This window comes from Eulemur rufifrons, chromosome 8 (genome assembly GCF_041146395.1).
Source record: "Eulemur rufifrons isolate Redbay chromosome 8, OSU_ERuf_1, whole genome shotgun sequence".
NCBI classification, from domain to species: Eukaryota; Metazoa; Chordata; class Mammalia; order Primates; family Lemuridae; genus Eulemur; species Eulemur rufifrons.
The window spans coordinates 5,228,083-5,349,978 of NC_090990.1; the positions used below are offsets into that span (position 1 = coordinate 5,228,083).

The 121,896-nt window shown below is 50.2% G+C and overlaps 2 protein-coding genes across 3 annotated transcripts; both read left to right on the forward strand.

Moving 5' to 3' along the window:
- Window positions 1-59,372: 59,372 nt before the first annotated feature.
- Window positions 59,373-92,790, forward strand: SLC25A33 (solute carrier family 25 member 33). The gene is made up of 7 exons (XM_069479320.1): window positions 59,373-59,625; window positions 73,748-73,927; window positions 83,406-83,483; window positions 85,362-85,462; window positions 87,975-88,041; window positions 90,637-90,917; window positions 92,069-92,790. Exons 1-7 carry the CDS (start codon window positions 59,570-59,572, stop codon window positions 92,269-92,271), a joined length of 966 nt encoding a protein of 321 aa, XP_069335421.1. The 5' UTR covers window positions 59,373-59,569; the 3' UTR covers window positions 92,272-92,790.
- A 2,748-nt stretch (window positions 92,791-95,538) lies between these two features.
- Window positions 95,539-121,116, forward strand: TMEM201 (transmembrane protein 201). 2 transcript variants are annotated; one of them, XM_069479311.1, is made up of 11 exons: window positions 95,539-95,717; window positions 102,562-102,682; window positions 103,488-103,682; window positions 104,894-105,070; window positions 106,514-106,866; window positions 107,440-107,643; window positions 113,195-113,427; window positions 117,074-117,145; window positions 117,727-118,026; window positions 118,754-118,891; window positions 119,767-121,116. In XM_069479311.1, exons 1-11 carry the CDS (start codon window positions 95,605-95,607, stop codon window positions 119,862-119,864), a joined length of 2,004 nt encoding a protein of 667 aa, XP_069335412.1. In that variant the 5' UTR covers window positions 95,539-95,604; the 3' UTR covers window positions 119,865-121,116. The 2 variants fall into 2 exon arrangements, with proteins under 2 accessions (XP_069335412.1, XP_069335413.1); XM_069479312.1 differs by lacking the exons at window positions 113,195-113,427; window positions 117,074-117,145; window positions 117,727-118,026; window positions 118,754-118,891; window positions 119,767-121,116 and having other exon boundaries at window positions 107,440-110,692.
- The last annotated feature ends 780 nt before the right edge of the window (window positions 121,117-121,896 follow it).

A 121,896-nucleotide genomic window follows, 5' to 3' on the forward strand; every position in this document is an offset into this window, starting at 1 on the left:
ATTTCTCCCCCAAATTGTGAAACTGCATAGCAAACAGTGGTCTCGGCCACCGTGGAGCAACAGACTAACTCCTTCGTCTCCTGAATGAACCGAGTGGAAAGGAAGGCGTGAGGTGAGCAGGGAAGTTGAGGGCGTGAAGAGCCTGTATCCTGGGTGCACAGCCTCTACGTACTGCCAAGCGGGCTGTGTCAACCTGCAGCGCCTGTGACCGCAAGGACCTACACGTAAATACCAAGACCAGGATTCTCGCCCGGCTTGTGTCATGAGACGGGACCTTGCTGCACGGCCCCCGCCTCCCGAGAACAGGATTACGAGGCTGAGTGCGGTTACTGCTGGCACAGAGTGCTCCCGACGTGGCCAGGACTTCGCGCCAACCGACGGATTCCCAATATTGTCTTCCAGTTGCTAGACTACGCTGCTTTCCAGTACATTATTTGGAATATAAAAGCTCAAATGTAAGTAAAGCATTTTAATACAAATAATTTCAACCGCAACAAGGCAACTGGCTTCTGATTAAGTTGGCAAGAGGAGGTAATGAACTCATTCCGATTGACATATTTAGAGATTCTCTTGCCAAATCCAATTGGCAGCTTCATAATTATGGAAACGTCCATGTTATTTCCACTCAACCAGGGTTAGGCCTGCTGGTGTCTGATTCAATGTTTACTTCATGAATGAGGTCAGTTCCCAGCACAGCTGGGCTTTCAGCAGAGGCATCGGAGCTGCCGGTCAGCAGACAGCGTTCCCACTAGCATCTGATCCAGTTCGTCACGGAGGCCGGGGGGGCCTTCTCCGCTCCCCCCGGTCCACTGCCCTCCCTGGCGTTGTGTGGACCCCAGCTCTTCTCACTGCTCCCTGTAGAAGCGGACCCAGCCCTGGCCGCAGCCTCGCCATGGCAAGGCCACAGCAAGTTTCCCATGACACCGCAGTCCCTCCTTCGACCTGCCCCCTTGGTGTTGCAACACCTTGCTCCTGGACCACCCCCTGGTGAGCTTCGAACTGCCAGGAAACAGGGTAGGGTTTTGTTAAAAAAAAAAAAAAGTATTTATTCCAGGATGGCTCCACTTATGTGGTATGGTATGAGAGTGACTCAGACTGTCATGGAAGCCACCTCTAAAGGTAAGGATGTCCCACAGGCCACAGCGTCCTCTTGGCCAACCCCCCACACTGGCGAAAACAAAAACAAAAGCTCACAAGAGCTCAAAATACTTATCTGAAGAACACACATTTATGGAGTGACGTTCTCTGGGTTCACAGAGGTTCCTGGGAAAACAGGGCAGCGGGGAAAGGTGGCCCTCCACCGCAGTGACAGGGGCTCTGCTCCAAATGACCAGACGCAGCAAAGGGCTGAAATGTCTTCAACCTGTTTGTCCAAGTCCTGAGCTGTTCAGCGGGACAGTGGCAGCGAGAAAGCGTGTGGCCAAAGTCTGACGTGGCGGAACTCTTTATCTCAGCCCTGCAGTAGTTTATCTTAGCGTGAGCAGGTGTAGGAGGCTAAGTGACAGCGATTTGGTCTGGATCCCAGAATAGTCGTGGGCATCACGTGCTGGGATGGCTTCACCTAAGAAAGCCTGAACGGTGCCATGGGGGGAAATCTGGACTAGGAGACGGTTGAGGCACCGAAGGCAAAGCTGGAGTTGGTCAGAAAGCTTTCCTTTTTCAGCGGTGACGAGTCAGAGTTCGGCGCCTGGGTGTCCTGACAGGAGGACAATGAGACCAATGGTCATTGACGTGAAGGAGATGTGGCCCACGTGTAAAGAGTGAGCTCTGTCTTCCTTTCACCTCAACAGAAGGAGATGCTTGTCATTTTAGCACAAAGACTCCACTCCAGGGCCGCTGCAGTCGCCGCAGGTTTCAGAACACCTCTCCTCACGTGAGGGTCGGCAGACCGTGGGGTCCGCAGGGCCCACTGCATGATTTCCATCACAGATCACTTCTCTGCGTGCCGTCCTCAGGAGCCCAAACAACCTGCCTCACACCCGAGAAGCTGCAGCTGCCTGATCCTGTTACCCCAACACGAGTTACCTTGCAGCCTGTTTTATCTAACGTTGTCACTGTCATATCATCTTATAATAATGATCTTTTCCCTTGAATATGCTTCTGGAAGTTTTTGAAGGTGTGACTCTGCTTTAGCCTGTTTTGTGCTGCTCTAACAGAATGCCTGAGACTGGGTAATTTATAATGAACAAAAATTTTCTCACAGTTCTGGAGGCTGGGAAGTTCAAGATCAAGGCACTGGCGTCTGGGGAGGGGCTTCGTACTGCATCATCGCATGGTGAAAGGCAGAAGGGCAGGAATGGGGGGAGAAAGAGAGACAAAAAGAGGCCGAACCCCTCCTTTTATAGGGAACCACTCAGGAGATACTGGCATTAATCCACTCACGAGTAAACCCCTCTGAAAGGTCTCACCTCCCAACACCTCTGCATTGCGGATCAAGTTTCCAGCACATGAACTTTGGGGGACATGTTCAAACCTTAGCAGGCTCTAAGCACAGTTCTTTCCTTCACCCTCTCTGGCCTCACAGCCGTGCCCTCTGCCCACTTGGTGCACTGATGCTTGCACACACCAGACACTTCCAACTCAGGGCCGTGGCACATGCCACTCCCTCCAGCTGGAACTCTCTCCCGGGTCCTCCACATGGCTCCCTCCCTCCCTTCCTTTCAGTGTTTCCTCACCTGCCCTTTAGCAGTGAGGCTGTCCCAACCACCCTCTTCCCCAGATCCTTCCACCCGTGATTTCCTCCTAGCTTTTATCCCCATCTAAGGAAGCACACATTGGTCAGGCACGGTGGCTCACACCTGTAATCCCACCACTTTAGGAGGCTGAGGCAGGACGATCACTTGAGGCCAGGAATTCGAGGCTATAGTGAGCTATGATCTTGCCACTGCACTCCAGCCTGGGTGACAGAGTGAGACCCTGTATCTAAAGTAAGTAAATAAAATAGCACATGTTACTTGTCTTGTTCCTCATCTGCCTCCCCCACTAGAGTGCCAGCTGTGCAGCCAGTGTCCAGAACAACGCCTGGCACATCCACTCCGCAGTGTCTGCTGAGCGCCTACTGCATGCCTGGCATTTGTCTAGGTGCTGGGTGCTTCTGCAAACATTTCCCCGATGACTGAGGAATTCACTCTACTTTAAGGAACTAAGTAGATTCCTTGAGCTCAGGGAACCACTGTGTCTTCTGATTCTTGGGAGAGATTTGAGGAGCTGGGCAAATGCTGTGTCACATTCCTCTCTCCTCCTCCTTGCTGCCCCTCTGATTTCATGCACAGACGTGGGGCAGTGGGGTCATCCCTGAGGAAAGGCAGAGCTCCTGTGACTAAGGGATGCAGATGTTTGCTCCACTGGGGCCAGTTTGTCCTGTCTTTTTATGAGTTCCGAAGGGGGAAATGCATTTGAAATGCTGTCACCCTCCCCTGGTTGTTAACAGAGCTGTTTAACTGGCGGAGCTGTCAGCGAGGCAGCCCCACGCAGCAGGCGGCCGTCACACCGGCTTTCCAGAGAGAGCCGATGCCCAAGCCACTGGAAAAGGGACGGCCGCCTGAGTCAGCAGCCGGACTGGAAAGTCTGTGTAAGGGACACCTGGAGGAAGCGGGGCCCTCCGTCACCTCCTCCACCCGGCTGTAACCCCATGGTGAGCACCCAGCCTCCTGCCCCGGAGACTAACAGGGCCAGAGGCTCCCCGCAGCGCTGATTTGAAAGCTCACGGGTGTGCAACCAAAAAATGAGAACCCCTTCTCTGCCATCTCATTTGAAAAAGTCTTTTGTGGACTTGCAAGTGACCCTAAAGTTCCCTCTCTATTCCTGTTGGAAGGGAAAATATTTCCAGATCAGAGAGAGCCGTCTGCAGTGCCAGGACAGGCCTGTGTGAATACCTGATTGTGCCTCCTCAGCACGAGCCGGACCCAGAAATGAACCGTAAGCAAAGTAACAGCCAGTCAAGGGGTTTAAAATGCCTACACCCATCAAGTATTTTGAAATCAAAATTTCCACATTTTTAAGGGTTTGAGGTCATAAAATTCCCATGTATGACTGCATTTTGAAAAGCAGCCATTGTGTGTGTGTTGGGACATGAGAGGTTTAGCGTATAACTGAGAAGACAAACTCCAAAACTGGAGGCTTGAGATACACAGACAGAATGGGCCACCGAGCTATAGATTTGCTACAATGAAGTCATATGATGTTAGACTGTCCCGGAATTGTCTGGAAGTTAAATGTTAGTCTTCTGAAAAGAACTGGGACCTCAAAGTGCCAGCTGTTGTTATTCTAAGTGCAGTGTAAGCAGGTTTCTATTTAAAACCTTCACACCTGGTACTTGGGCAGTTCTTGTTTTCCAAAGGGTGCCCTCTTTCCCGAAGATTCCTTTCCACCTTCTCCTTTTCCATGGTCTGGTTTACCCCAGCCCGCTGGCATGAAGAGAAAGACATTTATGAAAGTCATTTATAAAAGGAGCAGGGAGGTTGTGGTGTTTGCCTTTGCTGTTGAAACGGCTCAGGCGACAAGACAGCAGAGCAGCAGCGCTGGAGTCTGGAGTGCGGGCGGGGAGAGGGAGGAGCGTGTCCCTGTCTTTGCCTCAAAGAGGAGGCGAAGGCAGGTACTCAGGACACCCCGGGCCCCAGCTCGCCTAAATCTAAAACTCCACATCTGTCACCATCAGTTGCTTCTGGGCGAGGGGGACTGGAGAGAAGGAGAATGTAGAGGGGGGTGCGGAGAGGCTGGAAATGGGGAAATGGAGGAAAATGCAGCAAAAGCAATCCAAGGAAGAGACTGAGACAAGAAAACAGAAAACAAGCCTATAGTTTCTGTTACTGCTAGGTCCAAACTCATCTGCATCACCTGAATTACGGAGTGAGAAGCGGCCAGGCTAAGACAGGCAAGGACTGGGGCTTTAAGGCTGTGAAGCGGCTCACTTCTGACCTAGGGGATCTTCCTCCCCCCTCCCTTCTCCTCCCTCCTCCTCCTCCTCACTCTCCCCCCATCTTCTTCCCCTCTCTAGCCTCCTCCTCCTTTCCTCCTGTCCCTCCACTGTGGGCACAGCCACTCTCAGAGGGGGAGGAGCTGTTCTGAATGACACTGGCGGGGACAGAAGTGTGCTGGGGTCGGGCCTGAGGCTGCAGTTGTGTACAGGAGCTTTTCAAGGAGGTTTTGCAGATACAGGGGCCTCGGACAGAAAGGAACAGAGAAATTCCAGAGATGTTTCACGTGCAAGCGGATATTTCCTTTGAGAATTTGTAGACTAAATGCTCCTCCTTGTGTCTAAGGGGACGGGGCGCACCACCGACCTGGCAGTGTCCTCGGCAGCAGGAGCACAGCAGGAGCACGGGGAGCCCCGAGGCCACCCCCGGGGGAGCTGTGAGCCAGGAAGGTGAGGCCCTGAGTACACTCCTGTCCTGACGGAAGAATGTCGGTGCCGCTATCCCTCTGCCTGACATGAGACAAACATTTCAGATGCGGAGGGAGAATTTGTTGGCAGCCCTTAGAAATAAAATGGGCTGGACTTCTAAGAATAAATACACCCAGGCCTCTCTATTAACCCACTTTTGTTCATACATACATATTTATTTAAACTGACTTTATTTTTTAGAGCAGTTTTAGTTCACAGCAAAATCGAGCCTGAAGTAGAGTTCCTGCGTACGCCCTGCCCCCACTGACCATCGTCGCTGCCTCTACCAGCATCCTGCGCCGGAGCCATCCATCTCTTACCACCCATGAGACTATACACGTCATTGCCACCCAAAGTCCATAGTGTACACCAGGCTTCACTCTTGGTGTCACACAGCCCATGGGTTTTAACCAGTGGGTAATGACATGCATCCACCATTGTAGTCTCATACAGAGCAGCTTCGCTGCCCTGAAAATCCTCCGTGCTCTGGTCATCCCTCCCTCTGCCCCAACCCCTGGCCACTCATCTTTTTATTGTTAGAGTTGCCTTTTCCAGAGTTTCACATAGTTGCAATCACATGGAATGTAGCCGTTTCAGATTGGCTTCTTCCACTTGATAATACGCATTGACGTTTCCTCCATGTCTTCGTGGCTTGACAGCTCATTTTCACTGAACACTATTCCATTGTCTGGATATAGCCATTTTCATATATTTTTAAGAAGCCAGATTCTTTAACGGGGTGACATAATTTACTAATAACTTGTATTATAAAGCTTATAATAAAATAAAATAAATATTTGGCTTAAATAGGACAACCTCTATATCAACTCTTTTAATATGAAGACTATTATTATCCTTCTGGTTGCAATAAGTAAACTGAGGCACAGAGTGAACCTGACTTACCCATGGGAGATAAGTCAGTGATGTGAGATCTCTAGAAAGAATAGAAGAGTCTAGAATCCCAGATGTTTGCTCTATTGCAGATCAGAGCATAATGTACTACTTTATGTATTTTTTTATTTTTTATTTTTATTTATTTTATTTTTTTTTTGAGACAGAGTCTCACTCTGTTGCCCGGGCTAGAGTGAGTGCCGTGGCGTCAGCCGAGCTCACAGCAACCTCAAACTCCTGGGCTTAAGCGATCCTACTGCCTCAGCCTCCCGAGTAGCTGGGACTACAGGCATGCGCCACCATGCCCGGCTAATTTTTTTTGTATATATATATATATATTTTAGTTGTCCATGTAATTTCTTTCTATTTTTAGTAGAGACGGGGTCTCACTCTTGCTCAGGCTGGTCCTGAACTCCTGACCTCGAGCGATCCACCCGCCTCGGCCTCCCAGAGTGCTAGGATTACAGGCGTGAGCCACCGCGCCCGGCCTATTTTATTTTTTTGAAACAGAGTCTCACTCTGTCACCCTGGGTAGAGTGCCGTGGCGTCAGCCTAGCTCACAGCAACCTCAAACTCCTGGGCTCAAGTGATCCTCCTGCCTCAGCCTCCCAGAGTGAGGTTTCTCTTTTTTAATGTTTTGAGCCTCAGTATGTGGGGAGGGGCGGACATTTACTCCCTACGCCAAAGGTTGCCCTGTGAAAGGCCTGTCTCCCTCCCGCCTACCAGTTCCTTCTTTCTCCTCTCACCCTTGCTTTCCCCGGGGAGGAGGAGCCACTCACACAAGGACCTGGGGCTGCTCAGAGCACCCCTCACTCTCCTCCCTGGGGTCCGCCTGGCTGCAGGTCTGCTCTGCACCTGGCTGGCCTGCGGTCGCAGTACGTCCAGTTCAGGAGTGTGACGCTAGCGAACCCACTCTCCCGCAGATGGAAGCCACGTCCTACAAACAGCTTGAGAAAAATAATAAAGCTGATGTCCCAACCAGTCTGACTCCGCCTCTGGCTGGTTATCCTAAGTGGGGTGGACCCCTCCCAAACCCAAGAACACCATGGCAAGCAGCTGGTAAAGAGGCTCCAGCCAGAACTTTTCCAGCGCTGAGGTATCTCTACTGTCCCTGAGTGTAACTTAGAAGCTCCTGGGGCCGGAAGGACAAGGCGTAGTGGACTGAAGCAGGAACTTTCATTCCAAGCGCTGAACTAGCCTGAAGTGTGGCCAGCCTGCTTTCAGGGAACCATTTGGTCCTTAGAGAAATCTGACTCAAAAATTAATCTGAGAGCAGAAATTCAACTACCTACAGTCCATACAACAATTCTCTCTAGAAAGATCTACACAGAACCAATTGCAAACTAAGTTAAATGTCCATAAAAGAAAAACAGACATGAAGGCGACAGCCAGTGTTTGGGCAGGTGTTGCAAAGACCCTCCCTCTTCTGTCCTAATGGTTTGATGCATATTTTCACGCCTTGATGTTGGTCCCTTTACATGCAGCTCACATCGTAATATCTGAATTTTCTTGAGCCAAGGTCGAAATTCCACCTCAAAAACATCGAGCACGGTAGTGAAAAGTGTAGTGTTTATGTTTCTGAGTGCGCAGGGACTACGCGAGAACCGAGGTGAGCCCCTTGAGAACAGAGCCTGATTGCCTGTTCCGTGAATTATCCACACAGTACGGTCCACGTGAGCCCCACGGAGGATACTGGTGACGAGGAGGCGGGTGGTAATGATGATGGGAAAGCTCTGCCGGGGAACAGTCCCCGTCTTGGTTCCCGTGAGCTGCCCGCCGTGCAGGCGCTGTTGCTGGACTAACACCTCGCTGTTCCCGCCGTCCTCCCTTGCCCACGTCCACTCAAGGGCCGGGAGAGCCAACACGCCCAGCCTGGCTCTGCCAAAGGACCCCTGCCTGGACGTCTTCTGGAAGAGGTTTTGCTGCTCTTTTGTGAGACAGCTGGGACTGGCAATGCCCCCTTCGACAGTGGGCGTGATTTCTGGTGTGGCAGTAGTCACTCACAACTCTGACGCCACTAGTAGCCTAGTGCACAAAGGCCACTCCATCTGCCAGCCTTCTGTCCCCAGGTGTAATGGTAATTAGGACACTGGAAATACCAAGGACACCAATAAGCCAAGCTAGACAAGCTGTGCCACCAAAACTCTCTGCCGGCCTGCCACCCTCGGTTAATACACACAGAACGAGGTGTTAGAAAACGATTCTGCTTCAAGTCTGGTGATGTTCCTGACGCAAAGAACAAACTGGTAGGTGCCGACCACTCCCACGTTCCAAAGTGAGGTGCTGGACCAGCTCAGCGGGGCCTGTGAAGAGGTGGCTGAGAACCCACGACCCCCCACAGGGTAGAGGGTGGCAAGGCCCTGAGGGCGAGGCTGGAAATGAGAGTCGTGGTTTGCTCAGAGCTGCTGGACGCTGGGGCACTTCCTCCCCACCCACCCCGCGGACGGGAGAAGGGGGCCTAGTGGGAAGGGCTTGGGAAGTTCACTCAGTCCTTTCCGAGAGCTGACAGACACACCCAGGAGCTTGGGGACCAGACAACTAGTCTCTGTCACGTGCCCGAGAGTCTTAAAGGCAAGAAGCCCTGAAGTCGGAACAAGAAAAGGTGGCTTCGTTGGGTACAGAGCCCCACCCCTGGGTGTTCTGGGGACAAAGGAAGCATGCGTGTTTCCCTCGGACCTGCGGTGGGCCCTGAGAAGGAGCTGCCCAGGAGGGCCACCCGGAGAGAGGGCTAAGCAAGGAAGCCAAGGCACCCGCTGACGAAGGCATCCTCGCCCCCTCAGGTGAGCAACTCCCGCTACGGGAAGTCTCCAAGGAACCCCAGAGCCCCTCGCAGGAGAAAAAATCAGCTTTAATTGTTTGCCACGGCCAAAGAGAGCAGCGGGGGCTGCTGACGTGGGCGCCACCGCCTCGTCCCGCCTCACCTTCGAGGAGCTGAGGCAGCCCAGGAGCGGGAGGGAGGCAGGTGGTCGGGGAAGGTGCAGACACAGAGGGGCTTCGAGAAAGGCCCCTCCCCCCCAGCCCCCCACCTCACCCCAGGCTCCTGGCAGCTCCCATTTCCCAAACATGACGTGTGATGCCTGCAGGGGATTTGGAGTTCTATGTGGGACCAGAGAGTTTCCCACGTGTCTCCTCCCAGACACTACCCTCCTTGGAAGGTCCTGGAGCAAAATACCACGTGGAATTTAGGCCTTCGGTCTGTTAAACGTAAGTAGCTTCAGGGAGCGCAGAACTACTTGCTTCCTTCACACGCACGACGGCAGCTCCTTCCTGCTGGAGATGGCCGTGGGGGCCCACGCTCAGTTCCACGCTGTGTCTCCGCACCAGACAGTGTGTTGAAAACCACCAGACCAAGGGCTGCTGTTGTTTATCTGTCTCTGCCGAGTGCCCAGGAACGCTGCGGAGGTTTCCGAGCCCACGCTTCCCGGGAAGCGTCGTCAGCCTGAGCCTGGAGGCGCGAGAGGAGGGAGATTGGGCAACTTCTGCTCCTTCACTCCGCCCTCACCTCGCCTGGGGCTCACCCTGTCCAAGTTCACTTGGCCCCTGTGCCAAGGCAGGGAAGCCCGGCCAGGATATTTATAGTGTTGGTACATGACTGGGCAGCGAGTGGGAGCAGATGTTTTCTGATATGGGCAAAGGGAGCTATTTATACTGGGAGCTGCACGGAAGTTAGCCTGAAAGGAGGCTGCAGCCGTAGCTGATGCTCCTGACGCTCCGTAGTACACCGGGTGACAACACTCCTCATCCTCACTGCCTGGACAGTTCGGTTCAGCAGACGCTGGGTGCCAGGCTCTGGGTGGGCACTGAGATGATAAGACAAGGAGGGACAACATCATGAAGACAATTAAGGACAGGATGACCCACCCCTGCAGGCTGAGCACTCCAGGGGAGCTCGGAACCGCCAGCACCATGGAGGCTGCTGGTCCTGGGGGCCAGTGGGGTGCCAGAGGGAAGGAGTGGCCAGGGCGAGCCCACAGACCAGTGGCCACTCACCTGGCCCTGAAGGACGGGCAGGAGAGATCCAGGCGAGAAGGGCAGAGGGAACGAGGACAGGAGTGAGTGGAGGCTTTGCAGCCTGCCTGATGCATCCTGGGAACATCAAGGAACCAGACGTGGCCGGAGAGCAGGGGGGTCCTGAGGGGGTCAGAGGAGGATGAAGCTGAACAGGTGAGCGGTGGCCAGGCTGCAAAGTGTCACCTTCCACACTCAGGAATGTGGACTTTAGTGTAGACTTTGCCTTTAGGTGGGAGGAGCCAGCCGAGGTTTCTAAGTGGGGAGGGGTCCTGATTCCAGGAGGCGGTGGAGACCATGAGTCCTAAAGTGGAATGGAAACAAGGAGGAAACTCAGTTTGCGGTCTGCTGTTGCTCTTAACAAATGCAAAAATTGATTATTTTATGGAAGGAGAGACATTGTCAGGTCAGCTGTTTTTCCCTCACAAAATCATTCAGCTACCTGATGGGGAAGCAGTGCCTACAGGTCATGTGCACAGTGGTGTGTTTGTGAGAATCTTTGCTGGAGGTGACGGCCCCTTTCCTGAGCCTCTGATGTTTGGAAGGGAGGCCAGGCTGGCGATAAAGGAGGAATGTGGCGCCCTCTGGCGAGGGTGGGCCGAGTCTCTCCCATGCGCCCAGCGTGGGCATCCCTCCACCGTGGACTCTGGGTGCCTGACATCTTCCCACCTCTGTGCACAACCCAAGGTTCAGAGCTTTGCACGATCCTTGAAGGCGGCCCCTCAGAGTCCGCACCTTCAGGCAACATGGAGCTGGTGTGCTTGGATGTTGGGAGACCTAATTTAGATCCTGGCCACGTTAGGAGGAAGGTGTTTATTCCAGTGGGAGATGCACGGACCCGAGAGGGGCTGAGCTCAATGGAAAGCCAGACAGCCACCACGGCTTAGGCCTCCTCCTCCCAGAAGAGGCCCACAGGCCCCGGGGAACGAAGCCACAACACCCATCCCACCCAGCCTTCGCTGCCTCTGGGTCTTCCTCTGGGCGAAGACTGAGCAGACATCAGGAAGCCTCCGAGTTGAACCAAGCATCTCTCTACATCTGGAATAAAAGCGCTTGTCAAACATGATTATAGGAAGTCCCAGAGAAGATTAAAAACAAATTCTAAATGCTTGGGAAAGGGCGTGGCCTCGGGACAACCCGACACCAGAACTTTTCTTCTGGGTCCAGTGGAAACGTCTGTGAAAGACCAGAGAAGATGGACTCTGTCCTTTGCAGGCCCCACTCCCTAGAGGGAGTTATCAGGAGTTCTGGACGTGGCCCCATGCATCTAGAAGCTCTCCGGGCTTGGGTTCATGGCCTGATGTTTCCAGGCCCCAGACTGAGATCCTTTAGCGCTGGGGCTGGATGCTTTGGTTCCCGTAAATAACATCTGTCACTGCAGAGCATCCATAAGGGCATCTGGACAAGAGTGTGGGGCCATGGAGGGGGGTGGTCCAGCAGGAATGCCTCTCCCTGCCACACGAGTGACTCGGGTACTGGGTCCTTCCAAGTATTCTGAAATTCCTTAGAGGGATCAGCTACAGCCTGTGTGGGAATTAGGCAAGAAGGACCTCACGTGCCCGGACACTCACACCCGGAGGAGGCTGACACTCCCATCCCCTGCAGAGGGTTTGTGGGTCCCTAAGGCAGGTCCTTGGAGGGCCCAGTGGGGACCCTGGGAAGGAAATTCAGAGGACTCCATCATGACTCATCGATCCCACTAGAGAAGGTCTGCAGGTTGCATTTACTTTCTGGCCTCAACACACCAAATTTCAGAGAGATTTTTTTTTTTTCCTTGAAATACAACAACAGCAATGATCAAACTTGAAAACATCCTGTACTTTTGGTGGAGTCAGAAAATAAGAGTTTTCTTAGACTCGGAGTATTGGTAGGAGTGTGGGGAGGCACAGGGCTCTCTCCAAGTAGGGACATGGGGGGACAACATGGAAGTTCTGCCCCCAGCTCCTTTCCTGCACCGACGGCCCTGTTCTTCATCTTCCAAATGCCCGCGGCTCTCACCCCTGTTCAATTCTTTGTAGTCTTGCTTTTGTGGCATATAATTTTTTATTGAGTAATAATTCACATACCATACAATTCTGTAAAGCATACAGTACTTTAGTATATTCACAGAGCTGTGCCGCCATTGTGACAGTGCCTTTTAGAATATGTTCACCACCACCCCCAAAAAACACCCAGCGACCTTCAGCCATCATCCCCCAATCCCACCCCCACCCCCGGCTCCCCAGCCCTCAGCAACCACTAACGTACTTTCTATCTCTATGAACTGGCCTATTCTGGACACTTTACACGAATGGAGTCATATAAAACACTGTCTTTTGTGTCTGGCTTCTTTCAGGTGACAGTGTCCTCCAGGTCCATCCACATTGTGTCGTGTGTTAGCACTTCTTTCCTTTCCATGGCGGAGTAATTTTCCATTGTATGAATATACTACATTTTATTTATACACTCACCAACTGATGGATATTTGGGTTGTTTTCACTTTTTGGCTATTATGAATAATGCTGCCATGAACATTTGTGTACATGGGGTTTTTTTTAATTTATTTCTTTTCCCATCATTTTTATGACAACAGAAATGATTTTGTGTAAACATATGTTTCTGATTCTCTTGGGTCTATACCTAGGAGTGGAATTGCTGGATTACGTGGTAACTCTATATTTAACCTTTTGAGGAAACATCAGACTATTTTCCACTTCTGTTCACTTTTCAGGAGTCCTAAGAATTGATCGGTCACATTTGACAAACAATAACAGTATTAATTGGATCTTTCCAGAAAGAGTCTGAACAAGTGCAAGAGTTAAATTTCAATTGTATCTGGGAGAATTGGTTAACCAACTGCTTTGATTAGATGACAGTGACATTAGGTCATTAGGTCATTAAATATGAAATGTCCAATTTCTAATCAAAAGTTTAGTTTATTATATCTCAAACAAGAAGCAGTACAATTAATCAAAGTATGCGCCTAAACTATTGACACAGTTTTGCCATCTTAACAATAGCTTGCTTATGCCGAAAGCAAAGAAGCCTGGAGAGCAAGTGGTGATAAAATCTCCAGAGGCATTTTCTACAATTTGTTGATAATTGAGTATTTTTCCTTGCAAGAAGTGGTCCAAAGCCTGGAAGCAGTGATAGTCAGTTGGTGCAAGGTCTGGTGAATACAGTGGATGGCACAGAATTTCCAAGTCCAGCTCTGAGTTTGAGCAGCGTTGTTTTGTGGGACATGTGATCTTGCAAGAAGATTGAACTGTCTCTGTTGACCAATCTCGGCTGCTTAATCACAAGCATCCTCATCATTTCGTCCACCTGGTTGCAGTAGCCATCAACTGTAATCGATTGACCAGGTTTCATGAAGCTGTAATAGATAATACTGGCACTGGACCACCAAACAGACACCAGTAGCTTTCTTTGATGAATATTTGGTTTTGGACTGTGTTTCAGCACTTCATCTTTACCCAGTCATTGTGCTGGACGCTTGTGATTGTCAAAAAAAATATTTTTTACCACACGAAGCAATATGGTATAGAAATGGTTCATCTTTATGTCATGACAGCAAAGAAAGGCAAGCTTCGAGACGATTTTTCTTTTGACGTTTGTTTAATTTGTGTAGTACCCATCTATCCAGCTTCTTTACCTTGTCAATTGTTTTACATGGTCTAACATTGTTGGAATAGAATAAAAACGTCACACCTTGTTTTTAATTTATGCGTAGGTTGAGATGAACTCAATTCCACTACAGTTTTATCATTATCCACCTTGGTCTCAGGTCATCCACATGGCTCATTTTTAAGATTAAAATTACCAGAATGGAACTTTTTAAACCATCGACGTGCTATGTGTTCACTAGCCACAACCTTTCCACACACTTTGTTGATATTTGAGTTGTCTGTGTTGTATTGGTTTTACGACAGAACTCACATTTCAAAATAATACAAATTTTTGACTTACCTATGGTTGTACAAAAATTTTTCTAAAAAATTTGAAAGATAATCACAAGTCAAAAGGTGTGTTTGAAAGAATGAGGATGGGCCGGGTGCGGTGGCTCATGCCTGTAATCCTAGCACTCTGGGAGGCCGAGGTGGGTGGATCGTTCGAGCTCAGGAGTTCGAGACCAGCAAGACTCCGTCTCTACTATAAATAGAAAGAAATTAGCCAAAACAACTAAAAATAGAAAAAATTAGCCGAGTACGGTGGTGCATGCCTGTAGTCCCAGCTACCCGGGGGAGACTGAGGCAGGAGGATTGCTTGAGCCCAGAAGTTTGAGGTTGCTGCGTAGGCTGACACCATGGCACTCTAGCCAGGGTGACAGAGTGAGACTCTGTCACAAAAAAAAAAAAGAAAAGAAAGAAAGAATGAGGATGTACCTTTACAATAAAAATAAAACAAGATGTGTCAAAGTGAAATGTCACAGATATTCACTGTCAAACTTAGTACTTAAGGAAATCGGACATTTCATACTTAATAACCTAAATTAAAAAATTTTTAAATCCCATTTTGTTTAACTTTAGTTGAGCAGTCTTCCAATTCAGATTAGCACATTATAGTTGCCTCCCTTAGGAAGAAGGAGCAGTGAAACTGTTTGACTTTCCGTGGCAGTTAGACACACCGTCCCCCGGGGTCACTCACCCATCCGCAAGCGTTTACCCGGGGCCAGCTGCCTGTCAGGCCTGGGGCTAGGGACGTGGGGTCCACAGGTGAACAGACAGGCACAGTCCCTGCCTTCATGGGGCTGACGTTCTAGAATGGAGACGGTCAAAGGAAACAGACGTATGGCTTTGGAGGGAACGAGGAGGACTGAGAGAGAACAGCCAGGGTGGGGCGCTGCCCCAGGTGGGACGATCAGGGAGCCCCCTCTGCCGAGGGGCATCCGTTTTCTCTCGCTGTCGTAACAAATCACTCCAAACTCAGCAGTTTCAACAAACACCACTTAGGCGCTCACGTTCCTTAGGTCAGAAGTCTGGGTGGGCTCAACTGGGTTCCGTGCTCAGGGTCTCACGCGGCCAAAATCAGGGTGTTGGCCAGGCCGGGCGCTTATCTGGAGACTGAGAAAGAATTCACCCCCAAGCTCGTTCCAGGTGTTCACGGAATCCAGCTTCTTGCAGTTGGAGGACTGAGGTCCCTGCCTTCTGCCGGCTGTCACCTGGGGTTGCCCTCACTCCGGACCACTCTGTTCCTCTGTCTTCCAAGCAGCAATGGCACCTTGAGTCCCTCTCCCGCTTTGAATCGCTCCAGCTTTTTCTTCTGCCACCAGCCAGAGACAGCTCTCTGCGGTTAGCTCAGGCCCACCGGATAATCACCATCTTCCTGGCTTAAGGTCAACCATGTCACATAGCCTAACTCACCCCAGGAGTGCTCCTTCATCAGAGTCACAGGTTCCAGGAATTAGGCCATAAAATGGGGGGCAAGAGGGATTTTTAGAGTCCTGCCAAGCACAAGAGGGGACCCCGAAACATAAAGCATGAGGAGGCGTTGATGTGGCCTGCGGGAGGAGGACCCCTTAGACAGAGTGGGCAGCATCCTCCCTGGGCGAGGAAGACACGGGGTCTGCTTGTGGGACGGAAAGGCCCCAGGACTGCAGGAGAGCAAGTGACGGGCAATGTGGCCCGATGGGGGAGCAGGTGGATGAGACCCCCTCACCCCTTCACCCATCAGGGTCCTCAGAGAGCTGTGCACAGGCCAGAGCTGAAGGGTACCAGGCCCAGGACACTTGGAGGAGACTGTTTCCTAGAATTAGCCCCTGAAATCCTGCCTTTTTTTTTTCCTCAATAGCATGATTCAGATATACTATGTGGTTGACATGCAATAAACAGCACGCACTTACCGTGTACAGTTGACAACTTTGAAATATGTGAGCACCTGTGAAAACATTTCCACAATCAAGATAACAGACATATCCAGCACTGCCAAGTCTCCTGGCGCCCCTTTGTCACCCCTTCCTCCCACTCTTCTGCTCCCCTCCCCGGCAGCCAGGATCTGCTGCCTGTCACTGTGGAGTAGTTTGCATGTTCCAGAGTTTATATAAGTGCATTCACACAGTATTGTCATGGGCTGAACTGTTTCCCCCTGAAATTCATATGTTGAAGCCCTAACCACAGAACTCTCAGCATGCAGCTGTGTTTAGAGATATGGTCTGTAAAGAGGTGGTTAAGTTACAATGAGGGCCGGGCGCGGTGGCTCACGCCTGTAATCCTAGCACTCTGGGAGGCCGAGGTGGGCGGATCGTTTGAGCTCAGGAGTTCGAGACCAGCCTGAGCAAGAGCGAGACCCCATCTCTACTAAAAATAGAAAGAAATTATATGGACAGCTAAAAAGATATATAGAAAAAATTAGCTGGGCATGGTGGTGCATGCCTGTAGTCCCAGCTACTCGGGAGGCTGAGACAGGAGGATCCTTTGAGCTCAGGAGTTTGAGGTTGCTGTGAGCTAGGCTGACGCCACGGCACTCACTCTAGCCTGGGCAACAGAGTGAGACTCTGTCTCAAAAAAAAAAAAAAAAGGTTTTTAATTTTAATTTTGATTAAGTCCAATTTGTCGATTTGTTCCCTTATAGATTATGCTTTTGGTGCTGTATCTATGAAATCTTTGCCTAACCCAAGGTTACAAGGTTTTTTCCTATGTTTTCTTCTAGAAATTTTGTACTTTTAAGTCTTCCATTTAGGCTTAGTTGGGGTTAATATTTTTATATGGTACCAAGTATGGATCAAGGCTCGTTTTTTTGCATGTGGATGTCTGTTGTTCCCGCACATTTGTTGCATAAACTCTCCCTTCCCACTGAATTGCCTGGCACCCTAGGCTGGAGATCCGTTGTCCATATTTGAGTGGCGTCCATTTCTGGGCTCTCTGTTCTGTCCCACCCGCCACTTGTCTGTCTTCACGTCGGCTCCACACTGCCGTGATCACCGCAGCTTCACAGTGAGTCTTGAATTCAGGGGGTGTGAGTTCTCCCCTCCCACTTAGCTCTTCTTCCTCAAAGTAGTTTTGGCTGTTCTATGTCCTTTGTGTTTCCATTTGAATTTTAGAATCAGTTTCTCAATTTATATCAAAAAAAAAAAAAAGCTTTCTGGAATTTTGATTAGCATTTAAAAACTTGAGATATAATTTGCATAGCATAAAATTCACCACCTTAAAGTGTTCAATGTGGTGGTTTTCGATATATTCACAAGGTTGCATAACCATCACCACTATCAAATTCCAGAACATTTTCATCACCCCACAGAGAAACCCCGTACCCGTTAGCAGTCACCGTCCCACCCCTCCTTCCTCCAGCCCCTGGCAACCACTAACCTGCTTTCTGTCTCCGTGGATTTGCCTATTCTGGACATTTCACGTAAGTGGAATCATCCGCATGTGGCCATTTGTGTCTGGCTTCTTTCACTCGACATCGTGTTTTCAAGCCTCCTCCAGGCTGCAACAAACATCTCAACAGTACGGAGTCCACGGCGCCCAAATAAATCGAGAGATACACCAGCCCGGGACACTTTGCGGAAACGGCTTTTTATTTGAATTAAGCCCCGAAAATCAGCTTTTAAACATATACATTTGCTTGTTCTACCTCAAAGTAAACCACGTGGTTAACTTCCAGTTAACTGGGAGAATGGCTGGCTGGAGGCTGCATAATCATTGACCTTTAGAACGGGCAGGAAACTTAGAGACGGCGCAGTCAAGAGGCCGCACGCTGGTTGCCCAGAGCCCCAGAGCCCAGCTTGGCAATCAGATGTGTTTGTGTGGCCCACGCAGGATGTCCGTAATACGTGAGCCAACATTTCCGAATTGGGGAGATTTCACAAAAAATTGGCAATGGTGGGCTGGGTGAAGTGGAAGAGCCTCTTCTCCAGGTCCCCTTGGTGCCGGCCACCCACCTGAGGTCCCTGGGCCCTATTACCTGCCCTCTTCGCTGCCCTGTCCCCCAGTCCACCCCTTTTATAGATAAACTCTGGGGAGGTTCCCCGGGGACAAACCATGAATCCCAACGTGGGTCCTGTGCTTTTCCCACTCTGTGGACACCCCCACCCACTAGGGTGACCAGCTCATTCTGGTTTGCTTGGGACTTCTTGGGTTTTAGCACAGAAAGTCCCATAGCCCTGGAACCCTCTCTGTCCCAGGCAAACCCGGATGGCTGCTCACACTACCTCTCTTCCCACCCTTCTGCCCCACCACACAGAAAACATAAAACAAAACAAAATAAGATAAAACTAAATTAAGCAGCAGGGTTCTGTTGAACTAGGCTTTCGTCTTTCCTCTGGCCCACTGGCTGGGCCAGACACTGGAGCTGCCAGCGCCACCACCTCCGATTTCCTCCTGGGGGAAGAGGGAGACCAGGCAGTCCTACCCCACAGTGGCTTCCCAGCAACCAGTGCCTGACTCTCACCTGGTGACGGAGGACACCTCACGCATGCTGGGGCCCAAATCCCATGTGGGGCCAGGTGGCAGAGTGCGCCTGTGTTTGTGATTAGGTGGCAGACTGCGCTGGGAACTGAGCAAGCCGATGATGAAAGCTGTTAAAGGAATATTGTTATATGACTTTTCATAGTTTCCCAAGTAAATATTATTACACTCACTGCTGCTTGAATTACTAATGCCTTGGAAGTAAAGGCCGAAATCTGTTCCCAAACACACTCCTCTTTTTTTCCCTGTCACCTAGGCACTCGGCATTGTTGTCGAATTGTTTTCCTGGGCTCGCCCGAACTCACAGCTCTGTACATTCCCGCTGAGCGATCTCCTGGCACCGCCGGAGCCAGGCTCTGCGCAGCCACCTCGCTCCCAGCCTCCCTGCGGGCTCCTCACCCAGCGGGCGTCTTGCCACAGGCAGGTGACCCACGGCTCCTCCGACATAACTGCAGAAGCGGAAGCCGTGGAAAGGCAGCCACGGCTCTACCGAGCCCTCCAGGGAGACGCAGCTTTGAACAGGCACCTTCAGGTGGAGGCAAAGGACCATCCTGGACGTGTCACCTCCAAGCCCTGCACAATTCACCTCTGGCTGGGGCTGCCCGGAGAGACAGCCAGAGAAAATGCTGGGACCCAAATGGCTCTTGGGTCTTCACTGTCTTTATGACAGCTTATAAAACCTGGTAAACACATGGTTTGGTTTAGAGAAAATATGCGGCCAGGGTTATTAAAAAGAAAAAAAAAGCAAGCAAGCAGAAGCACGAGGAGAGGAAAGTGGGAAGCAAGAAGGCTTGTGTAACAGCAGGGATGGTGACAGCTCATAAATCCAAAGGCGCTGGTTCTGTGTGTGTCTCTGGTTGAGACGATGTCGTCCTCCCCAGGCCGTCTGTCCCAAAGGAAGCCCAGATAAATCCAAGCCCAGGTAGAAAACAGCCCCACCCTCCTCAGCAGCCCCCTTCCTAGACTCTGCCCCACATGTGCTGGTAGCATTCTGTTAAGGTGAGTCTGGTGGCACTGGGGACCAGAGGAAGCCTATGAGGGCTGGCTGTGCAGCGGATGGCCACTGAGGAGGAGGGGAAAGGAGGGTGAGCAAGCCGGGAGGTCTCTCTGGAGGAAGAGGCACTACAACCATGAACTTCCTGTGCAAATAGAAAGGGCAGTGTGGGGCAGGAGACTCAGTTGTGTACCTGGTAGTGACCTTGGCCAGAATAAGCTGCCAACTCACACAGGTCCTGAGAGGTGCCCCTTGAGGAAAAGCCAGGAGACAAGTGGGCTTATGGTGTGGGTACCCTTGGAGCCCTGCCAAGAGACAGGAGAGCTTCTGGCGGTGGGGTTCTGGGGGTACCCGAACTGCTGGTGCTTGTTGCTAACTCTGCACTGCCCTCCTTCCTCCATCGCCAACACCAGGTGGATACAAACCCAAGCTACATGGTGCAAGGAAAAATGATGCTGCTACTTTTTTTTTTTTTTTTTTGGAGACAGGGTCTTGCTCTGTCACCCAAGTTGAAGTGTAGTGGCGTGATCATAGCTCGCTGTAAGTCCAAACTCCTGGGCTCAAGCCATCCTCCTACCTCAGCCTCCCGAGTAGCTGGAACTATAGTGCACACCACAGTGCCTGGCTATATGTCAGCTGAAATCATGCATTCCAGTCCCTCTTGTTGACACCCACGTGACCTGTGGGCGCAGGGAAAGTGCCTTCTATTTCCTTCTAGCACCTCCCAGAGCTGGAGGTGAGAAGGGCAACTCAAGCCTAAAAATTCCATTGGCTTCAACCCCAAAGAGAGCAGAGTGTATGATTCCATTTGTATAAAGTATAGAAACAAGCAAACTGCCTACGCTGTGAGAAGTTAGGATGACGCTTACCTTGGGGGTATGTCAGGGGGGTGGGGACTCCTGGGGGGACTGGTCGTGTGCTGATCCTTGATTGGGTGTTTGCATGTGGAGTTTGCAAAAATTGTAGTTTGTGAACGTTGTACCCTTATGATTTGTACACTTTCTTCATAGATGTTAAACTTCAATACAAAATCTGAAAAAACCTGTGGGCTCTGACCACAGCAGCAAAAATGAAGTCTATATTAGCACAGAGGTCTTGCAAGACTCTGTTCTGCTTGTGTTAAAAGTGCTCCGTCGTAGGACCACAAAACAGAGCAATGACTGAAAGAGAAGCCAGGATGTCTTTTTTGGGTCACTGTTTTCCCAGGTGTTGTGGGGGGCAGGGGGACAATTGACTCATTTTCCTTGCTCCTCTCCTGCCCTCATCCCCACCGTGTGGGGCTGGAAGGGGGCCAAGGGCCAGGAGATTTGGGCTGTTGCCTTGGTAACGCTTAAATATTGGCTATTAAATATGGTAAAACAAAGAAGCGAGAGCTGCGGGGAGCTCCAGCCAGCCCTGCCCGTGTTCCCAGGTCCCCAGGCACAGCCAGGGACCAAGGTAGCTCAAGTATGGTGCAGCCCTTCACTCTCTCCTGGGGGACAGAGGACAGTTAGGGGCGGGATGTGCCCTGGACACTTGGGGACTCATGCTCGACGCTAGATGTCTAGTCACATTAGACTCTCCTAAACTTCTTGCTCACAGTCATCTGACAATCCAGTGTCCACGTTGACGATCCGAAGCTTTCTCTCTCTCTGAAGGCTGGATGGGCACAGAGGGAGCTCGGAGAGCTCAAATGTTGCTGTCAGCAGAATCGCTCACTTTCGGAAGGTGACGGCAGAGGAAATAAAGTTGTTTCTGCAGGACAGGAGCCATGATGCCTTGACTCGGGTCCACGCAGGCACCAGGAGCAGGGGAGCTGAGATGCCCGACAGCCTGAGAAGGGGTCCCTGGTACAGGAAGCAGAACAGAGCTCTGCCCAAGATCACTTCCAAGTTCTAGTCCTACTCTCTCGCCAAGATGTTCTTTGGCTTGGAGATACATAGCAAGGCCTTGCCTCCTCTGGGCCTCAGTTTCCCCATCTGCAAACCATTATTTTTATAGAGGAAGGCAAGAGACAATGGCCTCCGGCCCTGGGAATGAACCCTCTGAAGCTAAGCCGGCCATGCAGCTGTGGCAGATGTGCAGCACATAGTCCAGGGTTTACGGTTCGGCTGCCCTCAGGGAAGTGGAAACTGTTGGCCTCGCCCACTCCAAAGGCATCCAAATAATAAACCACCACTCAAGTCTTGGCTGGGAAGGTCCAATTGTCCTGCTGTGTGCAGGGGCGGGGAGAGCTCACAAAGTTGGGCAGGGGTGGGGTGGGGACAGCTCCCTCTGGGCAACGCTGAAGCTTTGGGTGGTGCAGGGAGGGGCCCTGAGTGTTTGACAACCAGCATGAGGTCACCGCTGTCCTCCCCCTGGGGTGCGATGTGTCAGCAGGCAGCAATTGGCCTGCATGCCGTGATTCAGGGCCGCAAGCATTCCTCCCGGAGGCCTGGGCCCTCGGCCCTGCAGCTGCCCTTCCCAGCTGACTCCTGTTTTCTCTCCCTCTGGTTCCGTCCTCCCAGGGCTCAGCCGCAGCCAGCCAGCAGGGCACGGTGAGACACGTCTCAGCCAGGGCCAGGTGCCCCTGGAGACCCTGGGATGCTCCTTTTGACACATGGGTCCCCTCCAGGTCCACAGGCTGCCATCCTTAAAGGTTCCTGAGCTATCCTGATGATCCCTGTTCCTGTGTCCCACGCTTCCCCCTTTCCCCCGGGAAGGCAGCACAGAAATAATAGTGAATGTTCATTGAGCACCTACTATGTGTTGTGTGTCACCAGCTTTAGGTGATAACTGTCCTTTGAGAGGGTGTACTTGTTTCCTGGGGCTGCCATTAGAAGTTACCATAAACTTGGTTGCTTAAAACAACAGAAATTAGGCCGGGCACGGTGGCTCACGCCTGTAATCCTAGCACTCTGGGAGGCCGAGGCGGGTAGATCGTTTGAGCTCAGGAGTTCAAGACCAGCCTGAGCAAGAGCAAGACCCTGTCTCTACTAAAACTAGAAAGAAATTATATGGACAGCTAAAAATATATATATAGAAAAAATTGGCCAGGCATGATGACGCATGCCTGTAGTCCCAGCTATTCAGGAGGCTGAGGCAGGAGGATTGATTGAGCCCAGGAGTTTGAGGTTGCTGTGAGCGAGGCTGACACCACGGCACTCTAGCCTGGGCAACAGAGTGAAACTCTGTCTCAAGAAAAAAAAAAAAAAGAAACAACAACAACAGAAATTAGTTCTATCACAGTACAGGAGGTGTCAGCAAGGCCACAGTCCCTCCAAGGGCTCTAAGAAAAAGTCCCTCCTGGCCTCTTCCAGCTTCCGGTGGCTCCTGGCACTCCTTGGCTGGTGGCCACATCACTCCACTCTCTGCCTCCCTCTTCACATGGCCCCCTCCCCTCTGTATATTTCTCTCTCTGTGTCCTCACCTCTTCTTATAAGGACACCAGCCATTGGATTTAGGGCCCACCCTAAATCCAAGATGATTCCATCTGGCCATCCTTAACTAATTACATCTACAAAGACCCTCTTCCAAATACGGTCACATTCTGAAGGTCCCGGTGAACATGAATGTGAGGCCACTACAGAGGGGCAGTGTCAGTGCCCCTCCTTACAGATGAGGAAACAGGGCACCAACAATGTGAAGTGCTTTGTCCAGGGTCCCTCAGCCAGGAAGTGGTGGAGTCAGGATTTGAACCCAGGCCACCCAGCCCAGTACCTGACATGTTTGAGAATTCCTGCCCTGCAACATCTGGGCAGCGGGGAAGATGGGTGCAGAATCCTTAGCCTTTGGGAGCAAACTATGGTCCCATTGTCCAGGCATCCTCTAACTTCGGTTTGCGGACAAATCCCAGAAAGGAGCTTGTGAAATCACCCTGAGATTCTGAGCCGGGCAGCGGTGCGGGGGCAGTGGAGGATGGGAGCCAGGATCTATTACACGTTGTCGATGAGGCCCTCGCCCCAGGTGACCTGGTGCTGGTGGGTGGGCTGGACACCTGGGCTGGAGATCAGCCTGTCCCCAGCTCAAAGTAGGAGCAGAGAGAGAGCACAGCACAGCCAAGGGACTGGTCCCATGTCTACACAGGACAAGCACAGTACCAGCCAGCTGGGGACCAGAAGTCCCCATCCCGCCACAGCCAGCTTGCCCTGAGCAGCCCAAGGAAGCGGGTTTGGATGGAAACTCCCGTTCCTGAAGGAGCCAACAGCAGGGCTGTTCTGGGAGAGCCCCACAGCGGCTCTGGGCTCTGCCCAAACCCCAGCAGGGAGGGTTTGGAAAGGCTCGGCAAGAGCCCAGGCCCTCTTCCCCCGAACAATCCCAGTGCGGACGTCTCTCCCCAGGACCAGCCCTTTCTCGTGGTGGCGTCACTGAGCACCCTCCGCGCCAAGCAGTGATGGAATCTCAGCACTCCAAGTCTTCGTGGCCAGTCGGAGCTGCAGCCTGGACCCGAAGTAGTGACGGCACCCTCTCCACTGCCCAAAGCCAGGAGAAAACAGGTACAGCTGGCCGAATGGCCGCCCAGCAAAACCCGCTCCCCATCTCTCCTCCGAACAAGATGTCCTTGGCATCTCCCTGGAGCTCGTTCTACCAGGTCTCATGAAAATACGGGAACTTGCCTCTGGACAACGCATCCTGGTGTTTCCATGGTCCCTGCAGTGGGCAGTGGCCCTGCCAGCGCCCTCGCCCGGAATTGCCCTGTGGAGCAGCCTCTGGCTCAAAACCCACTGCGGGTCCCAAACCCTCTGGGGTTTAAGAAGGGAGGAAGAAAGGGAAAGAAAGAAGGAGTCATGTCCCCGAGCAGCCCCCGTGGATGAGGGAGCATCCCCCGAAGCTGGGGGCGGGGGTGGGGGACAAACAACTGTTGGTTTTTTATTTTTTGTTTTCATTGAGGTGAGATTTATATAACACAAAATTCACCATGTTAAAGAGAACAATTCGGTGGCATTTAGTACATTCACAGTGTGTGCAGCCGTTGCCTCTCTCTAGTTCCGGAACATTCGCATCACCCCAAAGTGAAACCCCCTGCCCCTCAGGCCGGCACCCCTCCCCCGCCTCCAGCCCCCGGAGTCCTCCCGCCAGCACTGTGTCCCCGCAGGTCTGCGCCTTCTGGACGTTTCATACAAATGGCATCGGGGGTCTCTGACTGGACACCTGCTGTTTTCACCTGCCCAGCACCCATCTCCCCCCTCCTGACCTCCCTCAGTCCACGTGGCCACCCTGTCCCCTGCTTGCAGAGCCAGGCACATGACCTGGGTCTTGCAAATCTGTCCGGTTCCTGGACAGGCTTGTGACTCAATCCCAGTCACCGAGAACTATCTCAGGACTTCTGCTGGGACTGCCAAGCACGCGGTGCTCTCTGTCAGCCAAGCGGGAGGCGGGAGCTGCCGTCAGCCACTCTGCCAGCACGCGGGCAGTGCCCACCCAAGGGTGAAACCCACACAGGAAGGCGAGACTGAGGGGCCCGTTCCTCACATCGGCCAGGCTCCTGCATCCAGCTCACGTCTGAAAGCTGATAACATCCTCCTGCAAGTAAGCTTATTGGAACTGGGTTTCTGTAATTTGCAACTACAAGAGACCCAATTAATACTTGTGGCAGAGGGGACCCCAGTTCACTCTCCTGCCGTAGTATCTCCCCCTTCCTCCTGGAATAAAAGACAACGTCCTTCACAAGGAACACGTGGCCTTCCTGATCCAGCCGCTGCCTCCCTTCCCTTTCAGGCCCCGTACCCTCTGCCTCCCATTGTAATCCGCCAGCCACACGGCTTCACACACTCACATGCACATGCACACGCATGCACATGTGCACACATGCACACACACGCACACACATGCACACACGCACATACATGCCGCACTTTTTCCTGCCTTTGGGTCTTTGCTCTCCAGACCATTCTGAACTCCAGAATGTTCTCTTTACCCCCACCCCAGCTCCCAAGCACTTACTCATCCCTTAACACCTGATTCAGGCCTCACCTCCCCCGAAGGCCTTCCCTGGCTCCATGCCCCTGCTGTCCTCCAGCAGGAAGACCCTCTCCCGGCTCCCCGCAACCCCGCTGTGCTTCCTCACGCACTTGCCTGCACTCTGCTTTGCACTCTCTGTCCTTGTCTCCTGCCACCCCTCGTGCCCAGGCTGGGATCCCTCAGGGCAAAGCCTGTGGCCGCTTGTTGACCAGCACAATGCTTGGGCCATGGCACGGCCTCCATGCATGTTTGTTGAATGAATGAACAAATGAATGAGCAAATGAAATGCCTTTGAACACTGCTTTAAAAGAGAGCTTATTTTCCAAGTTTTCCCAACGATATAGAGTTAGAATTTATGCCAGCAGCCTTTATCTGGGCAAGCAGCCAGCTCCCATTCGTCCCATATTTAAGGTTGCAATTTCTAACATTTCAGCTATCCGTCGTCTTTGCTCGGCTGAGGTTGGGCTCTGGGGCCCTCCCTGCACTTGCCAGCAGCGGCTCGGAGGGACACCTCTGACACCAACCATTGATGGTGGGGTGGGGGTCTCTCCCCAGCCCAGGGTGGTCTGACCAGGCCTTAGACACTACCCAAGGCCTGGCTGGTGCTCCCTGTAGCAGCTGCACGCACCCTTTTAAACATGAGGGCCTGTGGGCTGTTAGACCAGGCATCCGCCGTCTCCTTTCCTCCCCACGTGACTCTGGCTTGCGGACCAGCTGAGATGGCGATGTCAGGCCTCTAGCCCGACCATCACCCCTGGACGCCAGCGAAGGTGTGGACAGATGGGGTGGGAACAAGCTGGGTGATCAGGGACCGCTTGGGAACCGGCTACCCAGAGAGGGCCTGAGCCAAGGGACCAAGATCCACAGCTGCCCTGACCCACATCTCGGGCAAGATCAGCTCTGGGTCCCGGGCTGCATCCACTGCCCCGCTGGTGCCGCCACAGACTTGTCGGGGAACAAAGCTTCTCTCTCTGGGGAGCTCCACACCACCCGGAGCTGCTGGGCCTTGGAACCAGCCGTCACGTTTGACTCCCCCAGATCAACTCCACACCCTCTCCCAGAATTCTAATAACCTGGTCTGTCCTGGGAGTTACTCCAGAAGAACCGGCACCCCTTTTCCAGGCCTTTCTGGAGGAACCCACCGTTGACTGAGTGCCAGTGGGCTCTAGCTCCTCCCCTGGGCTCAGCAGGGCAGGTCCTGGCTGCCTGGAAGCCTCGACCCCAGAAGCCACCTGCCCTCCACCCTCCTTAAAGCATCTGCACCCTCCACCCCACCATGCTCCCCCGACCCCAGGCTCACTTAGCGACCCTGCAAGTTCCCAGCCCCAATAGATGAGCACAGGAAACGCGGGCCCAGCTTTGAAATTCCTTTGGGAATTACTGTCGAAGGTTGCTTCTCAGGGATTCATTTCTCTAGGAGCAGTCTATTATTTGGGGATGAGGAAAGTGTCTCGTTCATTTACCCAACATTTATCCAGAACCTACTGTGTGAGCCAGGTTCTCTCCTAGGTAGTGTGTGGGACACGGATATTTAAGGCAGCGCCCCCATCCTGGACCCAATGACAAAATGCCCAGCTGCTAGAGGAGCATGTGGGTAAGGTGCCCTGGGAACAGAGAGCGAGAGGGCCAGGGTCCCTCTGAGGATCGCCCTCCTTTGTTTCATTTGTGTAACAAAGACTTAAAGAACAATCTGCGCCAGGCATTGTTCTAAGTACGTTACAAATGCTAAGCCATTTAATTCTCACAAAGGCATTAGGAGGCAGGTACCATTATTACTGTGTTTTATAGAACCAGGGGCACAGAGAGGGTAAGAAAGCTGCCCAGGGTCACACAGCCACTAAGTGGCAGAGTGACACTTGGACCCCAGCAATCTGGCTCCAGGTCCCTGCTCTGAGCCACTGTCAAGGCTGCCTCTGCTGATGGTCTCCCTGGCTGAGCAAGGGTGGCCAATCTCAAGCCAGCTGCCCGGCCACGCAGGGAATAAGCGCCCTTCCCACTCAGTCGGCCAGTCACTGGCACGTCTTGGCAGCTGAGGGCACACTGGGGTCCGTGGACCCACCCTGCTCATCCAGCCGACCCTGAGGTCAGAGGTCAGCCGAGCCGAGGGGCTCTAAAGGCATCTGCGGTCTCCAGGCTGGACAGCTCCACCTCTGTTCCCAGCCTTCAGAGGAGAACTCCCAGGGCCACGGGGGTCCCCGAGGGGGAGCAGTAGAAGGTGGCCTCCCCTTCCCAGAAAACAAGGTTTGAGTGAACAGCCCTTGAGTGAACAGTTTGTTCCCAGAGAGAAAAACAAAACAGTGAAACTCGACTCTAGGTAAAGGACGCGCTCACTCTACCAGCGCGAGGGAATCGCTCACAGGAAGGGCAGCTCCTGTCGGAACGGGGTATGTTTTCCTGGCCTGCAGTGTGCTGTGGCCACGTCGTAAGCACCATGCCAGAGAGAATGTTCCGGGCTGGCCAGAGGGTTTGAGAGAGAGCAGCAGTGCGTGAGGCACTGGGCAGGGCCTGGCCTCGGAGGTCACCAGCTCTCTCATGACAGCTGACTCTGCTCCTGGGAAGAGGAACAGGAGAAATTCTAGGAGCAGGAGTGGATTCTGTTCCAAATGGTCTCTGCCCCCAGAGAGAGGCAACTTCTGGAGAGTGGCATTCCCACCAGGACAGAACCTCCGGGAGGGCTCCAATTTCTTTTCTTCTTTTGTCTTATTTTATTTTTTGTAGAAACGGTCTTGAACTCCTGGCCTCAAGTGATCCTCCCACTTCGGCCTCCCAAAGTGCTGAGATTACAGGCATGAGCCACTGCACCTGGCCAAGGGCCCCAATTTCTGTCTCTCTGGTTGACCGTTGGGTCCCCAGCATCTAAAATACCATATTGCACGATTTTTCTGTTAAGGGTCAGAGAGTTGGAAGTTCGAGTTTCGCAGGCCGCATGGACTCCGTCGCGAACTGTCCCCTCCGCCCCTGGAGAGCAAGAGCAGCCAGCACTCCACAAACAGGTAAGGCCTTGTCCCAATCACACTTCCTATAAGGACGTTAAAATTTGAATTTCATGTCATTTTTAGATGTCGTGAACTATTATTCTTCTTTTGATTTTTCCCCCAACCATTAAAAATAAATAAAAGCCAGTCTTCACTTGCAGGTTGTACAAAGACAGGCAGCAGGGCGGATGTGGCCTGCAGGCTGCAGTTCACTGACCCCTGACGTCGTGGCCACAACCCTCAGGATCCACCCCAAATACAGGGCTCCCCATGCTCTGCTAATGAGGGATCCCCTTCCACACCCGGTCCAAACCACTACCTGACCACTGCAATCTCAGTTCATGCCTCTCTGTGGGTTCTTCCAGAACATTCTTCCTCCTCCCTTTTCAGCCCTTACTTAGTTTTTAAGACTCGGTTCAAGTGTCTGAGGCTCTGGGAACCCTCTCCTGATACCCAGCAGGGTTCGAATACTCTTCAGTTTGCTGCCCCGGCCCGTAGTGGGGCCCTCAGCACACCTGCCTCCAGGTCTGTAGGTGACAGCTTGTTCCTGGTCTCCTTCGTCAGCCTGGGAGCTCCCTGGGGGCAGGGCATGGGACTTTCTTCTCCCTGTCCTGGGACCCCAACAGTGCCTGGGATGCGATAGATGCTCCATAAATGCTTGCTGGGATCATCTGTCCATCCCACTCCCTCTTCCTCCTCTTCCTCCTCTTCCTCCTCCTCCTCCTCTTCCTTCTCTGGTTCTCCCAGCCTCTGGGATTGGCCGGGCCTGAGCCCAGGTCTAGAGTCTTCTTTTCTCCATCCACGTCACATCCTATGTGAGCTCACCCTGTCCCAGGGCTTTAACACCACCTACACGGTGACAACTCCCAACCTTGTATCTCCCAGCTTTTCCCTTGAACTCCATATCCAGGGTGTTACTGCCCACTCTTAATGTCGGCTTCAACTCGTGACAATGACTAGATGAAGGAGGCAACAGGCGTGAAGCCACCTTGCAACCATGACAGACTAGTCAGAAATGTTGAGGCATCGTGGCCCTCGTGACGGGACAGAGGAGTGACAGACGTCAGAGAAACTGGCCCGAAAGGCAGCAGTCAAGTGTTTGCTCAGCTCGGCCCAGAGGCCAGAAGCCCCTGGTTGTTTATCCCTGATATTCCCGGAGCATCCCCCCCTCATCTGGTCCCTGGTCCGTCCTTCCCTCCCTCGCGGGAGGCAGCTGCTCTGGCAGAAGACAGGCTCGCACGTGCGCTTGGCTAAACTCTCCCCCCAGCCCGAGGGCCAGGGCCCTGTCTGCAGCCCAGAAGACCCAGCCGCAGTCCCGCACGAACGTCCAAGCGGGGGAGGAGGTGGTTGCTCCCAGCAGAGTGGTGCCTAAGACCTTGATCTTGTAAAATGTGAACTTATCAAGCAACAGAACGTTTCCACGGCCCTTGGGAGGCCATTATTCTCCTAAACAGGCTTTTTGCCCAGAAATCATCCTGAGCCCCAGCCTATCACTTCCTTTTCATAATGTCACTTCATTACTCCTCCTCGCATCCTCCCAGACGCTCCCACCTTCCCCTTCCATCTGGGACCCCGAACATCGGCCAGCTTGGGGCCGCGTCTCCCCTAACTCTGCACCACGGCCAAGCCGTCGTTTTATCTTTCCTCATCCTCGGGCCCTGCAGCCGCTTTATCACTTTTATTGCCTTTTCACCTCCAAATTCCCTCCAAAGTCGCCAGTGAACTCTCTATGGGAAGACTCAAAAGAAAATTAAAAGCAGCAACCTCTTATTTCCAAGGGTGCTTTTCTGTGCAAGAACGGATACTTCTCGCCGGCCTGACCACGGACACCAGCTTAGCCAGATGGAGAATATTTGCAAGACTTGTGGGTCTCTGCCCTGTCTGGTCTGGGGCCAGTGCGGGTTTGCTCCCCTCTCGGGCCTGCCTTCCTGCCCTCTCTGGACCCACTCCCGATCTCTGTTCCTGCCTCAGCCACATTCCACCCGAACAGCAGAGCCGGAGCCCGCGGGTAATCCTAGAACCCGGACCCATCCCCAGCACCCCCTCTGGTCACTCCAGCATCCCAGGGCTCTTGTAAATGTCCATGGACCATCTCCCGTGTGCCAGGTACTTCCCGAGAGCTTGGCCACATTACCTTATGTCATCAAAAACCCACTCTCAGTTTTATGATTTCCATTACAGGGGAGTGGACACAGGGCTCGGGGGTAGAGGGGTTTATGATTTCCATTACAGGGAACTGACCTCAGCCACACAGGCAGGACATGGCGAGACTGGCATTTAAACCCGAGGCCTGACCTTTCCTGCGGAACCTGTGAACCCTCAGCACTCGTGCCCGATCAGCCCAGGACACCACGGGGCTGGTCTTCCAGTAAGGAGGGAAGGACATTCCAGCCACTGCTACTACCCCCAACAGTAAACGACCATTGCACTTCTGGCCTCTGACCCAAGCTAAGCAGATCAGACGCTGTCAAGAAATTTCTTTTGCCTTTTCCTCCAGGACCTGCATCTCACCACTGGCTCTTACAGAGATGAGAAGGAAGGAAAATGCCAGATTTGGGCACAGAGCTTCCTATCCCACCCTTGTGTAATGTATGTTTTGTTCTTCGGGGCAGGACTTTACATTATCCCTTTAAAACTAAACAGGTCAAACAAAAACACGTACACAAATGTGCACAGCAGCGCTATTCAGAGGAGCCAGAAGGTGGAAACAACCCAAATGTTCACGAGCTGATGAACAGGTAAACAAAACGTGAGCTGGCCCTGCAATGCCATATTGCTCAGCCACGAAACGAATGAAGTTCTGATACATAATGCTACAACGTGGATGAAGGTTGAAAACATCAATTGTGCTAAGTGAAAGAAGTAAGACATAAAATGACATGTAGGGCCGGGTGCGGCTGCTCACACCTGTAATCCCAGCACTTTGGAAGGCTGAAGTGGGAGGATTGTTTGAGGCCAGGAGTTCAAGACCAGCCTAAGTAACATAGTGAGACCCCCATCTCTACAAAAAACAGAAAAAATTATCTGGGCATGGTGGCACACACCTGTAGTCTCGGCTACTCAGGAGGCTGAGGCAGGAGGATCACTTGAGCCCAGGAGTTTGAGGCTGTCTCAAACAAACAAACAAACAAAAAATACTGAATTTTATAACGTTTTCTTTTAATCATGGTAAAACACACATAACGTAAAATTTACCATCTTAACCATTTTTAAGTGACACCAATGTCACTGACCTGACCGGTGGGAAGGATGGAGTTGCCAGGAGCAAGGGCGGGGAAGGACAGGAGGAGCAGGTGCTCACGGGGCAGGAGGAAGCAGCTTTGCAGAGGTTAGGTCTGAGCTTCTCACTGGGCCTCCGGGCAGGTTGAAGAGGGAGCCGGACTGAAGTCGGCGGTGAGGGGACAGTTCGGGCCGACTGATGGCCGGGTGGTACTTGCAGCCTGAGACCCGCTGAGAGCACCTGGGAGCGAGTGTGACCGGAAGAGAAGGGGCCCAGGCCCGGGCCCCAGGCCGTGGAGCATCAGCCGGCCGGGAGGCGAGGAGGAACGGGCACAGCAGCCTGAGAAACAGCGGCAGATGCGGGAGGACGACAGGAGCCCTGAGGAAGCGCAGGCAGACCGTGCGGAAGGAGAGGGAGCCCTCGTCTGTAAGTCGAGTGAGACCGGCGCTGAGCCGAGGCACCAGCAGCCCTGCCCAGGGCCTGTCAGTGCAGCGGTGAGGGCCAGCCACCGCCCGGGGAGGGTTTCGGGTCTTTCTCTTCCCACAGTTCTAGAATGAACCTCGATGTCCTGCCCACCTCCCTGGCTGAAAAATGGCTCCTTGGTTTCAGACATTTTTTTCCTCACCATTTTTACCATTCTAAAGTATACAATTCCCTGGTTTTTAGCATATTCACAATGTTGTGCAACCATCAGCTCTAATTCCAGAACATTTTCATCACACCGAAAAGAAACCCCAGACCCATTAACAGTCAGTGCCGGCTCCCACGTCCCCCAGGCCCTGGCAACCCCGAGTCTACTGAATTTACGCATTTGCCTATTCAGGATATTTCATAGAAATGGAATCGTACGCCATGTGGCCTTCTTTCCCTTAGCGTCATGTGTTCAAGGCCATCCATGTCCCTGTGCCTCATTCCTCTTCGTAGCTCAATAGTATTTCACTGTGTGGTTTTCTTTTTAATCTTCACATTCGGTTTATTCATTTGTTGATGGATATTGGGGTCGTTTGCACTTTGGGGCTGTTATGAATAACGCTGCTATGAGCATGTGTGTGCAAATTTTTGTGCAGACGTGTGTTCTCAGTCTCCGGGGTGTCCACCTGGAACTGGAACGTCTGGGTCATACAGGAACTCTGTGCTTAACTTTTTGAGGAACTGCCCATCCATTTTCCACAGCGGTGGCACCATTTTGCCATCCCCCTGGCGATGTCTGGGGTGGTCTGGGCCTTTGCAGACTGTAACTGGCCCTCACCCTGGGCCGACCCCTGGGGTGTGCACGTGGGTAGCACACGTGCGTATTGGTGAGGTGTGAACCCTGCTGCGGACCCCAGGTCTCTAGAGCCTACTCTCGGAGGAGCCAGTTTCATTGAGCGGTCTAGAGACGGTCATGGCATCTGTGACTGCCATGTCCTGTACCAGGCTGCCCTGGGAAGGGGCAGAGGCCGTGGCCCCCATTGCGCTCTGGGCTCCAGGGTGGGAGGGAGACGCCTGCTCACTCGTGGAAACCACGGGGAGGGTCCGCAGCCCAGAAAGTAGTTAGTGCAGACTGAGAGCTGGGCTGGAGGGTGGTAGCCATAGGGTACCCAATTTCTTTCTGAAGTGACAGAAAAACTCTAAAATTGACAGAGGTGACTGTGTCAGCTTCACGCATCTGTGAATACACTAAAAACCACTGAATTGTACACTTACGGTGGGCGGATTATGATACGTGAATTGTATCTCGGTACAACTGTTACACACACACACACACACACACACACACACACGGAAGACTAAAGAAACTCTGGTACAGAAACGGAGGAAATAAAGTTCTCCAAAGTGACACCCAGATGAGAAAATAGCAGGAAAACCCGACTCTCCTTGTCTGCGAGATTTCAGCAACGTTCCTGCCTCCCCGGCCCTTGCCTTGACCTCCCGCAGGTCCCAGGTTTGTGCGTAAACTTTCCCCCCGGGGAGGAGTTTGGAATCCCCGGGGATCTCAGAGGGGTCGTCCCTCGCGGCCCCTGTCCCGCCCCGCAGTCGGGGCTTAGCCTGGTCTCGGGCGCCCCCTGGCGGCCCCGGGAACGCACCGTGGGGGGCGGCGGGCCCTGGCAGCGGGACCATCCGCCCAGCACGGCCCCTTCTCCCCGCCCACAGCCCACCTCTCCGTCACCAGCGTCCCCTCCCACCCAAATAAGATCAGTCCTAGCCCCTGCATAGCTCTTTTTTAATTTTTAAAACTTTATATTATGGAGAATTTCAAACATATTAAAAATAGAATAATCCAATGAACACTTACTGACATGTGACCAGTTTCCTTCTCGTGTCATATTCATCCCTTCCCCCAACTGGATTACGTTAAGGCAAATCCCAGATAGCATATTCCATCTGCAAATATGTATGCACGCATAAAGGACAAGGACTCTTTAACATCCCTTCAATTCTATTATCACACCTAAAAAATTATTCAACGTCATTAAATTATCTGTGTTATGAATATCAACAGTCTTATCAGTGACGAAATGTTCTTTTTTTCTTTTTTGAACAGTCTGTTTGAGTCAGGATCCACTGAGATAGGTTGATCTTCCATTTAAAGCTTTTTATCTTTAGGTTCTGGGTTCACTTTTTTTCCTTTTCCTTTTTCTTTTTTTTTTTTTTTTTTTTTTTTTTTTTGAGACAGAGTCTCACTCTGTCACCTGGGCTAGAGTGCTGTGGCGTCAGCCTAGCTCACAGCAACCTCAAACTCCTGGGCTCAAGCAATCCTTCTGCCTCAGCCTCCCGAGTAGCTGGGACTACAGGCATGCACCACCATGTCGGGCTAATTTTTTCTATTTTTAGTTGTCCAGCTAATTTCTATCTATTTTTAGTGGAAATGGTGTCTTGCTCTTGCTCAGGCTGGTCTCAAGCTCCTGACCTCAAGCAATCCTCCTGCCTCAGTCTACCAGAGTGCTAGCACTTTTTTTTTTAACTTATAATTTATTCCTTGAAGAAGGCTGCTCTTCTATTTTAACATAAAATTTAGATTTGCAAGTGGCCTGGGGCCACAGCCATGGTAATGAACAGAGATAACTGAGCCACCATATTTTGTAGTCGGAGCTACAGGAGTTTTGTCTTTCTGTCCCAGTTTCCCCAACTCTCTGTGGTTCTATCACTTTTATCATAGAAAAACAATTTTTTAAACAGAAAATGTACCCAACGACAGTATCAGAAAAAAGTGAAAAATAATGTACGGTTGACCCTACTCTCTTTCAAATAACCAAAATTTGTCTAAGTCCTTTTGAGATTTCTGAGCCCATTAAGAAGAATGACTCTAGGCCGGGCGTGGTGGCTCACGCCTGTAATCCTAGCACTCTGGGAGGCCGAGGCGGGAGGATGGCTTGAGCTCAGGAGTTCAAGACCAGCCTGAGCAAGAGTGAGTGAGACCCCATATCTACAAAATATAGAAAAATTAGCCGGGTGTGGTGGTGAGCGCCTGTAGTCCCAGCTACTTGGGAGGCTGAGACAGGAGGATCACTTGAGCCCAGGAGTTTGAGGTTGCAGTGAGTGAGCTACAATGACTTCACTGCACTCTACCCAAGGCAACACAGAAAAAAAAAAAAGAAGAAGAAGAAGAAGAAGAAGAAGAAGAGTGACTCCATGTGTGATGCTTCTGTGGTGTGAAATGCAGGGACCTCTGAGCACCTGAGTCCAGGCTTGGGCAGGTGGGGCTCCTGCTTGCCCTCTCACCCCACGCACTCCCCAGCTTGGCCACAGTCTGTGCAGGGAGCCTTTGGCCCTCTCTCTGCTCCTTCCAGAACAGTCTGCCATCCGGAAGCCCTCATCACTTGCCACATGGCCAATTTGCTGGCAGCACCTCAATTTCCAGAGGGACATCAATGATATTAAATATCATGACCAACTCAGATGTCCCTTTAGGCCAACACCGCCCTTTGAAATTTAGATAAACACGGCTCAGATGCTCTGATTTCACAACCTGTGCAAGCCCAGACTGAAACCGCAGACAGGCACGCCATTGCTTCCAGCTCTCAGCTCACCTCCCTGGGGTCCCCACTCTGCCCTCCCAGCTGCGGATGTGGCCTCTGTCCGGCTGTGCGGCAGCAGACCTGTGCCGTGGGCCAGCGGCCTCCAGAATCCAGTCATACTGAGGCTGTCCCAGGATTGGGACATTTACTAAGACGGAAGGCTGTGTGGGGGGCCTTCGGGGCTCCCTCAAAGGAGGGAGCAGGGGTGCCTGTGAGCTGGGCTAGGGCTGGGGGCCCATTTACATGAAAGATGTCATTGGCCATCTGAGGACAGTGTCAGGAAATAATGCAAAAAGATGTTAATAAATATTAAATACTTCTTCCTCACAAATGCATTTTTTAAGTGGACTCTAGAATTTTTCCCTAAAGGCCAATCTATTATTTCACCAGTAGATTACTGCTTCCTCTTAATTTCTCCCTTCCCTGAATTAGACCGTAGTGCCAATATCATCAACTCTGGCATGTAAAATGCACACTTTGCCAAGTTCTTAAAATTCTTATTTGGGGTTGCTGGAGGAGATGGCGGGGGGAGGGGGGGCGGGGAGGAGGGTGAGTAAAGCTCTGCCACCCTCTCCTTTTGCTGTCGCCTCGGCATGTCATTACACTCAGTCTCCCTCAAAACCAGGTAGCAGGGCCCTTCCCTGGACTTCCATCCCCTGGAGGGAGTGTCCCAGGAGGGGACCTCTGTGTATTCCCAGCCAAAGCAGCTCCGGCTTAGTGGGATGGACTAGCCTGGGCTCCCTCGGCCTCTTGGGGTGTGTCCTGGGAGAGCCCGAGGGGCATGGCGAGGAGGGCGAGGGCTTGGTCTCCGTCCTGGGTAAGGTGGTGATGGGTGGGTAAAGGGGTTTGTGGCACCGTCCTGCAGTGGCCCCCATGGGTCCACCAATCCGGCCCTGGGGATGGCGGCTCAGGACGCTCAGGACAGCGGGCTTGGCCTCAGCGTGGCCACCTTTGGAGACGCTTGATTAGTAAGTCTTGGTGAGTCGTACCGTGGTACCCACCGCATGGGCTGCAGCTGCGTGGACTCGCAGGGCCCCGCAGGCACCCGCCCCAGCCGCCGCTCCTCCTGCGGCCACCAGGGGGCGCAGCGGCGCCGGTGGGAACCGCAGGGAACCCTCGGGGAACCGTCCCGGACCCGCGCTTAGCCACCCACGGTGTAACCTGGGGGACCTTCGCCGCACCGCGGGAGGGGCTGACAACTACCCTCACGGCCGGGCACCGACTTCCCCGTCTGCCGGCTGGAAAGCGTCGGAGCCGGGACTCAAGCCCGGCACAGGCCCCCGGCTGCCCGGCCCAGACGAGAGAGGCCACCCAGGCCTTGCTTTTCCGTCACCACCCGCCTCCGTTGTCCCCAGGCCCTTCTCCCAGCTCCTCCCCTTCCTCTCCCAGCTCCGGGGTTATTGCGGGGAGGGGGGAGTGTCATGGCATGGATTTTGGCCAAGTGAATACTTTGTTTTTAATAAACTTTAGAGTAGGTTTAGGTTCTCAGCAAACCTGAGCAGGAGGTACAGAGATCCCCCGAATACCTCCTGCCTTCACGTACCCCCACCCCACCCCAAATGGTACCTTTATAACGACCGATGACCCTACACTGACACGTCATTATCACTCAAAGTCCATAATTTACATTAAAGTTCACTCTTGATGGTGTTTATTCTTTGGGTTTTGACAAATTTATGACATGTATCCACTATTATAGCATCATACTGCCCTAAAAATCCTCTGTTCTTTGCCTGTTCATCCTCCCTCCCCACACTCCCAACCCCGGCAACCACTCATCTTTTTACCATCTCCATAGCTTTTCCTTTTGCAGAATGTCATATCGTGGGAACCATGTAGTGTAGCCTTTTCAGACTGGCCTCTTTCACTTAGTAACATGCACTTAAGTTTCCTTCATTAGTCCATTGTCTGAAGTTCCACAGTGTATTTATTCATTCACCTACTGGAGGACATCGTGGTTGCTCCCGAGTTTTGACAATTGTGAATAAAGTTGTGAATAAAGTGGATTCTGTATTCAGTTGTGAATAAAGTGGATGCTGTAAACATCTACGTGCAGGTTTTTGTGTGGACATAGGTTTTCAATTCATCGTCTGGATCATACGGTAAGAGTATGTTTAGTGTTATAAGAAATTACCAAACTGTCTTCCGGGTGGCTGCACCACTTTGCCTTTCCACCAGCAATGAATGAGAGTTCCTGTTGCTCCACTTCCTCACCAGCATTTGATGTCAGTGTTCTGGATTTAGACCATTCTAATAGGTGCATAGTGTTTTCACTGTTGTTTTAATTTACTAATGACATATGATTGAACATCTTTTCATATACTGTTTTCTATCTGTATATCTTCTTTGGTGAGCTGTCAGTTCAGATCTTTTGCCCATTTTTTAATCAGGTTGTTCATTTTCTTATTGTTGAATTTTAAGAGTTCCTTGTGTATTTTGGATAACAGTCCTTTATCAGATGTGTTAGTTGCAAATATTTTCTCCCAGTCTGTGGCTTGTGTCCTAATTCTGACAGTGTCTTTCACAGAGCAGAAGTTGTTTTTTTTTTTTTTTTTGAGACAGAGTCTCACTCTGTTGCCCAGGCTAGAGTGAGTGCCGTGGCGTCAGCCTAGCTCACAGCAACCTCAAACTCCTGAGCTCAAGGGATCCTCCTGTCTCAGCCTCCCGAGTAGCTGGGACTACAGGCATGCACCACCATGCCCGGCTAATTTTTTCTATATATCTTTTTAGCTGTCCATATAATTTCTTTCTATTTTTAGTAGAGGTGGGGTCTCGCTCTTGCTCAGGCTGGTCTCGAACTCCTGAGCTCAAACGATCCGCCCACCTCGGCCTCCCAGAGTGCTAGGATTACAGGCGTGAGCCACCGCGCCCGGCCAGAAGTTTTTAATTTTAATGAAGAACAGCTTATCGATTATTTCTTGGATCATGCCTCTGGTGTCGTATCTAAAAAGTTGTCATTGGCTGGGCGCGGTGGCTCACGCCTGTAATCCTAGCACTCTGGGAAGCAGAGGCGGGCAGACTGTTTGAGCTCAGGAGTTCGAGACCAGCCTGAGCAAGAGCGAGACCCCGTCTCTACTAAAAATAGAAAGAAATTATCTGGACAACTCAAAATATATAGAAAAAATTAGCCAGGCATGGTGGCACATGCCTGTAGTCCCAGCTACTTGGGAGGCTGAGGTAGAAAGATTGCTTGAGCCTGGGAATTTGAGGTTGCTGTGAGCTAGGCTGACGCCATGGCACTCTAGCCTGGGCAACAAAGTGAGAATCTGTCTCAAAAAAAAAAAAATAGTTGTCACCATACACAATGTCATCTAGATTGTCTCTTATGTTATCTTCTAGGAGGTTTTTTTTGGAAATAGGTTCTTGCTATGTTGCCCAGGCTAGACTCAAGCTCGGAGGCTCAAGCAATCCTCCCACCTTGACCTCCCTAGTAGCTGGGATTACGAGCATGTGCCACTATCCCAGTTTCTCCTAGGAGTTTTATAGTTGTTGTTTTTTTTTTAACCCTTACCTCCTGGAGTTTTATGGTTTTGTGTTTTACATTTAGGTCTGTGACCCATTTTGAGTTGATTTTTTGTGTAAGGGTGTATCTGGCACATCTTTGCCTTGAACCTGACCTTAGTGGGAAATTTTCCAGTTTCTCACCATTCAGTATGATGTTTGGTGTAGGTTTTTTCTAGAAGTTCTTTATCAAGTTGAAGAAGTTCCCCTCAGCTGGGTGCAGTGGCTCACATCTATAATCCTAGCACTCTGGGAGGCCAAGGTGGGAGGATCGCTTGAGGTCAGGAGTTTGAAACCAGCCTGAGCAAGAGCGAGACCCTGTCTCTACAAAAAAAAAAAAAAAAACAGAAAAAATTAGCCAGGCATGGTAGTGTGCACCTGTAGTCCCAGCTATGTGGGAGGCTGAGGCAGGAGGATTGCTTGAGCCCAGGAGTTTGAGGTTGCTGTGAGCTAGGCTGACACCACGGCACTCTAGCCCAGGCAACAGATTGAGACTCTGTCTCAAAAAAAAAAAAAAAAAAAATTACAATGACCAAGAAGTTCCCCTTTATTCATAGTATGCTCAGAGTTTTTTATCATGAATGGGTATCAGATTTTTTCACATGCTTTTTCTCCATACACTGATGTGATAGGTGATTTTTCTTTTTTAGTCTGTTGCTACAATAGATTCCATTAATTGATTCTGCAATGTTGAACCAGCCTTGCATACCTGGGGAAAACCCCCTTGGTTGTGGTGCTGAGTGAATAATTTTATGCACTACCGCTGTGTCAGCTTATGGGACTCATATGTTGCCACTCCCCCACCCACTCCAACAAAATTGACCCAGGAGATTGTAATACTCTTCCTGACTCAGGCTCCAGTTTGGAGAACTCGCTCCATCCCTCAGTGGGATTGTTTCCACCATTCCAGAGCGTGGGCCCAGGATCCTGACAGCTTCTTCCTTTGCTGTTCCAGGGCCCTGCCCTCAAGCTCTGCCCACTTGGAACTAGGGACCACCCAGACCTCATTCAACTGAGCAAGGGGCTAAGTGAGTCTGGGCTACCCTGCTGGATCCACATTCCCTATGTGGTGAAACACGGGCGCTGCGGCAGAGCCCCTGGTCCACACTGACTCCAGCTGGCCTTTTCAGCCTTGCCTCCTCTCACCTTCTCGCTCCAACTCCAGACCTTACCTTAAGCTCTGGCTAAAACAGACAACAAGCCAACAAGTGCAGCTTTCACACTGCACATATTTGCCAAGCCCCTTTGTGCCAGGCCCTAATCCTGGTTCCGGGGATACGAGTCAAACTAGACCCAGTCCCTGACCTCAGGAGCCTGCAGTGCTGTGGGAAAGAGATATAAATGAGCCACAGAGGGACTTGGGCTAAAATAGGGGTGGCACAGGGGTCTTTGGAAAGTATGCAGTCTCAGGCTGCCAGGTCTCTGTTACTTCTGTTCTACACTCCTAGAATATTCTCCTTGAGTTCTTAATACAGCAAAGTCCTATTAATCCTGCAAAGTCCAGCTCAACGGTTCCCGGTTTGGTGAAATCTTTCTTAGTTGTCCCCTTTGCCCAGGCAGAGTTAGTTGCTCCGTTATCTTTGCTTGTACTTGGTGCGTGCTCTAAGACCCACCCTCAGTGTACCCTATGCTGGATGTTCCTGACCCCAAGTGCTATTCCCTGGGATAGCATGATGTCTATGCCCAGTGTCCCTCTGTGGCCACCATGTCCCACCAAGCAGCCTGGGTTTCTGCTTTCAGCTACAGCTGCATCCCCCGAATCTTCCCTCCTTTTTGCTGCAAACACTTTAATCACCAGCCTTTTCCCAGGACTGGCCTATCCCCATTTAGATTAGAAACCCTTGACAGCAGGCAGCCGTCCTGAGACATTCGGAGGTGCAGATGAGGCTGCCCAGTATGGTTGGGCAGGGTGTGCATATCACACACTGAGGGGGTTGCCATTCCCATCATGGACATCTGGGCATTGTAGATTTGTATGTTCATGGTGCCAATTTCCTAATAGTCAAGGGTCTTGAGGAAGGGGCGCCTTTCTATAATAATTCCCACTGAGGCGGTTCTGGTCTCGCAGTCGTGGACTTGGGGCAGCCAAAGCTGGAGTGAGGACACTGGGCTGGGCAAGGACAAGGGAAGGGAATGGGAGGGTGGAGTGTGGCTGCCCTGTGGCTCTCTCTGTACTGTACTTGCTGCTCCTGGTATTGCCCACTGGGCCAAATGCAACCAGCTACTGATTAACAGAGGCCTCTGGACAGCTGTGTGTGGCTTTTACAATGAACTGTGAGTGTGTAAACCTCTGAAAGTCAAATGTGGGTAAAGAGGCATCTAGCATAGAGGTTAAGAACAAGGCTGTGGAGTGTGACGAGCCAGGGGTCCAATCCTAGCTGTCCATGACCTTGGACGAGTTATCTCATTTCTCAGCTTCCTGGCCTGTGGGCTGGGGGTAGCAAGGGTACCCACCCCTGGGGCCCTTGTGAGGAAGAGATGCAATTTTGCACATTAATGTCTTAGCACATAATCCCCGATACCGGAAACTATTAAAGAGTGAAACGGCGAAGGAAGGGAGACACCAGCAAGCGCCAGGACTGACCCATCTTTTGGGCCCAGGAGGTGCAGGGCTCTGATTCTTTCAGGACCTCATGGAAATGTTTTAAAATCAGGAGAAAAATAAATATGATAATAATAAATATACCCTAATGAATCCAGCTTGGATTATGTTTGTCTTTATACCAATGGAGTTATAAAATACAATTTTTAATATTTTTAATGGAGGAAGGGACCCACGAAAGCAAGAGTGCCCAGGATCCATGAAAATCACAGCACTGAGTCCTGCTACGTATGTTTCTGAGGCTCTTTCTCCAGGAACTTCCGACCACTTTGTAAATCAAAATGAAAGGACACAATCAGGGACAAATTCTAGGCAGATGCTCTTGGGAGCACCTACCCCCCCCCCACTGTTTCCTTCCAAAGGTCAAGGTATTTGTCCAGAGGGAAAGTGGAAGAAAAACCTCACCTTTGACCCTTTCAGGCCTTGAAAGTGGGTGGTGGACAAGTATCGATCCAGTGATTCGATTCTGGGATCACTTGGCCATGTTCAGATGCAGATTTTCCTTGGGGGGAAAAAAATAATAGAAAAAGAAAAAAACTTGTCACCAGAGACTCAAAAAACCAGTCTGATCCAGGCACATCGGAGGCAGCCAGGACCTATAAACACCTGCCCTGGCCTGGCCCAGAGGGACTGTGCGGGACAGGCTGTCCCCACCAGGGGCCTGGGCTCCTGGGCCGGCATTTCATCCCGTGGCATTAGCTGAGCTGTTATCTGCTGCAAGCAGAGGAGGGAACAGAGGGAGGGGGCTCAGATGACTTTGCCAGGTGCCTGTTGTTCACTCATTCTGGCTGGACGGACGGATGCGCTCCCCAACTGGCACGGGCAAGATCATGGGGCTAAAGTGACTTGCCTTGGACAGGTGTCCCTCAGAGCCCTGCACCCCAGGACCCACATCGGTTTATGTATTATTAAACTTTTTTTTTTTTCACCACCATTGCTGCTTTCTTCTGCAGTGCAAGGCTGAGGCACGAGGGGTGCAGGTTGGCAGCCAGGGAGAGCCGTCCTTGGGAGCCGGAGCTGCGGTCTGGGCTCCCCCCTCACAGGCTCTCAGCAAGCCCACCCTGCCCCTGGGCCCTGTTCATGATTAGGGGCCTTCTGAAATGGCCCTGCCTGTGCCCTGCCAAGCCTTCAACCTCTGCCGTCACTCCTGCTCACACATTGCAAAATGAAGCCACGGGCCAGCCTTTCCTCTCCTCCCACACTCAACCTCTCACCTGTACAAGGAGAGGCGGATCTCTGGGACCACTTCCGGCTCTGACCTCCCATTCCCCACTGACTGGGCATCCCTCTCTTATCGAGCCTACTTCAGGGGTCTGCAGGGTCAGGCAGGGGAGCTACCAGAGGTCCCTCTGGGCAGGATAACAGAGACTTCCAGCCTCATTTCCGGGCCTTGCCACTGAAGGCATAGACTTAACACTTTAATCCCCCAGCCCCTCGGGCCCTGCACTGGTATTTGGTGCACAGAATTGAACGGCTCAGCGACAGAACAGGCTGAAAACTGCACCTCCTGTAGCAGGTGGCCAAAAGCAAGAGCCCTGGAGGAGCCGCTCACACCACAGGCCCCCACCCCTGCCACAGGGCCCCCCATGCCACAGGGCCGCCCCCGACCATGAGGTCCCCTGGCCCCCAGCTCCACAGCCAGGACACTCAGCCTGTCTGAGCCTCCCTCCCACTTGGCAGAGCAGGAATAGAACAGCGGCCACCTCGAGGATTATTCCAGGGATTAGCTGGGGAAAGTAGGTGAGATGCTCAACCTGCGCCGTCCCCAGCGAGAGGGAACACTGCTCTGTTTCACGGTGTATTACTGATGACGTGCTGAGACCCAGAAGGACCCTATTCATTTCCTGTGGCCACTGTCGCAAATGACCACAAACTAGGTGGCTTGAAACAACAGAAATTTAGTCTCCCCTAGTTCCAGAGGCCAGAAGTTCGGAATTAGGGTGCTGGCAGGGCTGCCCTCTCTCTAGAGGCTCTGGGAAGGACCCTTCCTCGCTTCCTCCAGCTTCCAGCGGCCCAGGCACCCCTCGGCTGTGGCTGCATCTCCCCAATCTCGGCCTCTGCCTTCCCGTGGGCTCCTCCCCGTGTCCGTGTCTGTGTCTTCCCTCTTCTATTTTTGTATAAGGACACCAGTCACTGGGATTAGGGTCCACCCAGACAATCCAGGGTGGTCTCATCTAGAGGTTCTTAATTGTATCTGCAAAGACCCTTTTTCCAAATAAGGTCACATTCACAGGGGCTCTGGGTGGACATATCTCTGGGGAGTCCACTGTTCAACCCACTGCGGGGCCTGATGCCCAGATGAGTTAATGTTGAAAAGGAAGCTAAACTCAGTTCCTTCAATGCCCACTGCTGGCAGACAGGGTGAAGCAGGCACCAGGAGCCACACCGAGTGTCCAGAGTCACCAGTGACGTGCTGAGAGATGGCAGGTGAGGCTGCAAGGTCTGCAGTCTGCAAACCGCACCTTGAGGGGAGCGAATTCCTCACAATTGTTCTGAAAACCCTCCTGGACCACCCCCTCCCCATTCCCCACCCCCCAGTGTCCCCATGGGCCCCTGTGACAGGCTCCTCTGACTAAGAATGAGTGCTTGTGACATTCCCTCCCCTGTTAGCTTCTGGAACCGGTTTCTTTGGCTGCTTGGCTGCTGTTTCCTAACTGTCTGCATCACATCTGCGTGCGATCTGGCAATAGTCCTACAGACCGGGCTAAAATTCCGTCTCTTGCAAAACTGTCCCAGCTTCCAACCTCACCTTGGTGTCTTAGAGGGGAGAAAAATGGCAATTAGAGGCTGAAACAAGTATGACTATTTTTCCTTTGTGCATGGCCTGTTCCCTTTGTACTCCTGCTCCGTTCCCATCCCCCCACGGCCCGGCTCCATGTGTAGTTTGGATTTTGAATGCGCCTTTGCATAAGCCTCTTAGGTCCTGCATTGACCTGAAGTCGGTCCACCCAAGTTGGGGTTTTTACGAAAGTGACCCTGTAACTCTGAATCACCCTAGAATTCACGGTGACACCTCCCATTTATGAGTACTGCTAATCTAAATAAATATTGCCTTAAGGCAATCAGTAAGGGTTTTGTTTTGGCTTGTTTTTGGTAACAGTTTTATTGAGCTATCAGTCACATACCATACAAGTCATTCAATTAAAGTGTACAATTCAGGCCAGGCGAGGTGGCTCACGCCTGTAATCCTAGCACTCTGGGAGGCCGAGGCGGGTGGATCGCTCCAGGTCAGGAGTTCGAGACCAGCCTACCAAGAGCGAGACCCCATCTCTACTAAAAATAGAAAGAAATGATCCGGACAGCTAAAATATATTTAGGAAAAATTAGCCGGGCATGGTGGCACATGCCTGTAGTCCCAGCTACTCGGGAGGCTGAGGCAGAAGGATTGCTTGAGCCCAGGAGTTTGAGGTTGCTGTGAGCTAGGCTGACGACACGGCACTCTAGCCAGGGTGACAGAGCAGGACTCTGTCTCAAAATAAATAAATAAATAAAATAAACCTCTGTGCGAAACCAACTGACCTTGTTCATTCATTCATTCTGCAGATATGTACCAAACGCCCGATGGTTCCGGCACCGTGCCAGGTGCTATAGACAAGCAGCAGCATCAACTGCTGTGTCGCCTACATTCTAACCCTGTAAAGGCCAAATGGTAACTATTTTCAGCTTTGCGGCCACATGATCTCTGACACCGCTATTCAGCAGCCACAGACAATATATTAACAAATGGACAAGGCGGGGTCCCAATAAAACTTTATTTATAGGCACAAACATTTGAATTTCTGTAATTTTCTGATGTCACAGAATATTATCCTTCTTTTGCTCCCTACCCATCCCCCCACCATTAAAAATATAAAAACCATTCTTAGCGCCTGGGCCATACAAAAACTGGCCCTCAGGCTGTAGACTGAGACTTATTCTAATGGAAAAATGCAGATGTGTAATAAAATGCTCCCAGGCTGATTGATCAGTTTTTCTTTGTTTCAATTCTTGCGGATGGATATGGTGCCTCATGTCACATCTGAGCTATAACAAACATAAAAGTTAAGCCAGCACCGATTCTGCAGATAGGCACCCCACCTCCACCCCCTCCTGGGGACCTGATTTTGAATGGAAACACCTGCTCAAAGTCACTTTCCCAGCTACTCCTCATCCGGGGCTTTTGACTTTCTGACCTAATCTGCAGTCAAGGAACAAGACGCTTCGAAAGTTCTGGGGTTGGAAATGTGATCCGTGACCGCCGGGGGGTGGGGGGTGGGAGGGTGTCGGTGAGGGCACAGATGAGGGGCCCAAGTCCCTGCCATGTTCCTAACAACCAGGGTCCAAGTGCCAGCTCAGCTTCTAGGTCAACAGATTGGCTTGTCCCTGTGGTTGCCTAAGAAATGCAGGCAGCTCCAGGCTTCTAAGGGATTAGCTGACACCCCCTGCCTCCCCCAGAGGGAAAGCCTTGGAACAACAACTGGAGGAAGGAAACATGCCAAACTTCTCCTAGGACAGCAAGTTCCCGGGGACCACTGGCACCCTGCCAGGACAAGCCAGTCTCACAGGGATCCGCAAACAGGGGGCGGGAAGGAAGCAGCCCCAAGCCGGCCCTGTGTGCCCCAAACTGCAAGGTGCGTGGAAAATCCCCCCGGAACGGGAGGTGAATTACACCTCACAGCTAAAACAAACAAACAAAATACACTGATGCCCACACTCTGAAGGGAGACCCAGGCTGAAATTCACAGACTATGTTAGAGAAATGAAATGTCATCATGTTCATGGGCACGGGCTCTAGAAACTGAGTTCACAACTTTTCTGTAGCAAGACTCTGCCTTGAAGAAAGGGTGAGAGAGGTCCCGGTGGCTGCGTCCTGCACAGTTATGTCGGCTGCTCCTTTTACACACGTGTACTGGGCTGGGCACAGGCCGTGCAGGGAAAACCAAAACAAGAAACACACATGTAAACAACCCTTCTCCACGGGGACAAGCTGATGAGGCCCAGGGGGTGCAGGGCTGGAGAGGGGGAGCCTGAGGGTGCCATGGGGAGGTGGCACTGGGGGGACTCTACCAGCAGGCAAGGTTGGGAGAGGCCCAGGCAGGGGGCACAGCACTTACAGACACTGGGAGGCACAGACACTGGGAGGCACGTACAGTGAAAGAATCTGGAAATACTGCGGAAGGGGGTGGCTGTGCTTTGAAATGTTGGGCTGAGCTGACATTCAGGCTCCTGGGAGGGACATCCTGCAGAGCCAGGATTGAGGGCGCAGGGCTCCTGCTGGGTTCCCACGCACTGCCACCTGGGCCTGGTTACCTCAGACATTGTCAGGGACCCACCTGTACTTCTTTGTAAACCACCCAGCATGCACCCTTCACTGGTAAGCCTTAGGGCACCTCAGAAAGAGCAGAGATATGGCCAGATGCGGTGGCTCATGCCTGTAATCCTAGCACTCTGGGAGGCCGAGGTGGGAGGATCACTTGTGGTCAGGAGTTCGAGACTAGCCTGAGCAAGAGTGAGACCCCATCTCTACTAAAAATAGGAAAATTAGCTGGGCGTGGTGGTGCACACCTGTGGTCCCAGCTACTTGGGAGGCTGAGACAGGAGAATTGTTTGAGCCCAGGAGTTTGAGGTTAGAGTGAGCTATAATGACCCCACTGCACTCCTGCACTCTAGCCCGGAGACAGAGTGAGACCCTTTCTAAAAGAAAAAAAAAAAAAAAGGACTCTCTGCCCCTTACCAGCTGAATAGCTCAGCAAGATGCAACTTCTCTGAGCCTCAGTTTCCCCATTTGTAAAATTACCATGATTTACATGGCTTACCTTACTTACCAACAAACTACATTTCCCCAGTGCCCTTAAACATTGCTGCTGGGAATGAAGCTCCCCTGTCCTGGAGAGCCTGGGGGCAGAGCAATAAGAGTGATGAGGAAGGAGTGACAAAGTCCCAAGGAAGCAGGAGGAGCCACTTCTAACCCCCAGAGAGGGTGTGTGTTAGAGACATCCTGAACGACCTGGTTAAGTAAGCATTTTAAGCACCACTTCATAACACAGGAAAGTCAGCTTCAGAGATGTTGAGAAAGTTGCTCAAGGTCACACAGCCTGTAAGTGGCAGAGCAGGCAGTGATGGTGATATCGTCCTTCCCCGCCCTGCCTGCCTTCCTCTACCCTCGCTGGTGACAGATTTACATATCAGCACAAAGAGGGTGGCGAAGGAGGAAGACGGCTTACAGATCTGCTTAACTTGGAGGACAGAGGAAGAAAGTCTGGGAGTGCACCTTGCTTAGAAACCCTAATTCAGTCCAGGAGGAGATCAGAACACAGACCCTGGAGCCAAACCACAGGGGTTCAAATCCTCTGTGCCTCAGTCCCCTCATTTGTAAAATGGGGACAATAATAAAATAGTCCCACTTCAGGGTGTTGACACAGCGATTGAGTCAATACAAGCAAAGGACGGAGCAAGTGTTCTCCCGATGTGAGCTGGGATTCTGGGTCCCTTTGCGGATCGGCCCCTCCCCTTAGCTGGGCCCCGGGCAGCTGCGTCCTGGCTCTGCCCCACTTAGACTGTGGCCCTGCCAGGTCTGCAGCTGGAGCCAGCCCCCCGGGAGGCAGTGAACCGTGGAATAATGCCCAGGAGCTAACGGATTCTTAAAACCCCCAGGCCTGTTGGCCCTCTGAAGGGTGCCCTGATTCCGCCTCCTGGGCTGTGGGGCCCAGAGAAAAAGCCCATTGAAAAGTGACTCATCAGAGCCTGAGGCTGCTCTGGTTCCTGGTGACATCAGCAGGGCCTGTCCCCACCCGCCGTTGTCTGCACTGAGCCTGCCGGACTCCCGGCTTTGTCCTGTCCTTTGTCTCCCCACTGCCACGTGGTGTTGCCGGAAACCAGAGAGAGCCATTATTTCTCAAAATTCTGTCAGGTTCTACTGAAGTGAAACTGCACCAGGGAAAGGGCTCCTCCCCGCTCAGCTTTGCCAAGGCGACAGGCTCAGCACACTTCTCTCCTCGTTCTGCCTACACAGGCAGATTCCAGCGCAGAGGGAGGGGAGGTCGCTGGGGGCGCCGGTGGGCTCTGAAGTCCAGCGTCCAGCAGTATTGGATCTGGGACCAGCACCTCAGCTCCAGGTCACCTGCATTGCCCCTGGTCTTCAAAGTCATATCCAGTCCAGGCTAGGCCAGGAGAGCCCAGCACGATCATCGGCAAGTCGAGTAGCAGAGGCAGAGCCAGCCATGCACCCCCCCAGCCTATGGCTATGGCATGAGGTCACAGAAGGCCCCAGTTAGAGGGGGGTCTCTGAGTCCCTTCCTCCTGACTGCAGGAACTCTGCCCCTGTGACCGGCTCCGTGAACCCCCATATGTTGTTTTTATAATCCTTTCCCTCAACTAACTACTTGAAGCTTTGAGTTGTTTCTCAGAAATGAGGGACTCAACTCCTGGCCTCGAGTGATCCTCCCACCTCAGCCTCCCAAAGTGCTGGGATTACAGGCGGGAGCCACCACTCACCACCTGAAATGATGGGTTTTCTGCAAGACAAAAGAGTTGAAATGCTGAAGGCCCCAGGGCAGACTTCCCAGAGGCCAAGACTCACCATCCCCCACAACCTGCCCCAGGGCACACAGCCCTTCCTTTGAAAGCCCATGACCTCCCTTAGTCGAGAGTCGGATTTGAGGCAGCTAATCCCTGCTCTCAACAAAATGTCTCTTTTTTTTTTTTTTTTTTTTGAGACAGAGTCTCACTTTGTTGCCCAGGCTAGAGTGAGTGCCGTGGCGTCAGCCTAGCTCACAGCAACCTCAAACTCCTGGGCTCAAGCGATCCTCCTGCCTCAGCCTCCCGAGTAGCTGGGACTACAGGCATGCGCCACTATGCCCGGCTAATTTTTCTATATATATATTTTTAGTTGTCCATATAATTTTTTTCTATTTTTAGTAGAGACGGGGTCTCGCTCTTGCTCAGGCTGGTCTCGAACTCCTGACCTTGAGCGATCCACCCGCCTCGGCCTTCCAGAGTGCTAGGATTACAGGCGTGAGCCACCGCGCCCGGCCTCAAAATGTCTCTTGAATTAAAAATTCCTTTCTTCCTTGGCAGTCCTCATTGTCTCAATAACTGGATTTTATGGGCCGAGCAACAGGACCTAGACTGAAACCCCCTTCCAGTTCTGATAACACCCCCACTTCACAGCACCCCCCAAGCTATTATAAGTGGGCCTCCTCAACGGATGTGTCGACCCAAATAAATGAGGAAAAATTCTCAATCAATGGAGGTTTATTAAGCCAAGATTTTTTTTTTCTTCCCCCCTCCCCCAAGCCAAGATTTTGAGGACAGGCCTGGGAAGAACACAAGCTGCAGACAGGCTACGGCTGTTTTTCCAAGGGGTGGTTGGAAACTTCAGCATTTTAAAGGCATCCAGAGAGAAAGAAAAGGGCAGGGGAGAGTGGGGCGGACAGACGAGGTAGTGGTTACGTTCTTGCCAGGCCCAGGAAATCTACATTTTACATAAAATAAGGGAGTGAGGAAGCATCAATTATGTACTTATACCTGGGTAGAGGGAAGAATGTCTGATTCTGTCCTGTCTCCAGTTTTGTTACCTGTAAAACAAACTTGTAATTCATTCGAATAGGCTTTAGTTTTAGGTGCTAGACTTAGGTATAACCTGCATGTCCTTGCTTACGGTTAGCAAGGAATTACCTTAAAGAATGACCAGTGGGGCCTGTTCCTCCCAGGTGCCTGAGGCTTTTACCTTCTCTTTTGCATAAGGCTTTGAGGCCTTGGCCCTGAGACTTCAATTTTCTTTTTACAGGTGCCTCATCCACACCCACAAGCCAGCTGTCCCGCTGCAAGGGCCGCAGGCTCCAGCCCAGCCCTCACCCAGCTTTGTCATTTGGAATTCTCCTCCTAAATAAATGTCCATCCTGTTCCCTCTACCCCCAAAGCCATGCTCTAGGCCACCACCGTTTCTTGCCTGTACCACCCAAATGTCCTCTGCCTTGATCTCCTGATTCTAAACTTCGCCAGCCAGTTCTTTGTCCCCACGGCAGCAGAATCTCCTTCGAAAGTCATCTCAGTCTGGGTGTGGTGACTCAGACCTGTAGTCCCTGCACTTTGGGAGGCTGAGGCAGGGGGATCACTTGAGGCCAAGAGCTCAAGGCTGCAGTGAGCTGTGTTCCTACCACTGCACTCCAGCCTGGGGGACAGAGTGAGACCCTGTTGCTACAAAAAATAGAAAAACTAGCGGGGCATGGTGGCGTGCCTATAGTCCCAGCTACTTGGGAGGCTGAGACAGGAGGATTGCTTGAGCCCAGGAGTTTGAGGCTGCAGTGAGCTATGATTGTGCCACAACATTCCAGCCTGGGTGACAGAGCCAGACCTTCTCTCAAAAAAACAAAAACAAACAAACAAAGAAAAGTCATCTCAGGTCATACCACTGCCTTTTCAGAAACCCTTCAGTGGCTTCCCATTGCCCTTGGGATCAAGGACAACTTACTGGCCTTCCTGGCCTGACCTTGCCCTCCTCATTGCCCTCCATCCCTGCCACTCCCCAGCTCTCTGGGGCCAATTCCCGCCAGCCTTTCTCTCCAGGCTCCAGGCCCTGTGACCCTGGGGCTCTTCTGCCCTGGACCATTCCCCTAGCCCTCTGTTAGCCTGGCTCATTTCCAGTCCATCCTCAGGTACCCCTTCCTCAGGGAAGCCCTCCCTGAGCCTCCCTAGAAAGCCTCCCATTGCACCAGGCCCCCCAGCATGGCCCCCAAGCCTTTTAGGGCTTGTTACATTTCCCTCTTCAAGGACTAAAGGACCCTGCGGAGCTCACCTGCTGTGGATGCCCCATGCCTAGCCCAGGCTTGCCACAGAGGAGGGGCAAACCAGCATTTGATGCACACATGAATGAATAAGTGGGGTCCGCCCTGTCTCTCGCTCCTGCTCTGCTCCACCCCCACCCCCAGTGGCTGGGAGCTGCTATGGGTCCAGACGGCTGCTGCTTCTCCCTGTGGGATGGCCCAGCATTCCTCAGCATCCAGAGAGGACACCCTCTCCCCAATTCAGGGCCACACTCTGAAGACAAGAACCCAGAGCCCCACTTCTTGTGCTGAGGGTCCTCAAAGTCTCTTGCCCAATAGCCTTTCTGACGGCCAGCTGCCCACCCACGATCCAAACCCATACTGAGGCTGGGCAGCCAAAAGCAGGACAATGACGGGGCTTATGTTTACCAGGGACTTTGTCCAAGGCACAATTACCTCCGTCATGCTTACCACGCCCCTGGGAGGCAGGGACTGCTATTACTCACCTCCCCTTCATGGTTGGGGAAATAGACACTTAGAGAGATTACATGACTTGCCCAGGGTTCTGGGTTTGAACCCACATGGCCTGAGCTAGGGCTTACCCTCTGCCCCAGCGTGGGGCTACACACATTCTGCAGGCAGGGGGAGCTGGGTTCAACTCCTGACTCTAGGCGACTCATCCTCATGTAAGCTCCATGTGCTCATCTGCGAAATGGGTATAATAAGAGGTTGTGGCTTATTGGGATGCTTAAGTGAGTTAAAGTATGTGAAGTGCTGGCGTATGGTCAGTGCTGAAGGATGGGCTGCTCTTGAACCACAGATCCACCACCCTCAGCCACAATTCTGAAACCCCCGAAGCCCTGAAAGCCGAAGGTTAACTCCCACGGTAACAGAGCCTGACCTGGCTTCACCTCACCTGAACCTACCTGCCCTTGAGGCTGTTTACAGGGTGTTTTTATTTTTATTTTTTTGAGACAGAGTCTAACTGTGTTGCCCAGGCCAGAGTGCCATGGTGTCAGCCTCGCTCACAGCAACCTCAAACTCCTGGGCTCAAGCGATACTCCTGCCTCGGCCTCCCGAGTAGGTGGGACTACAGGCATGCGCCACCAAGCCTGGCTAATTTTTTTTTTTCTATATATTTTTTAGTTGATCAGCTAATTTTCTTTCTATTTTTAGTAGAGACAGGGTCTCATTCTTACTCAGGCTGGTCTCAAACTCCTGAGCTCAAACAATCTGCCCGCCTTGGCCTCCCAGAGTGCTAGGATTACAGGCGTGAGCCACCGCGCCCAGCCTACAGGGTGTTTTTAAACGTGCAGTGTGATTATTCCAAACTATTATGTTGCCTGGGCCTGGGGGTGTCATTTAATATGTAGTATATGCTCTGTCTGTCTGATTTCTCTGAAATCATCAGAACAACTGACTTGTGAAATACACCCTGGGTTTTGGATTAGGGGTTGTGATTACAGCATCCTCTGCACAACTTGACATACAACAGGTGCTCAATAAATGACAGATCTCCCTTCTTTTAGGATGATGCATGTTCTTAACCTCTTTCTCTCTAGCCCACCTGCTCCTGAGTTCTTGTGCATTTCAATGGATGCAATTAGATGTTGGTGAGAATTCTGGTACCACTACTATGTATTCAGAGCTGACCACAGGCAGCTACTGCCTGAGCCCGTGTAGCCAGATGGTTAAGCCCTCTGCCCTCTGCCGAGGCATTCCCTCTATTCAAATCCCAGCTCTGCAACTACTAGCAAGGTCTGCTGTTTGAGGTCTCCATGCCATAGTACATGGGGATATAATCACAGGACCCACATAAATCGTCCCAGCAGGACTTAGAACACTGCTAGGCACAGAAGTGCCAGCAGAATTACTATTGATCATCACTCTACAGTATGTGCCATAACTTGCCTCATTGTACAGGTGAGGAAACTGAGGCACACAGAGGTTATATAACCTGGCAGTTCGGCAACAGAACATTATGCTCTACTGCCTTGCAGAAGTTGGAACAAAGGGAAGAGTGGGAGGGAAGGAAGGAGGAGAGAGGGAAAAGGGCATCGTCCACCTGGCAGTGCCTGTTCAGCAGGCCAGTCCAATGACAGGTGTCATTGATTCATATTGAGTGTCCACCAAACTTGAAGCATTATTCAAAATATATTGGAGGGCTGGGCGCAGTGGCTCATGCCCGTAATCCTAGCACTCCGGGAGGCCGAGGCGGAAGGATCCCTCAAGGTCAAGAGTTCGAGACCAGGCTGAGCAAGAGCAAGACACCATCTCTACTAAAAATAGAAAGAAATTATTTGGACAACTAAAACTAGATATAGAAAAAATTAGCGGGGCACGGTGGCGCATGCCTGTAGTCCCAGCTACTCAGGAGGCTGAGGCAGGAGGATTGCTTGGGCCCAGGAGTTTGAGGTTGCTGTGAGCTACACCATGGCACTCTAGCCCGGGCAACGGAGCCAGACTCTGTCTCAAAAAATAAATAAATAAATAAATAAAACAAAATATATTAGAAACGGGCAGGTCTAGGTGGCTTGTAATCCTAGCACTTTGGGAGGCTGAGGCAGGAAGATCACATAAACCTAGGAGTTTGAGGTTGCAGTGAGCTATGGATGACACCACTGCACTCCAACCAGGGCAACACAGTGAGACCCTGTGTACATGGAGAGAGGGAATGAGAGAGAACACAAGTCCAGGCCTCTTAGACTTGATGCTGTACCAAACATGCCTCCTTTCTAAGAAATGATCAGGGAAACTGGGGGCAGGGACAAAGAGCTCACAGAGAGTTTGCAAAAACAGGTTCCACCTGGCAGGCACAGAGATTGACACTCATGTGCAGTGACTTTTTCTTGTCAGAGCTAGAACGACAGCAGCCTTTCATTATTACCTAGAGCGTTGTCTCATTAGGCCTGTGGCTGGAAACTTGGCTGCAGCCCTATCCATTAAGGAGAAACGACTAGAGGGAGGGAGACCAGTGGCCTGCTGGGCTCTTGTTCTTTGCCCCCAAACCACAGTACTCGCCCCTGCTGCCCCTAGGCAAAAATCGGCCTTGCAGCTTCCTCCCATTCTAAGCGAGGCCTGCAGGAGAGAAAGCTGCCCTGCCCCAGGCATTGGGGCTCTTTGCAAAACTGGAATGCTCCTTACAATTCCCTGCAAAGATATGAAACCCAAACCCTTGGGAGTGGGGTATGTTTTTCCAACAGCCGACAGCTTTTGCAGAAAAGCAAGGGTTAAAGAAGCAATTAGAGGTTTGCCAGCCAGCAGACAGAGCAAGAAGAAACCGCAGCAGGTCAGCAGGAAGCCTCAGGCCCTTCAAAATGTGGATGATTAAAAAAGCCCAAACAAGCTTCTCCTCTCTCACCCCACCAAGTCCAGGACCCAGGAACACCTAAGTGGATCGCTGTGTCTAATGGTCTGAGCACTTCCTCGCCTCTAAACCTGACAATGTTGTACACATATGTAGTCTGCTCTGCTTTTTTACTTTATGTTCAACTTTACTGAAATATAATTTACATGCAAGAAAATGCACCCATTTTAAGTGTAACTTTTAATGGGTTTTATCCTGATTTTTGATATACATATATATATATATACACACACACACACACACATATATATTACCCTGATCAAGATATAAAACATTTTCATCAACATAAGAAGTTTCCTCCAGCTTCTTTGCAGTCAATTCCCTTCCCATGCTCAGCTCCAGGTGCCCGCTGATCTGTTCTCAGTCACTATAGATTAGTTTTGCCTTTTCTAGAATTTCATATAAATGAAATCATGCACTCTTTTATGTCTGGCTCTTTCTTTGTTTTATTGATGCTACTGTAAATAGAATTCTTAAAAGTTTATATATTTTTTGTTTTAGAGATGGGGTCTCACTGTGTTGCCCAGGCTGGACATGAGCTCTAGGGCTCAAGTGATCCTCCCACCTCAGCCTCCCCAATAGCTGGGACTTCAGATGTATGCTTGTACCTGGCTATAAATAGATATTTTAAAAATTGCATATTCAAATTGCAGCTGCAAAATTGTTTTTGTATATTGACCTTATTTTCTATGACTTTGCTATATTCACTAATTAATTCTAGCAATTGTTACAGCTTCCTTAAGATTTTCTAGTAAACAGTTACATCATCTATAACTAAAGACAAATTTCAATTCTTCCTTTCCAATCTTTACATCTTTTCTTTCTTTTTCTTGCCTCTCTGTGCTGACTAGGACTTCTAGTACATCGCTGAGTAAGTGGCAAGAGCAAACATTAGGGGGATGGTTGCAAATCTTTAGGGGACAGGCAGTTGGTTGTGTACCACTGAGTGTGATGTTAGTTGTTGGTTTGTTGTAGATGCCTTTTATCAGACAGGACTTCTCTCCTGTTCCCAGTTTGCTGAGAGTTTTTGTATTGAAGGGGTATTCAGTTTTTTGGTTTTGTTTTTGAGACAGAATCTTGCTCTGTTGCCCTGGCTGGAGTGCAGTGGCATCATCATAGCTCACTGCAACCTTCAACTCCTGAGCTCAAGCCATCCCCCTGCCTCAGCCTCCGGAATAGCTGAGACTGGAAACATTGAAGTCACCACCACACCTGGCTAATTTTTTCTATTTTTAGTAGAGACAGGATCTCACTCTTGCTCAGGCTGGTCTCAAACTCTTGATCTCAAGTGATCCTCCTGCCTGGTCCTCCCAAAGTGCTAGGATTAGAGGCGTGAGCCACTGCACCTGGCCGGGTGTTCTGTTTTGTCAAATGCTTTTCTGCATCTATTGACGTGATCATCTGGTTTTTCTCCTTTATTATTTTAATATGCCAAATTATAAGGATTGATTTTTGAATGTTAAACCAACCTTCCATATGTCATTTGGTCATGATGTATTATCCTTTTTCTATGTTGTTGGATTTGATCACCAATAGTTTGTTAAAAGTTTTTATTCATTTGAATCTCTGCTATACCGCCAAGAACACATTCAGCAGAGTAAAGGCTCAATAAATGTGTGTGAGGCCGGGCACAGTGGCTCACGCCTGTAATCCTAACACTCTGGGAGGCCGAGGTGGGTGGATCGTTTGAGCTCAGGAGTTCGAAACCAGCCTGAGCAAAAGTGAGACCCCATCTCTACTAAAAATAGAAAGAAATTATCTGGACAACTAAAACTATATATAGAAAAAATTAGCCGGGCATGGTGGCACATGCCTGTAGTCCCAGCTACTCAGGAGGCTGAGACAGAATGATTGCTTAAACCCAGGAGTTTGAGGTTGCTGTGAGCTAGGCTGATGCCATGGCACTCTAGCCCAGGCAACAGAATGAGACTCTCTCAAAAAATAAAAAAATAAAAAATAAATAAATATGTGTGGAATGAATGAATCAGAGAGTAGAATGCTAGATCCTAGGATGTGTGCATTTCCACATTTTGACAGAAATTTCCAGAGTTCCCTCTGAAAATGTCCCAATCTTCACTCCCACCAACATGTATGCCAGGGAATGAACGCTCATGGCAATATGGTACAGCGACACGGCACAACAATCATGGGGTGGGGAACAGGAGAAGCGCCCGATTTCCCCAGACAAGCACAGGGAGGCTTCCCAGAGAAGCCAAGACCTCAGGTGGTGTCAAAGGAGTCTGGCCAGCAGCGGAAAGAGGTCAGGTTAGTTAGGGGAAACAGGATGTTCAAAGGCTCCAAGCCATGAAAGATCCTTGCATCGGTCACAAAAACTAGCCATGTGACTTGGCCAAATCTATCCTGCTTATCCAACAGGGAACAAAACCAACAGGGCTAACAAACATTCTGAGTATCCAATGAGATAATATATGAAAGACCTTGGGAAAACCCTAATGTGAAGGAATTGTTACTATTGAAAAGGAAGCGGGGAGGCCTGTTTGTGTCCAGCACAGCAGCAGACTGATAACCCTTCGGAAAAGAAGGCAGGAGGCCAGGTGCTACCTTGGAGTTAGGAGCCTGGGTCCCAGCCTTAAACTCTTCTATGTGAGAGGAGCCTCTCAGATGAAGGGCTGTGCTCCAAGAATGGCATCTCCTAGGATTTAGAATGCTGCCCAGAGAGGAGCAGGTAACAAATAGCCTGGCAGCGCTCTCCTCTGGTTCTACTTCTGCCTCATAAATCATCTTCAGCTAAGACGAACCTGACTTCCTAAGCAACTACAGCAAGGGATTTGGTAGATCCAGGAAGCATTAAACCTTCCCCCTCATCTTTCCTTCCTTGCTTCTCTTTCCGTATATATCCTGAACACTAGCAGGGCTTCCCTTTCTTCCAGACCTGGGGGCAAGGGCTTTGATATTGTAATTGCTGTATTTGCATGACTGCTCCCACGAGTTGTTTTTATTTAAAGAGCCCCAGCAATCAAATAAAGATTGGCTAGCTCCTGTGTTTGCACACAATTCCTCTGCTACTTAAGCAGGACATCTAGCAGCTTGGTCTGGCCAAGGCACTGCTATCCACAGCTCTGGGAGACAGAAGACAAAGGGCTGGTATGTTTTATATCCGGTGCCTCTGGAGGGAAATGAAAGTTGGGATAACAGACTGAAGGGGTGAAGGAGTGGCCTGTGAGATCAGGTAGAAGATTTTTCCTACAAAGTAGACGAGAGACATGAAGACCTGAAATCTGTAGTAGCGGTAGAGGGAACACAGAGAAGGAGATGGATTGGGGAGAATTTTAGGAGCTAAAAGTGCCAGATGAGTGATGGGCTACTGAGAGAGAGAGAGAGAGAACAAGAGACAGTCCAAGGTAACAGGGAAGCTTCTGGCATTGATGCCTGTGCAGAAGGTGATGTCATCATCAAGACAGGAAATAGGACAGGCAAAGCAGATTTGGTGGAGGAGAAGAATGATAAGTCCCGTTTGGGACATTTATTCATTAGTTCCTTGGGCGTTACTAGATAGCAGGTACCTTGTCAGGAACAATGGTGAACAAAAGAAGCAAGGTCCCTGCCCTCCTGAAGCTTGCATTGCAGGGTGGGAAGGACAACTTAAATAAACCAACAAAGTAATTGCAGAAGCCTAATTCAATAGAGTCATGTGATAGACTGTGCTGCAAGGGTGGCCAGAGAAGGCTATGCCGTCATTTGGGGGCGATCTGGAGGTTAGCAGATGCCAGGCTGAGTTTGGCAGTGACCCAGGGATATACACATGGGGAAGCAGTTTGGATATCTAAGTCTGGATTGGAGAGCATCAGAAAAGATAGGCCAAGAAGCATATCACGAAATACATGCAGCATATAATACTATTCACAGGAATATAAAAAATATACATAATGACCTGTGGGTACACTTGGGGTTTAGGATGTTTAGATCATGTTTTTTCCCTAAGCTGGGTGGTGAGTACAGAGGTGTGACATGTAACATGTAATTTGTATACCTTTTTGGACACGTAAATATCATAAAGTAAAGTCTAAAATAAAAAAAGGGTAAGGCGGAGGGCCTCTGCTAGGCTTTGCTAGGCCTGACTCCCGCCCCTGAGCGAGGACCAGGCAGCCACAGCCAGTTTTCACTGCATACCACACACACTCTGCCTCTGGCCTAGGCCAGCCCCCGCACCAGCCATCAGCACAGGGTGAGCCTCGCCCCGGGCTGCGCAGTCGCCCCGCCCACACCCGCCCCCCGGCCAATGGGCGCGCGGGGACCGCGCCCACACCTCCGCCGCGCCCCGCCCCGTCCGCGCGCGCCCGGTGTCGTCACGGCCCGCCCCCTCCACCGCCACGTGACGGCCGCGAGCCTGGCTCCAGCTCCCCGCCCCGCTCGCGCCGCAGAGGCGGGTGAGGCGCCGGCGGCTACGCCGCGGAGGGCGCGGAGCGGGCTAGCAGAGCCGGGCGTAGGGGCCCGCGCGCGCATGGAGCCAGCGCTGGCGGCCGCCTGAGGGCAGCAGGGCGAGCTGAACCGGCGACCTCGCGCATCCCTCAAGCCGCCAGGCGCCCAGGGCACCGGGCGGCAACGGGCCGCGCAGCCGGCGCGGCCATGGCGACCGGCACTCAGCAGAAGGAGAACACGCTGCTTCACCTCTTCGCCGGCGGGTGAGCGCCCTGGGCCGGCCCCGCGCGCTCCGCCGCCCGCTACTCCCTTGGCCTCCGCCCCGGCCTCCTCTCCGGGCGCGGCGCCGGCCTCCCGCGCCGGTTACCGGCCCCCCGGGGCTGAGGCGCCGGCGCCGGGTAGGAGGAAGTCCCGTCGTCCGGGGCCGGTGGGGAGGGCTTGGGGAAGGGTCGGGCCTCTTCCGTTTTCCCCCCGCCTTGTCCGCATCCCCCGAGGGTGATTTTCCCCGGCGCTGGTAGCGCTCCCGCCGCCCATCCTCCTCCTCTCGGCGTCCCCAGCTTTCTCTCCTTTTGAACAATTAGTGGCTGATGTAAGTGTCACTCGGGGGCGGTCCTGCCTGGCCTCTGTGGCTCGGGCCGTGCGCTTCCTCCTTGGCCCTGGGGTTCCTCAGGGTGGCCCGGGAGGTAATTCAGACAGTCGAAAGGGCTGCAGGTGCTGGACATCAGTAAGGGCCTGGAAAGTGCTGGTGATGCTGGCCAGCAACACGTGGGGTTGTTGAAAGAGGGACCTCGGAAGAATGTGAGGTCAGGAAGGTGTGTGGAAATGCTTTTCACCGGCCGGTGGATGCTTCTAGCGCCAGAGACCACGTAATTTGTACGATGTGCCTTGTTTTGAAAGCTGCATTTAGTTCGCTCGTCAGGCAGCTTAAATTTTTTTTCAGTGGTGGGGTTAAGAATAGAGCTGTTCTCCCCGCCCCCAGAAAACAGAAGTTAAAGTGTTATTGAGTATTCGCAATTTTTTTTCTTTTATCGTAGCTTTTCTTTTATCGTACCGGTGGCTTTGAGTCCTTCTGGAGTCTTGCACGTGTTTGGAGTCATTTGAGGACCTCATGGGTCTGGCACAGCAATTTTTAAGTGTAGGACATTTTGCAAAAAATAGAATTTATCCTGGATTATCATCTTGACTTGAGTATTCTAGTTGCAGTCAGGACTGCTACCTAGATACATGTTCCTTACTGCAAACAATGGTTGAGAAACTTACCTTCCGCAATAATTGTGATGAAAGTATTCCTAAACTTTGTGGTTTTACTGTAGGCGGCCACTGGCTTGCTTTCTCCAACCAAAAACTGGTGGTTCTTCATAGGAAGAGTGTCTCATTCATTTCTTCCCTGTCATTCCCTCTCAACCCTTCCTCCGTGTCCCTGTTGATGTTTCCTTTGAGAGTAACACAAGGGGGAAACATTCTTAAATTAAGACACTCTTTATATAAATTTGTCATTTTGGGGAATTTTAAATGAGTTGGCCGTATTTTTAAAATTCTACACATTTTTAAAGCCAAGAAGGAGAATTTTTTAAAAAATGAATTTGTTTTCAGTGATTTTGACTTAGTCTTTTTAGTAAAGTCTCTGTATTCCAAACTGGGAGAGTTACATGCTGGAGCAGCCTCTGCTGGGGCTCGCTGCGGAATCGATGGCCCTGTCTTGGACAATCTCCTTGTGCACCCTTCACAGTGCCCTCTGGCTGCCTGTTCTACTGGAGCACCAGCCTTTTACCTGGTGAGGGAGGAAAGCTGCAGTGGCCGGCACAGCTCGCCAGGATTGATTAAGATGTGGGGAGTTTATTAGGGTAGTGCCTGAAGGCATTGTATTTAACAAGTTTCAGTTCCTTCAGTAACAGTAGCTTGGGATTAAAGAAAGAAAACAGGAGTTTCAAAAGGATATTTTCAGAGTAACTAATTGGATTTTGATCCATTCTCACTAGCCTAAAATATTTTATTTCAGTTTTCTTTAGGGTAGAACATGAAAGGAGCTGAGTGTAGAATGGACATATTATATATTAATAGTTAAAATTAGTCAACCAGGTAGTCCCACCTAGTTCAGTGGAATAGTGTTGCTTTGCTCCAAGTAACTAGTTTCTACTGTTGTTAAGCTGGCGTCTTTCCAGAAAACTAAGTTTGCTTCCTTTGAGAAGCTTTTTAAAAAGAAGTCACAGCTCCTCCCTCCTTTAAAAATCTGTCACGTTTTTCTTGTTTATTGAACAGCTATTGGAAACTATAATATCAAACAAGTTCACTGCTATCACTGATGATATTGAACAAATATTTTTGTCAGGTATGATAGTCATGTGAATAATTGAAAATGAATTTTAGATCCTGGCAAATAAAAACTACACCAAAACAACCCAGTCTTTTAATTTCTTTGATTTTTTTTTTTTAAAGACAATTTTTGGCTTCTTTGCAAAAGAGAAAATACTCTTGCATTAACCTGTAATAGTCATATTTTTAATACAGTGTGTTGTCCTTTGAGAAGAGAATGGGAGGAAAAACCACCCACAAATCAACACCTAGAAATAAACATTTTAGGAGAGGTTCTGTGCATGCAAATAAGAAATGTGTAATTTCATATTCATTTAAAAAATAGGCTCATGTTGTGTTTTTTTTTGTTTTTGGGTTTTTTTGGAGACTAACTCTGTCGCCCCTGGTAGAGTGCAGTGGCATCATCATAGCTCATTGCAACCCGAAACTCCTGGGCTCTAGTGATCCTCCTGAGTAGCTGGGACTATGGGTGCGCACCAGCACTCCCAGATAATTTTTTTTTCTTTTAGAGACCGGGGTCTTGCTCTGGCTCAGGCATGCACCAGCACTCCCGGATAAAGTGGGGTCTCAGCTTTTTGAACTCCTGAGCTCAAAGGATCCTCCCGCCTTAGCCTCCCAGAGTGCTAGAATTACAGGCATGAGCCACCAAGCCTGGCCATGCTCGTGTTCTTTATATTGCTTTTTTATTAGTAATATATTGAGCTTTAATGGCAGTGTGGTAGTGTATTCTCTGAATATATCATTAGCTGATCCTATTTGTCTACCATGCAATGCCTAGGTTGTGGGGAGATAGCCATGAAGAAAGCAGACTCAATTTCTTTTTCTTTTTCTTTTTTTTGGCCAATCCTTGCTGCCCCCCAACTTGGTTTCTAAGCCCAGTGACAAGTTCAGTGGATGTCAGAGTCATTTACAACAGGGCTGCCTAATTTATTCTGACTATATAATTTCTAATTCCTATCATTGCCCATTTTTTGCCATTATACATAAGTGGACATCCTTATGTGTACATGTGTACTTTGTTTCCTTTGGATAAACCAGTACAATTGCTGAATCAAAACATTTTTAAGGCTTTTGGTACCCACGCAGCACATTCATAAACTTTCTCTTAGGGTGAGTTACTTCTGCATGAGCGAACCTCATTCATTTGAAGTTGATTTTTAGTACCTTTAGTGTTTCTTCTATTTCTGCTTTCTTCCCTCCCACCCCAAAACCTGGGTGGTATTGTCAAAACAAAAAGTACTCAAACACACTTTATTGTTACTACATAACAAATAAAACCTGTCATTCCTTTTCTACTATTTAAACCATTTTGTCAAGAAAAACACTGAAAGGCTCAGAAGTGGCTTTTTTTTTTTTTTTTTTTGAGACAGAGTCTTACTCTGTTGCCCGGGCTAGAGTGCCATGGCGTCAGCCTAACTCACAGCAACCTCAAATTCCTGGGCTCAAGCAATCCTCCTGCCTCACCCTCCCGAGTAGCTGGGACTACAGGCATGCGCCACCATGCCCGGCTAACTTTGTATATGTTTAGTTGTCCATATAATTTCTTTCTATTTTTAGTAGAGACGGGGTCTCACTCTTGATCAGGCCGGTCTCGAACTCCTGAGCTCAAATGATCCACCCGCCTCGGGCTCCCAGAGTGCTAGGATTGTAGGCGTGAGCCACCGCACACGTGGCCGGAAGTGGCTTTTCGAAGTGTAGGCCAGATGTGTTGTGGAGGAAAATCCTGTAAACTTAATCTGTCAAGCAACTTGGGGGTTCTGGGTGTCTGGTCAGTGTTAGTGATGGCCTTCACCTGTCGGGCAAGTGCTTAACGTAGCAGGGTGGTGATTTAGGACATTTACCCCAGCACCTGAAATAGCTGGACTAAGCTGTCCTTGCATTTAGAAGTTGATGGCCTGGATTAGATGCTTTGGGTCTTATTTTTATGGCATTTGTTTTGTTTTGTTTTGTCATCAAATATACTTAGCCTTTAAAATGTATTTTAATGGAAATGTGGTGTGTATGTCTTTAAGGCATTAAACTATAGAATCGACAGATATTTTCAAAGTTCAGTATTTCCCCATGTTTTATGGGCAGCTGTTGCCAGGTACTGGGGTACTTGTCTCTATACATTTAATTTTTATCAGCTAATGGTTACTTTTGAAGTGTTAGGGAGTACAGAGGTGGTGCAAGTTAATCTGTTTTCTAGGGGAACAACGTAGAGAAGGTGCAAGGCTTATTTGAAGTGCTTAAATTTTGATAAGACAAGTATAGTGTGTGCATAATTTGCATAAGGCTTATATAAATATACTGCTATGAATATAAATTGACTTTGATTTCCTATATGTGACACACATTTCTAAAAATTGTTTGGTACTTGGGTGAAAATTTCCACTAAAATTTAAGCTTCGTGAGAGTAGGAACCATGTCTGTTTTCTTTACTGGTACATCCTAAGTACAGATTATTTGTGAATTATGAACTTGGTTCCATATTAAGATTTATTGAAACTGTATTGGCATAAGGTAATGTTGTTTTGGATTTGTCTATTTGTGAAAGATATGATTCTCTTCAGGTTCAGAAAGTACTAGAGTTTTTTATTCATTTGGAGTGCTATTTTAAATTTTCTTTCCAAGTGAGATAGAAAATAGGAAATAGCATCTAAAGAATTAGCTGCATCAAAAACTATTTTGCTTTAATCAAGTGAATACAGACTTTGCATAATCAAAATATCCTAAGCCTGTGCCAGGTATTCATTTTTTTTCAATATGTGACTTGTTCTTTGACGAAATAAGTCATTGTTGTAATTATAAGAGTTTGTGAAAGATATAAAGCATTTATCTTCGTAATCTTTTGGGTCAGTTTTCAAGAGAAAAGTCCCAAGTAAGCCTCCCCTCCCACTCTTTTGTGAAATTTTGATGTCTGTTTAAATGGGTCTAGTTTCAGTGGTCTTTCTTCAGGATCAGTTATCTTGCCTTAAGGAGTTCTTCCATTGCCTGTACCACGCCCTCAGTAAATGCCTGTTCAACAAACTACCAGAAGACCAAGACAAGGAGTCAGTACAGGTATTTCAGGGTACTCTGTTTGTATCAAGTAGACTGAGAGTAAGTCTCATTATATTCTAAACTCCACCAATGCCCTAGATCCATTCTGGGGATGGGAGATGCTGTCACATAAATTTCTTCTCTCAATGCATTCCATTCTGCAGAGGACTAACAAGTCTAAAATCTTAGGTTTCCGTGATTTATGTACAAAACACTGTGCTGACTGTGGTGGGGGTTGGGAAGTGGAGCGACAAAGGAGTTTAAGAATATTCCACGATCTTGTATACTACAATTTGGGAGCCACAGGAGAGTGCACATAAACACGCATGTTCAGTGAATTCACAGAGACAGGATGTAGGTTGGTTCTAACCTCAGATTGCAGAGCTGTTCTCTCATTTCTACTTGTTTGACAGCTTGGTAGGAGGAAGGGCTTTGCTATATCAGCTTGAGAAACTGAGACAAACTATGACCACCCTGTCTTCAACTGGTCTGGAGCAGTGCTTTGCAAAAATTACATTCTTCCCTTTCTTTCTTACACTGAGTGCAGAGATCTGTCCAGTTGCACTCAAATTCAGCTGGTTGAAGTGGGGGAAGCCCCAACAAGTCAAGAGTCTCACAAAGCCAGTGGCTCGGGAGACCCCCAGAGCGAGCCGGAAACAACCCGCTGGAAAGCGCCCACTCTACCACCGGCTTGGCGGGGCAGCTTCCTCCCTCCTTCCTGCCCTGCACCCCACTTCTCATGCCTCCCCTGGCCCCAGCTCTCCCAGGGGGGCAGGAGATGAGTAGTGATACCTGGAGGTTGGATGAAGTGGATGCCATGGCGGAGATTCCAGGCGGTTCCCTGGGCGAGGGTGGAAGGAGGGCTGAGAACAGCCAACAGCAGCGACCTTGAGTCGCTGTGTGCCAGGTATAACAGTCCCCAAACTGGGTGGGCTAGTGGCTCTCAGACCCCGAGTGGCGCTCGCTCCGTGGCCTCCCTTAGGGAACTTATCCTAAAACGACACCGCTCTCCACCGAGCCGCCCAACCCTCCTCACAACATTTCTGCAATCCCGAGCTCCTCTGTGTGCCAGGTATTCAAATAAAACCTTACAGAAGATTATAGTGTATACAGAAAAGCAACTAATGTTTTTTAAGCAGTTACTATAGAGGTAGCAGATGAAAAGGAGAAATTACCCAAAACTCCAAAGATTAGGAGGATTACCAGGTATATGGCAGTATCATGTATTGTAGAACCCTTTCTGTACATATGGGCAGCTGTGAGTGTGGAAACCAGTTTACCGTTGCTTGGGAATAATTGTAATAAAGAGCACATTGGCCTTGGCTTTAGTGCCTAGTGTGAGTGTGCATAGGAAATAGGTTCTTGCTGAAAACATCTAGTTTTAACAATTGGCATTGTGATTTGAAACTGAGTTGAAAGATAAAAATCCGTGTGTGTAATTTAAAAATTTTTTGTAACTCTGATCACATATAGTAGAAAAACCCAGTGTGTGTGTTGTAGCAGTAATATTTTACCTTTGCTCTGCTGTCATCAGCTAGAGGAGAGGAGCCTAATCCACAATCAAGGGCTGTGGGTAAAATGATAAAAGGTTAAAGATGTCTTTATGTAATTAACCCAGACATCAATTCTGGAAAGGAAAAATGAGAGAAGGTAGAGAAATGGGGAAGGAGCATATTTTTATAGAAAAAGGAATGCACAGTAAAAAAGGTACAGGAAGAATCCAGTTAATAGATTTTTTTAGTAAGCTAGGCAAATAGATTTGAAGTCTCTCTTGTGACTGCTCTTAGGTAATTTAACCACTATTCATAGCCTTTTTTGCTACTCAAATCCTTCAGATGTTTGCTCTGAATGGAATATCCTACAGAGAATTTTCTCTGGACTTGGGCATCAGTGACTAGAGCAGTAGGGGCAAAATTAAATTAATATCCAGGAAGTTGCTTCATAGCTGTTAAAAACATAGCTTGCTACAAACGTGAGTCCTAATGGCTTTTTGGAAGATTATGTATAATAGTAAAACTCTTTAGCTTTCTTAAATTTCTGGTATAAATTTTTTTGATTAGGCTCATTTTAGGAGGCTTTCAGTTTTAAGTAATAGAAAATTCACTTCTAACTGGCTTAATTATTGGTACATATACCTGAATTGTAGAGGGGGAACAAGCTTCAGAATAGGGCTTATCTAAACAGCGTAACAGTGCCACTGTGGGACCTGTCTGTGCTCTGCCTTCCAGTAACTGTGCTTGATTTTAAGGTTGGCCCCTGCATGGCCACAAAATGGCTTCCAACAGTTCCTTGTGTTTCTCCCACCATTGAATAAGGCTTGAGTTTAACTCTGGACCAATTTGAACACATACTGATTGCCCTAAACCAGTCATTGCCCCCATGGAAATTAAGCTGAGTATCTTGGGCTGCATCATGTGCCCATCCCTAAACAGATAACATGGCAAAGTAGATGTTAACAGGCTCAAGTGAGTCAGGACTAAAACTGGAAATGGGTTCAATTCTATCCAAACTGTATGGTTCAAGAAATTTGGGATCTTGTTAAGAGGAAGAGAGGAATGGATGCCGGGGAGGCAACCAGTGATGTCCACCACATTGGTTATACTGCCTTCAGATGTATTGTCCATTTTATTGGCTTAGAGCAGGGTTTCTCAACCTGGGTTGGATAATTATTTGTTTTGTGAGGAGAGGCTGTCCTGTGTATTGTAGGATGTTTAGCAGCATCTCTGGCCTCTACCCACTAGATGCTAGTAAACCCCCATTCCACATTTCAGCAGCCAAAAATGTCTTCAGACATTGCCATATATCACAGGGTGGAGACAAAATTGCCCCAGTTGATAACCACTGGTCTGGAATAGTAGTCTTCAAACTTTAATCACACATCCCTATGATTAAAGTGTTTGTGCATATCCCCATGTATAATTATATTACACATGTTAATTTTATACATATCATAAAACATACAAAATAGAAATTAAATGGTAGAGATTATAAACAAGATAAAATTTTATTTCTTTCTGTACTATTTTTCTTCTGTATGCCAGTAGACTGTTGTGCGCATCTCATGTAGAGTGCTGAGAGAGGGTTCTCCTGTCACTGTCTCCCACTCTGTCCCCAGCCCCTGGTGGGTCTGGGCTGTAGATTGAGGGAACTTGTGAGGTTGGAGACTGGTAGCTTGCTCTGTGGCCAGATGCTTCCTGCAAGTGGGAGTCTGCTGCGTCAGTCCAAGCCTGCAGGATGAGAAGGGACTGGTGTGTGCCTGGAGCCAATCTTGTTGGCTCCTGGAGGGCATGTAAGGATACGGTAGTGAGCCTCATTGGCTTGGTGTCAAGGAGCACCGGACCAGAGGAAGAGAAGGCATGTAGGGCTACCTGCCAAGTCCCCGGGCTAAGTAAGGTAGAAAGGTAATTGGGGATGGACTGTTGGTAGGACCAATGTGGGAGCTCCCCTTATTGGGGCTTGTAGTAGGTTAACCACTGTCTGCACTGAAATCATAACATTTGCTGAGGCCTCAGTTACAGCACACAGCCACATAGACCCACAACAAGACAGGGACTGATTATAGAAGGCTACCTTTCCCCTCCCTGTCTGCCAGCCCAGAGAATCCTGTAAGAGAGAGAAGAAAAGTGAAAAAGCAGAGCAAGTCCCCTTAAGCCACTGTCTAGCTGGCAGTGATGGAGGGAAATTGTTTTTATTTTTTTCTAGAGATGAGGTCTCACTATATTGCCCAGGCTGGCCTCAAACTCCTGGGCTCAAGTGATCCTCCCACCTTGGCCTCCCAAAGTGCTGGAGTTTACAGGCATGAGCCACTACGCCCAGTTAGGGAGGGAAGTTTTGAATCAGATTTGAGTTTGACGTTTTCAATGGGACTGAACTTGAAAAACTGCAAGTTACTGGGAAGTTAGAGAATCTGCCTGTGATGTCATTGAAAGGAGAGAGGGACTCAGAGAACAGCCAAAAAGGTAGTGATGGATGGGGAACCAGACATGGGACTAATATCTATGCCCCTTCTGAACTGAGACTCCCAAGAAGCTCAGTTAACACCAGAGTCGGCGTGGACAGGGCTTCAGCAAGACTGTGTTGATTGGGGTTAGGAACCAGGCAGGATTACAGTATTCATTGTATTGAGAAGTGACAGGAACTTTTTTTTCCTACAAAGAATACAATTTATCATAATCTTAAATGCAAATGCTTTGGATCTGACATGATTAAATAATTTTGGAAAAATTTGGAAAGTCAGTCTAGATAAGTCACATTTCATATTTATAGCATCATCTCAGATTGGTGAATGTCTTGTATATGTTGGTTCATGAAGAAAGAAAAAGAAGTTGCGCTGAAAGATACTTGAAAAATGAAATGTTCTAAATTTCAGGAAGAATCTTGGGAAATTTTAGTTTAATATTAGAACTTATTTTCCTCTAAGAATATTTTAGTGACTGTGTCCAACACAGCTTAATGACTTAAAAATATCCTTTGGACATTTCACATTTAAGATTTTTTTTTTCCAGTAGGTAAAGAGCGGCTTACCTACTGAGTAGTAACTTTAATAATAATACTGTAGTGTTCCCTTTGCAGTGTTTTCCCATTTTTTGGTTGTTTACTCTGATACTATGTGGCTGGCATGATCCCTACCTTTTAGACAAGGCACCTGAGCCTTAGCATGTCCTAGTTCACCCAGTTGGTAAGTGGTTTAGAAGTCCAGGCCTTTTTGTCACCACCACCCCGTTCTGCTGTGATCACAGTGTACGACATATAAAAAAGTGACAGTGATAATGAGTGTGGCCTGCCACTCTCAAAGGGGTCACCGGCTGTCAGTAGGGCATTTGCTTTTTCAAACAAACATACATATACTTTCCTGTCAGTCATCCTTTGATCAGGGCATAGGTTTGTTTGGATGACAGTTGGCCAGGGTAATGAGTGTGACTGACTTTGGGACAAAGCAGTGGTGGTTGACCTGTATGGTATTTGAACTTATTGACTTTCTGATGAAAGAATTTACCCAAAAGCTCTTTTTTCAGTGACTTGGAGTTATGCTATTTGAACATAAATAGATTTCAGATATGTCTTTATCTTACTCTATGGCAGGTAAGTTTCCCAGTATTTTAAAATGTTGTACTTTTTAAACGTGATTGTTGTTATAATAGATAAGAGTAATTTGTGAATAGACAGAGGTTAGAAAGGTTTTTTTTTTTTTTTGAGACAGAGTCTCACTCTGTTGCCTAGGCTAGAGTGCCGTGGCTTCAGCCTAGCTCACAGCAACCTCAAACTCCTGGGTTCAGGGAATCCTTCTGCCTCAGCCTCCCGAGTAGCTGGGACTACAGGCATGCGCCACCATGGCCCGCTAATTTTTCTATGTGTATTTTTAGCTGTCCAGATAATTTCTTTCTATTTTTAGTAGAGACAGGGTCTAGCTCTTGCTGAGTATGGTCTCGAACTCCTGAGCTCAAACAGTCTGCCCGCCTCGGCCTCCCAGAGTGCTAGGATTACAGGCGTGAACCACCGTGCCCGGCCTAGAAAGGTTTTTATTTACCTCTATTTCTAAACACTCCTCGTTAAACCCTGTTATATTCCATTTTATTTAGATATATTCTAATACTTAGAGCAAATTATACAGACCAATGTTAAGTTAGGCTCACAGTTTTTTTTTTTTTTTTTTTTGTTGAGACAGTGTCTCACTTTGTTGCCAAGGCTAGAGTGAGTGCCGTGGCGTCAGCTTAGCTCACAGCAACCTCAGACTCCTCGGCTTAAGCGATCCTACTGCCTCAGCCTCCCGAGTAGCTGGGACTACAGGCATGCGCCACTATGCCCGGCTAATTTTTTCTATATAGATTTTTAGTTGTCCATATAATGTCTTTCTATTTTTAGTAGAGACGGGGTCTCGCTCAGGCTGGTTTCGAACTCCTGACCTTGAGCAATCCACCCGCCTCGGCCTCCCAGAGTGCTAGGATTACAGGCGTGAGCCACCACGCCCAGCCTAGGCTCACAGTTTGTTTTGTTTTTTAGAGACAGGGACTCATTCTCTCTCCCAGGCTGGAGTGCAATGACGTGAGCCACTGTGGCTGGCCTCAGTTTTTTCTTGATTGAAAGTGCGCGCGCGCGCGCACACACACACACACACACACACTAGAGTTTTAAAGACCTAATTGTCTAATCAACAATTTTCCATTTTTGAATGTGAATGTAAATAGTCTAAATTAGCTAACAAAGCTATATTGCAAAGGTCAGGTACAGTGGCTCACACCTGTAATCCCAGCACTTTGGGAGGCCAAGGTGGGAGGATCACTTGAGCCCATGAGTTGGAGGCTGCAGTGAGCTATCATCATGCCACTGCGCTCCAGCCTGGGTGATAGAGTGAGATCCATCACTTAAAAACAAAACCAACCAAACAAAAAAACCACAAAAAAGCTGTATGCAATGGCTATCTTTCCATAATACACTAAAAGAAGATACTTAGTATAGTGGAAAGAATATAGGCTTTGGAGATGTTAATAGAGGATCTGAATTTGGGTTTTAGTTCAGACACTTAGTTGCTTTGAGACTTTGAGAAAGTATATCACCTCATTGAAACCCAGGCTCACCATCTGTAAAGTAAGGATACGTCCGTTCCCTCCTCCCTTCTAATTCTGATTGTAACCCCTTAAATTGCTTTTGTGATTGATAGGCTTTGGCCCATCAGTTAAAAAAAACACTGTGATATATTATCATCATGATTTTAAAGCAAGTTTATCTAAGTAGCCAAAAATGGTTAATTTCCTCTCCCCTCATCCTTTGTACATTTCTGTCTCTTTCTGACATTTAGGTTCCTCATTGTAAATTGGGGCTAATTAATAATTCCTACCTCACAGGTTGTTTTTTGTTTGTTTGTTTGTTTGTTTGAGACAGAGTCTCCATCTTTTGCCCGGGCTAGAGTGCTGTGGCGTCAGCCTAGCTCACAGTAACCTCAAACTCCTGGGCTCAAGCAATCCTTCTGCCTCAGCCTCCCAAGTAGCTGGGACTACAGGCATGTGCCACCATGCCCCGCTAATTTTTTTCTATATATATTTTTAGTTGTCCAGATAATTTCTTTCTATTTTTAGTAGAGATAGGGTCTTGCTCTTGCTCAGGCTGGTCTCGAACTCCTGAGCTCAAACAATCCACCCGCCTCGGCCTCCCAGAGTGCTAGGTTTACAGGCATGAGCCACCGCGACCAGCCCTCACAGGTGGCTGAAGGATTGAATTATTGTCATAAAATAACCATTCAATCAATGGCAGTGGTGCTGCTATTTAAACAGCTTCCAGTTCTGTTATCCAGATATTACTTGCTGTGTGGAACTAGTAGGCTCCTGATTTTAAAATCTTGCATGGGGGTTTTATTTCATTCATTACTTAGGAGTCTGTGTTCAGTGCTGGATTTGCTTCCAGATTTCCAACACTTAGATCTGGTGGAGTAGGGAAGCTAACATAAACCTTATATGTGTGCCAAGGTCTGTCCTTCTTTCCTGTTGTTACTTTTCCCAGTCAGAGATGCTGGTGCTATATTATTTTTGTTGACCCACCTGTTGCCTGCCAGGTGCTACATTTGAGCTAAGTGCAAGAATGCATGAATTCACAGCTTGTGTCAAGGAGCTGCAGGCTAGTAAGAGATGCTTTTTTCAAATATTTAGATACCTTAAAAGACATTCTCCTTGTTGAGTTCTGATGCCAGGGATGCAAAGATGAGTGAGGCCCCAGGTCCTTATCTTGAGGAACTCAGATTGCAGAGCTATGTTTGCTGCAGAGTGAGGCCTGTGTCACCAGTAGGTATGGGTGAGGATGGAGATGGTCCATGACATTGTCAATTATAACTAGTCCATCAAAGGATAAATAGGTGAATTGTCTTGAAGAAAAATATTCAAATAATAATTCAGGTAATCTCTGTATGAACACATCGAAAGGGTAGTACTCAAAAGACTGACTTGGAAACCCTGATCCAGAGAGACAGCGTGACCAATGAAAGCACAGAGGATGAATTGATTAGTTGTGAGTGAAGGAAACCAAGGACTTCATTGTTTGAAAGTAAGCTTTAATGATAAAGACATCTGCACCCGAATGTTTATGGCAGCACAATTTACTATTACAAGGATGTGGAAACAACCCAAGTGCCCCTCGATTTCATGAGTGGATTATTAAAATTTGGTATATGTATACAATGGAATATTACTCAATTGTAAGAAACGACAGTGATCTAGCACCTCTTATATTTTCCTGGATAGAGCTTGAGCCCATTATCTGAAGTGAAGTATCACAAGATTGGAAGAATAGGCTCCACATGTACTCGCAGTCAAATTAGCACTGACTGATCAACACTATGGTGCTCACAGGGTAGTAATATTCTCCATAGTTTAGGGGGTTGCAGGGGGTGGGTTGGACGGTAAACTCAACAACTAATGGACGAGGTGAGCATTATAGAGGGGAAGGGCATGCCTCTCTAATCCTTGCTTGGGTGAGGCAAAGACATAAAATGTAACCAAAATGTTTGTACCCTCATAATATCCTGAAATTAAAAAAAGAAAGTAAGCTTTAGCTTAATTTTCAATGGAGTTCAGATCAATCAGATTTTAATAAAGGTCTGTGTTGTAATAAACATTGATTTTCAACATAGTAGCATTACCTGAATAACTAGTTTGTTTGAGTGTGCAAAGAGGTGTTCTAGAATATTCATTGCAGTATGGTAGTGAAATTGCAAATGACATGACTGTCCAACAGTAGGAAATTGGTTAAAATATTATCCCTTGGTACAGAAAGATGGTATGAAACCATTACAGGTGATGATGTAGGTATTATATACATATTGACATAGCAGGGTACTCACAATATCTGGATGGGAGGGGTGAAGTTAAAAAGCCAGTAATGTAAAGCCTCAAAGGATGTGCTAACATGGTAATAGTAGTTACCCCTTTACCTGTGGGATTTCAACTAATTTTTTTTAACCTCCTTTGTGGTCTAATTTCAAAGAGAGAAAAGTTAAGCTTCACATTCCGCTTGTGTAGAGAATAGCAAAGCTTTTCTGATCCTGCTGTGATTCCTTTCTTACAGGTGTGGGGGCACAGTTGGTGCTATTTTCACTTGTCCACTAGAAGTCATTAAGACCAGGTTGCAGTCTTCAAAATTAGCTCTCCGGACAGTCTATTATCCTCAGGTTCATCTGGGGACCATTAGTGGAGCTGGAATGGTGAGACCAACATCTGTGACACCTGGACTCTTTCAGGTTCTGAAGTAAGTTCAGTCCGCATTTAGTCCCCTCTGCTCCTGTCTGCCTCCACTATCAAAACAGAATGTCCATCAGGCTCTTCAGATGGGATGTTCTGTTTGCATAGTCTTGGTCCAAACTTAAAAATTAGGTTTCTTTACCAATATCTTTGAACTCTGACCTTGCTCCCTTGGCAGCAGGGGTCCTGGTGTGCATGTGATCATCATCCAGGGACAGTTAGAGTACACTAACAAAGCAAACTGAAAATCCCTGTGCAAATTGTTGCATCAAATTGTCACTTTTGCTCAAATCTTTTGAGGGTTAACATGATAAGAGATGGTAGAGTAAAATTTTAAAAATTGCACAAGAAAAGTGTTGTGAATATTAATATTTTAAGAGGAATTAACATGGAAACAAAATGTTTTCAGTTTTTACTTTTTGTTTGGAAATAATTTTAAATTTATAGAAAAGTTGCAATATATTTAATGAAAATGGGTTTTAAAATTTTTATTTTATACCTAGGCTACCTGCCCATTTTCTTATTTTTACTGCAGGAAAAATAATCTCGTTTGCTCATTACAAAGCAGCTAAATATTCATGAGTTGATTTTGGCTTATCAGTCTCTATGCTTAAAGCAAAACCAGAAATTCAGAATAGCACTTGACAATATCTGATTTTTGGCTTAGGGCCTTGTACTTTAAAAGATACTCAATAAATAATAGTTGAATTTAACTGAGCATGATATTCAGATCTCTGAAACTTATCCTTGGGAAAGAAAGTTCAGAAAGACATTGCTATTTGTCAGTATAGAGATTTAGTTGGGAAATGTTAGAAAAAGAAGCAATAAGATGGAAATGCTCTGTCTTAAAAACCACAGCGCTTAGCACTTTTAGTCACAATTTAGATAAGGTAGGATAAATTTATTTTTAGATATGTTTTGTTTGTAAAACCTGCCTATAAGCCACTCAGGCAGCGATGCCAAATGTGTATGCGGGTGCATCTGAGCTTATTGAGCAGAACTGGACAGCAAGACCAGCTGCTGAGGACAAGGTCCCAGATGAGAGAATCAGAAACCCAGCTAGGGAATGGTGAGGTCAACATCCAAGATTCCAGGAGAATCGTTTTTTTAAACTAAACACCGAGAAGGGGAGTGGAAACACAAAAGGGTGGAAGGTTAGGGATAGGCATAGGAAATACAGAAGCACAGAGATGTGGAGGAGAACTTTGATCTCAGGACAGATCCAAGCCCATGGTCCTCAACAGGACATGGCGGTGAAAATACTCCCTTCCTGCATTGCCTTTTCTCACACTTAGGCAGCACCAGTGTTTCAGGTGACTCCCTTCTTCCAAGGAACATGCAGTGCTTTGGACATGATGAAACTGAAAGGCAATTTGTCCACTTCACTGACATTCAAAATGAACTTCCTCTTACATGCTTGCCAAATAACTCATGACTAGTGAATTTGGATTTACTGTAATTGGGAAATTGTTACCTAGCACTGTCGGTATAAACAGGGCCAAGCCTGTAAGGAAAATGAGACCGTCTCTCTATTTTAGATTTTATAGGATGTACAGGTAGAGCACCCCTTATCTGAAATGCTTGGTTTCAGATTTGGAAGATTTGCTTTATACACATGGGTTCAGCCCTGCTCCAGAAATCCAAAATGCTCCAATGAGCATCATGTTAGCCCTCAAAAAGTTTCCAATTTTGGAGCATTTCTGCTTTCGGGTTTTCAGATTAGGTATACTCAAACCTTTATGTTCAATATCTCTAGTATCTTATGTTTCTCGTATTTCCAGTAAACTCCCCCCCGCCGTGTGTGTATGTGTATATGTTTATATCACCCACCATTAGGGCAATTGTTTATAAAATGTAAACCAAAGGGTAAGAGCTACCCCGTCTTTTAAAATATAGAAACAAAATCCACACCGCACAAACAAAAAACTATGGTCACTTAGGATCCACAGCCTCCATTGGTTAATACAGCCACAGCTACAAAATACTGAGACATCACTTACATGTGAATACTTTTTAGATGACTTCCACTATATTAACATCAAAATATAGAATTGGAACAATGAAATTAAGTAAAATTTGTTATAATGTTTTGTTAGAAAACCATTTGTAAGGTGACATTTTGCACCCTAGAGCTCTTTTATTTAAACTTTATTTTCTTGGCTTGATACATATATTTTCGAAGTTCTTTGGTACAACTTAGCTGATATTTAATAGTGTTTAAGTATAAAAGACTACTTTTATGTAGTATTGTGTTATGGATTTTTCACAGCAATCTTAGGAGATTAGTGCTCAGACATGATATTACCTCTTACAGAGAGGACATGCAGATTTGAGGTTAAATGACATATCCAAAGTCATGTTTAATGTACATCCACCTTATTTTTAAGAAAGATTTGAATCCACTAAGAGTAAAGGAAGAAACAACCATGAATAAGCCCTAGAAAAGAAGCTGAACCTCTGCTGCTTTCACATGGAAACAGCAGTACTTACTGGCTCAGAGACTTCTAGGACCATGTCCTCCTAGCCCCCGGCTGCTGCTTCTGTTTCCTCTGCTGTGCCTACAGCCTTACAGCCTCCTGCCGTTGGAGAGTTCCAGAGCTCAGACTCTGGCTCACTCCTCTAGCTGTGGCCACTCTCTCAGGAGTGCACTTAGTCTCATGGCTGTAAATACCATCTGTGAGCTGGCAGCGTTTCTCCTCTGATCCTCACGTGCTCCATCTAGCTATCTGTTTGACAGTTCTGATGTTTACTGGTCATCCAAAGCATAACATGCGCAAAACCAAACTCCCTAGAACCTGCTGCTCCCAGAGACTTTCCTGTCTCCATGAAAGGGAACTCCATTCTTTCAGCTATGCAGATCTAAAGCCTCAGAGCCATCCTTGGATCTTATTTTTCTCAACCCCCAGCAAATCCTATCACCTCCACCTTCAAAATGTATGTACAGAACCTGATCCCTTTTCACTACTTCCTCCACTGCAATCCTGCTGGAAGCCATATGTCACCTGTTATTAGTGCATTACTTTCCTGGCTGCTCTGGCCTAAGATCTTGCTGTAGTCCATCCTCAGTCTGTTCTTGAGAGAGCAGCCAGAGAACCCTGTGCTGGGGTCCCTCTGTGGCTGATCTCCCTCCTGGTAAAAGCTACAGCTGTCCCTGTGGCCTACTGGTCTCTAACAATTTTTGTCCCTCGCATTACTTCTCTGACTTCATCTCCTATTTCTCCCCTTGCTCCTCCAGCTTTATGCATGCCACCTTGTTGTTCCCTTTAAAAGGGCAGGGACATTTTCTCCTGCAGAATCTTTGTAGTAGGTGTCATCTGCGTGGCTTGCTCCCAACTGTTACCTTTGCAGGAAGGCCTTGCAGTGACCATGCTATTTAAAACTGAACCCTCCCACCACACCCCACCTCTCCTTTCTGCTTTATTTTTATCTGCAGCACAGCACTTACCTCCATCCAGCATACAACGTAGTTTACTTATTTGTATTTTTTCTTTTCTCTCTCCTCACCCTGCCCCATGGAAATTCCTTGGAGGTAGTGACTTTGGTTTGCTTTAATTACCGAAATGTTGGTACCTAGAATGTTGCCTGTCACATAGTAAGCATTCAGTATAAATTGAATGAATGAATGCATCTTGGCACATCAGTAAGATACTGCCTATAAAGGGCTTAACGCCCCCCCCAACACACACACATATTCACTGTGTAAATAAATATTAGCTGCTGTCATTATGCTGTGTACCTCTGTGTTTTTTTAAAGATAAGATTTTTAACTGAGTTTCTATGTGGTCTAGGCAAAAAGGGGAATATCATATTACATAATTCTTTTCTGAAGAAAGCACACTCCCTCTTCTGGGGAAATGTGTGTCTTTTCCTGTTAATAAGTTATAAAAGCAGTCTGGAACTCAATACTTTCATAAAAACAATATACCAACACAAAAAGCATTGTCTTTTGGATGATTTAACTGAGGATGACTTCTTTTCACCCTTCACTCTCACCTGGATTATTGTTTAGCTTTCCATTTCTTCTATTAACCACTCTTAAGCTAAGGGCAGTGACCGTGGTTTACAGAGAAGATCTTTATCTAGTGAGTGATAAAACAAGGACAAAGGTGCAGGCCTTTCCCTACGCCATAAATCCCATGTTGGTTTTCATTAAAAAAAAAAAAAAAATCTGAATAACATGGCCATTCCTTTTAAATTGCTTATTATTAGTCCTACTCTTTCACAGAGTCCTACTTTAAAAGATTCATCAGATAACAGAATTTATTTATATAGGAAGTTTATTTTTCAAAATGTAAATCATGGTTTGCTGGTGTCTCATCAGTTTAACCTGTTAGAGAAAAAATATTCTCCATGGGAGAACCGATAACTTTTTTTTTTGCTTATAGTTATTTGAAAAGAAAAAAGGCAAGATGTTAACAGATCAGGTTCTCACTATTAAATTTACCACAGTAATAGTATATATTTGTTTCAGGCATCTTTTTAAAAAAAAAAAGTCTTCTGGCTTGATTTTTTTTTTTTTCTTTTTTTGTTATTTTATTTTTCTTTATTTGCAACAACCCCTTCCAAATGAGGCTTGGTTTTTTTTTTTTTTTTTTAGCAGAGCTCTTATTCCCTAAACTTCCAAGGGTGCCTTATTTTTGTTTTTTTCAAGTACTCTTTTAATCTGAAAAGTAATGTATTAGTGAGCTAGTACCTATCTTTTGAAAACTGACATGTTCCGATGAGACATTTGACTTGGATTAGTCTATGGTATGCATATTATGATCTAAAACTAGTGAAGAGAATGAAATGCACAAACAAGACTCTCTCTTTTTTTTTTTTTTTTGAGACAGAGTCTCGCTCTGTTGCCCGGGCTAGAGTGAGTGCTGTGGCGTCAGTCTAGCTCACAGCAACCTCAAACTCCTGGGCTTAAGCGATCCTACTGCCTCAGTCTCCCGAGTAGCTGGGACTACAGGCATGCGCCACCATGCCCGGCTAATTTTTTGTATATATATATTTTAGTTGGCCAGATAATTTCTTTCTATTTTTAGTAGAGACGGGGTCTCGCTCTTGCTCAGGCTGGTCTCGAACTCCTGACCTCGAGCGATCCACCCGCCTCGGCCTCCCAGAGTGCTAGGATTACAGGCGTGAGCCACCGCGCCCGGCCTCTCTTTTTTTTTAATGCATTTCTTTCCTAGATGAGTTTGTGACTTTCATTTGTGGGAAAATGGGTCTGAATCCATACATGCTTTATTTTGAAGCTACAATATACCATTTACATTAGGAACTTGACTGTTCCAGAAGAGTTTTGTAAACATCTAGATAGGTTAGAAGTTTGGATTATGTAACAGGTTTGGCTTTTTGCCAACTGTTAATATGCGTAACCATGGAGACCATCTTTCTTAAAAGGCCTGAGTCACTTGAGGACACAAGTTCCCTGCTGCATTATGGATGAGAGGCTTTTGTGCTTCCTGGAGCCAGAGATTCTCATAATTGTGTTTAAATGACTCCTGGAGCTGCCCAGTGTACATTAATGGGGACCACAGAGAAAATCTAAACTTTAAACAATTTTTTAACATACTTAGCATTTGAAAATCCTTATTAAGTACTATATTATAAGGTGCAGGTCACTTCAGGGTGTCATTTGAGAGAAGATTTTGTTCAGAGAGCTCGGCCTTTTAAAAACAATACTGATTTGAGATAGTAAGATAGTAAAAGTAAAGTATTTTAATTTGAAAATAAATTCTCAGGTCTCTATTATGGGCCAATTGACCTATTTTTGGCCAGTGTAAATATTCACTGAAACTCCATGAATTTCATTTTGAAGTGTTATATTTATAGAAACTCAAGAATTGTGTTTAACATTGTTCATGACTTTATTGGCTATTATCATGAGCTCAGTATTTTTATGGCCTCTGGCAAGCTTTTTACAAAAGAACTTTTTGTTTTGAAATAATTCCAAACTTACAGAAAAAGGACAGGGATGGCATAAATAACTTGTTTATACCTTTTTCTAGATTCACCAATTTTTAGCATTTTGCCATATTTGGTTTTTTCCTTTTTGCTTTGTATTCATACAGATTGTTTCTAAACCGTTTGAAAGTGGGTTATAGGCCTCATCATACCCTGTGCTCTTAATTCTCTCCAGCGTGTAGTTTCTGAGAATAAAGATAGTCTGTTAAAACCACAGCACAGTTTTCAGATTCAAGAAATTTCGTATTGATATACTACTTTTTAACTAGGCTACAGTCCAGTTTTATCAATTGTTCATTGTGATTGATTTATAAGAACTAAATTTTGTTTGCAAACAGTGTTCCTTACCAGTGTCTCTCTTCCTCTCTAGATCTTTTTTAGTGAGTCTCTTTTCTCTTTCCTCCTTGTCTAGTTTTATTTTTTTTAAAAGTTTTATTGTGATATAATTTACATACCATATAGTCCACCCACTTAAAACATATAGTTCGACTATTTATATTAATAGTATCTTCCAGTGTTTTGTGCAGCCATCACCACATTTTATTAATAATTTTAGAAAATTTTCATCCCTACTAAAAGAAACCTCTTACCCATTTGCAGTCACTCCCATCCCTCATCCCAGCCCCCAGCCCAAGGCAGCCAATCACCAATCTACTTTCTGTCATTATCCATTTGTCTCTTCTGGACACTTCATGTAAATAAAATCATACTATATGTAGCTTTTTGTTTCTGGCTTCTTTCACTTAGCCTAATGTTTTTTTAAGGATCACCCTTGCTGTAGCACATATCAGTACTTCCTTCCTTTTCACTGCTGACTAACGTTCTGTTGTATGTCTGGGTCTTATTTTAAACCCGTTGCATTGACCTTCCCCAGATGTAATGGAGAAAAGAAAGAAACGAAATGTCTGTTGTGTTTGTAATGAGCTTTGAGCTCCCTAGTAGTATAGGTGTAGCAAAGCAAAGCATCTTCATGTGACAGTCAGGGTGGCCAGAGGGATTAGTCTGGGCCACATAAACGAGAATGTGTCTTGGGATCACTTAAAAGGGACTTTGTTTATACCTGCCAGTAAGGAAAAGAGTAAGTTTTTTGGTAGATTTATTTAATATTTCAATATTAAGACCATGCTGTGTGAGCATAGAGATAAGTTTACTTTTTTCTTTCGAATCTTTTTCTTTTCTAATTGCTAGCCTACTACTTTTTAGGAAAGCTCTTTTTTTCCCCTGTGGTTTTTTGTTTTTTTTTTGTTTTTTTTTTTCCACCTCCAAGACAGGGTCTTGCTCTGTCACCCAGGCTAGAGTGCCGTGGTGTGATCATAGCTTGTTGCAACCTCAAACTCCGGGCCTCAAGTGATCCTCCTGCCTCAGCCTCCTGAGTAGCTGGGATCACAGGTGTGCACCACCACATCTGGCTAATTTTTTCTATTTTTGGTAGAGATGGGGGTCTCACTTTTGCTTAGGCTGGTCTCTGAACTCCTGACCTCAAGCAGTCCTGATACCTCTGGCCTCCCAAAGTGCTAGGATTACAGGTGTGAGCCACCGTGCCCGGCAGGAAAGCTCTTAAAGGTACAAATATTCTTTATTTCAAGCAATTGAAATATTTTATAAATGTTCAAAAATTAGGAGAAGAGAAGCTAAGAGTCCAAATTTTTTTTCTTTTTTAAGACATCTCACTGGTAAACAACAACTAGAGCATGAAAAGTTACATAGTGATCTGAGGAGGGAAAGAGTGAGAGAGAAAGTTATGAACAGACAAAACTTTAACATTATCCAACATGCCATGGACCAAAACGTCAGCTTGACCTCTTTTGCACCAAAAATTTCAGCTTGGCTTTGGAAACTTTCTCCACTGGAAAAGTGGAAGTGGTAGAAATAGAATTGGCCGTATTCACTTTACTATTAGCTTTATAGGAACATCTTTTCGGTAAAGTCAAGGATACCTTTTTTTATACCTTCCGTGTGTCATAATGAAGGTAAAACGTTTTATAAATTTTTGACTAGAATGTAATTGTTAGCTAGATCGGCTTACTTAGAATACTGTCAAATTAAAGGTACTAGTTACCAAGTACAGAAAAATCCTCAATAAGGAGATTAAATTAGAGAAGACCATAATATAACAATGTAAATTCTGTTGGATGCCATGAAAATTGAGCCATTGAAACCAATGTGAAGTATCACTATGTTGCAGTGGAAAAATGCCTCTAAGAATGCTCCATAGAATCCTTTCAGGATTTTCTGAGTTGCTTTTAGTCAAAAATACATTTTTTGTGAAAGGCATTTTGGTGAGATTATGGAGACATTGGAACCCTTGTGCATTGCTCGTAGGAATGTAAGATGGTGTAGCCACTGTGGAAAATGGTATGGTCGTTCCTCAGCAAATTAAACATAGAATCACCATGTGATCCAGCAATTTCACTTGGTATGTACACAAGAGAATTGAAAGCAGGGACTGAAATATGTATCTGTATACCCATGTTCATAGCAGTGTTAGTTACCATAACCAAAAGGTGGAAGCAACCCAAGTGTCCATTGATGGATGAATGAATACTATTTTTATTTGCTCTGTGACCTTTGAGAGAAGTACTGGATGAATGGAGAAATAAAATGTGGTATATACCACAATGCAATAGTATTCAGCCTTAAAAAGAAGGAAATTCTGATACATGCTACGACATGAAGACTAAGTGAAATAAGCTAGCCACAAGGGAATGAATATTGTATGATTCCACTGATAAGAATTCATAGAGACAGAGAATAGAATGGTGGCTGCCAGGGGCTGAGGAGGGAGGACTGGGAATTAGTGTTTAATGGGTGCCAAGGTTTAGTTTGAGAGGATGAAAAAGTTCTGAAGGTGGTTGGTAGTGATTGTTGCACAACAGTGTGGATGTACTTAATGCCACTGAACTGTGTACTTAAAAATGGTTAAGATGGTAAATTTTGCAGTATGTATATGTTACCACAAAAAATTGAAAAAAAGCAGTCACAGTATTATCTTTGGACTTGAGATACTAGGCTTTGGTTTTAAATAACCTACATCCTGCCTGTGAAAATAATTAGGTTTTTCTGTTCCCTATATCTCTGTAGAGGGTTCTATAATAGGTAAAGGTCTAGCACATAGGATTCTTATAAATAAGAAGTAAATCTAAAAGAAATACCATCAAAAGCTATCTCTGAACCTGTTTTCTCAGTGAGTTATTATGAGGACATTATTCCCCGCATCAAACCCTTTGCCAGATGCTCATTCTACCTTAACAGGATTTTGGTGTATGGTAGAAACCCTGAACCTCTTCCTCCTATGGGAACAAGGGAAAAGGCTTCTTGAAAACATCTGATGCTTTTGAAGCTTGTTTTTTCACTGTATTTTATTAAAGTATTCTACAGTGTTCTGATTCTGTGTCGTAATAGAATCAGATAAAAGTTTTGGGTCTCTTAAATATTTTATTCTCTCAAAGAACTAATGTGAAGGTTAACTCCTCATCATTTTGCGTAAGCTTTGCCGGAGGGGTTTTAAAGGTATATCTTCTCTTGTTATTCAGGTCAATCTTGGAGAAGGAGGGACCAAAGTCACTTTTTAGAGGCTTGGGTCCAAATTTGGTTGGAGTTGCACCATCAAGGTAAGCATTAAACTTTTCGGCTTGCTCAGTACCAGCAATATATAGTGCTAGGTCCTTTCTTACCAAAGGCTAATATTGCTAAATGACCATTTTCTTTTTCTGTGTTGGATTTGCCTAAATATATCTGATATAGGGAATAGTGTAGGTGTGTCTTTTAGTGTGAGGAGATTCTGTTATTGTATTCTTAAGTATGAAAATTAATCTATTATTACCTGTAATCTAAGTAAGTGTGCTACTCTGGGTAGGGCATGTGGTCAGCAGCATTGCTGTCACTGGGGAACTTGTTAGAAATGCACACCCCAGACCAGCATCAAAATCTGCATTTTAACAAGACCCCCAGATGATTCACATGCACTTAGAAATCTGAGGGAATTGTAAAGGCTTTTCACTTTCTATAAAGTGATAACCTCATATTTTTGCAAGGCTTAATTCTCTTTAAAGCTTGTTAGAATATATAGAGCTATACTGTCCCAGTGTGTACACTAGCTGTTTTTAAATTGATTAAAGACTCAGTTCCGCAGTCTCACTAGCCATGTTTCAAGTATTCATTGTCCACATGTAGCTAGTCTCTACTGTATTAGAGAGCACAGACTCAGAGCATTCCATCTTCACAGACAGTGCTGCTAGAGGGAGGATAACTATGTATGGATATGAAAGTGAAAGAGAGAGAATAGCATATCTCTGGAAAGTAGATAAGAAACTGCTTCTAGAAGTGACCTCCAAGGAGACAGGGGCAGGACACTTACATTATTTTGTGTAATACTTAAAGAGATTTTTAAAGATGACTAAATCTTAAAAATGAGAATATTGTCTTAGACTAGTGAAGATCAAGCACTTAGAATTCTTCTAGATCTATGTTCCAGTTTAAACACATATCACCTGAGGATATTGTAAAAATGCAGATTTTTATTAAACCCTTTTGTTCCTTTAGAATTTGATAATGTATGTAATAATATACTTAAAAATAGAAAGTACTAGTCTGCGAGATAATATGGGGTATGCATTATTAATAGATGGTAAATGTACTGTCTGTCTGTAGTAAATAGAGCCATATTTGCTTGTGGGCAGTGCTAACACAGTAAGCCTGTTAATCCGACGTAGATTATTGGCTGTAGCACCCATTTAGAACAGTTGGGATTTAGGGGAAAAAGGAAGACTTTTATATCTTATAACACAATAATGGTAAGTAGTTAAGATCCTAAGTTGAAAAATACATTCTATGATTGGCCAATAGAAAAAAGAAGCATTTTTCTTGGCATTGCTGGTGAAAGAGCAGGAAGAATCCCAAGCAGCTCCTACTGCCCATCCTCAGCAAGACGGAAGACAGAAGGGGGGAAAGGGAACAGACAAGGGAAGATCAGAGGGTGGGGGGTGTGGCTGACCGGGAGGGTGTGTGCTGCAGGGAGGCTGCAAATGAAAACACTGTATGATGACTGTTCCTGTGTGATCCCGACTCATCCAAAAACAGTTCAAATTATATTTGACATTCTTATTTTGGTGTAAGGTGAAATAAGTGTGGTATAATTTAGAAATATTGTAAAATTTAAAAGTTATAGTGTATGTTGGTGCTTAAAGGATTAACATTTATCTAGAATGAAGAATGTAAAAGGACTTTGTCCATATAATACCAAAATGTCATTTTCCTCAATTATTTTGAACACCTCTATCATCACTGAGTAATCCCTGTAGGGGCAAGCAGGAGCTTCCTGAAAGTTCCTGCAGCAGGTTTTCGTCTTAGCACAGGTGTGGGCAAGCTTTTGGTTATGTGTCAACGTGTTTCCTGTATTATTTTCCTGAAGTTTTCGGATGTTGCAAAGGGATACACATATTTTATTGCGCCATAATGATTTCTTTATAATGTTCTCTTTGTTCTAACAGGGCTGTGTACTTTGCATGTTACTCCAAAGCCAAAGAGCAATTTAATGGCATTTTCGTGCCTAATAGCAATATTGTGCATGTTTTCTCAGCTGGCTCGGCAGGTATGTTACCCTAATGAACGGAGATAGTTTCTCACTTTCCTGAAGCATGTGTTCTGCCTAACAGTTTTTCCAGGAATTAAAAATTAGCTCCCTGGCTTCCTTAGCACCTAAAATTATTTTTCTGAAGTTTTGTGTTAGAACTGATAGAATATGAGTGTTTGAGAGCAATTTGTAACTTGATTTCATTTTCTTAGACCACTAAAGCTTTTTATTCTCCCTCAAAATTTACATGTTCTATGCATGCTACAGGCATTATGTTCTTAAAGGAATATTAATAGGTTGTTCATGTCTTTCTGTTTCCCCATTAAGTTATTTTCTAAAATTAAAGAAAGCTGCTTTCTTTGCACCTCCCACGGTGTCCAGCACACTTGTGTGCAGTCGGCACATCTGTCCCTAACAACTGGGTTGTCCGGTGCAGGTGCAGGGCTGGTGGTAGAGATTTTCAGTAGGGGCAATGACAGCTCGTGAAGCATCTATTCTCTTGAGGGAGTCATTCCATTTACTACAGAAAAGTCATAGCAGGACTTTCTCCAGGAAGTATTAAATATCTTAGAGAACTTAAGTAGGCATTATAAGCTTATAAGGTGTACACACCAGTTCTGTCAGCCTTTGTTACTCCAAATACAAGTATTAGCAACCCATCTGAAAATTTATAGGTAATAATTTCTGGACCCTGAGTAGAAAATAATGTTAAAGTTGCTTCTTCACACAAGGAAGCCATTTCTACTGAATAAGGAGCTCTGGCCAGCCACAGTGGCTCACTCCTGTAATCCCAGCACTTTGGGAGGCTGAGGCAGGAGGATCACTTGAGGCCAGGAGTTCGAGACCAGCCTGGGCAATATAGTGAGAAAAAAAATTAGATTGGGGCCGGGTGCGGTGGCTCACGCCTGTAATCGTAGCACTCTGGGAGGCTGAGGCGGGAGGATCGCTCAAGGTCAGGAGTTCAAGACCAGCCTGAGCAAGAGTGAGACCCCCGTCTCTACTAAAAATAGAAAGAAATTATCTGACCAACTAAAAATATATATAGAAAAAATTAGCCGGGCATGGTGGCGCATGCCTGTAGTCCCAGCTACTCGGGAGGCTGAGGCAGGAGGATCGCTTAAGCCCAGGAATTTGAGGTTGCTGTGAGCTAGGCTGATGCCAGGGCACTCACTCTAGCCCAGGCAACAGAGCGAGACTCTGTCTCAAAAAAAAAAAAAAAAAAAAAAAATATCAGATTGGGCGTGATGGCTCACACCTATAGTCCCAGCTACTCAAGAGGCTGAGAGATAGGAGAATCACTTGAGCCTGGGAGTTCAAGGTTGCAGTGAGCTGTGATTGTGCCACTGCACTCCAGCCTGGGCAACAGAGAGAGACTTTGTCTCTAAAAAAAAATTAAAAATAAAAAACAAGTTGCTCTGAGGAGGAAATACAGAGTTCTAAAACAGGTCGAGGTTTGTTTAATAGGCCAATAGTAAGTTAGCCATAAATTAAAGCTATCAATCAGTTTGTAACTTTTGCAGAGTTAGAAGAACGCTGCTAGATAAAGCAGACCTCAAGGGAGTTATTTAAACTAGTATCTTCCTAGTGTGAAATTAATCTGCTTGCTCAGCACTATAGAGGGCATTAGGTATTAGAGAAGAGGCACCATGTCTCAGACTAATACCATGGTGTTTCTTTTTTTGATTGGTCTGGAATGATTAGCAGTGTTAAGATGGGGAAGGCTTACTGAAAAAGTAGTTCCTGTAAGCACATAGTCTTAAAAATTCAATATCCTTACATGATCAGGTTTTAAGTGTAGATTCAGATAAATGGAGATTTAGTTGCTTGTATGCCAAGTTAGGTATAGGATAACATTTTGAATTAGATCATCAACTTTTAAAAACAAATTATTTCTCCGTCTGAAGCTTATAGATTGAGTTTTAGGATAGTTTCTTGTTTAGCTTAGGAACCACATTAATAGAAATATCAACAGCACCACCTAGAGGTTGAAAAGACTACACAGGGCTCTAGAAAATTGAGAGAAATTTATTTTACACCCAACAATACCAATAGGTGTTAAACTTTAGGAGACTAAAGCTTCCATCTACAGTATAGAAATGTAACTGTGTCCTACTACCCGTTTTATCCATTGGGCTTTTCTTTTTTTTTTGGAGACAATCTCCCTCTGTCACCCTGGTAGAGTGCAGTGGCGTCATGGTAGCTCACTGCAACCTCAAACTCCTGGGCTCAAGAGATCCTCCTGCCTCAGCTTCCTGAGTAGTTGGGACTACAGGCACACTACACTACACCTGGCTAAATTTTCTATTTTTAGTAGAGATGAGGTCTCACTCTTGCTCAGGCTGATCTCGAACTCCTGAGCTCAAGCAATCCTCCTACCTTGGCCTCTTAGAATGCTAGGATTACATGCGTGAGCCACTGGGCCTGGTCTCCATTGAAATCTTGATTTTCAAAGTTTATCATATGATATAGACATCTTTAGTAAGCATTGAATGTATAGTGATGATGACATTTTTGGGTTTTTTTCTTCCAGCTTTTATCACAAATTCCTTAATGAATCCTATATGGATGGTTAAAACCAGGATGCAGCTAGAACTGAAGTAAGTTATTAATTGTTTCTTCCTTAATATAAGAATTCTTGGGGATTTTTTTGTCTTCCCCCAATTCTAGCTATGGAATGAGATATTCAAGGGCTGTCCAGAATGTATCCAGCCATGTAATGTGTTCTCATTATATTGACAGTGGCTGGATACTTTCCGGACAGCTCGTGTACAGAGTCCTTAGCTATCCCCTTCCTCGTTTTCTCTGAATCTAAGCCTATGTAGAAATGCCTTTTGCTTTGAGGTTTGTATTGCAAGCATTGTGGGGAGATAGGGCCAACAGGTAACAAACTAGGGAAGACAGGAAGTTCTCTCAGCAGGGTCCCTGATCTGTAGTCCTGACTTCTTTCTTAGACCCCTTTGCAGGCCCCACCCCCAAGTTGAAGTGTTGTAGACTCTCCTCCAGACTAATGGGAAGGTGCCACTAAGGGCAGAACGGTAAATGCCTTTAGCCCTTAGCAGGATGGTTTTAGTCTCTAAGACCCTCAGAAATACTTATGCCCTCAGTGTTCTTTTTTTTTTTTTTTTTTCCTCTGCCTGAATAGAATAGCCAGCCAGCCAGCCAGGGGTTCTTAAACATCTTTTTTGTGCTGTGAATTCCTTTGGCAGTCTGGTAGAGCCTGCAGGCCCTTTTTAGAATAAGGCTTTTTAAAGTACAGTTAGCTCTGATATGGTCGTATGCTTCTTAACACACTAAGTAACAAGATCTAGCAGCAGTCCAGTAACTACTGTAATTTTTCAAAGAAGCGATGATGATAAAGTGTCCTGTGATGTTTGTGACAAATGTGATATCTTTGTGTAAAATCATAGGTACGGCCAGGCACAGTGGCTCATGCCTGTAATCCTAGCACTCTGGGAGGCCGAGGTGGGAGAATTGCTTGAGCCCAGGAGTTTGAGGTTGCAGTGAGCTATGATGATACCACTGTACTCTACCCAGGGCAACAGAGTAAGACTATCTCAAAACAAACAAACAAACAAATAAACAAAATCACAGGTACTGCTAATCCTACTGTGGCCTGTTACCTACATTCATGATTGAAGTAATGCTGATTTCTGTTAGAGAGTGGGGCCAAAGATACCATTTCCTCCCCAGTCCAAGTTCAAGGAACTGCCGGAATTCTATCAGAGATCTTCTGTGTTACTATGTTGCCTAGAAATGTGTGCACTGGAAACTTCCAGCTAGTCCTGTCTGACCTTCATCCTCCTCTAAAGAAAGGAGATGGGAAAGCCCCAGGAAGGGTAGTTAGGGCCTGCCTCAGTAGGCATTGGTCTTTGACTCCAGATTCCCCCAGCCCATCCTACCAGAAAGCCTTCTGAAGTGCATCAGGTCTGATTTGAGCAGATTGCTCAGAATCCTTCAGTGAATCTCAGTTACTCTCAGGGGGGAATCACAATTCCCTGGCTTAGCATTCAATGGTCCTTTGAAATTTTCCAAAAATATCATAGACTCTTATGCTTCCATCTCGCTGAGTGTGCTGTCCCTCACCAGGAATCCCTTTTCCCCTTCTTGGTTGTGCTGACACCTCCCCTGGAAGCCTTTGGAAATCACTCCCAATTCTAAGTGTTCACATAGTTTCCTAATACAACTTCGGTTTAGCAACAGATAAATGAGGCCATCAGCTGAGGTCCTTTATATGCATACTGTTCAATCTACCTAGTAATGATCATGCACAGAACATTTTAGAACTTTGTTCAGGTGGGCTTTGTTAATATTTGTCTCTGAACAGTGGATATTTGTTTGCACTAGTCACTGGGGAAACAGCAGGGAACAAGACCTAGTTGCTGCCTTCTAGATGCCTACAGCTGTACAGAAAATAAATAAAAAGAATTATAGTTTGGTGGGATAAGGGGCCTGAGGTGCTACTGGACTCTGGAGGTCACCAAATGCAGTCCAGGCTGGGTGAGGAGAGCAGAGGTTGGGAGGTCCTCCGGAGGCAGCAGCATCCACCCTAGCGTCTGAATAGCCAGGTGGAGGCGCAGTGAAGAGTGCTTTGGGCGGAGGGCGTTTCGTGTGCAGAATGAAAGCATGGTTAGTTCTGGGGAGCTGTAAGACAGGAAGTCTCCATTTGGAGACAAGAGCAGTGAGAGAGACCACCCTGTACTCACCAGCCTGTCAGAATTCTGGTGAATTTCCCTTCAGTATTTTCCTATTTGTATCATAATTATAATCATCGTTCACATACAATTTTGTCCTCCTTTCTGCTGAAAGCACTCCCTGTATCTCACTGTTGTCATGACTATTTTAATCGGGTAGATGTACTATAATTTACTTATCTACGCCTATTAGATATTTGGATTGTTTTGATTGTAGTAGAGTTATGGTTCCTCTGTGAGGAACGTCATCCTCGGTATAGCTCTTTCTCAAATTAGGTCAAAGCCTGTGACCGTGTTTTTGTGACTCCCAAAACAGATGCCTGTGCTCTCCTGTGGGCCTGCCAGGTGTCTAGCTAGTTGGCCTGGCCTCACAGTGGCCGACACATTTCTCCTACTGTATAATTTCTCTGTATGTTCCGTCACTGTCTTTTGTGACTTGTCAGGGGAGTCGGGCTCACTGCAGTATCTTTTAACAGCCTGCCATTGATTTCCTTCATGCAGGGTGAGGGGCTCCAAGCAGATGAACTCGCTCCAGTGCGCTCGTTACGTCTACCAGACGGAGGGCATCCGTGGCTTCTATAGAGGATTAACTGCCTCTTATGCTGGAATTTCAGAAACTATAATCTGTTTTGCCATTTATGAAAGTTTAAAAAAATATCTGAAAGAAGCTCCATTAGCCTCTTCTGCGAATGGGACTGAGAAAAATTCCACAAATTTCTTTGGACTCATGGCAGCTGCTGCTATTTCTAAGGGATGTGCCTCCTGTATTGCTTATCCACACGGTATGTTTTGTTTTTTTCTTCCAGAACAGCAAAACAGTTGTCAGGTTAGTCCTTTGTCAGTATACCTAGAGCTCTGTAGCACAAACTGAAACACAGATACCTGCAGGCAGGGTAAATGAGTACGAGTGGAACTGGCTTTCACTGCATGGACGTGGGTCACGTGAGTAGTGGGAACCTTACTCAACTCTAACTGATTGTGGCCAAAACTTGCTGTGCAGAAATGCAGGCCCTGTGTTGCTGAACTTCTTATACTTTTAAAGAAGCCAAAAATCTGGATTTTATTTAAAATTCTTTGATTCAAAAAAATTATGTAGGAGCCAAACTTAAACACATGGCTTCTACTTTGAATGGGGTGCCGAGTAAGACTACTTTGGGTAAGTTTACTTTTAAAGAATTATAGAATTATCATCCTACTGGCCTACTTCAAAAAAAATGCTTAATTTATTGTGCCATGAAAAACAGGTTTTGTTTTCAGAAGCCTCCTTCACAGTTAGCTATGACAAATGCACATGGTCAACTCAGTAACAGTATTGAGTCCCCATTGTGTGCTGGGGCACCAAGCTAGCCCCAAAGGGCCTATGGAGAAGAGGTTGGTGATGCCTTCTGGGGCCTGGGGTCTGTGTGACAGGCAAGAGTGACAAATGTCCAGCTGTGGGTGCCTGTGGCAGGGAGAAGGGCAAAGGCTTGAAAAGGGAACCAGGAGGTGGCTGTTAAGCTGGACAGAGTGGAAAAGGATTTGAGGAAAAGGAAGAGAAAATTTAGTACAGGAAAATAATTTGTCAAAGATATTGCCATACTTAATACAAATTACACCTTCAGTGAAATTAATGTTTGTTTAATTGGGAGTAGAAAACCATGAATTATTTTAAAATTAAGTCCCACTCAACTAAGCCTTTTTTTAACCCCTTAAAAGTTATTTTATACTTTTGTGTGTGTGTGTGTGTGTAAATATCCCTAATTGACCAATTCCCAGAGTTGGAAAACGTTCTAAAAGAACTTTTCTTTGCCTGTCTAGGTATATGACTATTTTGTCCAAATAGAGCCAAGATGGCAAACAGACATAGTTGGACATTGACAATTATAGAGTTGTGTGCTTTGGATTCTTTCTCCATTTTACTTGTAGCATAAAAGTGGTATTTCTCTCTCTGCAGAAGTCATAAGGACACGGCTCCGTGAGGAGGGCACCAAGTACAAGTCTTTCATCCAGACGGCACGCCTGGTGTTCCGGGAAGAAGGTTACCTTGCTTTTTATAGAGGACTCTTTGCCCAGCTCATCCGGCAGATCCCAAATACTGCCATTGTGTTGTCTACCTATGAGTTAATTGTGTACCTGTTAGAAGATCATACTCAGTAACAGGCACAGAAAATTGTGCTCTAGAAGAATAAAACTGAAAAACTCTAGAGAATTTTTTTTCCATTGATGTTTAGAATGTTTGAGACTGAAACAGGGAAGGCCATAAAATAATCTGGTTGTATCACCTGTTGGACATTTCCTTTTGGATTCGTGCTTTCTGGAAGGTTTCAACTCATTAACGTTAATAGTTAATTATAACTTTTTTTTTTTTTTTTTTAACTTAAGAGGATTCAGGATTAAGCAGCAACTAAATTAAATCATGCTATTTAAGTATACATTTGGTTTGTGTCCTCTTTTATGCTCACTGTACTGTAAACTGTGGCTAAGGACTTAAGTATTTCAGTGAAACATGCCCTAGAAATGCAGAGAAGGATAAAGTCAAAATACATCTTGTTTCTAATCTGACTGCTGGACAGGGAAGAAGTGTCACATTTGGTGGTGCTGTGTGTACCAGGACAAACTTACTAGTTGTTTCTCTCTTCTGTACATTTCCAGTTCTTCATACAGATTGATAATCTAAACTTTCAGGATGCTGAGATGAAAAAAATAATTATAACTTTCTGACATTAAATATTTTAAACTATAAAAATTTTCCTGAAGTTATGCTCTTTTTCTTCATTTAAACCAAAGGCAAGAGCTTTTATCAGTTGCTTGGCTCCTGGAGGTCAAGCCCAGGTACCTTGTAAGTGTGTTACAGCACAGCCTCCCAATTCCGCTTTCAATGCAGAGTTGTGACCAAGAAAAGCTGTTCTCTGTGAGGTCTTTCACCCTGTTCTTACATCTGTGCTCTTGGAGAAAAGGAGCACAACACAGGACTGTTGCCCACCCCTTGGAGAGTTTGCTTTTATTCTGATGGGAGGTGCTGGTATTGTTTAAATACTCCAGTTCAAAGTTATAAAATTACCAGAATTTTACCCCCTCATTTTTAAAGCAAATTTAATAACGGAACAAAAAGATGGTAATAAGACAGAAAGCAGGTAAAACCAATAGTCTTCCATTAGTTTTCCCTGGAATTTGAGTGTGTGGTACATGAAGGCTATTTTTCAATCTGAACATCCGTAAAGATTGTTCTAATACTGATGCGTTGTAGTTTCGGATCCAATTGTGGAAACTCTGGCAGGGGTAAGAGGAGGATATTTCCAAGTTGTATTTAAATTGAATTTAATTTTGTTCACCTTTATATAGTCATAAGGGAAGATAGCTGGTATTCTTCTACTGTCTAGTATAGTTTGTGTCAACAACTTACCTCGAAGTCACAATGAGTGACTTTAGTAAAGCTCCAGTGCTTTCAAATGAATGACAGTAAAGCGATTTCCAGAAACTCATTTTAACTCTTTCATGGTGGCACTTAGTGACATTTTAATATTCACATTCCTATTTTAGTATTCGTATTTGATGATACTTAGCAACATCCTCCTATTTTAATATCCATATTAAAACCTGGATTTTCCCCCAAGATTTTTATCTAATATGAAGGTTAAAAAATTGGTTGTTAATTTTCACTGAAAAATTCTTGAATGAATAAATTTGATGTTGACCTAGTATAATTTAGTTCTCTGCTTCTCCTGTACCAGGGCATTGAAATAAACTCGAGCACCCAAAATGGGAAGACAATAAGCAGGAAAGAAGTGCTAAAGAGGCTTGTTGGATTTGAAAATCGGAAATATCACTGTTTGAGCTGTTAATGGAGAAACCCCATCATTTATTTCTCATCTTCATAAGCTTAGTCATTTGGATTTCATTATTTTGAAGTAATCATATATATACATGCATGCACACACGTTACACGTTTTAAAACCCTCACTCCATACCCAGTATGTGCCAGGCACTGTGCAAAGTGTTAGGTATCTTCTCATTTAATTCCGACAATCTTGGAAATATTGTCATCATCCACATTTTTTTTTTTTTTTAATCAGTCTCCCTCTGTCACCCTGGGTAGAGGGCAGTGGCGTCATCATAGCTCACTGCAACTTCCAACTCCTGGGCTGAAGCAATCCTCTCCTCAGCCTCTGGAGTAGCTGGGACTACAGGCGTGCACCACGACCACGACACCCGGCTAATTTTTCTATTTTTAGCAGAGATGGGGTCTCACTCTTGCTCAGGCTGGTCTCAAACTCCTTATCTCAAGCAATCCTCCCGCCTAGGCCTCCCAGACTGCTAGGATTACAGGTGGAAGCTATGCCTTGGTTGTTCATTTATCTGCTCATGGCTGGTGAGAGCATCAGGACTGCAAATGGAAAGGCCTTTGCTTGGATATTCACTTCCAAGAAAAAGGAAGTCCAGTCCATACTCAAGTCAACCCTTAAGGGTTTTTTCTGGGTTCCTTTCACTCTTCCAGCCCGTCCTTCTCAGCCAGTGAATGTGCACGATTAAGGTGGGGACAGATGAACTGGGGGGTAGGAACAAAGCTAACATTTGCCCTGGAGCCATCACTACCCACAAAGAACTTACAATGTTGACCTCAAAAAACACTGCAAAAGTTGTCAGAACACTGAAACATTGTGTGGTTAGATACAAACATTTTCTATTTTTTAAACTAGAAGTTTAGCTCAAGTTAATAATGAAACACAGTTAATGTTCCCCTCCAATCCTCCCCATCAGATGATCAGCATGTAGTTCGGTGTTAACCATCCTCTATTTCCTGCACGTAAGGCTTTATTCAAACTTTGGATATTATAAATATCAATCTGCATGTTACTTTTTTAAAAACGTATCATCCCTCCAATGCAATAACTCTAGCTCTGACATTCTAATGGTTGCATTATGTTCCAAATTATAACTGTCCTATGATTTATTCAACCTAGCCTCTATCCATGAACGTCCTTGTTTCTAACAGGCTAATTTTTGAACCATCTGAGTTGCTTAAGGACCTGCAATTCGCGGCAAAACAGTGCTGAGCGCATAGGCCCGAGTTTGGCTAGAGTCGCTAGACTATGGGAAGACAGGCTTAGCAGGAGAAAAAGACTAAATTACAAGCAGTCGCTTATGCTCTCAGTTCTCCTTAGTCGCAGGTTTGTGGACCTTTTGCAGCCTGAGCTCCGGGCCCTGGCGGTGGGCGGGGCTTTCGCGCCGGGCTCCGCGCGCGGTCTTTCCCCTCCGGCCGCTGGGGGGCGCGCCCGAGCCGGCTCCGTCGCTTCCGCCGGCGCCCCGCCCACCCCGGCTCGCCCCGCGCTGCGATTGGCTGCGCGGCGGGAGCGCGCCGAGTCAGGGGGCGGGCCCGCGCTGGCTACAAAGCGGCGAAGGTCACGGCGGGAGGAGGCGCGCACCGCCGCCCCGCGTCCTGCCTGCGGCCCGCGCCACGGCCCCGCCGCCACTCGCAGTCCTCCGCGAGCCATGGAAGGAGTGAGCGCGCTGCTGGCCAGCTGCCCCACGGCCGGCCTGGCCGGCGGCCTGGGCGTCACGGCGTGCGCCGCGGCCGGCGTGCTGATTTACCGGATCGCGCGGAGGTGAGTGTGCGGCCCGGCCCCACGCGGCCCTCGGCGTCGCCCCGCCGCCCGGGCCCGCTGCTCGCTTCCGGCCCAGCCTCTGCACCGCGGAGGGGCCCGCGGGGGCCGCGGCGGGGACATGCTGCTCGCGGACGCGCGAAGACCCGCTGTGCGCGCCCCCAGGGAGAGTTCGGATTCCCGGTCGGGAAGCGGCGAGGGAGTCTGGCTGGGGGCGGGAACTCCGGCAGCGCGGGTGCGGGCTGGAGCGGCGGCGGCGGCGCGAGGGTTGTAATTTCTTCCTTCCGGGAGCCCTGGGCCCCCGCACCCTGCGGGAGAGCGAGTGCGGGGTCGAGGCCGAAGCTCTCCTGGTCGTCGGCTGCACGTCGAGGGTGGTAATGGCTGGCGCTCACTTGGGCATTTTTCTGCACGCCTGGAGTCAGCCCAGTACGGAGTCACAACTCCCGCTCCCCCTAGAGAAGCCGAGGGACAGTGAGGCCACATAAATTGTTATTAATTAGAAGAGTCAAACGATTTGAACTGCAGAATCCTGCAGTGCTAACCATGGGCCAGAGCTCCCAGAGGTGAGGGAAGCCTGAGATACCTAAGGGCTGGGGCTCTCAGGGCTGCCCTGGGCTCACAGGTCCTGCAGACCCCTGTATTCAGAGCTGGCCTCTCTCGTTGACCTCCATGTCCAGGGATAAAAGAGTGGTGACCTCTTGCTTCAGCAGGGCTACATTTCCTCACCTGATCCACCTTCCCAGGAGACACGGAGAAAAGTGGGGTTGTAAGGACACCCGTAGAGACAGAGTGGGTGGTTTTGCAGCTTCAGCAAGGGGTGTGCGAAGCTCAGGTCTTAGGTGAAGGGAGCAAAGGAACTTGCCCACACGCACCCAGCAGCAATTGTCGGAGCTGGGATTTGAACCCTGGCAGTCTGGCTGGTGGCTGTTCTTCCTTCACTGATATCGTGTACTGCTTCTCTCCCCAAGGGGGAAAACAGAAAAAGAAGTGAGAGTGGTTGAGTCACAGAGGCTTCCTGGAGGAGGATGAGGTGGGAGGGACATCAGCTGTGTCTGGAGGACTGAGGAGGGAGGCAGCTGGGGATTGAGCGGGTCCCTAACCCAAGGGTCCCTGACAACCCAAGTCTCTCCATGTCCCGGTTTCTGCCCAATTTCTGAAAGCTAGAGGGGCGTGCAGGACCAGCTGGTCCAAACTGGTCATTTTATACACAAGGGAACAGAGACAGGCAATTTGCTCAGATTCCCAGAGCATGTTGACAGCAGAGCTGGAGCCCCGTTTTCTTCTGGTGTGATGCTGCCTCTCAGCTAACCCAGAATGAGGGAGTGTTGCCCCAAGGACCAGAGCCTGGGTGAGGGCATAGTCTCCAAGCCGCACACCGCCTCAGTTGTGTTTGGCGAGGCTAGATTTGGACTGGGTGGCTCCCTGTGCCACAGTCGTCCATGTCTTGGGCTGTGGCTGTTCTCAGGCGTACAGCCTCCCCTTCCTGGCCTGCTAGCCACAGCTTTTTGTCTCCAGGAGATAGGTGTCTAGGGCCTTGGAGAGGTGTTGTGCAAGCTGGTGCAGTGGGAGCTAGGAGGGTACCTGGAAGTCCTTTCGTGCCCCTGGGTAACACCAGAGGATTGTGATGCAGCGTTGGGACTGTTGCTGTTGGCTGGACAGAGAAGGGCCAGCCCCTGCCAGGATGCTCTAAAATGTCCTCCTGGAGCACTGGGTTTCGTCTGGAGGTCATAAATTGGCCACTGTCACAGTTCAGAAGCACCACTAGTCTGGCAAGAGGCCCTTCTCCCTCCACTGACAGTGAGGAAGCATTGGCTCTGGCCACAACACTGGTTTTGGATGACCCTCGGGAGGGCATGTAAGGAGAGTTGTTTTGGGAAGGCGACTTGGCTGGATGGGTGTTTGCAGGCTCAGCACAGAGATGGCAGAGGGCAGGAAAGTGGTCCCCAGGAGGATGTTGAAGCACCCTCTTGGTGCTCCAGGTCAGTTGTGTCCTGTGCTGTGGGACTGGCTGAGGTGCTGGGGGAGGAAGTCCTTTTGCTGAAGGGCTCAGGTCCTCCCAGAGCCTCAGTCAGGGCTGACCCCTGGAGTCCTCTCGCCCTGTCATAGTTATTGACAGGAGCAGCTGACACATCCGCACTGATGTGCCATGAGCACTTGCATGCTGCCACTTTGTGAAACTGGCAGCAGCCACTCGGGGTCTCCTGTTCTCCCCCTTTTACAGTTAAGGAAACCAAGGCTTGGGGAGGTTGGGCTGCCTGCCCCACATCATCCAGCTGTTCAGTGGCAGAGCCCTGCCTCGCGCCAGCTCTTCAGCTGTCAGCCAAGCTTCACGCCCTCGGTGCTTCTCTGCACCCACTTGGGGCCACATTACACTCCCCTGGGCTTGCTCACCCCTGCACCCAGGCTGTCGTGAGGCTTGTAGCTTCCTAGGCTCCCCCTCCCCTTGACTCTGCTGCTTGAGTGTGTCCTTGTTCCTCGTCACATTGTGTCCAGGACTCATCCTCTGCAAGCACACCCCTGCTCTTGTCACCCTCTGCACATCTGTTGGTGTTTTTTGAGATTGTCTACTTTCTAGCATCTGGGGACAAAGAGGATGCAGCCTCCCAGGTCATGCAGCAGAGCCTGGTGCTGGTGTTCAGAGTCCCCTCTGTGGCCCCCACTTGCTCTCCCAATGCTGCATGCTCTCTCAGAGTTGTGTGGTCCCCTCTCTCTGCCTTTTGCTCTCCTGGTGAGCACAGCTGCTCTTTAGGGCAACAGCAAATGCCCCGCTTGTTGGCCTCTCTTCTGTGGCATCTGTCACCAGCTGCCCTGTGAGGTCGTCATTCTTGTCCTTGTGTCCAGGTCAGAAGTGGAGCGTCTTGCTCACTTTTGCATCTCTGCAAGCCTATTGTGGTCCATGGTAAACTGATCGAATGATTTGCCCTCTCCGGGCTGGGATCTGTCCCCAGAGGCGTGGGTTGGGGGTTTTCTGTCTCAGTGTTGGAGGCATTGCAGTGGACTTAACGTGTTTTGCTTTGAGGCTGAGGCCAAAGACCCATTGGGTCCTGGCAGTGCTGAGTTGTGTTTTGGCGCCACTGTCGCTAAAGCCCCTTCTCCAATCCTGCCAGTTAGATGAGACAACATGTGTTGTCCACCAGAAGAACAAGTGAGGAGTCACCTGTGACACTGTCCTGGGATGTCCTCTTGGTTCCCTGCCAGATGCTGACCTCTGGCTCCCTTAGGGAGCCCCAAGCCTGACTTTGTTTCTTTTCTTTTTTTGTTTTTAGAGACTGGGTCTCATTCTGTCACCTAGGCTGGAGTGCAGTGGCCCAATTGTAGCTCACTATAGCCTTGAACTCCTGGGCTCAAGCTGTCCTCCCACTTCAGCCTCCCAAGTAGCTGAGACTACAGGCACACACCACCATGGCAGCTAATTTTTTAATTTTTTGCAGAGACAGGATCTCAGTGTGTTGCTTAGACTGGCCGACTGTTACAATCTTTCAGAACCCCACTGGGGCCAGTACACAGTGCCCAAGGTCATGAGCAGCATGTTAGGCCCCTCTCGCAGAGGCCGTGCTCTTCTCAGGGTCTGGGGGACATGCTGGCCTGCCACGCCCTCCGAGCTCCCCAAGGCGGGGACCCAGCCCCATGCAGTGCCTCCTCCACGTGGCACAGTGCTGGGCACACAGCAGGTGCCCAACCCCTGACCAAGGACCCAGAGTGGCAGGCTTGCTACTAGAACAGACTCCTTTTCACCTGTAGAGAATGGTGAGATGTCAGGGCAGGAGCTTTGTTTTAACTAAATGTCCATGTTCAGGGCTGGTGGAGTGGTGGTGTTACAGGCACGTGTCCATCTTTTTTCCCCTCAACCTGTGTTCTGGGATGGTGGAGGGACAGGCATGGAGCATGAAACTGCCCTGGCTCCTTCTGGGGGACCCACCTGCCCGGGGCTGCCTGAGGCCTCCCCTGGATCCCCAGGAGCTCAGCATCAAGGTAGCAGGAGCTCAGAGAGCAGGTTCCAGATTCTCCCACCCACCCCCCACTTGTCCTGTGGGCCAAGTTGCTGTCCTCCCAGAGCCTGGACCTCTCTTGCCTGTGTTATAGGGACATTGTCTTGTCACCTCAAACCTCATCCATCAAGCAGTTTGTCCCAGAGCCAAGCTGGGGACAGAGGTTGGCTTGAGGGAGAGAGTGAGTTGAAGAGTTTATGAGGGAAACTTGGGTGCATTTCCCTGAGCAAAGACAGGGCCCAGGCTAGGCTGGTGTGGAAGAGATTGGCCCAGATGCTGCCTTGACAGGCCAGAGTGGAGGCGCCTACCGGACTGCGCCAGCCTGTCCTGGGGACTTTGTCTGAGCTGTGAGATGGGCTGTGGGGTTAGGTGATGTTTTGCATTCGCTTGTGTGGCTGACATGAGTCTCTGGAAGGCCGCAGTGCTGGCACTGGGGGTGGGGAGGCCTGAGGTTCGTACCCAGCACTCCATTGTGGCTCCCTCCCTCGTCCATCTGCCTCTGGGGGCCTGCAGGGCCTCTCAAAGGAGCCATAGGAGAGAACGCCCTGGCTGCCCTGGCTGCCCTGGCGGGTAGAGCCTCTCGAGAGAGCACCCCACCTCCACCCCGCTCCCCGCCCCACCCGAAGGAATTACCAAGGGCTGAGGGTGACGGGAGCTGGAGCTGCTGGCCCTGGGGACAAGGGCTAATCCCTTGCCTTCTCTCCTTGCCACCGCTTCCAGGCCTGCCCATTCTAGATGCGTGCAGCCATTTCCCTAGCAACAGAGCTGCAGAGTCAGAGGGAAACATGACTTCCGAGGGCGGGCAGGCAGGCTTCATGGCGGGCTCCCTGGACGGAAGCCACAGTCCCTGCTCACCTGTCATTGGTCCCCTGGGCAGGCTTAAAGGTTGGCCTTCCCTTTCAAACAGGGTAAGAGGGCTGAGGGCCCTTTGTAGGGATGGAGGGGCCCATCACCCAGAGGCAGTTGAGTGCAGAGCCTTGTCCCAGGCATGGGGCTCCAAGGTTGGGGGTAGCTGGGGGTGGGCATATGAGAGAGGTCACAGCCACGTCATCACCCATCAGGACACGCCTCCATGCACAGTGACAAAGAGGCCTGTAAAGCAGGTACAAATTAGCACAGAGCAAGCCGGTGCTTAATTGCTCAGGAAAGCCGAGCGCGGGCACCGCAGCAGAGCAGGTTTCCAGGCCTCCTGCCATGGCCGCGTTGGCGCCAGGTGAAGCTGTGTGAATGCGAGCGCTTTCCTGCGTTCTCTTGTTGGAGCCTCACGGCAGCCTCTCCAGGGCAGGCACTCTCAGCCGCCCCATCCAGCAGCTGAGGGAATGAAATGGAGGCCGCCATGAGCGCGCGTGCGCTGCCCAGCGTCTGGCTCGCTTCCTCGCTGCTGCCTGCTGGCTCCGAGCTGCCGACAAGACGCGGCAGTCCCTTGTCCACCCTGAGGGCTTTGGCCTGAGCCGGGGCAGCGGTGTGGTGAGGCTGCAGGGCCTAGTTCAGTCTCCTCTTCTCTGTCCAGGCCTCCCCTCTCCCACGTAACTAGGGCTTAAGGGGCACTTACTCTAGGCCAGGCGCTGTCAGGCACTTCCCAGAGCGGTCCCTTGTGAGGGAGATGCTCTTGTCCCCAACTGACAGGTGATAAGAGGACTCCCTGCCACCATCAGTGGAAGAGAGTGGTGGGGCAAGGCCAGGTGGCAGCAGTGGGTCAGGAGCTGGAGCCCAACTTCCCAGAGGCCAGCCTCCCCGGGGACGGGGTCGTGACAGAACAAGCACCTTTGTGTGTCTGCTGTCATCACATCCTTGTAACATGTGAAAGCCGTGGGTGCTCCCACTTTACAGATGTGGACATTGAGGCTAGGAGGGCAGGAATTTCCCGGCGCACATCTAGAGAAGTATTCAGAGCCGGGGACTCCCGGAAGCGTGGCTCCATCCTTTCTCTGAGCAGCACCTCAGGATGAAAAGGCCATGGGGCTGTGCTGTCCGGTTCTGTGGACAGTAGGCCATCTGTGTGTGGGGAGGTGGCTGCCACTCTGGCAGGGACCCAGGCAGTACCCCAGAGCTGGAGGAGGACAGGACAGGGCCCAGGACTCTAGCAGCTGCTGCCTGTCACCTATATTGTGTCTAGATTTCTGGGACTGGAGGGGTTTGCTGGGCTGTTGCTGTGTGTCTCCCCCAACCCCCACCGTGCCCCACAGCCAGCAAGGCGCGTGCAGGGGGCCCAGAGCATAGATCCCCAGTGTCTGAGCCAGGATTATCCCGGAGGCCCCACCTGTCACCACACGTGTGGTCAGCAAGCCCGTGTGACCTGCTCGCCTGGGGCCTGCCCGCCTTATATCCTCTGCCAGGGAGAGTTGGCCCCCAGCTGAGCAGCTGTCCCTAGTCCCCACCCCTCAGCCTCCTTGGTGCTCACACTCCTGGGGACTCTGGGTAGCAGGGGGGCTCCTTTCCATCTAGAAACTTCTCCGGGAGCACCACTTCTGCAGCCTGGGAGCTGGTGGGGGAGGGGCCGTCCTGGGGCCTGACTGGCCCTGGGGGGCTGGTGGCCCTGGGTCGTCATGCGGGCACGCTGGAGCCTGGGGAGCCTCTGGCACCTCCAGGGAGGTGCTTCGCCTGGAGACCGAGGAGCCCGAGTTGGCTGTGGCTGGCCACCTTGCTTGGCCCTGCTGGGTGGACACAGCAACATCCAGCTTGAGTTCCTCACCCTCAGCCATTGTTTCCTCTTCCACCAGCCTGCGTCTCTAGCTGGGAGTCCCTGGGTCCTGCTTTGGGCACCCGTTCCCTGGCGGCCCAGGGACCGGTCATGGACGGGCCCCGTTGAGCAGGCGTCAAGGTCTTCCAGGCTGACCCCACTCTTTCCTCGTCCCCAGGATGAAACCAACGCACACGATGGTCAACTGCTGGTTCTGCAACCAGGACACGCTGGTGCCCTACGGGAACCGCAACTGCTGGGACTGCCCTCACTGCGAGCAGTACAATGGCTTCCAGGAGGTACATGCGGGTGCGGGGCCAATGCCTCCTGGACGGGCACCCTGTGGCAGCCTGGCCACCCCAGGGCTGGCGGGCCCCACACCCTCTCCTCTGCCGGGCCCTGAGCAGGGTGCTTCACCCACCTCACCATGGTCGACACACCACTGCCCTGGTGCCACACCCTCATTTGAGGAGGAGGAACCAGGCTCAGGGAGGTGACTTGTCCAAAGTCACACCACCAAAAGTGCCACATTTGGGGTTCAAACACAGATCTTTCTGGCTCTGCATCCCATTCTGTGCATTAGCTCAGGGTTAGCAAACCTTTTCTGCAACAGGCCAGGAAGTATTTTAAGCCTTGCAGGCTGTGTATGGTCTCTGTCACAGCTGCTCAGCTCTGCTGAGCCACTGTAAATAATACATGAATGAATGAGCCTGGCTGTGTTCCGGGAAAACTTCATTCCAAAAACAGGCAGCCACTCCATGGCCATGGCCTGCCCACCCCTCCCTAGACCCAGGTTTGCAGGCTGAGTTTGAGAGTGGCGGAGTTCTAAGGACCTTGCCCAGTAGCAGGGTGTGGGCGGGAGGTGGGCTCCATGCCCTGCTGTGTACTCAGGCTGGGTGGCTTCACTTGGCATCTGGGCCTTTGGGTTCCCTACGAATGTCTTTGGAAGAAAAGCTGCTGCTGTTGCATGTAAAAAAGAAAGAATGGAATGCCTGGGAGCCACCATCACTCCCCGGGATGTCCCTGCACGGGGCCCCTGGCACCAAGCCTGAGCCAGCCAGGGAGGCTCGCCTGCTGACCACGAGTCCCGCCCTCCTCTCCCAGAACGGCGACTACAACAAGCCGATCCCTGCCCAGTACATGGAGCACCTGAACCACGTGGTGAGCAGCACGCCCAGCCTCCGCGACCCCGCGCAGCCGCAGCAGTGGGTGAGCAGCCAGGTGCTGCTGTGTAAGAGGTGCAGCCACCACCAGACCACCAAGATCAAGCAGCTGGCGGCCTTCTCTCCACGCGAGGAGGTGAGGCCAGGACAGGGAGGGGCCTTGCTGGGGTTGGCGTGCTTAGAGCAGCTGAGGGGACAGGCATGTGTGTGCAGGGTGCTGGCTGGGCGCCATCTCTGGGCCTCTGGCCCCTGCTCTGCCAGACAGCAGCTTTTCTGTCCCGAGTGCCCAATAGGCCCCCCCCTCACCTGTGACCTCTGCTGGCCACACATTCCAGGGTGTCTTAGTTCTCTCGTCTCAGTTGTAGCCGAGCTGCTTCTCCCGGTGTCTTGTGGTCACCGCTGTCTGGTTCCAAGCCTGGGAACACCGTGGGAACCCCCCAGTGCCTGCCAATCCAGAGGGGTTTGTCTCTGGGCCGAGGGAGGTAGGGACCTTGGGCTCCAGCTGGGGCCCTGTTGGACCCATCCTGTCCTCATCCCTCTGAGTCAGTCTTGCTCATTGGCAGCCTGGGCACTTTGTTCTGAGAGTTGGCAGAGAGTGCTGCTGGCTTCTAGGAGAGGAAGGAAGGTAGCTGGATGCTGCCAAGAGGCTTGGTGTTAGGAGTTGGGCTGAGCTGGGAGCTTCGCCTCCCCTGCGCCCGCCATGGAGCCCCGGAGCCCTGTTACCTGGTTACTCCTGTCCACCCCACTCCCCCACCCCAGACCTCAGCCAGCTAGGGTCCTGTGACCTCAAGAGGCAGATCCCAGCTGAGACCCAGAGACACTGGCTTTCCCAGAGTCCAGCCTAGGAGGGAAGGAGAACAGGTGAGCTCAGACCAAGGCAGAGAGAGCTAGGGAACATGCAGAAGGGGAAGGAAGGTGTGACTCAGCAGCCAAGCAGCTTTCCTCAGAAGATCACACTGATGCCCCTCCCGGCCACCGGCCACTGGCCACCAGCCACCGCAGACTGAAATGTTTGGCTCTCTTGGAAACAGGGAGGTAGAGGTGCATTGCTGCATCTGTGAGGGGAGAGGTGGGATGGGACTTGACTTCTGGGCTGTTCCAAAGGCCTAAAGAACCTTCCGCCCCGACGAAGGCCCAGGCCCTGGCAGGGGCTCTCTAGTGCATTTCACACCCTCAAGGCTTCAGGGTCGTCTGTGTGCCCACCTTGCCATACACAGTGGGCAGAGGGGGCAGCAGGTTCAAAGGGTCCCATGGTCACCTCCTTGTGAATCTAAGGTCCAACCTGGATTTAGATGGGCAGCTCAGCCGCCTCCTCCGCCCCCTGACGCCGAGCCTCCGTCCCTGCAGGGCAGGTACGATGAGGAGGTGGAGGTGTACCGGCACCACCTGGAGCAGATGTACAAGCTGTGCCGGCCGTGCCAGGCGGCCGTCGAGTACTACATCAAACACCAGAACCGCCAGCTGCGTGCCCTGCTGCTCAGCCACCAGTTCAAGCGCCGGGAGGCCGACCAGACCCATGTGCAGGTTTGAGGCGGGCTCCACGGGGCACCTGGGGGATGGAGGCCCGGAGTTTGTATGGGAAACCCTCTCAGAGGGCTGGGCCCCAGTGACCAGAGGGCAGCTCTTCAGAGCTGACACCCTTTTCCTTGGGGAAACAACCTGCCTGTGGGGCCACCTTCCCACCCTGCCCCCCCGGGTCTCTTCATGTCATTATCCAGAGTAGGTGTCCCCAAGGAGAGTGACCAGTATCATCATGCATTCCTTATTTACATATCTGAGCATGCCGTTGGGGTTGCCTTGCTGTATCTGGGCACTTCTGACACCGTAGAATTCATTCCTCATAGCAACCTTTGTGGTACACTGTTAGCTGCTGGGACCCCGTTTACAGCTGTGGAAACTAAACTCAGGGAGGCCAAGAAGCTTGCACAGGGCCACACATAAGGCCATGTACTTGGTGTGTGGTGGCCCCAGGATTAGAACCTGGCTAAAACTACTAATTTTTATTACAGTACTCAGTAATGGAATATTCTGGTTTTTAAAAATCAGATATAAGGCCGGGCGTGGTGGCTCACGCCTGTAATCCTAGCACTCTGGGAGGCCGAGGTGGGCGGATCGTTTGAGCTCAGGAGTTCGAGACCAGCCTGAGCAAGAGCGAGACCCCATCTCTACTAAAAATAGAAAGAAATTATATGGACAGCTAAAAATATATATAGAAAAAAATTAGCCGGGCATGGTGGTGCATGCCTGTAGTCCCAGCTACTCGGGAGGCTGAGACAGGAGGATCGCTTCAGCTCAGGAGTTTGAGGTTGCTGTGAGCTAGGCTGAAGCCACGGCACTCACTCTAGCCTGGGCAACAGAGTGAGACTCTGTCTCAAAAAAAAAAAAAAAAAAAAAAAATCAGATATAGTAGCAAGTAGTTTTAGAAGTAAAAACTACCCCCTCGAGTCCCCAAATATGTGCCCTGAGTCTAGCTGGTGTGTGGTTTCTAGTCTGGCTGGACCTCTGACCACACAGCTGGCTGCCACTGCCGGGTCCTTGGACCTTTGGTTCTCATTCTGACCACCGTGTTCCTGGTCTGAATACCTTACTACTGTATTTTTAAGTTTAACTTTTGCCAGAGGTATCTGTATATTTATGTCAATTCCAGTTAAAGTCACTATAGCAATTTATGGTGAAAACATGGCAAAATGATTGAAAAATTTATTTGGAAGAATAAGGTCACCATAATAGGGAAGAAACTTGCGTAAAAGGAGAACGTGGTGGGCAGCTCTGCTCCCCCCGCAGAGCGGGCCCTGCGAGTGCAGGTCCAGGGTGACACGGGCCTTGGAACCGAGCGGTGCCTTTGAGCAGAGCCGGGGAGTGGGAAGAGGGCACCTGGTGGGATCCTTCAGTGCAGAATGGCACCAGGAGTGGCTGTGGGTGGCTCTGTGGCCATGTCACTGACCTGCCTCTCTCCCTCCTTCTCAGAGCTTCTGCTCCTCCGCAGCAAAGGCCCCGGCCCAGGTCATCCTGCTCCGTGCCCTTGCCTTCCTGGCCTGCGCTTTTCTGCTGACTGCCGCGCTGTATGGGAGCAGTGACCACTTCTCCCCAGGGGCCACCCTGCCCCTGGCCCTGCCACCTGGTGGCAATGGCTCTGCCACACCTGACAACAGCAGTGCCCCTGGGGCTGAGGGCTGGCGGCAGCTGCTGGGCCTGCTGCCCGAGCACACAGCAGAGAAGCTGCGCGAGGCCTGGGCCTTCGGGCAGAGCCACCAGATGGGTGTCGTGGTGCTGGGCCTGCTCACCTGCCTCCTGGCCATGCTGCTGGCCGGCCGCATCAGGTGTGTGTGGGGCCGTGGGCACGGGTGGTCTCGGGGTCTGTGTGCTGGGTGGCTGCCTGGGGGCAGGAGCCAGGAGGCCCTGTTGGGAGCACAGCCCCAGGCTGAACCTTTCTCTGTAGCTGGAGCAAGACTCAGTGCCTATTCTCTAGGGCCTGGGAGTCGAGCGAGCGAGGTGGGACAGGAAATGCCCTCAGGGGGTGGTGGCACTCAGGCCAGCTCACTACTTACCGCTGCGAGCTGGGGCCCAGCCGCCCCGTTTCTCTGCCTCAGGCTCCTGTCTGCAAAGTTGGGGTATGTAACCACCTGCCTCGTGGGCTGTGGCGGCTCACGAGGGGTGCTCCCTGAACAGGAGCAGGCCCTGTGCGAGTGCTGTGTCCACATCACCCGCCACTCCTCACAGTGACTCTGAGGGAGCTTTTCTTGGCCCTGTTTTACTGGCGCACAGAGCCGGGCAGTGTGTGAGTGTGGAGGGATTCTGAGGCCCGCGCTCTCCTCCCAGCTCCCGATTCCGCCCTCTGAGCAGGGCCAAGAGGTCTTGCCCTGCCCGGGGCTCACCCGCTGCTCTCCCTGCAGGCTCCGAAGGATCGATGCCTTCTGCACCTGCCTGTGGGCCCTGCTGCTGGGGCTGCACCTGGCGGAGCAACATCTGCAGACGGCCTCGCCCAGCTGGCTGGACACGCTCAAGTTCAGCACCACGTCCCTGTGCTGCCTCGTGGGCTTCACGGCAGCCGTGGCCACAAGGAAGGCGACGGGCCCACGGAGGTTCCGGCCCCGAAGGTCAGAGAAGCAGCCGTGACTGCGGGGGGAGGACAGACGGACGGACAGGCCCAGGCTTTGCCCCAGCCCGGAGCAGGGCACCTCTCTGTCTTGCCTCTTCTTACCTGCCTCACTCCCGCCCACCCCCAGCTTAGAGCCCGGGTCCTGGCCCAGCCCTTCAGCCTGCCCCTCTTTTCCTTTCCGGCACCGCCAAGCCATCCCCAAGTGTCCTGTAGCTACTCACCACTGCCGTCACCTCTCTGGCCAAAGACCCTTTCGCTGCCCCAGTGGCTGGAATGTAGCCAGCACCCACACAGCCTGCCTCTGACCTGTGGCTTCCTGCGGGCAGCTCAGGCACCCCTCCCCTCGCCACGGCCTGTTCCTGGCTCTGACGCCGCTGGAGAGGGCGTGGGCCTGCTCTCTGCCCCTCTGCGCTCTGCACAGTGGCTGCAGACCGGGCCCTTGGTGCATGCCCTGACCACTCAGGCTGCTTGTCACAGCAGGTGCTACTTAGCAGAGTGACGGGCCAGAACAGCCCGCCCCCCATCCCTACATAGAACCTCTGGTCTGGTGTGCCACCATGCTTCCCCCACAGTGCCCCCTTGCTGGGACAGCCCTGCAGGAGGCGGTGGAACCACAAAGGAGGCAGACCTGCCCCTCTGGGTCCACTACTCAGTGCCCTGCTCCAAGACCTTCCTGAGACCCCATGATCCCTCAGCCTTCTCCCTAGGAATGGAAAGTACAAGTCTTGGGCCCAGTCTGGCCTTGACCGTGAGCTTGTGGGTCGAGACCCCTCCCAAGGTGGACAGTAGAAAGTCCTGTTTCTTGTGGTCAGCAAGTTTGCTCTTTGCAGCCAGGCTGTGGTGGCAGTTTGCCTGGCTGGAGGAGTCTTAGTCTTTCCTTTCTTCATCAGGTAGTCACTGAGCACCGCTGTGGGCCAGGCAGGAAGAAGCAGGCGCGCTCTGCCCCCGAAAGGCGGGACCCCTTTCCTGTTAGCTGGAGGCTGGAGTTGGGCCTTCCTGGGCCGAGGCTCCCTCTGGAATGCGCTTGTTGGCCCTTCTCCCCCTTAGGCCTGCGGTGTCCCGTTTCCTCCACTCACCCCATAGGATGCCCAAGGTCAGCACAGATAAGGGGCCCAAGGGACACAGGCCCTCGGTGACACCAGGCCATTGTCATCTTGTCCTTCTCTGGCTTATCACAGTCTCCCCCGCCCCTGGCAGAATGCCCAGGCTCCATGTCTCTGTGTGGCCACCACAGGGCCCACACAGCCCAGCCTTACTCTGCCCCAGAGTCAGGTGGGGGGGGTCCCCATGGGGGATGCCCAGGGGTGCAGCCTCCCAAAGTCATGCCCCAGGGGAGGCCACAGACCTGCTGGTCAGTAGCTGTGCTCTGCTGGGCAGGCCCTTGCAGTTCCCAGCCTTAGTTTACAATCTGGAATGAGAGGTGGGTCCTTTCCAAGGCCCACGGGCATGAGGATTGTATGCAGTGGTGTATGAGGACACGCTTTGGAAATCGAGGTGTGCTGTCCGCATATGCGGGGAGTTCCCATCCTGGGGGCTACATCCAAGGGTCACAGCCAGAGTGGGGGGCCAAGGGCTTCCCCCACCTGGCATGTTGTCCTCTGGTGGCCCCAGAGTGGGTTGCACACTCCCTCCAGGGCCCATGCGTCCTGCCACTTGTCACTTGGAGCATAAGTTCCCTACTCCCAGGCGTGTCCCAGAGTGTGCCAACTCCTCCACTCTGTGCTCCGGGGCCCAAGGGAGGCAAAGACAGATGACACGTGCGTGAGGGTCACACCCAACGTCCTGGGTCTGAGGAGGCAGGTAGGTGGGAGATGCCCAGGTCAGCTCCGCGTGGAGCCCCGCAGGGAAGCGGAGAGTGGTGCCTGGGCCCTGCTGGTGTGAATCCGCCACGTTTGAGCGTCCTAAGAGGCCACACCAGCCCCTGAGCCCCAGCGATTGGATAGTAGCCTGTTCCCTGCACAGCACCCGCACATGGTGAGCCCAGGTGGGCTTCTGTGGCCGATGAGCTGTGTGACTTCAGACAAGGCCCTGTGGGCTCAGCTTGCTGGTCTGTGGAGGCGAGATGAAAACCCCTCTGAAAAGACCGTGACGGGGCTGAGTCCCGTAGGCTCAGCAGTGAGGAGGGTGGGGTTGGGCCAGAGCAGCCTTGGGCGGCACGTCTGGCCGCCTGCCTGTCCTTTCCCCTGGCAAAAAGACCCTAAGAGAGAAAAGGAGGTGGCAGGCAGCAGGTCAGGAAAGGGGGGTCTGTCTGCCATGCATGCCATTGCTCGTGTCTCGACTCCCGTTCTCGAGGAAGTTTTTGACAGTGTGACACTAATTTCTACTTTTCTTGGCATTGGGTAGAAGCAGGACATCTGTGTGTATGTGTGTATTTAAATTAAGTTATTTATAATAACCAGAACCAGCTCTTGCTGGCCAGCATCCCCTGCTAAGCAGACGTCTCTCCTGCCCTGTGGTGGGGTGTGGAGGGACATCTCATGAGATGGCTGTCATCAGAGCAAGGATTCCTGGCCTTCTTAGAGTTTTGTGTGACTTTTTAAAATTACCCATCTGTCCCTTAAAGTTTCATCACTTGGAGAAAATGCTAGCACCTTGTGACGTTACTGGAGGGAGTGTGGGCACCACTGTGCTTTGGCTCATTCCTGGGAAGGTGTCACCCCTGCCGGGACTTCTCTCTCCCCTGCCAGGGTCGGCAGTCAGACCTTCCAGGGTCAGGATGGGATCATCCTAGGTGCGGGGTGACCATCCCTGAGACAAAAGCCAGGTCTTCACCCTCCAGGTCTGGGATCCCCACCCGGGCCGAGCGGGCTCCCCAGGGACACTTGCCTGGGAGCAAACCACCAGGACGTACCCTCCATGCCTGCCCCGGCCCGACCCAGGAAGGAGCCTGTGTCCTTTCTGTCCATGACTGTCACCGAGTCTCATCTGTCTTGTGTAGTAGAATTGTGGATAATTGTCTAGTGACCCTCAAAGCACTGTAACCACCGCTTCTGGCGTAGATGTGTGTTCTGGATGCTGTGTTTTCAATAAATGCCTCTGGGGCCCTGCTTTTACCCGTTGGCGTCAGGTACCGCGTCTTTTTTCTTTTTTCTTCCACTTCTTCAGGAAGGCTTCTGTGGCAGGCCTGGGGGTGGTTGGACTTTGGGCGCATCCGCAGGAGTCCGCGTGGGGAGTCAGGATTGGGAGCTGGAGACGATGACACCAGGCGGCTGTGGGGGCCCAGCTCTCCTCGCTGGCCTTGCCGGATCATGCCTTTCCTGTCTCAATAAACTGCTGCATAAAACCTAGTCCTCTCTCTCCTTCCACTCTTGACTCGGACTGGGACTGGGATGGAGAAGACCAGACATCTCCCCCCAGAATCACGGTCCTGAGGTGGAGGCACAGGCTTGGATTCTCAGCTTTTAGTCCCTCTCTGAGATGTGGTTTGGGGGTGCAGGGCAGTCTTGGGGGGCCTCTGACCAGAGGAAATGTTAGTACCTTTGAAGTTCTCCAGAACCTGATGGAGATTGGGCTCCTTTAACGGGAGGAAGCTCTCTGGGGGGACCCTCTGGAGGAGCAGAACCCTCCCTGCTCGGCCCTGAGAACTCACAGGTGGCGCTTTAAGAGGACCCGCTCTTTGAGTGATGTGACTGTGTCTCCCAGCCAGAGGGGTCAGGCCGCCAGAGGACTCCCCATGGCATCTACATTTTCAGTGGCACCAAAATTGGGAACAGCACCTGTACCAGGTGGCCAGGAGACTTGGGTTGGGAGCACTGGGACAGCCCCAGGTGAACAGGAGCTGGGCGGGGTGGGGAAGCACTGGTGATGCCCAGCAGCTCCTCCTGGAGCTGGCCCCCAGCCAGGGGTTGCTGGGCCCAGCTGGCCGCCTCTGAAGCCCACAGCCCGCTGGGACCCTCTGCTCTCCCTGCATCCCCAGCCTGCCCCCGTCGCCCTTGGCTGGCTCCTGGCTGTGCTGTGTGCTGCCCAGAGGTGGGTGGGCACAGGAAGGCCAGCGCAGAGCCCTGCTGCCATCTGCTGGAGGGGCCTGGCACCAACTCTTCTGCCACGGAGGGTCATGCATGATCAGAGCAAGTGTCCAAAGGCCCCTGCCACTGCCTCACTGCCCCTGCAGTGCCTGAAAGTGTCCTCCTCCTCTGGACCATTGCCTGAGGTAGCATCAAATTCTAGAATGACAACACAACATATTATTTTCTATTTAGAGGTGGAACCTTTCCCAGAGTCTTAGGGGCAAGGTCAGCAGGGGAGCAAGGGTGTGTCCAGCCTGGGGCCCAGGCGACCAGGCGACCAGGCCCTTCTGCCTGGGCAGAGATGCGTCCTTCCTTGATCCCCATGTTCCCCAAACCCTGGGCCTCGTGTGTGGTCCAAAGTCTAGGTGGCCTCCTGGTACCTTGGAAGGCATTAAAAAGGTCACGATTTTTCAGGAAGTCAACAGCTGACCCCATGCTTTACTTATGAAACTTTTTCTAAGGGGAAAATGGCTGGGAGACTGGTGGCATGTGGCTTGGCTGGTGGTCCCCAAGCATTCGGTGGTGATAGGCACGGGTACCTTAGACAGTTCCGGCTCACTGCAGGGCCTAAGCCACCCTGCCCCTTCATCCGGCCATTGTCTGCTGGGCTCATTTGTCCCTTGGCACCGAGGTAAGGCTGGACCCCCGCAGCTCCGTCCGGATGGCGGACTAATGTATTAACCGCCTCTGTCCCTCTCCCCTCCGTAATCAGGTGCCTTAATCAGAAGCATGGTTGACGTTCTAGCGTGGGGCCATCGGGTCCTGTTGTGTGATTTGTACCATCTCGAGTTAAAGAGACACTGTCACCTGTCTTTTGGGCAGCCGTGTGGTTGTTCACAGGTCTTTTCTAAGTTTGAGTTAGGTGTGTGTCCTGGGAGAGCCTCTTCCAGGGGGTTCCAGGGCCTGGCTGCTCCCCCCGACTCTGCTCCACCAGGGACTCTAGAGGAGTTTCCAGCGTCCGAGGCAGGAGGCAGCCTCCCGAGGGCAGAGCTCCAGTGGGACTTCCAAGAATCGTGCCCTGGGGAGCAGGGGGCTCCCAGAGCTGTGCTGGGGCCTCGATTCCTGAGGTCCAGGCCCGTCTGAGAGACCAGCCAGTGTGTCTCTGAGCTCAGCTGCTCTGTCGGGAGGCCCTGGGCCTGGGACAGGAAGTGGCAAGAAGGAGTCCAAGTCTCTTAACCTTCACTGAGTGGTGGGGCTGGGCATTTGTTTCAAGGCAAAGGGGTTGGCTTGAGGTTGGCAAGGGCGACAGTGTCACTTTAATACCGAGGCTCGTAGTGGAACTAGTTTGCTGTGAGATGAGGGGGTCGGAGGGGGCATGCCGGGAGGGCTCGGTCACGCTGGCACCTCCCAGCCACCCGCTCCTAATGGCAGAGTGTGGTCGGACTGCTTTTCCGCTTCAACTAATGCACGCCCCCAATGGGACCCCGACTCAGGCCCCCACCTTGCACCGTGGGAGAGGGCTTGGGCCCTGCTGTGTAAGGCTGCTTCCAGAACCTTCCAGGCTGACCCTCTTCCTCTCCCGCGCCCGACGGGCCCTTACAGGTACTTCCCAGGAGACTCTGCTGGCCTCTTCCCCACCAGCCCCAGCTTGGCCATCACTTGCCCGAGCGTCAGCGGCTCTTCACCGGCTTTGTTCATCCCCACCCCGCCCGGCCTCCTGCCCCTTGCCAACCAGCAGCTGTTCCAGTCCCCCCGACGGGCCTCGCCCTCCTCGCTGCCAGGCCGCCTCAGCCGGGCCCTCTCGCTGGGAACCATACCCTCTCTGACCCGAGCAGGTGAGAAGTGCGCAGGCGCTCGCGGACAGGTGGGTTGGGGGCAGCTGGGACAGGGTTGTGGTGGCGCACAGTGGGGGTAGTGCTCCCGCCACACTGACAGGCAGGTCTGGGCTCAGGGCCTGGTGCAGCCGCGCAGGAGCTGCCCTCGACCAAGGCTCTTACCTGCCCTGAGCCTCAGTTTCCCCACAAAGAAACAGGGCTAATAGAAGGCACCTTGTGGGCAGTTGTGAAGGTAAATGACATGACATTTAATGTGCTTGAAAGGCTACCTGGCACCCATGGTAAACATATGCTCACTGGGCTTTGTCTTTGTTATTTTTTAAGAGACGGGATCTCGCTCTGTCGCCCAGGCTGGAGTGCAGTGGCGTCATCATAGCTCACAGCAACCTCCAACTCCTGGGCTCAAGCGAACCTCCTGCCTCAGCCTCCCAAGCAGCTGGGACTACAGGCACGCGCCACCACGCCTGGCTAATTTTTCTATTTTTTGTAGAGATGAGGTCTCATTATGTTGCCCAGGCTGGTCTTGAACTCCTGGCCTCAAGTGATCCTCCCGCCTCGGCCTCTCAAATTGCTGGGATTACGGGCGTGAGCCACCGCACCCGGCCTGAGCTTTGTCTTTTACTACGGTTCTTACCATTCTGGCTGCTGCTATTGGACTGAGGCCCTGGGGACTGGAAACGGTGCCCTGAGCCTTTCCGTGGGGTCTGAGCGAGCAGGGCTTCCATCCAGGTCAGTCTCGTCTGTCGAGTGCTTGCTGCTCGTGGCCCTGAAAGGACCAAGACCTGGGCCCTGTCTTAAGGCACTTTGCTTCGTCCCTCACCTCTCCCAGCAGGATCTTCTAGGAAGTCAGTTGTAGACAAAACACAAAGTTAAACATACCTGGAGACCCACGAGTATTCTGTGACAAACCTCTTGACCTCTGGGAAGCCACCTGGCACATACGGGGTTGCCCCCACTCTCGGTGGTGTCTCTCGGGGGCTGGCTGGCTGAGTACCAGGCCTGATGCTGGGAGTGCCAGGGGGCTCAAAGAATGTGGGTGGCATCACAGTTAACCCAGCTCCTCATTATTAATTTATAGTCACCAGGCTTAGAAATGTATAGTCAGGGTCTTGTTTAAGCCTTTCAACAACTCTGCCAGGCAGGGCCCTTAGCTCCCGGTCAGACACCCCTCTGAGCCTCAGTTTCCCTCCATGGCTTGCCCAAGGTCCTGCTGCTGCTAAGAACTAGGCTTTGAGCCTGGGCTTTCTGAGGTGTGCAAGTGAGCGTCCTCGAGGTGGAGGTGGGTCCCGCTGCCAGCAGGGACGGCTCACTGGAGGAGCTGGTGTTTAAGCTGAGCGGGGAGGGAGGCTTTGAGGCCCTCGGGTGGGGCGAAGGTTCATTGCTCCTAGTACAGAGATCGGATTCTGGATACTTCTCTGTGACTGAATGAGAGCCCAGTTGCTGGGGAGAGCGGCCACTGCTCAGCAGTGTTCCTAAGCCCCTGCCCGGAGCCAGGCCCAGCACACGGCTCAAGGGACGGTAGCAGACAAGTCACAGCCGGGGGCCTCTGTGGGTACCTTGTGAATAGCACCTGGGGTGAGGGGACCGTGGACATGGAAACTGGGGAGGCCCTGCAGTTGGGGCTCTTCCCCCAAAGTGTTCTCTGGAGCCCCCATCAGGCTCTGGGACAGGGTTTGAGGCCTCGGGATGGGGGTGGCGCCCGGGTGCAGCTCAGGTGCAGACCTGATCCCAGTGAGTCATTCCGCAGGGACTTGACCTCAGAGGAGAGCAATTTCTGGTCCTCGTGTTTCCTGGAAAGTAAATGCCGGGTTGAAAAATCAGAACCCCAGGCTCCGCCCCACCACCCAGCCTTCCTCTGGAGAATACCCCTCCCTGCTGCCAGGGGTCCTTTGGCCCCGTCTCCTGGTCTGACGGAGGTGAAATAAGGGACACAGACTTGGGGCCACATGGCAGTTCCTCCAGCCTCATCGTCACCCAGGGCGAGTAGTGTTACCTGCCGGTGTCGTGTTCCCCATCCAGGACTGGGGCTGGTAATGCACACTTCATAGGGTGCCGTGAGGATGACACTCGGGAGACCAGGGTGTCCGGAATGGCCACATCCACTGGGAGTAGCCCAGCCGAGCCCCTTAGTCCCGGCTCGTGCGTGCGTGTGCCTCACTGCACCCTAATCTCTTCCTGTAAATGGGGCGCTCTGCCTCGGGGCTGTAGTGGGATAAAGTGAGAGCAGCCCGCGAAGCGCCTGGAGCAGGCCCTCGGCAGGGGCGGCCGCTCCTGTGACTCTGGGGGGAGATGGGTAACAGCAGAGGCCTCGCTCCCGCCCGTGGCCAAAGGTCAGGCTGTGTTGCTTGCACCCCAAGGTGGATATTAGGATGGTTTTGCTTTTCCCCTAAGCAGAGATGTCCCTCTGTGTTTTCAGGGGGCCCCAGCCTGGCAGCTCTTGAACAAAACTTGGGGTGGGGGAGGAAACTGCAGAGGGCACCGGGAGCAGTCCTGCCCTGGGCCCGGCGCTCCTGAGGACTCTGCACTCTGACCGAGGCTGGTAGCACCAGGGACTTCCATTTCAAGCCCCTCGGGAGGAAAAGGTGGCAGTCCCAGGACCAGTTCAGGCCTCTGGGTTGGGGCTTCCCACCCGCCGAGAACAGGCCGTCTCCCTGTTGAGGCTCAGGACGAGGGCACAGGACGGCCCGTCCGAGCTGGCAGCAGGGTTCTGTGGTGTGCAGGCTGGTCTCAGAATGCCTGGCCATGAGTGGGACCCTAAAGTCTCCATTGCCAGGGTGGGTTAGAGGGACAGCTTCTTGCAGGTCTTTGGCTCACTTAACCAGGAGACCAGGGCTCAGGGCTATGGCCAGGGTGGGGCTTCCCGTCTCTCCCTCCGTCTCCCCAGCTCTGCTCCTCTGCCGTGGGCCTCCTCCCTGCGGCCTGCAGCCTATGCCCAGCCGGAAACCCTCTCCCAGCATCCACAGGATGGGTTCTGGAAGGACTCTGATTGGGGCGCTTGGGTTATGTGACCACCCTTGCCCAGTCACATGTGCTGGCTGGGGCTGTGTCCCTGGCCTGGTGGGGGGAGGGGCAGGCGGAGCACTGTGACCTGTGTGCTGGGCCAGACCCTTCAGAGCCAGCCCACGGGGGATAGAGCAAGACCACCCCCAGCACGGCTCCTTCGGCTCTCAGCCAGGCACTTGGGGGGACGTAGAGGTGTGAGATGCCCCCACCCTTGGGGTGCGTGTGATTTAGGAAAAGGCAGTGTATTTGGCGCTCCCTGGGGTCCCGCACAGGCAGCAGGGACTGCAATTAGTGGAGAAAGTGGACTCCAGGTGGCCGGGAAGGCGGGGCCTGTGGAAAGAAGGGCACAGAGCGAGAAGTCGGGTGTGCCCAGATGCCGCGCGCCGCCCCCCCCCCCCCCCCCCCGTCTCCTGCCCTGAGCTTTGGTTTCTTCATCTGCAAAGTGGGGGTGCTCCCAGCATACCTCAGACAGCCTCTGAGGGGTCAGATGAGCGCCTGTGCTTTTGTGAAAGCGAATCTATAGACGGCAAAGGTTGTATTTTGGCAGAACGTCTGCTGGAGCTGTGGGGAGGGGCAGGGGTGGAGAGGGCGGGCTCCCCCAGTCCAAGGCCTGACGTGTGCCACGTTTCTCGTTGGTCCCCAGACTCCGGCTATCTGTTCAGCGGGAGCCGCCCACCGTCTCAGGTGTCCCGATCTGGGGAGTTTCCTGTTGCAGGTGAGGGGAGCCGGCTGGGAGGAGGGGCGGGAAGCTGCCTCGGGCACAGTGGTTTGGGGCCAGATGCCCCGAATGTGTGTTCAGATTTCAGCCCTGGGCTAGTGACTAACATGCCCATGCCTCAGTTTCCTCTTGTGTGAAAAGGGGCTGTAGTTATTAGGGTCAGATGATGCCATACTGCCATCGTTACCAGTGATTGTGGACAGAGGGGGGACATGCGCCAGGGGCCGGCTGCCAGCAGGGGCTTGGGTCAGCTGACCTTGAGTCTCCGGAGTTCGGGCCTGTCTGTCCTTGCTCTCAGCTGAGGAAGCTGCCGGGGGCTTTGGGTAGAAATGGAGGGCGGGGGGACATGGCTGAGGCTCCGTGACCCTCCCTCCCTCAGGTGCCTGGTGGGGCGCAGACCCCACCTTGCTCAGGCTCCCGGCAGGGCTGCCTCTGCCCCTCATCTCTGCACGACCCGTCCTTTCTTCCTGGGTCGACAGAGGAAAAGCACCAGGACAGAATGGCACACAGCAAGCGTTCTGTGTCGGTCGCCCACGTTCATGTTATCGTCATTGCTGTTTTTGTCATCCTCCCTCCAGATTACTTCTCTCTGCTGTCGGGGAGCTGCCCCTCCTCCCCGCTGCCATCTCCAGCGCCCTCCGTGGCTGGCTCGGTGGCCTCCAGCTCTGGGTCCCTGCGCCACCGCAGGCCCCTCATCAGCCCTGCCCGGCTCAACCTGAAGGGGCAGAAGCTCCTGCTGTTCCAGACACCGCCCGGGGAGGCCCCCACCACCCCCAGCAGCTCGGATGGGCACTCACATCACAACGGCAGCCTCTTCGCCATGGAGCCGCCCCCGGTGCCCCGGAGGCAGCGCGTGCAGGACACGAAGCACACCGTGGGTACGGCCTTTGCGGGCCCCGCAGGGCCGTGGGAGTGCCTCTGCAGCCAAGAGGCCTTCGAGTGCAGCGGTGGGGCCCGTCCTTGCTCTGTGTGTCGCTTCCAAGCTCAACACCCCCGGTCTGGCTCTGTGACTGGAACCCTCTAGGACATTGCCCTCTACTGGCTGATTTTATTTTCTTCTTTTGTACTTGACCTTCAGGGTCTTCTGTTCCTTGGGACTGATTGAAAACACATCACGCACAGCCAGGCTGTGTCTGGTCACAGGTTTTTTTTGCTCAAATGGTGCTGTGCTACACAGCATTCAACACGTTTAATGAGGCCCCAACCTTTAAAATCTGCACCTTCCACATGAATTTGTGAATTTCCTGTGTCTCCTACACAGTCGGCAGATCTAGCCACACTGGGCCTGGATACTGGCCAACAGAGGTGACAGCACAGGCGGGGTCCCTGTCCCAGGCTCTGCCACCCCTGCCCCATCGTCAGCCAGGGCCTGTTGGCATTTGAGTTTGCAGCTCCTGATCTGAAACCAGCCACCCCCACAGCCGCTGTGCAGCCGGGATCCAAACGAGAACCTGGTCCCCTGCTGCCTGGGATCGGGGGAGTGGGCTGTGACAGGCTGGCTCACCATTTCTGAGGACTATCCTGGGATTGGAAGTAGAGCTGCTGCGTGTGTGTCCCCAGGGGCAGCTGTGAGCACCACTGAGATGCACGCCCTTCTCTCTGCAGACGTGAGAGCGCGGCCGGAAGGAGGCAGCGCCTGCAGCAGCCGCTCCATCAAGAAAGAGGACGACTCGTCCCAGTCGTCCACCTGTGTGGTGGACACCACCACCAGGGGCTGCGCAGAGGAGGCCGCCTCCTGGAGAGGTCTTCACCCCAGTGGGGACTGGGGTAGGGGGTTCGGGTCTGAATCCACCATCTCCTGGTAGCTGCAGAGCACCGACAGTTACAGCTTCGGTCGCTCAGCTGCACCGGCCACGTTTCAAGCGCTCAGCGTGGCCCGTGGCTGCTGTAGAGGACAGCACGGGCACTGAGGACTGCCGTCACGGCCACAGGTTCTTAGAGAACCTGGGCACACTCACGGTGGCCTAGCTCGGGGGCTGCGGCCTATGTGGGTGTGCACAGCGGCACAGCTGCCTGGTTGAAACCCTGGCACCTCTGCTCGCTGAGCAGGCAGAGGGCTCAGATCGACACCCGTTAACTCCTCACTGGGAGGGGGCCAGGCAGATCAGCAAATGGGGTTTTTCCTGAGAAGATCGTTTTGATCTGGCTCTGGAAGCCGGTGCTGCCCCCAGCTCAGCTGGGGTCTGCGGTGGTGGCCCGGCAGCGTGAGGCCGTGGTGACAGTGCAGGCTCAGGCTTAGGGTGCATGGACCTGGGCCAGCTGCTGATTAGCTCAGGAGCCTGGGTAGGGTGCTTAAGTCCCTATTTCCTTGTCTATAAGATGATGTCACAGTTATCCTTCATTGCCCAGGTGCAAGCATGTGACGGCCCAGCCAGGGCCTGCCTAGTGGCTCAGGCAAGGACACGCCTTCCAGGCCAGGGTTTGACCAAGTGACTTGGGCAGGTCTTTCCTGCTATGGAGGTCTTTGGGCCTCCAGAAGAACTGGGGGGCATCCCAGCCTGGGGAGCACCCTAGGCGGGGCCTTGAGGCCTTTACCAGCTGCTTCCTGGGGGACTGGGGGTTGCTGCTCAGCCGCACCCCATGTGCGTCTCTGACCAGGTCTTTCTCTGCACTCGCAGGTCGTTTCGGCCCCTCCTTGGTCCGGGGCCTCCTGGCCGTGAGCTTGGCCGCCAACGCCCTCTTCACCTCGGCGTACCTATACCAGAGCCTGCGCTGACCCACTGTTGCTGACCCGAGAGGGTAGCGCCCGGTGCATGCTGTTCCCACCACTGCCAGCCTCAGAGCCCTCCCTGGAGGGGCTGCTGCCCTGGCCCTCGTCTCCAGGGCCCTTGACCTTGCGGGACTGTGAGCCACTGCCCTCAGGACGCCCGCGCCTCCTCCCCTGACAGACAGCTGGGCTGAGTGTGGGACTGGGGCCACACTCTCTGCCCGCCCATCTCCTTGGCTGACATCGGTTGTGTGTTTGGTGCTGACACTCTGACCCTGAAGCCAGGGATCCCCAAGGGCTGCATGACCCTGGGGCCCCGCCTGGCAGGACACAACACTACTGTAACCCAGCAGCCCAGGCTGTCCTGGACCCCGTGCCCACGGGCTGTGCTCACATCATCGTACTGTACCCCCCCGGGGGAAGGGAGAGGGAGCCCCTGGGCCACACATCCTCACCCTGCCTGGGGGGAGAGAACCTCCCTTGGGTGGCCCTGGGGAAGGGCGTCATCACCCCGCCTTGCCCTTCTGTGCAGGTGGGCGAGGGGCACCTGGCGTTCTCAGAGCCCCTGGGTCTTGGCAGCCAGGAGCCCAGCTGCACCTTCAGGACCAGTGTGCACACCTGCCCTCCTCCTCCCCTCTGGCTCCCCTCTCCTGGTGGGTGTACCCCTGTTTTGTGACTTCTGATGACCTTCCCAGGAAGCAGCCCCATTTCCCCAAGAACACAGCCCAGGGCCTACCTCACCCCGTTCTTCCTGGCCTGGCTTGCTGGCCCCTCGGCCCTGCCTCGAGCTGTAGGGCAGGCGGGGTGGGGGGGGCTTCAAGTCTCGGATGCGCTGGACCCCTCCCCCACCCTGCTGGGCGCCTGGCTCCTCTCAGCCACTGAGACCCCACTGTCCTTCCCTTGTGTTCTGTCCCCACTGGGCTCCATGTGACCTCTGCCTCCCAGGGCACCCCACTGGCTTTCTTTCCTGCCCACTGCCCTTAGTCCCACAACTGCCCTCTGGCTGACGCCGCCCCGGGAGGAGTGGGCAGGTGTGGACGGGGCAGTGTGTGTGTGTCCATGCAGAGTCTGTGCCACTGGGGGAGGAGTCGGCTGCCACGGTGAGTTCTGAGACACGGGGGGGTCACAGGGGCAGGAGGAAGGGTCTTCACTCTGTCATTCAGGGATAAAGTTTAATTTTATTTTTCTATACATTTTGCCAGGTAAGGCATTTTGCTGATAAGCAAGATGTCCCCAATTCTCCCTGCTAGGGAGGTTTCATTTTTTTAAGCTTTGGGTGCTTTTTTAATAATTATTTTTAACATGTGGGGAAGGAGATTGTGCTGACTACACTCTCCCCCTCCTCCCCACTCCTGTCCTGAGAGCTCCCCACGCTGTGCCCGGCCCCAGTCCCCCCAGAACTTGGGGAGCGGGTAGGGGCGGGGCTGGGACTCAAGTCCAACTGCCACAGATGGTTCCAACTTGGAGATGGTGCCTCTTGGTCCCCATTTGTATGGTGGGCGTGTGTGTCGAGTTTTTTAATTTTATTTTTTGCTGAACCAAACCAAACTCCATTCCCAAACACCCTTCCTCGCCGGCTCCTCTCACAGCCGGGCCAGCCTGGCCTCTCCTACCCCGACCATGGTCCCAGCACCCCCGAGGGGCAGGGGACAGGTGGGCAGGAGGGGCTTTTGCTTTTGTCTCAAACAGAAAACACAACCTTATTTTTCTTTACAAAAACAAAAAAGGAAACCAAAAAAGATACAACCTTTGAACTGTGCCTGGCTATCTGGTCTTCGTTCTCCTCTGCTGGGGCTCTGGGCGGGGTGGGGGAGCTCCCCTGCTCCCCTGGGTGGAAGAGGCTTCATTCACTTCTTCAATATGCAGCTTGGAGTGGAGTCCTGGGGCCCAGGGCACGGGGTGGCGGGCGCAGGGTGACCTGACTGTCCGGAGGGGGCTGGAAGAAGGTTCCAGGCAGCAGAGTGGCATGAGCCAGGGCTGGGAGTGCTCGGCTGGTCTCCAGCAAAGCCTGTCCCAGCTGGCAGCCCCAACTGCAGAGGCA

Bases quoted from the DNA above. Each gene is read 5' to 3' on its own strand.
- SLC25A33 (XM_069479320.1), top strand. From the start codon at position 59,570: ATGGCGACCGGCACTCAGCAGAAGGAGAACACGCTGCTTCACCTCTTC. The intron at 73,928-83,405 runs GTAAGTTCAGTC...CTTGTTATTCAG, and splicing joins GGACTCTTTCAGGTTCTGAA to GTCAATCTTGGAGAAGGAGG. The intron at 83,484-85,361 runs GTAAGCATTAAA...TTGTTCTAACAG, and splicing joins GTTGGAGTTGCACCATCAAG to GGCTGTGTACTTTGCATGTT.
- TMEM201 (XM_069479311.1), top strand. From the start codon at position 95,605: ATGGAAGGAGTGAGCGCGCTGCTGGCCAGCTGCCCCACGGCCGGCCTG. The intron at 102,683-103,487 runs GTACATGCGGGT...CTCCTCTCCCAG, and splicing joins AGTACAATGGCTTCCAGGAG to AACGGCGACTACAACAAGCC. The intron at 118,027-118,753 runs GTACGGCCTTTG...TTCTCTCTGCAG, and splicing joins GGACACGAAGCACACCGTGG to ACGTGAGAGCGCGGCCGGAA.